The sequence below is a fragment of the Pipistrellus kuhlii genome, unplaced genomic scaffold (genome assembly GCF_014108245.1).
Source record: "Pipistrellus kuhlii isolate mPipKuh1 unplaced genomic scaffold, mPipKuh1.p scaffold_m20_p_1, whole genome shotgun sequence".
Lineage (NCBI taxonomy): Eukaryota > Metazoa > Chordata > Mammalia > Chiroptera > Vespertilionidae > Pipistrellus > Pipistrellus kuhlii.
Genome location: NW_023425404.1, coordinates 107,477,320 through 107,598,122, shown reverse-complemented (window position 1 = coordinate 107,598,122; position 120,803 = coordinate 107,477,320). Strand labels below are relative to the sequence as shown.

The 120,803-nt window shown below is 38.5% G+C and overlaps 1 protein-coding gene and 1 non-coding gene across 9 annotated transcripts; both read right to left on the bottom strand.

Annotated features, from left to right (window-relative positions):
• Positions 1-20,679: 20,679 nt before the first annotated feature.
• STAM (signal transducing adaptor molecule) lies at positions 20,680-100,015 on the bottom strand. Of its 8 annotated transcripts, none has more exons than XM_036459325.2 (14): positions 99,728-100,008; positions 80,107-80,191; positions 55,912-55,987; positions 55,735-55,830; positions 50,911-51,060; positions 45,161-45,251; positions 43,237-43,429; positions 40,397-40,491; positions 36,377-36,468; positions 34,558-34,645; positions 34,064-34,118; positions 33,038-33,191; positions 30,540-30,712; positions 20,680-23,129 (listed from the first exon to the last, which is right to left on the bottom strand). In XM_036459325.2, the coding sequence occupies exons 1-14, from the start codon at positions 99,765-99,767 to the stop codon at positions 22,907-22,909; spliced, it is 1,611 nt and encodes a 536-aa protein (XP_036315218.1). In that variant the 5' UTR covers positions 99,768-100,008; the 3' UTR covers positions 20,680-22,906. The 8 variants fall into 8 exon arrangements, with proteins under 8 accessions (XP_036315218.1, XP_036315226.1, XP_036315237.1 ...); XM_036459333.2 differs by having other exon boundaries at positions 50,914-51,060; positions 99,728-100,004; XM_036459344.2 differs by lacking the exon at positions 55,735-55,830 and having other exon boundaries at positions 99,728-100,014.
• A 17,291-nt stretch (positions 100,016-117,306) lies between these two features.
• Positions 117,307-117,454, bottom strand: LOC118710746. Its single transcript, XR_004985513.1, has one exon. It is a non-coding gene; the product is annotated as a small nucleolar RNA SNORA12 (small nucleolar RNA).
• Between the last annotated feature and the right edge of the window lie 3,349 nt (positions 117,455-120,803).

Here is a 120,803-nt window from a genome sequence, read left to right as displayed (position 1 = left end):
GTGGGAGAAAGGTTTATTCTCCCCCACTGCCCACCAGGAGCCCAGCTCCATGCAAAGGGAAGATTGTTAACATAGTTCATTGAAAACTTATTGCGTGCAGGTCATGGTAGCCACACAGTTAGTATTGACTTCCGCTCTGGGTGGGGAGATGACACGAATGCGCAGGTAAGGCCTGAGGACATTTACAGAGTGAGCCGGGCAGGTTAGGTCTGTGGAGAGCTTTCTCCGGCCACATCAGGATGAATAGGCTCTGGGCCATGGAATGTCCGGACATCTAAGTATGGGCCTGGCACACACTGGGCCAATCATTTTTCCTTAGGAATTTGAACAACTAAGAAACATGGGAGAATTTAATAAGTGGAATTAAAAGAGCCCATGACTTTCATCAAGTTAAGATTGGAACAGCCCAAACTGTATGAACCACTTCTAGCATGCCAGTGATATTCGGTAACTACTTACTGAGTGAATGAATGAACCAATGAATGAATGAATGAATGAATGAATGAACAAGTAGAAGCCAAATGGTGAGGAAATAGAAGAGTTGGTAGACAGAAAGACAACTGGAACAAATCAACAGGAAGATGCAAGAAAGACCAGTCCATCGGTTGAGTTTTCCAGTTCACATGTATTCTTACACAGTGGGGACTTTGATCTTTGCAATCAAAAGAGCTTTGTATAAGACAAAAGAATATGTTTACAAGCAGGAGGCAGATATCATATGGAAACAATATGCAAAACTACTGATGTTTCAGAGGAGAGGACGGACCAGAAAAGTCCAAGTAGAGTTGATCAGAGAAGGCCTCTGATGGAGGGGACTTTTGACCTATCTTGATTTTCCTATTGACTCAAAGCTATATCTACAGATTGAACAGTATTCTTCTGCATCATATGATGACATTTCCTTTGAAAAATAGTCCTAAGAAAGTTCATGATATAGTGAGTTGGGGAGAGGGTTGGTAGAGAAAGGCACATGGTTGATGATATGTATATCAATATGGATGACAAAATCTCATTTTTGTTTTAAAATATAGTTGTGGATTTAAATGTAGATTTAAAAATCCAGAAAGGTGCTCATCAAACTGCTAACAGTGCTGGCCCTGGAGAATGGGTGAGGTAGGGTGGAGGGGGTTTTCATTTTATTTATTAATATCTGTATCATTGCAACATTCCATAAGCAAAAATAAATAAATAAATAAATAAATAAAAATAGAAAATAACTTTAGACTCAAAGAAATCATTAAACAAAGCAATTTCACTTAATAAAAATGGTGTGCTTTATTTTTTTGTTACCTCTCCTCCACTAATTTGTTTCCCCTAACTTCTCAGTAGAAGCAAAATAAACAAATTTCACTTCCACTTTATCTCTTTAAGGGCAGTACTAAGGAGCAGTGAAATAGCCAGGGGCAAACAGAAGATGGGAGAAGACCTGGAGGAACTGTTTCCTGGCTGGGCATTTGGGTTTGAGTTTGATTGCCTTCAGATCTCACAGGAGAGAGTGAAGGAGAGCCTTAGCCACAATCCCCACTTAAACCTGGTAGAAATCCTCTCCTTGCTCCCCTCCTCCCAACCCAAGTGAGCATTTCCTCCTTTCCATCCACACATCTATTGAAGACTCTGTCTGTATCATTCAGGCTCCTGCTGCAGCACTTCCCTCCCTGTCGTTTGTGCACTGGGTCCCCTACAAAACCCAAAGCTCTCCGAAGGCAGAGACCGTCGCCAGGTCTCCGCACAGTGCCCTCCACCAGTGCTCATCTGTGGGAGGAAGGAATGAGCAGATGAAAGGACAAGAGGAGTGATGGGCAGCGGGTCTGTGTTAGGCTTCGACAAACTAACTCTTCTTTTGTTCCAACGGATTGCTGACCCTTTCAGAAGGAGAAATCACGTACAACCTGTCACAATGCAATCTGTTCACTTGCGAGCTTCAGTTTCCTTACATGGTCCCAATTCCAGCCCCATGCCTCCTTCCTTCATGACCATGGCTTCTTAGAGTCACTATAGAAAAGAGAGAAAAGAAAAGCTCCTAGGGATGGCAGTTTCTTTTTTTTTAAATATATTTTATTGATTTTTTTACAGGGAGGAAGGGAGAGGGATAGAGTCAGAAACAACAATCAGTTGCCTCTTGCATACTCCCTACTGGGGATGTGCCCGAAACCAAGGTACATGCCCTTGACCAGAATCAAACCCAGGACGCTTCAGTCCACAGGCTGACACTCTATCCACTGAGCCAAACCGGCTAGGGCTAGAGGATGGCAGTTTCTTACTTGCACCATGTGTGTTAGGAAGAGACTATGCCCCTTTGCAAGCTCTCACAAAGACGTTAGAAGTCACAGTGTTACAATATCTTTCCCAATCTCTCCAACCCATGTGTCCTCAAAAAGGCATGTTCAATAATGGATGGAACCATTAACAGAGGCGGCTGGAGAGGACTGTCTGGTATTTGTCCGGTCCAAGGTGCAGCCTTCAGTTGTTTTAGACCTCAGTCCTCCTAGGGCCATTTGTCTACACTTTGCATACCAGATGGGAGGCAGGGACAGTTTCCCCACGAGGGACAGAGGAATACGCGAGCTTGGCAAAGGAAAAGACTGCCATGGCGCCGTCATGCCAACATGAAGCTATTGGGAGGAAATAATGCCAGACCCTAGACTTGGAGAAAAAGGCAAGGGGAGAAGAAAGAGGGTTTAAAATCACCCAGCCTTCAGTTTATGCCAATCCCGATTCTTTTCCTTCTAAGTCCCCTGACTTAGAATAATTGGAAGGACATGCAGGGGGCATTTTTAAACCACCAATAATTCTTTGCTTAAATTCATCCAAGACTGGCTCAAAAAATTGTGTCCCTACTCTGCTCTGTAAGGCTGGGTTTAACAGCTTCCTGGTAGGAAGCGTGTCTGGCTTTCTGAAGCTGGGCCTGTGGCGAACAGGCTGAGCCTTGCGGTCAGCGCGCACTTCCACGCGGGAGTGTTGATGCAGTGCTTTTTATTTTAGTAAGCAGAAGATATGCTGTCCAGGGAACACCTGTTCTCCACACTCCCAGCTGTCATTTCCTTCCTGCGGGCAGGAAGTCAAAACTGAAAGTCTCTGAAACAAGAGCATTTGTAATCTCAAAGTTTGTTCATTGTTTTCGGTGTAGCGTCTGTGAAACAAAATGTACAAACTTCCAGGAATGTCCTGGCATATCTGTGGCTTGTTTCCTGTGATCCTACGAGGTTGGTGTGCAAAGAGGCAGGAGGCGGTGGCAGGAGACGGCTCTGCGGGTCAGGCCAGCCTGGGGAAGAGCCCGGGGAAGAGATGGCAGTGTGTCCCTGGGCCCAATTTACTGGTTATTTACAATTTCCAAAAGACATTACTGATCCTCACAAGCGGTGTCACCAAATAATTCATTGGAAGGGGATTCAGTAAGATGACTTCACCATTTGATATAGGCCCCTTTTACCAATTTATGTTATCATAGTCCAGACTACAGTAAATTTATCATATACACACACACACACACACTCATCTCTCTGGCTATTAAATACATTTGTAAGATCAAAGGCTTCACTTTTGAAACCCTTTTAATATCCAGTATTTATCTAGTGACTCTATTCTTGAATTTAACAAAATGTAGAGAATGTCCTTACTCTTTAAAAATATTAATGCTCCCTTATATATGCTTTTCTATTATAATTGTTCAGCTCTTGAAATGGAAGGGAGGGAGGGAGGAAGGGAAAAAGGGAAGAAAGAATTAATACTTCCCATCCCACCACATAGCCACCACACAAATTGTGTGTAGAGGTTATCAATGAATGAGAGCTGAGAATTAGAAGTAAAATTTTAAAAGGAGCATTTAAGATCTTGATTGTAGGCATGTCATAAGTTTGGCTCAAATAAAACCTAGTTTAAATAGAAATAGAGTGTTAAAGAAAAGAGGAAGTGATTTCATTTGTACAATGACTCTCAGATTTTATTTTTCAGGAGATAATAATAGTATGACTATCAATATTCCAAAGTAACAAACTTAAGAAAAAAAATAAGATCTACTTAAATATAGATACAGTCCTAATTAATTTGTGTACATTCATCCCAAAGTTCACAAAAATGATTTAACCTAAACTTCCTGAATCTGCAGTTAAGAATTTGATGTCTGAAGTTCTTCAATTTTTTCATTACTTAACATAAAATGACTTGAAATTAATATTCATACCCCTATCCTCACAAAGCACACAAAAATGACAGCTATCCAGTTATTTTGATTAATGTAGATAAAAATTTTTCCAAATAGTTTACTAACTGCAATGCTCCCTAACTCCACTGGGTGGTGCAGATTGTGCTTTACTTGCAATTTTTAAGTGAATATTTTAAAAAATTGAGGGTGTAGAATTTCCTAACCTGAATCACCCTTTTAAAACTTAGACTCTAGCCAAGACTGGTTTGGCTCAATGGATAGAGCGTCGGCTTGGGGACTGAAGGGTCCCGGGTTCGATTCCGGTCAAGGGCATGTACATTGGTTGCGGGCATATCCCTGGTGGGGGTGTGCAAGAGGCAGCTGATCGATGACTTTCTCTCATCGATGTTTCTAACTATCTCTCTCCCTTCCTCTCTGTACAAAATCAATAAAATATATTAAAAAAAAAAACAACTTAGACTCCAAAGGTATATACGTAACATGGCTTCTTATGCTATGTATATTTGACTCACTTTGTCTGACAAGCATTGAATAAGTACATCAACTCTTCTCTTCTCTGTCAAAGACCCCAGTGGCTTCCCATCTCATTTAGAGTACACCACTAAGGCTTTCCCAGAATTTTCAATATTCCACACCATATCTCCCCCACCACTGCTCTCTCCAACTTCATGTCCTATTACTCTCACTCTCATTGCCCTCCTCAATAGTCTTTAAACACACATTCTTTATTCCAGCCTCTGGCCTGCTGTTCTTTTCCCCAGATATCCAAAAAGCCAACTACTTTCTTCGCGTTTTATGTAATGACTTTCTCAGTAAGACTGCTTACCCCAAATTTTCTATTCTTCTCCCTGATTTATTTTTTCTTATTACTTAACAATAATAAAGTGTTTGATATATGTATTACATTAATTATCTGCTTCTCCAACCAGAATATCAGTTTTTTATGGCAAGAATTTTTACCAGATTTTATTTCTGTTATATACTCATATTTAGACTAGTGCTCAAAACAGAGTAAGATATCAATAAATACTTGCTGACTGTATGAGTGACAGAATGAATTCACAAATGAAGTGAATGGATTCTATCCTAGATACCGTGTTTCCCCGAAAATAAGACATCCTCCGAAAATAAGAACTACTTACAGGTTTCCTTCTGAGTGAAATATAAGGCATCCCCTGAAAATAAGGCCCCCCTAGGCTAAACATGAGAGATTTGGTCCACTGATTCTGAAAGAAATGGAGTCACAAGAAATTCACCAGGAAATTCAGGAATTGGATTGTTATGATGATGTTCCAGATGATGATGATGACATAATTGTCATTGAATAAATGAGTAAATTCTTGATACCGTAGGATTCACAGTTTGTCTGGTTTGTGTTGACAACTACTGTACTACCGTACCGTATACAGGTAATAAATTTCCTTTATTTTCACTTAACAATAAATGTGTACCGTATTCTTCTTCATGGAAAAATAAGACATCCCCTGAAAATAAGACCTAGTGCATCTTTGGGAGCAAAAATTAATATAAGACACTGTCTTATTTTCGGGGAAACAGGGTACTATGCTAATGATTGGGTGGGAAAATGACCAACATACTCTCTCTGCCCAACACCCCACCCTAGATTTGATGACTCACCAGAAGGACCCTCAGGGCTCAGCGTACCTTACACATGGCTGTGACTTACTACACCAAAAGGACACAACAGGAAATCAGCAAAGGGAGAAGGTGCATGAGGGAAAGTCCAGGGGAAACCAGGTACAAGCTTCCAAAAGTCATCTCCCAATAGAGTGACGCGGCTGAGTTTAATTTCCCTAGCAACCAGCTGTGGACACATGTTGCCAACCAGGAAAGTTCATTAGACTTGGTGCCTGGGGCCTTTACTGGTCCTATAAGCACTCTTTGCCTGCCAGGTACCCAAATTCCAGGCTACCAGAAGGAAAACTGGTGTTCAGCACAAACCACATTGTTTGTGCAAATAGTTTGGACACAGTGAGCCACTCTTATCAGCGCTGGGAATGGTGGAACCCTCCCAAAATCCAAGTTCCCAAATGCCAGCCAAGGGCCAATCTTGTAAGCATGACTTCCAAAAACAGCAGCCAGGCCTGCTCTGCATGCCCTTCCTGCCCACCTAGTCACCCCAGTGCTCAGACATCGGCTGCATGCCATTTTCAGCTACGCGCTGTTGCCACACTGAGAAACTGGGAACTAAATAAACATGTTTACAGATAAAACTGTTTGCGGGTGCTTCAAACACCATGTGGAGTGCCCGGCAGGTGTGGCCCATGAACCAGGAAATCAGGGCACATGCCCAGGTTTCAGGCTCGATCCCCAAAGGGGGGCGTGCAGGAGGCAGCTGATTGATAATTCTCTCTCATCAAAGACGTTTCACTCTCTTCCTTTCTCTGAAATCAATAAAAACATATTTTAAAAAACCAGGTGTGTCTTGCCACTTTATGAGTTATTTTTCCTGTGTTACTTATGCTTGGATAAATCCATTTCATCGAAGTAGCTAAATACTCTAAATACAGAAGTAAACGAAATGTAATGGTTAAATCAGCCCCACAGAGGTAATAGCCTAGATATGACTTCTATTTTTAACGTCTACTTAGGATCTGACCTAAGGTATTTAATCTATATGACCTTCTTTTGTAATACTTTGAACTTATATTACAGTCATTATCAAACTGCTGATAAACCAACTCAGACTAGTAACAAACCTATGAGTTTCAGTAATTAAAAACCTTTGAGCCCTGGCCAGGTGGCTCCGTTGGTTGGGCCATCATCTTACACACCAGGAGGTGGGGCAGGTTCAGTTCCCAGTCAAGGCACACACTCAGGTTTCAGGTTCAATCCCTGGTAGGGGCACATGTGGGAGGCAACTGATTGATGTTTCTCTCTTACATCGATGTCTCCCTCTCTTCCCCTCTCCCTCACCCCTTCATCCCACCCTTCTTCTAGCATCAATAAAAAACAAACAAACAAAAATACCTTTGGGTGACTTAACAATATGCCTGCTGGTGGAATCAGGCCTGATGCTGAAGGATGTTTTTGTGGAAGACTGTGAGCTCCGTGCTGCAGGAACGACTTTTCTGTGGTATAACATCCCCACACGAGAGGCTAATCTTTGAAAATAAAAGAAATTAAAACACACACCTTGACAGATCGATACAGTCTACTTTTCTTTTTTTCCAGAAGATGCCAATAACCTCAAACTATGAAATTTTGTCTGAGCATTTTCTTAATAAACTATATTCTGTGTTGTTATGAACTCATATAGAACTCATACAGGTCCCTTGGATTTTATTTATGTGTCCAGGAAAATGAAGGGTAAAATCTATTCATCTCCATAGCTCATGACTATGATGGGCAAAGATTTGATCGAGGGCGGAACAAGATTATGAGGACTTCTCAGCCAGTATGGCTCAGTGGTTGAATGTCAACTCATGTGCCAAGAAATCCGTGGTTCAATTCCCTATCAGGGCACATGCCCAGGTTACAAGCTTGATTCCCAGCAAGGGGCATGTAGGAGGCAGCTGATCCAATGATTCTCTCTCATCATTGATGTTTCTATCTCTCCCTCTCCCTTGTTCTCTCTCTAAAATCAATAAAAACATTTTTAAAAGATTATGAAGAGTTAAAATCTAGGCTTGGCAGTTTCAAACTGATTCAACAGGACAGGGGTTCGTAAGATAGGATACCAAAGAGTCTCTGAAGCGCCCAAAATTACAAGTAAAACTCTGTGTAGGAACATATTTCTGGGGGGAGGGCCTGTGCCATTCTTCACCTTTTCAAAGGTGAGTGTGACCCCAGAATTTTTTGTGAAGGTGAGGGCCAAGTGCTTATGGAAACTTAGCTCAAAACGAAGTTGCATAGTATCATTGTTTCCCAAACTAGTGTGACCATGAGGGTCACTTGGAGAACTTGTTAGATTAAAGATTTCCTGTCCTATCCCAGAGCAGCAGAAGCAGAAATGGCCTGGGGATCTGTAAATGCCTCCTGCTCACCCCCTACTGGGGATGGAGCTCACAACCCAGGCATATGCCCTTGGCAGGAATCGAACCTGGGGACCCTTCAGTCTGCAGGCTAACGCTCTATCCAGAGCCAAACCCACTAGGGCTAGGTTAGATATTTTTAAATGCTATGATTTTTATGGGCCTATTATGATCTCTGCTGGGGTTTGACAGGAAAATGGCACCTCTCAGTGTCACCACGTCATTGTCCATTTTTGTCTCATGAGATGATGCTATCAAAAAAAAAAAAAAAGTTATGAAGTTTCTTGCAAGTAGTTCTCTTCTCCAGGAAATGGAATCACTTTTAAAATCTCGACACACGCCCATTATTCATTAACTATATCTCTAAAAGTTAATTAGAGCAAGAAGACAATACAGCTTCTCAGAAAATTGTCCACAATACGTTCTATAACATGTGCATCTTTCCAATTCTGTAAAAATATCTCAGTTGCTGCTGCTTTGATTGTTGGGCAGGTCCAGAATATTCCATCTACTAAGTAAATTAAAAAAGTAATGCTTTACAAATGCCATGAAACACAGTAAGTTGTAAATTGACTACCGTCTCTTTCCCTAGTAGCCTGTCTGAATCCTACATAGTCTTCAGTTAAATGTCTATTTTAGATTTTTCAGGATTTAATCTCAGCAGCACCACCTACTGATAATTTTAATTCAGTACTTTATGTAAATTCTTAGTAAAGTTAATATTAAACAACTAACTTGAAAACACCTAGAGCATGTTGGCTTTTCATAAAATATGCATATTTGATAGAGGAAGATTTTAGTTATTTTTGCAGGTGACAAATCAATTGCATTAGGTACATGCTGCAATCCTGCTACAGAATGGTTGTGTCCCCCAGAATTCATGTTGAAACCTAGCCACCATTGTGACGGTATCAGGTGGTGGAGCTTTGGCGCGGCGCCTTTGTACCAGAGGCCCCAGAGAGCGGCCTACCGCCTCATTCTGCCGTGTGAGGCTTCTCACCAGACACTAGAATGCCAGCACCTTGATTTTGGACCTCTAGGCTTCCAGAAGTGTGAGAAATGAATTTCTGTTGGTTATAAGCCAGCCAGTCCATGTATTGTTTAGTAGCCTGGACTAAGACACGTCCAGATATTTATTGTTCTAGGATACTGGCTCTTTTCCTTTAGTCCCACTACCCCTAGATGCGTTAATACACCAAGTTGAAGTGATGTTTTTACATTGCCCGGAAGTACTGTAGCTGCAAATGACCTTAATTCTTTCATTTTATAGATGATACTAGAGGCCCGATACATAAACTTCATGTAAGGGGGCTTGGCCCTTGCAGCCTCAGCTTCATCCGGAAGGACGTCCAGAAGGTTGTTTGGCTGTCCAGTCTAATTAGCATATTATGCTTTTATCATTTGGTATTTCAGTTGGGTTCATCCAATGAGAGGCCTGGCAGCAGGAGACACTGGGATATTTGTCCCCTTGTCCCTCTGTCCGCCTGCTGTGCTAGCTACAGCTCTGTCACTCTGTCCCTCTCCATAAACTCCAGCTCCCACTGGGCCCCTAGCAGTTGCTGTGTAACTCTAACCAGCTGCCCCTTAGGCCTAGGAGTCATGACAGTCACGGGTGTTTGTCTCTGTAGTTCTCATCCCCTAACGCCTGTTCAGGTGAACCTCTTGAGTGTAATTCTGCTGCCTGCCAGGGCCCGGGCAGGTACACAGAGCTCTGTGGAGAATCATCTTGCATACAATAAAGCCGAATTGATCATTCACTCAACACTTAAATACATTGAAAAAATATTATTCTGGGGACAATACAGATACAAATATGAAAAATATCCCATTATTATCTTCAAGAGGCTCACATAGATAAGGAGATTTGAGTTTAAGAAAAAATTAAGAAAAATGATTCAGCATAACTATTTAATTTCTAGAATTTTATTACTCTTGGGCATCAATTAGGTAACCCTTTGGCCAAGTATGTCTCCATAGTCTCCAGATTAGAATGTTAAGGTTTATTTAAATAATTTAAATCAGCTAAAAACCTGTAACCAATTGCTTAACCTGAAAGTGTATGCGTTTGTATCCTAATGTGTTATTCTACGTGGGAGTCCTCCCGTGGAAGACACACACACGGGAGCACAAAGTTCTCCTAGAGTGAAGGTTCTGGAGAGTAGGCACCTGCCTCCTTCTCATTCTCCCCTGTCGCTTCCAGAGTTCTCATGTAGGGAGTGAATCATTTCTCAGTGACAAGCAGAGAGCAGTACAGCATAGTGGATGAGAACACGAACTTTACCTAGATATGAACCCAGCTCTGGCACTTTCTAGCTGGATGACCTTAGCAAAATTTTTAACTCTCTGCTTCTTTTTCCCTCTTCTATAACATCACCCTAGTGTGAGTACGTTATTTGAAAAGCATTGAGAGTGGTAACTATCCCACAGCAAGTACCATGTAAGTGCCGGTTAATACACCAAGTTGAAGTGATGTTTTTACATTGCCCGGAAGTACTGTAGCTGCAAATGACCTTAATTCTTTCATTTTATAGATGATACTAGAGGCCCGATACATAAACTTCGTGTAAGGGGGCTTGGCCCTTGCAGCCTCAGCTTCATCCGGAAGGACGTCCAGAAGGTTGTTTGGCTGTCCAGTCTAATTAGCATATTATGCTTTTATTATTATAGAGAACTGAAGCCCAGGAGAAGTTAATGCAATAAGCTAGTGTAGGAGGGGTCACTGCCCCAGATAACCTCACTCCTAGGAAGATCTACTCACTGACACAGGATGCTTCAGAAAGAAACGGCGGGATCTTACCCAACAAAACAAACACATCTTTTCTTCTCAGAGTTAAAAAACATATGGGCACCCAACCCATTCTGGGAAAGGTTTGGTCATGAATGGATTAATTTCCGTTCCACTAGAACACCTTAACTTTATTATTATTATCCAATGCAAGGGTCAGTCACATGAAGACTCAGATTTTATACTTGCAAGCTAACCATGAGCCCTGCACTATTCCATGAATGCTGACAGAGATACAGGATGCATGGGTCCAAAACTGAGGGCTGTATTATTTATAGCATTAGCAGTAGCTAAAATATCAGCATTTTCTTGTGCCAGTTCCCTGAGCACGGGAATGTAAGAAGACAGTCAGCTGACACCTGCACATGAGTGAGTTGCAAAACAAAAGAGAAACCCTGTGTTTAAGGAACCCCAATGTTTTACACCGGTGAGCTCGCCAGCACTTTGCTCTAAAGGGAGACACCATCTCTGTCTTCTGAGGCTGTGTGCAATACAAACATCCTTGAAGAGGAAGTTTAGAAAAAAGTATGTGTCTCTGCTTGCTAGATATGCAGAAACGTGAAAGACCTATGGAGACTTATCTTTAAACTAGAGGTCTGGTGCATGAATTTGTGCATGGGTGGGGTCCCTCAGGGTGGCCTGTGGGGATCAGGACGAAATGCACAGTCCAACACCACCTGCCACTCCCAGTCATCTCGGCTCCACTGCGCCTGCCACTGCTCATGCCCAATCCATCCTGATCAGGGAGAGGCTTGCGCCACCACAGCAGTGCTTGCCAGCTGTGAGCCCTGCTTCTGGCACCCTCCCGAGGGGAGTGGCCTGCGGGATCGAGCTGAAACAGGCTCTCCGGCATCCTACAAGGGGTCCCAGATTGGGAGAGTGCACAGGCTAGGCCAAGGGACCCCACTGGTGCACAATCAGGGCTGGGAGGGACTGTGGGAGGGCTCCAGGGCATGTCCAGCCCATCTTGCTCAGTCCCGATCGGCCTGACCCCGACAGCAAGCTAACCTACCACTCAAAGTGTCTGCCACCGAGTGGTCAGTGAACGTCATAGCAACTGGTCAACCAGTCAACTGTCTGTCCCTGGTGTCAATGCATGTCACAGCGAGCGGTTGAGCAGCGTTAGTATATCATTAGCATATTATGCTTTGATTTGTTGAACAGTTGACTGGTCACTGGATAACCAGACACTTAACATATTAGGCTTTTGTTATATAGGATAATTTCTAGCCTTCATTTCTACATCATCTTAGTTTTTGGCAAATTTTCATGAATACAGTATTAACATTCCACCGATCACTATGGTTAATGTGCCTGACAGAAGCTGGGATCAATCTGTTTGCCTCATGCAGCATTTAATTAAAACTGTAGTCAGCAGGAACCAGGCAGCAGGATGAGGCCAATTTCAACCATGTCCCAAGAGCCTGCACTCACTTAAACCAATCCTGCAAACCACAAGGCTTCACCGCCAAAAGTCCAATGAACCTGAACTTCCTCTCCCTGAAGGGGGCCTACACGGGGAGCAAGTAATGACCAACGAATTGTTCTGTGAGCATGAAACCAAAACAAGGCAGCTAAGCTTACCTGAACCATGCCTTATGCACGGCCAGAAAACAGTTTAGTTAAGGGGCAAGGATATTCCAAATATCTGGCTAAGCTTCACTCCTCCCAACAGAGCCCTCTTGCTACACTTCCATAGTTCCCCAGGGCCCCCTCCTTTCCCAGGCTCTGTTTCCCATCACCGAATAACAAGTTAGTGCACATTTAATGGCTCAGCCTTAGGACAGCACACAGTATTATCTCAGACCCTGTGGCTGAGGAGCCTGGTACAGCTGAGAAGGGTCAGCTGCCCGCTACACAGGAGATGGTGGCAGAGCCCAGTTCTCCTCCAGAGACACACATCAGGTCTGCTCACAAGCCCCATCACCTATCAAGAAGGAGTCTACATGGCACACTTTCAGGAACAATAGCCCATCACTTCCCACTGTCCACTGGCTATTAGCAAGCTTTGAGTCCTGCCCACATTTAAAGGGACAGGATTAAACAAAGGCATGAACATCAGCAGGATGGGATCATAGGGGATCTCCTCTGGAGTCTGCCACATCGCACCAGGAACATTCTCTGACCAGATTAGCTTGCTGCTGGAATACGGCCAATCAGGACTGAGATGGAATGAATATGCTCTGGAGCCCTCCCATAGTCCCTCCCTGGCTGGCCAACTTCTCAAGTCTCTCGCCAGCCTCGATCATGCAACTGTGGGGACCCTCAGCCTGGCCTGCGCCCTCTCACAATCTGGGATCCCTTGGAGGATGTCGGAGAGCCAGTTTCAGCCCAATCCCATAGGCCAGGCTGAGGCACCCCACTGGTGCATGAATTCATGCACCAGTGGGGTGCCTCAATTTATATATCACTAGAGGCCTGATGCATGAATTCATGCACCAGGCCTCTAGTGATATATAAATTCAACACACCATTAACACAATGCTGCACTTTGGTTATATCATGAGTTTAACAGGGTTTAGGTACTAGCCTGACATTCTAACCATTGGTTCAACATGTCACTCAAATGCTTCTCAGTACTAGGCTACAAATAATCTCAAGGAACATAAATTAGGCATGACATGTAAAAGACCTCATAAAATACCGACTGGTATATCAAATTTTGTCACGACTGATCACATTTAGTATGTTTCTTTATTGTTTTTTAGTAAGTTTATCTATTGATATCAAAATAAATTTGTAAATAACTTGCAATCATATTTTCTGATTTATAAAGGCATTTAAATAAACACCTACAATATTTATTCTATGACATGTAAAATTTTTGAAAGCAATTAGAAAACCTTGAAAACCTTATATACACTCAAAAGTCAAGCAAATTAAAAAATAAATCAATAAATAAAAATCAATGAAAATAATGATGTAATATCTATGCTCATTTAACTCAGAAAATTATGGTCATCACTATTTTCTTCCCTATTTTTAGGAGGGTGGGGAGAGGGCAAGATTTTAGGGCACAATTTCTCATAGGCTGTATTTAAGCAAAATACACAATTCTTTGAATGTGCTCACCTGTTTAATTGGGATATTTTCAGATCTGATAAGAGAGAGATTTTATATCCTAGATGTCCTTAATTCTTACCAATTAAAGTTTAAAAAAAAAAGTATTTTTTCTAACGTTAAAAACAAATGGTGAGTAGCAACTCATTCTCCATCTCTAAATAACTTTTAGTCAGTTTTGATATATTTGTTCAGAGAACACAAACATGTTGCAGATTGATATACTAGGAAACATCATTAAAATGCTGATTTCAGTTTGTGCATGATTTTGTCCAGGAGAAACAGTAAGTGAAATGTAAAAAACTGTACCCAGATGAAATGAGCTGTGCAAGAACACACCACACACACACACACACACCACCTCCCACCAGCACCAGTGCCCTCGGTTCACTGCTAGGGCTGCATTAAACTCACATCCAGTCACAACCTGACCTCCAATCTCAGCAGTCCTTCCTCCCACCTTCACCATAACTCACCAGTTACATCCTTACCAGCACCCAGTTCACTAGGCACACTTCAGGTCTTTTTCAAGGTCAAGTGCCATATTTATTGTAATATTCATGCATTTATTAACCACTTAAGATGTGTAAAACTGCTTTTTATTAGGTTCCAATTTTTATCATTAAGTGTGTCACTGCTGAAGTTTTGATATTGCCTCCATACCCATTGTCCCCTTAAAATTAAGGGTTTCTTTTTTTTAATTTCACAACTATGCATAACACAGTGATATTTGGACCACAGATATACCACTTTCAACAGACATTAAACACAGTAATTGAGATCAGGTTACTTCATTTTAATTTAGTGATACTTCTTAGTAAAAATGGAAAACCACTTCAGAGTTTTTAATCTCAAAAGTTTTCTTTTTGAAAAACTTCTAAAATATATGACCTAAACACAGCTCCTTTAGCTATTAACCTATCCTCTTTGGCTTAATGTGTTAAGAAATAAGCAAAAGCACAATAATTTAACTTACAGCCTAATTTAATTTTATTCCAGATACCAGAAGTCTTCATATTTCAAATACATATTTAACCTCCTCTGAAGAGAACCCACTGGCATGGTTATACCGCCCCCACCCTCCAAGTAAATCAGTATTTGGCAATCACCTGAATGAAATTATCCTGATGCTTTCATATTTCACTAAGACCAATTAGAACCTAAGTAATCTTTAAAAAAGAACATTAACTGTAGAAGCACAAAATTGTTCTTTATTATGACATAAAATAAAAACTTTTTTTTTCTGGAGTAGGGTTGTAAAACCCAATCAAGACTCATTCCTAGGATTATTTTTTTTTAATTTATTATGTGACAGCAAAAAAGATTCTAAGGAAGTGACTATCCTGCTTACAAAGGGAGAACATAACACAACCAGAGATAAATATTAGTAACTAGGAAACAATTTGTCTTTCCCCCTCTACTAAAAAAGCTTATTTACTTTATTCGATACCAGATACAGCCTTCTTTATAATATTCTATTACATAACAAAGTAATTTAGAAAATTATTTTTATTTATTTATTTTTACTGCAACCACGGTATCTAATTTTCTAAAGTGGAAACAAGAAAACTTAAAAAAATTTATTCTGGTAATTTTTTTATACAACTATTAAAAGCCAGCTGCACGAAATTCATGAAGGGGCTTGGCCCCCATCCCCACGTCCCCCCACCCCCACCCCCCCACCTTGGCGGCTGCCTTTACCTCAGCCTCCGCCTGCTAGGGCTTCGTCAGGAAGATCATCTGGAAAGTCACCCAGAAGGATGTCCAGTCTATATTATGCTCTTATTATTATAAATGTAAAATAATAAATACATGTAACTAACACGTAAGAAAAAAAGTTGATTAGGAAAAATCTAAACTTTCTTTAGCTAGTTAATGTTTACTTATATTAGTAACTTTTAAAATATATATATATTTTATTGATTTTTTACAGTGAGGAAGGGAAAGAGATATAAGTTAGAAACATTGATGAGAAACATCAATCAACTGCCCCTTGCACATCCCCCACTGGGGATGTGCCCAAAACCAAGGTACATACCTTTGACCAGAATCGAAGCTGGGACCTTTCAGTCCGCAGGCCACTGAACCAAACTTTTAACTAGCCAACATATAATGGCATTTTTTCTAGGCCAAATATCTGTGATGAAAAAAATGCCAGTGCTGACTTCGCACCTTTTTTGGGATATTACAGAAAGAATGTCTTAGCCAGTACCAAAGATGGAAACTGCTAGTTTTCCAGTTTTCTAACACCTCAGACGATCTGCTTAAATGCAGATTGCTTAAATGCAGGTTTCCTGAGGTGTTAGAAAACTGTGGATGGCTGTAGTATGGCGCCTCTATCACCATTTTCAGGTCAAGAAGACCAAGAGTACTTCTTTGCCTGAAAGAAATCAAGAACAATAAAATTTCCTCTAATCTGATGCTACCTACTTCCTTTAGCTTGAAGCAATATACAAAAACATTACATGCTTCAGAGCTGTAATTATTTGTTTATCCCAAATCAGCACCAAGAAAGTGAAAGCATTATCAAATTTGCACCTGTACCTTGAATGCAGATGTTCCTAGTAGGATCAAACATAAACAAAAGGCTCAAGAGTTTACTATTGAAAATAAACTCTCTAGATTACATATAGGAGGTTGGCTAGAAATCACAAGTTTCAATACCAGAGTCCTCAACCCCATTCCCATCCCTTTTCCTCTTCTAAGCTTCAGTGGGATCAGTGAGCTATTCAGGCTGAACAGCACAGATACTCATGGTACACAGAGGCAGATGATCTGAAGCACAGAATTTCTGCAAGCAATAAAAGATCACGTAGCGGAAACCTGTTTGGCTCAGTAGATAGAGCATCCGCCTGCAGACTGAAAGGTCCCAGGTTCGATTCTGATCAAGGGCATGTACCTTGGTTGTGGGCACATCCCCAGTAGGGGGTGTGCAGGAGACAACTGATCAATGTTTCTCTCTCATTTATGTTTCTAACTCTCTATCCCTCTCCCTTCCTCTCTGTAAAAAATCTATAAAACATATTAAAAAATAAAAGATCATGTAGTTACACTGACGACTTCAGTTTATTAAATAAGGAGAAGGCCCAGTGAAATTGATGGACCTGCCCAAGATCATACCTCTAGCAAGATATTCTTTTGACACAACATGTATCTGGGCTAAAACCCAGTTCTCTGCCCTGACCAGGTATCTCAGGTGGTTGTAGCATCATCCTGTACATCCAACTGGTTCAATCCCCAGTTGAGGCACATGCAAAGAGCAACCAATCTGTTTCTCTTTCTCCTAGTCCCTTACCCTCTTCTCTGGAAAACAATGAAAAATTATCCTCAGGATGGTTCATTCTGTGGTGCAGTTTAAATTAAGAGGCACACGCCACTTAGTAAAACTAAGAAAAGCCTATTGTGAACCACAGGGTTTGACATGAGGCAGATCAGATGTCCTTTTGATGGGCAGCCAATCAATGAAACAGACACACCTACACGGTTGGAAATGGAGGAAGAAGATACAGTTGATGTGTTCCAGCAGCAGACAGGAGGGTCGACTGGAAAGGGAGCCTGCTACTCTACTCCTGAACTCTGTTCCTCCAGGCCAAGAAGACATTCTGTTAGAAAACTGCAATTTGGTTTCAACACTTCTGACTGCTACAGTATAGTTTTCTCTTATCCTTTCATTTTTCCCTTCCCCATTCCTTTGTTGTACATAAAGTAAATGATGTACATGCACAAGCACTTGCATTTTTTTTTTTAACTAAATGGCTAACTGTATGTTTTGATTGCTATCAAATGGAGATGGGATGGGGGAAATACTGGTTCTGTGAAAACACCCCCTTTCTCCATTAGTGGCATGCTCATTCAAGCTATCTTTATCCTAGAGGCCCGATTCATGAAAATTCATGCACTGGAAGGGGTGAGGGCAAGTACCTCAGCCTGGCCTGCCTGCTCTCAGTCTGGGAACCCTCAAGGGTGGGAGGTGACCTGGCAATCAGGGGAAGGCAACACCCCTATCACAGTTCTGCTGCTGCCACTGCCGGCAGCATAAGCCTTGGCTGGCCCTGGTTACCTGAGCAATGGGCGGCCCTGGGCGGCTGGGCAGCCACCATCTGAGGCTTGCCTGCACCTCAGGCCAGCCCTGGGAAGCTGGGCAGCTGCCATTTGAGGCTTGCCTGCACCTTGGACAGGCCCTGGGCAGCTGGGGTGCTGAGGGGATTGGAGTACTCTGGAGATAGGCGCACGGAGCGGCCAGGCCTGCATGGGGTGGGCCTGGCCATGCCATGTGCCTGCCACCCCTGCCGGCTGAGGGGACTGGAAGCCACCATCTTGTGGCTGTGGTCACTGCCATCTTTGGGGGTGTGGCAGTCAATTACCATATTCCCTCTTTATTGGCCATGGCATGACAGTCAATTAGTACAGTCCCTCTTTATCTTGCTCTCACTGTTAACAAAAAAAGAACGTAAAAATTCTTGTATACCTTGTTTGATTGGAGAATTTTAATGCTTTTCATTTATCATTGTAAAACCAAGGACAATTTTATAACTTTTTTGTATGTAGCTATTACACGTAGGGCAATCTGTCTTTAAGTGGGGATAAATTACTCTAAAAAACGAATCCTAGTTTTCCCTTCAAGTGTCATGTTGTTTAAATAAACTTGTTTAAAAAAAATGAAATGATTTTTTTAAGTCTCTGATCACCAGAAGATCATTAAAAGCAGTACCTTTTGCTTTTATTCAGGAGTTTGTTGATTCTTAATTTAATATGTAATCCTTATCAGAAATTCTCTGCATCTATAAGAAGCAGCAGACAATAATGGTAGTGGGAAGTAAAAGCTAGAATCTGAAAATCATCTAAATTCAGTATGGCCACAAGTTATTGCCAATAAATGTTATATTTTGTTCAGCAAGGAAATCTAAGATTTTAAATATTGAGATTTAAAATTCTCTAGAACATCATAAGAAAAAAAAAATTCTGTGGAAACTAGGACAGCTTCAGAAAAAATTTACTAAGCTCTATAATTTTAAAGATCATACTAAGAAAAAATATATAAAACTCTCACTTTTGCTTAAAAACTGGGATGCATATGTCATTATATACAGTATTCTAGTGTATAAAAACCCTGGGTCTGTCACCAGTTTGACCAACCGAAAGTCAGTACTGCAGTCAGCACTGGGTTGCCATGGTGACCCAGCACTGACTGCTACAGAAAAAGGCATGGTGGCCCAGCACTGATTGCTGAGGGGGCTGCAAATCAGGTCCAGAGAGAGGCCTGGAGAGAGAAGCAGCGTCCGATCTGAGACCTCTGTGGCAGCTGTTGATTAGCACTTGCCTCTCTCTCTCTCTCTGGGCCTGGCCATCAGCCACGCTTCCATTTCTCTCCAGGCCTCCACCAGGGCTGTTGATCAGATCCACCTTTCCAATCAGGCCCCATTGGTAGGCCCAAAGATGCTGACTGGCATAGAAACCAACCAATCAGAACCAAATCTGGGTGAAGTGTGAAGAGCCAATGGCTGCCTAGGAGACGGAGCTTTTGACGCTGACTGGCATAGATCAATCAGAACAAAACTGGCTGGCAGAGGATGGCAGTTGGGAGGAGATCAGGCCAGAAGGGGAGAGCAGTTAGGGATGATCAGGCAGGCAGAGACAGTTCAGGGTGATCAGGCCATCAGGGAAGGGCAGTTGGGGACGAGATCAGGCCAACAGAGGAGGGCAATTGAGGGTGAAATCAGGCAGGCAGGGGAAGGCAGTTGGGGGCGACCAGGCTGGCAGAGGGGAGCAGTTAGGGGCAATCAGGCCAGCAGGAGAGCAGTTAGGTATTAATCAGGCCGGCAGGGGAGCGATTAGGGGGTGATCAGATTGGCAGGCAGAACCAGTTAGTGGCAATCAGGCAGGCAGATGAGCAGTTAGGAGCCAGAAGTCCTGGACTGTGAGATGGATGTCCAGATTGAAGAGGGTGCAGGCTGAGCTGAGGGACACCCCCTCTCTCCCCAGTGCATGAATTAGTAGAAAATAATCTAGATACTTGACAAGTACATTTAATCAAGTCATGATTCTAAAATAAAAGATGATATGCTTATAGGAGTATGTCATAGGCCTTTAAGAAAATATTTTAGGTAAATTTCTTCTATATATTTTATTCTAAGGGATATAAGCAATTAATCACTTAGAGAATTTTTAAAAAATAGAAAATGATACAAGTGTGAAAATTTTAAACTATAGATCATAGTTTATCATGAACAGGGCAGTAATGTGTCTTATATAAACTTGTTTTGGACTAACGATATTCTCAAGCTGAATTACATGTCATATATGAAAGCTATATCAGAAAATAATATTAGTTGTCTAGTAAGCATTTTAAATACAAAAATTAACAGGTATAGAAACAAAGCTCCAGAAGTTTGTAATAAAAAGAAAGGAATATCTAAGCACATAAAAAAAAAAAAATCCTCACTGAGGAGAGACAGGTAACAGTGGAAGAGAACCACAGACTTAGAAAAGACTGTCAAATCACAGTATTGCTTCTAGGCTTAAGGCATTGCTCTATTATGACATCCTATTGGCCAAGGGGTTTGTTGGCTATTTATGCTAGACAGTAAATAAACTTGAATTTTTCCAGCTAGATGTTACTGGCTCATAGATGCACACTCAAACTTCATAAAGGAAATAAACTAAGAAGTCAAACTTGATTCACAGAAATTCACATTTTAATTAGTTCATTTTATAAATAATTGCATTCCTTAAAAAAAAAAAAAAGACTCATATTTTAAAGAAAAATTTTTAAGTACAGCTCACACACTAGTTTCAGAACAAATCACTACCTGGTCCTTTCCTATTTCTGCCCTTGCCATGTCATCAAAAAGAAGAAAACCCAGTGGTTCTTTGTTATTGAAATTTTTCCATCTGGTATTAAAAGCACAAACTGATGTGTCAGTTTTAAGTATTCATCATTAAAACCTTTATAAGCACACAAATATAATAGGTATGCATTATAATAAGGGTCTTTGTTTTTCATTTTACCATTCTTTTGACTTTTATAGGGCAAAAAGCAAATAACAGAATATGTAACTGATCTTACAGAGTGAAGAATATAAAAATAAAATGGGGAAATAATACATTTTATAAAATGTATTTTATACATTTTGATAAAACAGAAATTTATCAAAAGACAAAGAGAAAAATATAGTATGATAGGGTAAAGTATGTAAGTTAATCTAGAATATTCAAACTGAAATAAAGATTATGATTTGACAATGCCGATCAAAAAACAATATAATAATTTTTTAAACTAAAGGTTGAATTCAAATTTAAAATTTCTATTTGAGGGCAACATACTCTAAAGTCAAGAAAACACAACACTGGGTAAAACACTTACAATGAAGACGGTGCTTTAAATTTGAAACTATAATTAGGTCACCATTAAGTTTTCTTGCCAAAGATGGAATCATTTGTCCAAAGAAAAAGAAACAAGTTATCTGATTATAATAGTCTTAGAAAATACAAGTTAAATTTTCATTTATGGAATAAAATTTGTTCAACTCAACTCATATAATATGACGCCGAGATCAGTTTTTCAGTTGTTTAAACAATAGTGTTAAATAACGGGATAGCACAACCAGAAAAATTGTAACTAAGAAGATTAAAATGTCAGTTGAAAACATACTTCATGTGGATTAAAAAAAAGAAAAGTGTTCGTTGAAAAACTCCTGAATAGGAAGCCAATATAATTCTATTAGAACTTCATAAAGAGAGCGCAAACCATACCCAGTTTGAAAGGTAAGAAAAAACATGCAAACTGTTAAGCAAAGTCAGGAATATTGATTACTTTGAAACATGTGCTAATATCCATTTTAATGAAGAATGAAGGGATACAATACGTTAAAGACATATTTAAAAGACTAATAGTGAGATAAGACAGATGAATCAATTTTTTTATATCCTAAATAATTACAAGAGACTTTGAAAATGTAGTGTTATTTATGGTTTCTTTCCAGTTTACAAATTCCTATACACTGCCTCTATCTTTGGTGTCACTGCCACCAATAAACACAGTATACAGTTTATAAACCTAATTACTACCTTCAACTAGGAAAAGTAAATCAACATTATTTCTTTAAAAATAAGATATAAAGAACATGATCCTATCTTAATTTTGTGTCATGGTCCCACAATATTCTGAAATACCATGCCAAAATGTAAAAGTTTAAAAGGGAACATTATTTGTTATAACTGCACCAAAAATTTAGCTACTGTATGCTGGTGTGATGACAGCTAGTAGTATGCAGAGGCTACAGAAAGACATAATGTACATATGTTTAATTCACAATCAGTCAAAGGAAAGTTCAGTTTAATGTAAAACTGAAACACTAACATAATACTTTCATGTAAATATACTACAGCTTTGTTCTCTTGCACTTTAACAGATAGTGTAATTATCTTAAATTTACACAAAACATTACGAAACATGGTAGTTGTTCATGATTAAAATAAAATAGCAATGCAAATTAATTTAACAGTGTTAAATATATTCACACAATCACCACTGTGATTCAAAAATAGCCACTAATGAAGTTACACAGAAATATATGTACATAACATTTGCCATAACCATTTTTGTTAAGTTTGACTTTTTGAGACCAGGTAATTTTATGAGACAAATAATCATATCAATTCTTTCATATGACGAAAAGAATTAAATGTTGTAAGTAGTTTCATTCCTCTGGGAGAGGAGGGGGGAAGAAGCTCTGAAAAGTCAGTGCAAACTGAAGAGTTCTACCTTCCTGACAACATAACGTTGAATATTTGAACTTGTTGACGACAGATTCCTATAAGATGAGGATAAACAAACCTTAAGATATTAAAAGAATCTCTAACATTGTCAGTGGCATTTAGCAGATCAAAGAGGAATCCCAAATCCTATAGCAGAGCCTTCTGAGAATATGGTTGCTGTGGCTGAGGTGGTTGTTGACTGCCTGCTGGTTGAGGCATTGCTGACGTTGTTAAACTATAGGTTGGCACATGGGACATATTAGTTCCTGCATTCTGGTATATAGTAACATCAGCAGTAGCAGCAGCAGGAGGACTATATACTGACGCCTGGCTGGGATATGTATTTCCTTGAACAGAACTGACCATTGAGCTGTGGAAGGGAAAAAACACTCAGATCAATATTGACTAACTTACCCATTTAAAGACAAACCGGAAGCTATTCATTAAATACCCATTCAGTAAATATTTATTAAATACCTATAATGTGTCAACTGTTATGTGTCAAATGTGCTATTTTAGGTACTGGGATCATCGTAAAAAAAATAAAAAAATAAAAAAAGGAGGCAAAAAAAAGTCCCCACCATCGTGAAGTTACATTCTAGTAGGAAAAAAAAAGATAAACAAATTTATAATATGTCAAGTGGTAATAACTGGGATGAAGAAAAATAAAGCCTATTAGGAGGACCAAGAGTTCCTAAGACAAGAGACTCTGGCTTTTACAGTGTGGTAGGGGAAGGCATTTCAGATAAGGGAAAAATTTAAGCAGAGTCCTGAAAGAAGTGAGAGAGGGTATCATGATTATTATATAGGAAGATAATAAGCTGGTCAAGTGAAAAGAATGGCAAGCACAGAATCCATTGAGAAGACAAAATGCCTGGCATGTTCAAGGACCAGAAAGGAGGCCATGCTGGCAGAAGCTGAGTGAGAAAGGAGGAAAGTCGCATAAAATAAAATGGCAGAATTAAAGGCGAAAGGAGCCTTGGATATACAGTGCCTTGGAGGCCATAGTAAAGTTTCTGAATTATACAGTGAGATGGAAAGACACCGATTCTGGACAGAAGAATGATGTGATTTGACTTAGGTTTAACAGACTCAGTATGGGCCAGGATATCTGACTGAGGCTTTTACAAGTGCCCAGGTAAGAGCTGACAGGTGGCTAGACTTGGTGAAGAGAAGAGTATGATTTTAAAGGCATTACCATCAAAATTTGCTATGGGTAGAGTGGTCAAGAATGCCTGAGGTTTTAGAACTGAATGACTGGAAGAAATAACTGGTAGAGTGGCCATTCACTAAAAAGACAATAGATGGCAGGTAAGGACTACAATAAATTTGGGGAAGTGGAATCAAAGTAGTTTTGTTCATGTAAAGTGACGTTGTATCCAAGATGGCTGCCCAGGTAAAAACCTAGCCGCAGCCGCACACAACAATTTCAATAAAATACAACTAAAATATACAATAGACATTACCCAGAACTACAGGAAAGTCGACTGACTGGAAATTCTACAACGAGAAGCAAGGAGAAAACCAGAAGGAAGCGCGGAGGAGCTGTAAAAGCCCAAGGTACAGAGACAGGTGGCACGCGTGGAGAGGACGGAGCCGGAGAGGAGGGAGGCCGAGTGCCCGGCTGGCATTCCCTAGCGGGAAGGAGATAAAAGCTCTGACTGTGCTGGGCCCCAGTTCCGACTGCTCTGAACCCCAGTTCTAGGCCAGGCCCCGGGGACTCAGGCTCATCCATAGGGAGCTGGGCTGTAAGGCGGAACCCCAGGGAAGCGGCGAAAGGAGGTCCCGGTGGCGCGCACATTGCGCGCAGAGAAGGGACGCTTGGCTGTGCCGCGGAATTGCTCCAGACTGCTCTGAACGCCACCTCCAACTCCACTTCCAACTGAACTGAACCCCAATACCGGGCTCATTTGGGGAGAGCATAGACTGTTTGGCAGCAGGTGAAAATCGAGGGCACCTTTCTCTCAGAGGCACTTGTGGCGAGTACTGAAGGACCCTGAGACCCAGGAGCCGCATAGGGCGGGGCTGATGGAAGACAAGGCTATAGGCTCCACCCTGAAACCCCGCTCCATCTGTAGCTGAGAAATGCGACAACGAAATAGATCACAAACGAAAGAAATGGAGGACAAAAAGTGACTGGATATAGAGTTCAAATCTACGCTTATAAGGTTTTTCAAGAATTTCCTAGAAAAGATCGATAAGGCCTATGAGGATATGAAAAGAGATCAACTAGAATTAATAAGGAATCAACAAGAAATGATAAGGGATCAACAGAATGATAAGGGATAACAAGAATAAAGAATACATTGTCTGAAATAAAAAATATTATACAGAGTCCTAAAAACAGAATGGAAGATCGCAAGAAACAAGTCAAAGATTTGGAACATAAAGAGCCAGAAGACACTCCTCCACAGAAGCTAGAAGGCAAGAGAATCCAGAAAATTGAAGATAATGTAAGAAACCTCTGGGACAAACTCAAGAGAACCAACATCAGAATTATGGGGGTCCCAGAAGATGAGAGAGAGCAAGATATCGAAAACATATTGAAAGAAATAGTGACAGAAAATTTCCCCCACCTGGTGAAAGAATTAGACTTACAAGTCCAGGAAGTGCACAGAACTCCAAACAAAAGGAATCCAAAGAGGACCACTCCAAGACAAATCATAATTAAAATTCCAAGAGCAAAAGACAAAGAGAGAATATTAAAAGCAGCAAGAGCAAAGAAGGTAGTTACCTATAAAGGAGCACCTATACGATTGTCAGCTAATTTCTCAACAGAAACCATGCAGGCCAGACGGGAATGGCAAGAAATATTCAAGGTGATGAATAGTAAGAACCTACAGCCAAAGATAATCTATCCAGCAAAGCTATCACTCAAAATCGAAGGTCAGATAAAGAGCTTCACTAATAAAAAAAAAAGCTAAAGGAGTTCATCAACACCAAACCAGAATTATATGAATTGCTGAAGGGGGTTCTTTCAGAAGAGAAAGTAAATAAAGATAAAAATTATGAACAACAAATACGTAACTATCAATAAGTGAATCTAAAAACCAAGGAAATTAAAAAAAAAAATTTGATGAACAATATTAACTGTTGAATATAATAGGATCAGAGGTATGGAAGGGGAGTGAACTGACGATTCTTGGGGAAAAGGGGGAGGGGGATGTGGGAAGAGACTGAACATAAACTATGCACCTATGGATGAGGACAATGGGGAATGGGGAAAGGGCAGAGGGTGGGGTGGGAAGGAACATTTGTAATAATATGAACAATAAAAATTTATTAATTAAAAAAAAATCTGTTTTGTATACTCATAATTATAAATCTATTTTGTCCCACCCTGTTTTTATATATTATGTTATACATTTATATATGTTTTTAAAAACTGCCTCAAAGCCTTTGTGAAGCCTCTATAAATAATCTACCTAATAAAAGAGTAACATGCTAATTGACGGTACCTTTGCAACACCCCCCAATCAGGAGTGAATATGCAAATTAAGGCAACAAAGATAGCAAGTTAATTTGCATACACAGGCACCAAGCAACAAGGGATAGAGTAGATGAAGACATCCTACACCACCACAGCCACTTCGGCCAGAGTGAAGGCGGTGCCGGCAGCCAGGGGAACGAAGGCCCATTCTTGCACAAATCTTCATTTGTGCATCAGGCCACTAGTTACATTTATTTATCAAGTATTTACTGAGTTCTTATCAAGTATAAAACTCTGCCACACAATAGATATAAAGGTTAAAGAAACTTGATTGCACCTCTCAAGATGATAGCTTAGGTGGGGATACAGACTAGTCTAAAGATGATTACAAGAGAGTACACAGTGGGCTGGAGTACTATGACAGCAAGAGAGCAGGAACAGTGTTGGAGTGGGAAGATGTTCTAGTAAAGAGAAAGCTAAGAACAGATAAATAGGAATTAGCCAGATAAAGAGGGCTAAAGATGTCAAGGAAAAGGTACCCGTTGAAGTGCACATGTGTTTCATAAGAGGTGACATTAATAGCTAGACAGTATCAGTAGAGTTAGGCCCTGGAATACAGTGCATGCCCTGCATGCCCTGTATTTCAAATACAGGCTATGTAAACAGACAGAACAAACCTCAGAGAACAGCAACAGGTGTTACAGCTATGATTTACAAAGAAGTTTCTCAAGGCCCTGAATTAAGAATGTGTATCAAGGAACAAGGAACAAAGCAGCTACAGCAGCATGCGACACAGTAACAGAGGACCAGCTGAGATAGAGGCAGCATTTCTGGATGACACTAAAATACCTAAGAGATTCCCACATAACTCATGCACACGGGCTGATTTCTCAACAATACCTACCTCTACTCACTTTGTATCTGGTTTTTAAGACAGTAGGCTAACAATAGCTGTTCCCTGTATGCTTCTTTTCCATGTAAGGGTATTCACCAAATTTCAACAAAAAAAAAAAAAAAAAGTCCTGGGGCAGAAAGAGCTATACCTAACCTTTTTTCTTTTTTCTTTTTTTTCTGAGCTACTTTCAGTAGAGAGTATCTTGTTTGTGAATCCCTAAGCATCCCCAGAGTGTGACTCTTTTAAGGATGAATAATACAACGTAAGGACAGTATAGGAGCATTCACGGGCAACCCCAATATTAAAGAAAAGTTTTCTAGAAATTGTGCCTGTGCACGAAGATACTTCTAATATGAGTCAGAATAACATAACTTCTACAATTACAAACTGGTGAATTCTAAAGTCTACCTTTTGTTTATTTTGAGGGAAAGACTTCAGCTTAGATTCACACAGAAGCAGAAAAGACATTAAATCATTTAACAAATTAATAGAGGATATTATAAGTAAATGGTCAAAACAATGAGCCTATCATTTTATATTCAGATATTTGCTCCATGGACCACAGGGGTAAAATATTTGGACCATAGGGGTAAAATGTCCATCTCTTTTCAAATGATATATCTTGCTGTGACATATATTAAATTCCAACACAGGGATGGCTGCATAGGTAAATGCCTAACTGCAGCCTCACACAACAATTTCAAAAAAAAAAAAATACAACTAAAATACAAAATGAACATTATCCAGAACTACAGAAAAGTTGATTGACTGGAAATTCTACAACTAGAAGGAAAGAGAAAACCAGAAGGAAAATCAGAGGAGCTGTAAAAGCCTAAGTTACGGAGACACAGTGCACTCGAGGAGAGGAAGGAGCAGGAGAGGAGGGGGAGTCAGAGTGCCTGGCTGGCGTTCCCTAGCAGGAAGGAGATTAAAGCTCCGAACTGTGCTGAACCCCAGTTCTGACTGCACTGAACCCCAGTTCTAGGCCAGACTCTGGGGACCCAGGCTCATGCGGAGGGAGTCTGGGCTGTAAGGTGGAAACTCCGGGGAAGGGCGAAAAAAGGAAGTCCCGGAGGCACGCACCTTGCTTCCAGAGAAGGGACTGTTGTCCAAGCCAAGGCTGTAGGTTCCACCCTGAAACTCTACCCATCCAAGCTGAGCACAGAGGCTTTTGAAATTTTCCAAGTCTAGTTGAATAAGGCTGTCTCCTGGCATAGACACAGCTGATCCACATAGCCAATTGGCCTGGAGGTCAGTTCTTCCCAGTGATATTAACAACAATCAAGACTTAACTACAACAAGGCTGTACACACAGTTCACAAAAGGGGGGACCAAGAGTGTCCACCTCAAGTCACTGGGAGACTGACCCACAGAGCCATATAAGACACCTTAGCACACAAAGCCACCCTACCAACTCAGGGAAGCAGCGAAAATGCCAAGACAAGGAAACAGATCACAAACGAAAGAAACGGAGGACAAAAAGTGACTGAATATAGAGTTCAAAGCCATACTTATAAGGTTTTTCAAGAATTTCCTAGAAAAGGCCGATAAAATAAATAAGACCTATGAGGATATGAAAAGGGATCAACTAGAAGTAATAAGGGATCAACTAGAAATAAAGAAAACATTGTCTGAAATAAAAAATATTATACAGAGTTCTAAAAACAGACTGGAAGATCGCAAGAATCAAGACAAAGATTTAGAACACAAAGAGCCAGAGGACACTCCTCTGCAGAAGCAAGAAGATAAGAGAATCCAGAAAGTTGAACATAGTGTAAGAAACCTCTGGGACAATTTCAAACAAACCAACATCAGAATTATGGGGATCCCAGAAGAAGAGAGAGAGCAAGATACCGAAAGAATACTGGAAGAAATAGTGATAGAAAACTCCCACCTGGTGAAAGAAATAGACTTACAAGTCCAGGAAGTCCGCAGAACCCCAAGCAAAAGGAATCCAAAGAGGACCACTCCAAGACAAATCATAATTAAAATTCCAAGAGCAAAAGACAAAGAGAGAATATTAAAAGTAGCAAGAGCAAAGCAGGTAGTTACCTATAAAGGAGCACCCATACAATTGTCAGCTGATTTCCCAACAGAAACCATGCAGGCCAGACGGGAATGGCAAGAAATATTCAAGGTGATGAATAGCAAGAACCTACAGCCAAAATTTCTCTACCCAGCAAAGCTATCACTCAGAATCGAAGGTCAGATAAAGAGCTTCACAAATAAAAAAAAAAGCTAAAGGAGTTCACCACCAAACCAGAATTATATGAATTGCTGAAGGGGGTTCTTTAGGAAGAGGAAGAAAATAAAGATAAAAATTATGAACAAGAAATACGTAACTATCAACAAGTGAATTTAAAAACCAAGGAAATTAAAAAATCTATTGAACAATATTAACTGGTGAATATATAGAATTAGAGGTATGGAAGGGGAGTGAACTGACGATTCTCAGGGAAAACGGGAGTGGGGAAGTGTGGGTAGAGACTGAACATAACCTGTGCACCTATGGATGAGGACAATGAGGGGTGGGGAAAGGGCAGAGGGTGGGGTGGGAACCTGGTGGAGGGGAGCAATGCAGAGGGGGAAAATGAGGAACATTTGTAATAATATGAACAATAAAGATTTATTCAAAAAATAAAAAATAAAAATAAAAAAATAAAAGAAAAGATGTGTGGCCTGTGCAATATATAGGACGTACTTATACTGAAAATAAAAATAAATAAATAAAACTTTAAAAAAATAAAAAATAAAAAAAAATAAATTCCAATACAGGGCAAAAAGAAGGAAATACGTGTCTTTCAGAACCATAAATTATGAAACAATAATGATAAAAACATTTAGATTTGTTATGAAATTTGTAAAAAACAACATATAGTTACCAAATCTAAAATCCTTAGTAAATACCATCATGGACTTAAATAAAAACAAAAATAAATTATGACAAAGTTAGAATCAGAATACTGCAGTTCAGTGAGTCAGTAAGACAGATCTGGCTTGCTGGCAATTGCTGCAATACTGCAGGGGTTCCTGTAGAACTCACTCATTACCACAAACAGAGCTAAACATCTGGTATTAGTGATGGCATCTATTTTGGAGTTTCTTATCCAGTTCTGGTTAGAGATGATCCAGGGCATTTAAGAATTTTTCCCTGACCAGTGTGGCTCAAACCTGAAAGGAAGTGGGGTTTGACTCTTGGTCATGGTACATACCCAGGTTTTGGGTTTAATCCACATTTCAGGTACTTACTGGAGGCAACAGATCGATGTTTCTCCCTCACCTTTCTCTCCCTGGTATTTATAGGAGGCGACAGATCAATGTTTCTCTCTCACCTCTCATCTCTCTCTCTCCTTCTCTCTCTAAAATAAAATTTAAAAAAAAAACTTGTAAAGATATTACAAAAAAGAATTTTAATAATAACATTAACTCCAAATAGTAGTCGATAATCAAATTACCTAGGGTAAGAAGCCTGAGTCTGCTGAGCAGGAAGGGCAGGGGTTGCAGAGGATGGAATTGCTCCTTGGCTGAGGGAAGACAGTTGCTCTGGAGAAAGACTGTAGCTCTGGAGATGGGCCATCTGGGCATTCCCTGCAAGCAGGTAAGTACCACTTTGAGGCCCTGGGTATACCTAGAACAGTTCATGATAACATTAGATTTTCTAAGATTTTAATAAGCATGCCAAACTTTTTTTTTAGAGACATTCAGTTAACAAAAAGAACAATTATATCCCTGAAGTCTTTTTTCATAATTACTTCAGTTAAATATTTTTCAGTTAAATTGGCTTCTGAATATTTTAATTCTTAGGTAAACATTGGCTAAACTCATGTTTACCTCTTTCCAGAAGTAGTAAAGGAACTTATCTTGAAACTTTATACTAATATAGTATCTTTTCCCATGTTGATATTTTAAGTACTTCCCTAAAAGGAATTCCAAAGGATGTTTAAGAAGTATCTTTGAATTGACTGTGTGTATCAATAGATTGCATCTGCTTATAGATTCAATTTTAAATATCTTAAATTAGTTTACTGAACACAGAACAAACTAACTTTCTAAAGTAGACTTAGTCAGCAAACTATTTTGTAAAAGTCCTGATAGTAAATATTTTAGGCTTTGTGGGCCATATAGTTTCTGTCACAACTACTGAATTTGACCTATATAGAAAGTAGCCAGAAATAATTAGTAAACTAAAGAAAGTGGCTATGTTTCAATAAAAGCTTATTTAAACAGATGGGAGGCTGGATTTGGCCCTTGGGCCATTGTTTGTCTACTACTGCATCTAAAAACTGTACTTGTCTGAATCTAAAGAGATTGAAGCCTTAAGTTCCAAAAGTCTTCAAACACATAATATTCTAGTTTTCTTTGTATTCTTTAAATCCTTACATTTCACAAGTTTAATAACAGAATGCTACTATCTATGTACTAACGTGGGTTTTTTGTTTTGTTTTGTTTTTGTTTTTAACCAGTTTTAAAGATAATAACACAATCATCAGGAGACAAGGCCCAATCATCTTGGCACTTCTGTTAAGTCCTAAGATACTTCCCATGCATTAGAATCCAAAAGTCTTCATTATAAACACAGCTATTCTGGTCCTCATGAGTGCATATTTTTGTACTTCTCAAACTGAACATGAAAGGCTTTGGGGGGATTTCTTTGGCTCAAATTGATATCAACACCTGTGAGTAGGAATCATCTAGCCCAGTGGTCAGCAAACTGAGGCTTGGGAGACAGGGTTTGCCGCTCCGATGACTAATGAGTTTGCCAACCACTGACCTAGACTCTCAATTCCAATAATTACAGGCTGTTGTTGTTCCTTGTGATTAAGCCCCTATGCTAAAAACAAAAATTAACCTATATAATGTTTATACCACTCTACATGGATAAAATGAAGTGACTGGCAAATTACTCCCTATACCCTGAACTTTCTGAGTGTGTGGGAAGAGCTCTTTAAATAATTATTTGAGCTGAAAAGAGGGAAGGGACCCTGGCTGGTATTGCTCGGTGGATAAAATATCCACCTCGGTGGATGATCCCAAGGGGTCAGGGTTCAATTCCCAGTTAAGGGTATGGGGTTGCAGGTTTGATCCCCAGCCCTGGACAGGGAACAAGCAGGAAGCAACCAATTGATGTGTCTCTCTGATATCAATATTTCTCTCTTTCTATCACCCCCCTCTTCCTTATACTCTCTCTAAAAATCAGTGGAAAAAATATCCTCGGGTGAGGATTACCAAAAAAGAGGGAAAAGGCTCTGTATTGCATTTCATGTATTATGTGAAGGAAAGGAGTGAAATACTTGATTAAAGCATCTCACTATAAAACTGAACACTGTACATACCCAGAAGAATTTAGTAATAATTAGAAATTTTACTGAGACAAAAAAAACTGCAGTTCTTAACCAGATAATTACACTTTTAAAATATGCACACGTTTGGGCCTCCCTCCTGAAGATTCTGCTTTAACAAGTCTGGGTAGAACCAAAGCATCCATACTTTTTCAAAAAGTTTGATGGGAGATTCTGATGCATACCGCTACAGAAAAATAATTTTTAAAAAAACAACTATTGGGCCCGACTGGAATGGCTTAGTGGTTGAACATCAACCTATGAACCAGTTAAGTTTGATTTCCCAGTCAGAGCACATGCCCAAATTGAGGGCTCAATCCCCGATGTGGGGCATGCAAGAGGAAGCTGATCAATGATTCTCTCTCACCATTGATATTTCTCTCTCTGTCCCCTTCTCCCTTCCTCTCTCTGAAATGAATAAAAATATTTAAAAAAAACAAACCATTGGTATAATTATATAGTATACACTGTATTTGTTAAGTAAAAATTTATTTTAAAATTTATTTTACATTACTTTTAAAAAGTTTCAAATTTTATAAAAACACATTTATTCCAAATACTCTCAACTATATTTGAGAATTTAAAATGATATAGTTTAGTTTTTAAAAGCTTACCTGAGAGGCAGAAACACCAGATGACTGCATATAATACTGCTGATTCTGTAATTTTGCATACATGGAATACATTGGATCTTCATTCATTAACTTGGTATACAATGAAAGTGCCTCCATCACTTTAACATTAAGTTCTGAGAGTTCTGAATGTTTTCTGAAATATTATACAATAATTTGAAATATAACTGCTATTTAATTAGTCCAATATTCTAAATAATGAATATCAAAATAGCAAAAAGTGATACAGACATTATTAAAAATTTACCTTGTGACAGAAAATATCCCGTATTTAACTCCAAGGCAATCAAAACTCAGATTTAGCCAAAACGGATTTGGATCAATGGATAAAGCATCGGCCTGTGGACTGAAAGGTCCCAGGTACGATTCTGGTCAAGGGCGTGTACCTTGGTTGCAGGCACATCCCCAGTAGGGGGTGTGCAAGAGGCAGCTGATTGATGATTCTCTCTCATCGAAGTTTCTAACTCTCTATCCCTCTCTCTTCCTCTCTGTAAAAAATCAATAAAATATATTAAAAAAAACAAAACTCAGATTTAGGTACTGTATTGGGAGAGCTTATTGTAGTTGACTTTACTTTGAAATATTTAGGTTTCCCGAGAAAATAATAGATGAGTCATTTGGGTTTTGGTAATGTCACTCATGATTATAATAGTTAACCCTTATTTTTTAAAAAGACTAATATAGTGACGGTCAAATAAATCCTCACCTTAAAAAAAGATAAGAAAAGAGGAGAGCTGGGTCTAATTCAAATTTCCACATCTAGTAGAAAACAAATAAATGAGGACTGGTTCCTTTGGCATATAAAAATAGAAAATATTAAAAAATAAAAATAAAAAATTCAAGTGAAATAAAATAGAAAAATTAAAAAATAAAATATAGCACAACAGAAAAAAATAAATAAAATTCGTAATAAAATTAATTATAATGGCAGCTCTATCCCAGTATGTAATTTACAGAGAACTTCAGGGAAGAAGATACCCAATATAGAGAGGGCACATGCTCTTTTACCTATCAATATCTTCCAGCTTTTCATCAATAAGAGGTCCCATCTGGTGACACATTGCTAAGGTGACAAGATTTGAAGAAATATAAGAAAATGCAAATAAAGAAAGCAAATCTCTGATGAATATTCATATAAGAAATACAAGATATAATTTGGAGTAATAAAAATTATATTAATAAAGAGACCCCAAGATTTATTTTCTTGGTCTCAAAAATATTAAAATACCAATATTTATTTTACGGTATTCTAAAACGTTGAATAAAATATTTGGATATTTTAAATAAAATATTTAATTTGTATAGAACTGTATAAGAATGTGAATTCTACCAAAGTTTTAAATAGCATATAAATGTCAGACTGGGTCATAGAAGAGTGAGAAATGTGAACATGTTTCGTATGATTTTCAATTTTATTTAAATATGAACCATTCTGTAACAGAACAGTAGATATAATCTCTAATTATCCTTTATTTGGAAGATAAATGAAAAACAAGGTTTACCTTCAAGATGAAGTAACTCTGGAAGATCTGGCTGCTCATCACTGGGATCTGTATTTTGCAACATCTGTAGCAACTGGTCCATTTTGTCCTACAGGAATTAAATAGTTAATATAAAAAGCAACTAGTCATTACACAACAATATGTTCTCACTTTGTTAATTAGATAATGGATAGAGAACTTTTGTAATTCAGATATGTAGACTCCAATTTTGTTTTTATGTGGTTAATATCTGTGTACTTTAAGTATTATACCATGTGAAATCAGAGCCTCGAAAGCTCTTACTCCTTATTTTTAATCACAGTGATTCTCTTAAATGAGGATGGAGCCACATTTAAACTTACAATATGTGAATTCTTCAATCTAATTTCATGGTAGTGAATTTCACTTTGTTTTGAAGAGGCTGTAGCCTTAACATGCTGACAGGTGTAACCTCTCTCTCACGATGGCATTACTTATGACTAACAACTCAGTTATTACTTCTCCCCAGGGTGAATACAACAGCTGTTTTAGAAAGGCATAGCTCAGCTATATTACAGCTGTTCGTTCTCTTTCTAAGTAGGGCCACAAAGACTTGTCTACATTTTCTTGCTACCAATGTTTCAGTTTGTGGTCTCTCTATTCTTCTATGTGGAAAAGGCTGGAAGGCATCTCTAGGCAGTGATTTAATCGTACTTTAGAATCTTTTGTTTTAATCACCAATGGGACTAATGAAACCATCTTTATATTAGTACTCTATACATTATATGTATTTATATGTAGGTTTTAAGAAAATCAAAATACCAATCTTACAGAGCATGCCAAAAAATACTATTACAAGCTTTTCCCCATGCGTGGTTTTCACAGGGTTATACTATTAAACATATCTACATTAGGTAAATAATGTAAAGACTACCAATTCAAAGCACAGAAGTTATTTAAACAAGAACAAAAACTCTGCATTACATACAGAAGAACAGTTTGAGGGATGAATTAATTACTAGAGAGTAAAAGTGACATAGCATAAAGAAATTTCTGAAGGCAAAAGAATATTATGTTTTGAAATTGGTACTATTTTTCAATGTAAAATATTCACAACTTTCATTTCAAGCAGTCCAAAAAAGGCACATGTCAGAAAAGTTTTCCTACAGAAAAAAAAAGGGGGTGATTGCAGTTGGTAAAAAAAACTAACACCTGGATAATTTTTGTTGTGTTTACAGAATACTACACTCTATCTGAAATTATCTACTATCAAAGAAATAGTGTTTCTAGAGAGACCCTTACCTGACTACATGCATTTCTTATGTAATGCAATCAGCTTTCCCTAATCCAGTTAGATTCCTTAGCTCCTAGCAGTCTTCTACAATCTATTTCTGTAAAAAGAATACTCTTCAAGCTTTCTGCTCTGGCTCCCCTAAAAGAAGGCTAAATACTTATTAATCCCTTCACATATTTTAAAGATAACTTCTCATTTTTCATCATAAGTTGAAAATTTTAGCATTAAGTACAAACATTTTAAAATAAAATGATTATACATTATTTGAAATATATTTTTAAAATTTCATAATAGTGTTTGTAATAGCAAAACAAAAAAAAACTGAAAACAACCTCACTGTCCAAAAGCAGAATTAAAAAACCATGATATATCCATTTTGTAAAATATTAAACAGAAATTTAAAATAATGAGGTATAACTATATGTGCTGACATGGTAAGAATGGGACTATATTGTTTATGTTTTTATACTAAAACAACACATGCATTAATTATTTTCAAAGAAGACAAGAAAAATATTTCAACTTCAATACCAAGTATGAACTGCTCTCAAGGTGGAAATCACTTACTTCATCAATAAAGGCTTGTTCCTCTGGCTCTGGTTCTATTGTTTCTACCTGAACATCATCACTAAACTGTACCGTCTTCTTCTCCGTTTTTACTGTAAAACATGCAATATTATCTTTTCCTTAGAATACATTTATTTGAGAACACTTCAAGTTACAAGAGAGAACTTTAATTTTTTTAATATTCCCTTAAGCTGAGAGACTCAATTTAAAGAATAATTAAGTTGCAGATTTCGGCAATAATGACTAAACATTACTTAATGTCAAGATTTCTTAATTTTCTCTTCTAAAGATTTTACATTTTCCATAAAAGACACATTACTAAAATTAAGAAGTATATTTCTGAAACGAAGATTAATCACCTACTGCACAAGAGAATTTAGTAAATCAGTGAAAAAAAGCAAAATTTTACAATGGCATAAATGTACTCTGCAATTTAGAAAAATCTCATTTAATAGACCATACTTTTCAATGCAATGAATTGGAAAGTTAGTTGTATGATCTCCAGCAAGCCACTCAGACTTTAGACTAAGAGAACGACATCCAAGCCAATGGAAATTTTACAAAATAGCCTTGGCAAGGATCTGAATTTTTCACTACATCAGCCTATATATCTTAGTTACTCTGTTCTTTGCATTTAAAAATGATTATTAAGGGATCCACAAACCATTGGCCAAAAACGCATATTTCTCTTGCTCAATAAAGAAAACTTTAAAAATCTAATCAATATAACATTAACTAGTACATACCATATAAAGATCTAATTAACATAGCAATTAACCTTCTCCAAAAGAATATTAAGGTACATACAGCTTAAAAGAAATGAATTTCCACCAGGCTGACATGGCACAGTGGCTGAGCATTGATCTATGAGCCAGGAGGTTTTGGTTCGAGATTCCTGGTCAGGGCGCATGCCTGGGTTGCAGCGCGATTCCCAGTAGAAGCGTGCAGGAGGCAGCCAATCAATGATTCTCTCTCACCATTGATGTTTCTATTGTATCTCTCTCTCACTCTTTTTTCCTATCTGAACTTAATAAAAAAAAAAAAAAGAATTGAATTTCCTCTCTGAATTTTCCATCCTTGTATCCATATGGTCAATCAATCGTCATAAAAATATTAAGAATCAAGAGGAAAGGGAAGTGGGCAAAGGGTAGAATTAAGTAAGGGAAATAATATCTATTAAACTATTTAATATGCTTAATGGAGTACATATTATATTTCCTCCAAAGAATTACAATACAATACTATGAGATAGGCCTATTTCACAAATAAGGTTAACAGGGGCTTAGAAAGATTATAAATTCTTGCATAGGTGAAAGTTAATAAATGGCAAAGCCTGGATTTGAATGCCAATCTATCTGGTTCTACCAGCCCATACAACTGGAATCTGGCCTATGATTTTACTCTGAGAACATCACTTACATATTCCTTGTTATGTGATTCCATAAAGAATGGAAATAGTTTAATTCATCCCATTCAAGTCACCATAAAGCAAAATTCTACACACACACACACACACACACACACACACACACACACACACAGTTTCAGCTGATGTCATTTTCCATGGAGGAAAAAAAGAGACATATGCTATATATATTTTGCTTTTTACATCTTGAGCTATTAACAAGTAGAAAACTGGGAGAGTACTATACTATCCGCTATCCATGAGAGACACATGGTAGACTTCACATCCCGCCAGCTGACTGTGCACAAATTTACAGTGCTTTTTCTCATAGGAACCAATACTATTACTACCGTGTTTCCCCGAAAATAAGACCTGCTTACAGGTTTCCTTCTGAGTGAAATATAAGGCATCCCCCCAAAAAAATAAGCCCCCCCACCCCCAGGCTAAACATGAGATTTGGTCCACTGATTCTGAAAGAAATGGAGTCACAAGAAATTCACCAGGAAATTCAGGAATTGGATTGTCATAATGATGTTCCAGAAGATGATGACATGATTGTCATTGAATAAATGAGTAAATTCTTAATACTGTAGGATTCACAGTTTGTCTGGTTTGTGTTGACAACTACAGTACTACGGTACTGTATACAGGTAATAAATTTCCTTTATTTTCATTTAACAATAAATGTGTACCGTATTCTTCTTCATGGAAAAATAAGACATCCCCTGAAAATAAGACCTAGTGCATCTTTGGGAGCAAAAATTAATATAAGACACTGTCTTATTTTCGGGGAAATAGGGTATGTACACACGTGTATTATGTATAGTGTGTGTGTGTGTGTGTATGTGAATATACATATAAAATGCTTATATATGTAAAAAATAAAGTGCTTTCACAATATCTAACTGTGTCTACCAATATCTAACAAGCTAAGGAGGCCAGGTATTTCTATTTGACACATTAAGTGAGTTTCTGCTTCCTCATGAAGAATGAGACTATGAGGATCACACTAGCCCTCATCTTCCAAACTCGAGGACTACGTTACATAAGCTCTGCTGTTCCTGTTTCTCTTTTAGTTGGTCCAGAGTGAAATATATGAGTTGAATACTAATTTTAAAGTGCAATGCTATATAATGGGGAAAAAGATGAGATGGCTATATGATCTACATGAGCTCTTGGATCTCATCATGAACAGCAGTTCCGAGGCTATACTACCCATTCCAATAATTGATTCAGGATAATCCAATCCCACAGTAACAAACAAAAAAACTCCACCCTCAACCCAGGTTAAAAGTGAGCACAGTATGCATTGCCATTCAAACAAAGTTCTACAACATTTTTTTTGTTATTGTTCTAACAAAAAAAGAATTCAATTAAAGAAATAGGTATCAGGAATCTGTTTATTAAAATGACAAAAAACAACCTGGCATAACTGAGAGGGCATTATTTTCTCAAGATTTGTAATGTCTGGTTTGTTGTGAAAGCCTTCTCTTGAAAACATAAGTGTACTTATGTTTTTAAAGAAAAGTAATATCTCTATATATACACTTGTGTATTATTTATTGCACTAATATTTATATTATGTCTAGTCTGTATTTAGTAGTTGGTGCTAAGGAAAATAAAAAGATGACTAACAAAAATCCATTCTTAGAATTCTTGTAAACTAAAAAACAATTAAGCATCTTGCAGTTTATAACATTAATTCCTTCTAGCTGTTATAGACAGATGAGCTGAGATGAAATATTCTTCCAGATAACTGTGGCTTATAACTTATATACAAAAATTCTTTTAAAATTCTAAAAATGCCAATCACTAATAGAAATCTTTTTAGACTAGAACATATTACTGTTTCCTTAAACAAAGGGAGGTCATGACAATCTTGATGATTCAAACTCATTATGAAGATTCATTAAAGTACAGTGTTATGAAAAAATGTAGTCAACTATCAACATTTTGATAAGCTACCACCAGTTACATCTCCTGCAACTATTATGGCTGTCAGTAATAGCACTACCTCTTTGGCCCCACTTTCTAGTGTATTTCTCCTAGTTAGCAAAGATTTGGGGGGGAAAAACAACTATTTGTATGATTAGCTATGGCCGCTTCTGAATATCTACAGGAAGGTTTAGAAAAGCCATTACTGTTGCTTAGAGGCCACAGCTTCCAAATTTGAGGTTAGAACATTAGAGAAATGGTCTCAACCTTTGAAAAGGAAGAATTGTTTGAGGTTACACTGCATTTGTCACACTTTTATCAACTGATAATGAAAACATATATTGCATAAATTCCATTAACACTTTTTAGTGTGCATTTTTACACTAGCACATATATACATATATGTGTGTGAATACACACACACACATATTTATATGTATAAGTAGATATAAATTTTTTTAAAGAAAAAAATCAATCTCTAAAGATAATCTTGGTACACAAATGATTTCAATTCTTAAATGATTTATGGTAAATAATCTACTGACCAGGCAGCTGCATTTTTAATAAACACCTTGAAAACACTATTATTAGAAAGTACCTGCTCCAAAAAGTTGAATTTACTCAGCCTTCATTAAGAGGATTAATGATTATCATCCACTGACAGACTGTAAAATACTTACTCATTTCTGGTTCAGCAGTGAGATCTGCAGTTACAAAATTAGAGGGAAATAACCCCATGCCTTGATGAGTTTCACCCTTCCACCAGTTGGGATCACTATGAGGAACAAAAAAGAATATTTAACTATAATAAAGATTTTTATTTCTATAAATCTTTCCCTTTTATAGTGTTTAACTTACATTAATATCAGATTTGAAACCCACATCAATCCAGTGAAGAATGAAATGAACATTTCATTATTATAAATAAGAGATAAGACCTCAAAAAGATAAGTTATTAAACACATAGTGCGTTACCTTTTGGAAGGCTGGTGAATGTTTAAAATATTTACTATAAGGCACTAACTCTTCCCTTATAAAGAGGTCCACATATTTAAGAACTGTCAAGTTCAAGTGGTTTGAAGGCTCCAATCTAAGAATCCTTTGTAATCTTCGATAATAATAAAAGCGTAATATGCTAATTAGACTAGACATCCTTCTGGATGAAGCCAGTGCTGTGAGGGAAGCCCGGGTCCTGGGTGCCTGCCAGCAGCCAGGGGAAGGAAAGCCTTCTCTTTCACAAATTTCATGCTTCGGGTCACTAGTCCTATATAAGAAAAGTGTAATATGCAAATCGACCAAATAGTGGCATGACCAGTCGCTATGACAGGCATTGACCAACAGGGGGCAGATGCTCAATGCAGAAGCTGCCCCCTGGTGGTCAGTGCGCTCCTACAGGGGGAGTGCAACTCAGCCACAAGTGGCAGATGTCTTACTGATGGCTCCCAAACTGCTAAAGGGTGCAGGCAGGGCTGAGGGGCCTTCCCCGAGTGCACAAATGTCATGCACCGAGCCTCTAGTATGATATATAGCAGTACCTTAATCAAGATGTCCATTCTTGTGCTCTATCTAGTACTTACCAGCAAATTTTTCCCCACAAGAAAACACATATGACAGAGACACTATTTGTAGCACAAAATGTTCACAAGAACACATTTTAAGGTGCATTCTGTATCTTCACTATATCTGTATCTAGTCTAAGAAAAGCTAGCAAGCTCTCAAAAAATATTTTTGAATGATCAAAGTTTTGTGCAATTTCTAAAACAGCTCAAACATAACTTCATTATTTTCCAACTGAGAAATCATTCCATATAATAAAAGACTAATATGCTAAGTGTCTGGTCTTCCAGTTGGCCACTCAACCAATCAAAGGACATTATGCTAATGATATGCTAAGGCTGCTCAACCACTCACTATGACATGCAAAGACCACCAGGGGGCAGACAGTTGACTGGTTGACCAGTAACTATTAGGTGCACTGACCACCAGGGGGCAGATGCTTCGACCAGTAGGTTAGCTTGCTGCTGGGGTCTGGTGGATTGGGATTGAGTGAGAAAGGCCAGACATGCCCTGGAGCCCTCCTGTGGTCCCTCTCCAGCTGGCCAAATTCCCACATCCCTTCCCAGCCCTATGCCATCTCACAATCCAGGACTGCTCAGGAGATACTGGAGAACTGGTTTCAGTCCAATCCTGCAGGCATAAAAGGCTAATATGGAAATCAAACAGTGAAATGACCCATCGCTATGACACACACTGACCACCAGGAAGCAGACAATGCAGAAGCTGCCCCATGGTGGTCAGTATGCTCCCACAGGGGGAGCGCAGCTCAGCCAGAAGCCAGGCTCATGGCTGGCAAGTGCAGCAGCAGTGGTGGGAGCCTCTCTCCCCCCCCGCAGCAGAGCTAAGGATGTCCGTCCAGATGACAGCTCTCCACAGGGATCCGGCCTAAGCCAGCAGTTGGACATCCCCCGAGGGTTCCTAGACTGCAGGAGGGTACAGGCCAGGCTGAGGGATCCGTCCCATCCACAAAGGCAAGAATTTTGTGCTCAGGGCTTCTAGTATTATAGTATGTACTAGAGGCCCAGCCCACAAAATTTATGCAAAGGTAGAGTACCTAGGTCTGGCCTGCGATCAGGGCCAATCTTCCCCGGCTACCAGCAACTGGCCCCACTTCCCACCACTGCCCTGTGTGTGTAGGGTGACGGGAGGGGCAATCAGGGCTCTGTTGCCACCCACGTCCGCTGCCACCCACCACCCGTTTCCCTGTTCTCCATCAGGTGATTGGAGCCTGCCAGCCAGGGGGAGAGGACAAGAGGTTGACCAGCAGGCCCTGATCAGGTGATAAGGACCTGCTGGCTGGGTGCAACTTCTGCATTGAGCATGTATCCCCTGGTGGTCAGTGAACGTCATAGCCAACTAGTTGTTCCGCTGTCTGGTTGATTTGCATATTATGCTTTTATATATAAAGATTATAGAAAGAACCTTAAACCTATTCAAATTTATTTTTAAAACCACTTATTTGCCAAGTTTAGTACTTCATTATCAGTAACAATTTTCATAAACATAAATATAAAGCTGTAGTAAGAGAAAAATGCACTGAATCACCTCTCCTATGATAATATAAATGCATATAATTCCATGTTAAATTAATTTGTTCCAAACAAATACACTAAATAATAAACTCACTATATTCTATATTTCTTACAAATTTCACAAGTACATATATACACACATATTTGGTATATTTTCTAAAATTTTAACTTTTTTACTAATTTAACAATCTATATTATTAGATGGATCCAAAAATGAAAAGATTAAAAAGAAGTTAAAAGTAAATAGACAAGAAAAAAATTAAACTACAAAATAAGAATCCAGCCAGTATAACATAAGCAAAGCAACCATCAGACAAAGAAATAGCTGGATCAGTATTTTTTTAATTGCATTTGTTGATAATATCCAATAGCAGTAATATGAAACACGGAAGTAATGTTATTTATGTATTTCCACATGAAAGTTCCATCACCTGTCATCAAGAACAGTAATAATTTCTCCAGCTTTAAAAGTAAGTTCATTATCTTCTGCAGCTTCAAAGTCATATATAGCACGAACTTTTCTGCCTTCGTGTTGGTGGTTAGCTAAGAGGTTGGATGTACTTGGATACAAAGTGGAAAGGGTGGTGGACTGCTGCTTTTGTTCCTTCAGGGACAGCTCAATGGCTAGAAAATAATGGGTTTAAAAAGACCCAAAATGTTAACATGTCCAATAATTCAAAGAATTACAAAAATATATCTGAAGGTAAAAAGTATTCTTCTCTCAGTAGGGTAGCTGGAAATTAGGACAATAAAAATCATTTCATCAGTTTTATTCATTCATTCACAACTGAAAGTTCAAAAAAAACATAAACAAAAAAATTGAACAGCATGATGACTATTTTTTACTGAACAATACAATTAAAATAATTATGGGCAATTAAAAAAAGATATAAACTTAGATCTGCTTAAAATTTTAGTTGCAGATATATTTTCTTTTGCTTTTCCATGTATTCCTACAGCCTAAGTTCCCGAAAGGATAAAATCACTTGGGGAATAGTCTCAAACCCCTTGAGGACTTACTAATTGCTGAGAACCTGAATTTTATTGCCCCAAAAATAATTCTTTTATAATCAGTCTAAGAATTGGAATTTAGAAATAACTACAATAAAGTCTCACCTAACAAATTCCTCAAAATAGATTTCAGCTGTGTCTCCTCTATCTCCTTCTTCCTCTCCCCATATAGGCCATCACTTTTGGAGTGATTACCTTGCTTTCAAATCAACCCAAACCCCTATTCCTTTCCACTTCTGTTCTAGATCAATGAAAGACCTAATGAGAAAATAAAACTTTAAAACTATCATAAGAAAATATAGAAATATGTCTTTTAGGATGTTAAGAGTAGGAAAAGAATTAGAGACATAAAAAAACAAAAATAATAGAAAAGCAAAAATTTTGACTAAAATTTGTGTAATAAGACACACTATTATCAAAGTTAAAGTATAAGCCAAAAATCAAGAATAGATATCTACTACAGGTAAAATAGGCAAAAGATTAGCATGCAAAATAAAGACTTTCTACATATCATATTTTTTAAAAAGAGACACAATAAAAAAAACAAACAAAAAAAAGAGAGACAGAATGCAAATAAGCATGTAAAAAAGGACTCAACCTCACTAGTAGTAAAAGAAATTTGAAATAATGGGACATCATTTGGAATCTATCAGATTTATGAAACTTAAGCACTGACAATACCAAATGCTGCCAGGAAGTTAGAAATAATAATAGCTTTCATACACTGACGATGAAAGAGAAAATAAAACTATTTAGCAAAATTAAAGAAATGCCTGCCCCAGGAGCCAACAATACTTCACTTTTAGTCACACAAAATAAAACACACACACACACACACACACACACACACATAGAGAACACATACAGGTATATTCAATAAAGCATATTTATTACAGTAAAAATAAAAACCAGAAAACCCAAATGTTCATCAGTAGGAGGATATATTATAGTATGTATTTATTAGTACACTTGAATATTATACAGCAGTTAAAAAAAGTAAATTTGATTCATATGTCTAATCATGAATAGATTTCAAATGTTGCATAAAAAATACAGTTGTAGATAGATGATACCTACAATATTTATGAAAAAACTTTATTGGACACAAAAAGTATTTGGTACTGTTTATGGATATTTATGAGTAAACTGTGTAGTAAAAATACTGATCAATAAGACATACATGAGAGTCGCCTTGGGAGAGAAGAGGAAGAAGTGATATTGAGGGAAACAAAGTAGATTTCAGCTTTAGCTGTAAAGTTCTATTTCTTTTATTTTAAAATATTTCAGGAAAATTATATTAAGTAAGCAACCCATATTTTTGCCAACTGGGACTTAAAAACATACCTTTGGCTAAATCTTCTTCTTCTTTTTTATTAGTTGCAGTACCAGGATCCTTAGCTACCAGAGCTGGGCTTGCTTTTGCTTGTTCTGCAGCCTAACACACACAAAAAGGAACACAATATTTGAGGACTGATCTCAAATACTCCTACCCCACCTAATCCACAAATGTACAAGATCCTTCTTGTCAGTCTAAAACAGTGGTCGGCAAACTCATTCGTCAAGAGAGCCAAATATTAACAGTACAACAATTGAAATTTCTTTTGAGAGCCAAATTTTTTAAACTAAAACTTCTTTTAACGCCACTTCTTCAAAACAGACTCACCCAGGCCATGGTATTTTGTGGAAGAACCACACTCAAGGGGCTAAAGAGCCGCATGTGGCTCTCCAGCTATGGTTTGCCAACCACTGCTTTACACCAAACAGTTGTTGCCCTTAAAACCCCTCCTCAGCCCCCACCTTAGGTTCTGCCTTCGCAGTTCACCCCGATTTGGTTCTGATTGTCGGTTTCTATGCCAGTCAGTGTCAAAAGCTCCACCTCCTAGGCAGCCATTAGCTCCTTGAAGTTCATCTCGATTTGGTTCCAGGCCTTGCCAGCAGCTGTAGCAACTGCTGATCAGGCCCTGCTTCTCTCTCTCCAGGCCTATTCTGGGCCTGATCCATTGCCTCCATGGCAGCTGCTGATCAGGCCCTGCCTCTCTCTCCAGGCCTCTGAGCCTGATTCACAGCTGCAGCGGCAGTGGTGAGGTCATTAGGCCTCTAGAACGACCCAGGGATAGGAGCCTGTGGGCCATGGCTCCATGCACTTCCTGGTGACCTGTTGTCCATCTGGTCGTTTATGTTATGACGGCCCTAGACTATTAGTATAGATAATATGTACACGCATATGTATATGTATACTTATACTAGAGGCCTGATGCACAAAATTTGTGCAAGAATGGCCTTCCTCTCCCCCTCCACCCCCCCTGCCAGAACCAGCTTCCCGCAGGCACCCAGGACCGGGCTGGCTTCCCTCTAACCCCGCTCCGTCCAGAAGGATGTCCGGTCTAATTAGCATATTACCCTTTTATTATAATAGATACACATACTGGTATTTCTACATCTATGACACACATTTGCTTTACTTATGTTCTCCCTTCTGGCTCTGTTTACTTCATCCACATTTTTCCATTGAGTTCAACTCATCAGTGGGTAAAGAGCAAAAATATCACTTTCTCAGTGAAACATCCCTAAGCCTCTTAAAAAAGCACTCCCTCCACCATGTTCCTCTGATAACACTTTCAAACAAGGTGCTATGACATGGGTAGTTAAGAATAGGTAGTCAGGCAAACACAGGATCAAATGCTAAATCCATGCTCTTTGTGTTTCCAGTCCCTTATCTACAAAATGAGAATAATAATATCACCTATACACTACAGGATATTAAGAGGATTAAATTAGCACATGTAGCTTCTAAAATCAGATAAAATGGGGGCCCTCAAAGTTTAAACAAAAAGTATAATATAACATTGCCTCCTGGAATTTATAATGTATGTAAGAGAATATATGTCATATGTAAGATGACTTCAGCATAAAGGATGCTGAAGTGTGGATTAGATGAACCCTATACTGTTGCAAGGTTTCTACATTTTACATGAAATACAGTAATAACTCAAAGCAGATTTTTAAAATTTACAAATGATTACTGTAATTCCCAGATAAATCAATAAAAAATGGAATTCTAATTTTTAAATGATTGTTTAGCAGGTGAAAGGCAAAATATTATAGTAACACAGTTATATATTCTTTACTTAGTATATTTTATAATGTCAAACAAATACACAAGGCATTTATTTTTAGAAAAGCTGATTACAAAAAATCTTTTTATAGTTCACTGCATAGAACTTTAAGTACTTTCAATTCTGATCCATCTCTTGTTGCAGTGTTTTAATCATTATACAACTGAAAATTTAAAGTCAGAGGCAATCTTTTTCATAATATATAAAAAATTTTCATAATCTGGTCAATTTCACAAAACAAATATGTTGATTTTTTGTGGTCTATGAAGAAATCTCTTGGTCCATTAGAAAGTGCAGAACAAGCTGCAATAAGCCTGTACTCCTGAACTGTATACTTTTCAAAGTTCCTATCATCAGGTTCTCAGTGTAGCAATGACACTTGTCTTTATTAACTAACCAAATGCAGTAGCAGTTTACCATTACTTTCATCTCTACATCAAAAGTTAGTACTTAAAAAAAAATTACAACAGCATAAAAATAAGTTAGGTGACTAAAGTCTAACTTTTCTTATCATTTTTATTATTTTCTTCTGAACTTGGGTAAAAAATAAACTTTAAAATCCTTATATTTTCATAGGCTTTTTGTACTTAAAAAAAAAATTACAACAGCATAAAAATAAGTTAGGTGACTAAAGTCTAACTTTTCTTATCATTTTTATTATTTTCTTCTGAACTTGGGTAAAAAATAAACTTTAAAATCCTTATATTTTCATAGGCTTTTTGTACTTAAAAAAAAAATTACAACAGCATAAAAATAAGTTAGGTGACTAAAGTCTAACTTTTCTTATCATTTTTATTATTTTCTTCTGAACTTGGGTAAAAAATAAACTTTAAAATCCTTATATTTTCATAGGCTTTTGTTAAGACATACAACTAAGTGATTTCAAAATCTAGATGTACTTCTACAGTTGATCCTAGATGACACTTTTTTAAAAATTTATCTTTATTGTTGCAAGTATTATAGATCTTCCCTTTAATATGTCTATTTTTTAATAGATGTTCCCTTTAAAATTTTTTTCATTAAACATAAAGTTCTTTACAAACAGAGTTTTCAATACCCTTTTCAGAAAATACTATAAAAAATCACCACTGTATTTCATCTTATCGTACTTGATATGCATTTTATATATTTCTTGCGGCTAAATGATAGCAACTATAATAAAATTAGGTTTCATGTATTGTGTAACATCTAGATGAAAAGAAGAAAAGTAACTCTTAACTTTAATGTTGCCGTTCTATGCCCTGAATCTTTTGAGCAGGAGAGTAACCTAACTTCTATGTCAATTAATCAATCCTCCTGCTCTGTTCACTCCACTTCTTGTCCTTTGAAGCCTAGTCTGGGACACTAACTTCTGTAAAACGGAAGGCAGAATGGTGTAGTACAGTGGTCGGCAAACCGCAGCTCGAGAGCCACATGCAGCTCTTTGGCCCCTTGAGTATGGCTCTTCCACAAAATACCATGGCCAGGACGAGTCTATTTTGAAGAAGTGGCATTAGAAGAAGTTTTAGTTTTAAAAATTTGGCTCTCGAAAGAAATTTCAATCGTTGTACTGTTGATATTTGACTCTGTTGACTAATGAGTTTGCCAACCACTGGTGTAGTAGAGAGAACACTGGACTGAAAGTCAGGAAGCCTGTGTTCTACTTCCAGCTCCGTCAACTCCTCTTGTCCAAGTGGCCCTGGGCAAGTCACTTAACCATTCTGGGTCTCAATTTCCTCATTTGTAAAATGAGGGGATCAGAGAATCCCTAAAAATATTCCCACAATATCTAGGTTAACCAAAAAATGCTGTATATCATGCAGATCATTAATTCTTCTTTCTCTTATACCAGTGGTTCTCAACCTTTCTAATGCCGCGACCCTTTAATACAGTTCATGTTGTGGTGACCCCCAACTATAAAATTATTTTCGTACCTACTTCATAACTAATTTTGCTATTGTTATGAATCGTAATGTAAATATCTGTTTTTCCAATGGTCTTAGGCGACCCTGCTAGCAGCTTGAGAGCCACTGCTGTAGAGTCTGGACCATGGGAAAACACAGATATTTACATTACGGTTCATTAATAGTAGCAAAATTACAGTCATGAAGTAGGTTGGGGGTCATCAAACATGAGGAACTGTATTAAAGGGTCACAGCATTAGAAAGGTTGAGAACCACTGTCTTATAGAAACAAGTCCCTTTGTAGACAGATATGCAATTTTCACTTGCACTGAAAGCTGTATTTGAGAGCAGTGCTTCGCAAACTTCAATGTGTATACAGAATCATCCAGGACCCCGATAAAATGAAGATAATGAATCCATACATACTGCATTTCTAACAACCTGATGATGATGGTGGTGGTCAATGAACCAAATTTTGAGTAACAAGCTCTAGAATAGGTTCTTGATGCATAGAAATTGGAATTCCATTAAGCATCTATCGATAGACTTTGGTTCTCTGTAGTGAATCTACTTTGATAATTAAACATTGCTTCTATTGTCAAGAAATGTATAAGACTCTTGGATTATTCTGCATAAAAATTATTCTGTAATTATTTTAGAAATTATTCTGAAAGTAGTAAAAACCAGCTATCAGTAATGAATAATTCTAAAAGATATAATTTATCATTATAAAACTATTCAAAAGGCAAATTTTTTGAAGTAAAATATCCTCCCTTCCTTACTCTCCTAATTATATTTCTGTGAGGCTTTTTTTATAGCTCAAGAGTACACAGATAAAACTAGAAGTGCCTTGGAGAAAGTCTAGATAAGTGGATGAATCAGTTCATGATTCCCTGAATCATTCAAAACCCCAAACTTGAATCCTTGACAGCTGAAATTTTCTGCTCATGCTTTTGTACCACTAATTTCATTTTACCAACCCATACATTTTAAACCCTTTTGATTACTTTGGCATGCTAACAGATGGTTATCCAGAATAGAAAAAGAATAAAAGAGAGACTCTTTCTTTCTTAATCTTCACTTGAGAATAAGTTTATTGATTTGAGGCAGAGAGAGAGACAGACAGACAGACAGATATTGGTTGCCTCCTGTGGGGACTGCACCCACAACCTAGGTATGTGCCCTGACTGGGAATCAAGCCCACAACCTTTTTGGTGTACCAGACAACACTCCAACCAACTGAGCCACCCAGCTGTGCTCATTTTTACATGACATTAATTAGACATCTGTCTCATAACATAATTTTTTGAAAAGGAAAGTTAAGCCTTTCAGTCAGTCATATTTATTAGGAGAAAGGAAAAAGATGAAGCCACTGTCAGGTTTTATTAAGGGGAAAATGCTTCATATGCTTCTCTTCCCATTGACCCCTTTGAATCTCCTTCCCACTTCTTATAGAGGTATTCATGAATTTCATAATCAAAAGAACCTCTAAAATCATTTTTAATTTTAAGGATATCCCTATTTTTGATGATAGCATTAAGAGCATCTAACAAGACTTACTTGATGTAATAAAGTAATTTTGTCTATATTAGAACTAAATTTTTAAAAATTTTACTTGCAAATGTTACAGCAAATTCATTTATAAAATAGGAGAAACAGCCAAAACCGGTTTGGCTCAGTGGATCGAGCGTCAGCATGCGGACTGAGAGGTCCCAGGTTCAATTCCGGTCAAGGGCATGTACCTTGGTTGCGGGGTATATCCCCAGTAGGAGGTGTGCAAGAGGCAGCTAATCGATGACTCCTCATCGATGTTTCTTTCTAACCCTCTCCTTTCTTCTCTGTAAAAAATCAATAATTTATATATATATATATATATATATATATATATATATATATATATATGAAACAGTGGGAAAGTAGAAGTTGGAACACATTAACATTCCACACTATTTCTTATGGCATCTCAAAATGCAAGATTATTATTAACAAAAAATCCTTCTAAGTAATAAAAGCTACATGGGTTTAGTGGAGTGAAAAGTTCAAATAAATATGGCTACTTTAAAAAACACTGTAGCACACACACAACTTGACAAAATACCTGAGAGCCAATAGCTGGGAATGTAACTCCTTGTTCTTTGAGGTTCTTAATCATTGCTGATATTAGGCTGAGTTGTGGATCATTCTTAAATTCATCTGTCCATTCAACCATAAGGGCCTTTAATTTTTCACACACTTTTGGATGACCCTAAAAATAAAGAAAATAATTAATAAGATTTTACCTGGAAATAGTCAGTTGATAGAGAAATGTATCTGGAAATAGTCAGTTGATAGAGAAATGTATCTGGAAATAATCAGTTGATAGAGATTTATCAGTAAGCCAAATCTGTTTGAATTATAAGTCATTTTGAATGGTTTTGCTATTTAATTTTTGTATGGTTAGTGTTTTCATTAAAGTTTTTCAAATAAAAAAATTACTAAAAAGTACACTAATTTTTGGGCAATTATTTAATATAAATATCTTAAATATAAAAATTCTAAAGTGTTGTAATTCTCTTTTTAAATCATAAATTACCCCTAGCAAAAAGAAACCAAGAGAGAGAGAGAGAGAGAGAGAGAACAAATTAACCCTAGCTACAGACAATACATAAGAAACTATAGTTGGTTATTAAAACTAGAGGTCTGCCGAAACCAGTTTGGCTCAGTGGATAGAGCGTCAGCCTGCGGACTGAAGGGTCCCAGGTTTGATTCCGGTCAAGGGCATGTACCTTGGTTGCGGGCACATCCTCAGTAGGAGATGTGCAAGAGGCAGCTGATTGATGATTCTCTCTCATCAATGTTTCTAACTATCTCTCTCTCTTCCTCTCTGTAAAAAAATAAAAATAAAAATAAAAAAAATCAATAAAATAAAAATAAAAAAAACTAGAGGCCCAATGCATGAAATTCGTGCAAGGGTAGGCCTTTGCAGCCACAGCTGCCTGGAGGCCCTGGCTGCTTGTGGCCCCGCCCCCTACCCACACCTGCTTGGCCTGGTGCTGCCCACATCCGCCACCACACAACCCCTGGGCCTCCCTCTTGGGGGCAACTGCGGAGCCCCCTGATTGATAGCCCTGCCAGCCGGTGATTAATCTCCTAGGCCTCCCTCTTTGGGGTGATTAATCTCCCCCCCACAGGGAGGCCACGCCCACCTGCCACAGCCTACCAGTGGGTGGCCTGGGCCTCCCTCTTTGAGGCAATTGCAGAGCCCTCCGATTGACCACCCCGCCTACAGGTAGTCTGGGTCTCCTTCTGTGGGAGGATCCTGGGGTGATGGCCGGGCCCCCGACCAACAGCATTGCACCCGCCTCGGCTGGCCTGGCATCAGTGGGTGTCACAGTGTGGTCATACGGATGGTTGTTCTGCTGTTCGGCTGTTTGGTAGATTTGCATATTACCCTTTTATTATTACAGATACACTAATTTTGCCCAGCTGACAATGGTTGAACATTGACTATGAACCAGGAGGTCCTGGTTCAATTCCCAGTCAGGGCACATGCCTGGGTTGGGAGCTCCATCCCCAGTGTGGGGCATGCAGGAAGCAGTCGATCAAAGATTCCCTTTCATCATTGATCTTTCTATATCTCTCTACCTCTCACTTCCTCTCTGAAATCAATAAAAATAGGTTAAAAAGATAAACTCATTGTATTTTCACACTATGAAAAAACAAGATACCTTCATAAATATCTCATATCAAATTCAAATAGACTAAATACAATAATACTCATTTTACAACTAATAAAACTTTGTACAGCAGGAAAATAATTTGTTTTGTTTTTTGTAGATCAATATAAAAATAATTTAGGAACAATTAAATGGTACACTTCCTTTATTCCTAATTTCTGACTTTTAATGTGCATTTTATATGTTTTTTTCCAAGCTGCTTAAATAATTAAGGTCTGATTTGAGGTCTACTGCATGTCATTATTCCTTGAAACTTTATTTCTTCAAAATAATACTTCACCTAAAGCAGCATTTCTCAACCTGTGGTCGTGACCTCTTTGGGGGTCAAATGACCCTTTCACAGGTATCGACTAAGACATCCTGCATATCAGATATTTACATTATGATTCATAACAGTAGCAAAATTAGTTATGACGTAGCAACAAAAATAATTTTATGTATGGGGGTCACCACAACATGAGGAACTATATTAAAGAGCAGCGGCATTAGGAAGATTGAGAACCACTGACCTAAAGTATAAAATGAATACATTCATTCAAAAACATTTGGGGCTCTCCCAGGAGCAAACCTGCGCTTTCTCCTTTCTCTTCTGGTGCCTTACCTTTACCTTCCTCACTTCTAAGCTCCAAGGGCACTTTCTTTGTCTCTATAACTTATTTGTTATTTATTTATTAGTACTTCTGTGTACAAATACGTGCACCAGTAAGTAGCTCACTACCGCCTTCCAGTAGCTCTCTGCCCATGGCACCACCCTCTTGTAGCTCCCACCTCCCTCATAGCTTGCTGCCCTGCTTCTTCCTGTAGCTCTCCTCTGCCCACTTGTAGCTCGCTGCCCCACCCCCCCTGCTGATCCATGATTCAGTCCTTAGATGGTCAGTTGTTATGCTTCACAGCGTAATGACCATTTGCATATTACGTCTTTATTGTATAGGATTTTATTTTTTCTATCCCCATTTATCCCCTGTGCCCTATGCCCTCTTCCACTTCCACCCTGCACCCATCACCACAGTGCTGTCCACGCCCATGACTTCCCTCTCTTTTTTGCTCAATCCCTCCATCCTGCACCAACCCCCCCCCCCCCCCCTTTAAACCTCACCCCACTGAAGCTGTCTGCTTGCTCTCCCTCTTGAGTCTCTCTATTTTGCATGGAAGTTCAGTGTGTTTCTTAAGCCCATTTCTTCTACAAATTACTTTTTCTATCTCTGTGATTTTCAAGTAAATGTTATCTTATTTAAAAATAAATAAAACACTTGAAAAATAAAGAGAAGTCCTTTCTCTTATATGTTGCTGTTTGTTTTTCAAAATATTTGTTCATTCTACTAAGTACAAGTTTGAATACATCTTCAATTGAATTAAAGAAAACATTATAGTCTCTTTATAAACAGTGATACATTTTGATGGATATTCAGGACATTATAAGAATGGTTCCTGCCCTGGCCCGAAGGTTCAGTCAGAGTATGGTCCCATACATCAAAAGTTTGTGGGTTTGATTCTTGGTCAGGACACATACCTAGGTTGCTGGTTTGATCCCCAGTCAGGCTCAAATGCACCATACAACTTTTTTATGTTTTTCTCTCACATTGAAGTTTCTTTCCCTTTCTCTCCCCACCCCCACTCCTCTCTAAAAATCAATAAACATATCCTCAGTTTATTGATTTAAAAAAGAAAAAAAAAAGAATGTTTATTAATTAGTAGAAAATATCTAAATACAACTTACTAACACAGAACAGGTGAAATATTTTTATGTAATCATGTGTGAAAAGTTCAGAATTTTACATTTTTTATCTCATTTCTGTACTGTTATCTACAAAAAAATAAAAATAAAAATAAATTTTTTAAAAAAAAAGGTATTTTTGCCTGGCTAGCATGTCTCAGTGGTTGAGCATGAGCCCATGAACCAAGAGGTCATGCATGGTTAGCTTCCAGTCAGGATACATGGTCAAGGCACATGCCCAGGTTGTGGGTGTGATCCCCAGTTGGGGGGCATGCAGTAAGCAGACAATTAATATTTCTCTCTCATCGATGTTTCTATCCTTCTCCCTTCCTCTCTGTAAAACCAATATAAAAATATATTTTTAAAAGGCATTTTCCCTTTTAATACTTAAAAAAATTATTTCTTGATGTATAATGCATCCCGCACCTAACCCTACTCCCCCCAATAAGCCAGAAATAATTACCTTCAGAATACACAAATTTTTACTGGGAAAACTCACATATTACTTAGTAACTTATATTTTTTAAAGTCCTTAAATTTCAGAATTTGAATTCTTTATTCTATACTCATTAATATATAGTATTAAAATCCTATGATAGTCAAGTAGTGGCCCTTTTTATATAAAGATGAAACTCAACAGTGCTATATTTTGGAAATACTTCTGAACAATTCTACATTGAGGAAATAATTCTGTGGCTACAAAATTATTCTGTGGTTTAAAACAACTGTGCCGCTGAAACCGGTTTGGCTCAATGGATAGAGCGTCAGCCTGGGGACTGAAGGGTCCCGGGTTCGATTCCAGTCAAGGGCATGTACCTTGGTTGCGGTCATATCCCCAGTAGGAGGTGTGCAAGAGGCAGCTGATCGATGACTCTCTCTAATCGATGTTTCTAACTCTGTATCTCTCTCCCTTCTTCTCTGTACAAAATCAATAAAATATATTTAAATAAACAAACAAACAAACAAACAAATAAATAAATAAATAAAAACTGTGCCAAAAATTGACTGGTATTTAATCAGAGAAATACACATATTTACTTATCAGATGAAAGGAATGATAACGAAAAGAGGTTCAATATACTTTAATTTGGCTGGAAAAACAACTACCGGAATTATAAATGTGTAGTCTCTTCAGCAAAACATAATATCTACTTATATATTGGATAGAAAATAGCCTAGAAAGTTTTTTGTTTGTGTTTTTGTGTGTGTGTGTGTGTGAGGTTTTTTTTTTTTTATAAAAGGACAGACTAGTCCTTTGTGATTTAAAACAACTGTTGCCACCGGTGGTCCGCAGACACCTGGTGGTCCTGAGGTCCAAAAGGCTGGGGATCACTGGTTTAAGGAAACCTTTGGAGCAGTGGTTGCCAACCGGTGGTCTGTGAGGTCTGAAAGGTTGGCAACTGCTGATTTAAAATGTGAGGAACTGAACAATAAAATACATAAAGAAAAATCAGTGTCATAATTCATTTCTGGGAATAGTGTTCCTTACCTTGTTTAATACGTTGCTTACTTCACTAGCAAAATCTCTGGAACATACTTCTAAGTGAAAAATTTTGCCACAGTTTGATACACATGCTCCTAGAAGCTAAAAACATAAATTCCAAAGTTAAAAGGGCTCAATTTCAGCAGGTAATTTTGTGATAGAACCTAAAATCAAATCACTCACAGTCAGAGCTTGCATAGCAACATGAGGATCTTTGTGGTTCACTCTCCTCATAATAGATCGAAGACAATCTTTAGGCCTAAAAAACGAGAAATGTAACACTCAATTAGTAGTACATCAGCCCCCTCGTCCCCAACTATAATAGGCAATAGGGAGAATATATTAAAGAAGTTTAATTTTTATTAATGGCACAACTGAAAAATTGTAGACTGATAAATTCCTTTAAATTTTTCAAACAAGATTAACAGACTCTCTTCCTTAGCAATCACAGATGAGGCATTTTAGGCTAATTCTGAGTGAAAAAAAAGTTTTGAAATAAAATGATAGGATAACTGGAACCAGACTTATACTCCTGCTATAAACAATTACAAAACTAGAAAAACATATGTAAAATATACATTGAGGTACCTGTTTAGTATGCAAGATCACAGGCAGTGCATAATGACGATCTCTAAGAAGGGAGACAAATTAAATAAGCTAGACCTTTGTTTCAATTTCTACTTAGAGACATCTTCCACATAGCAATACAGGCTTCCTGCATTAAAACAGTTTCTGGATCTCAATAAAGAGAAGGTGACTCTAAGAAAAGAACATTATCTCACTGAGTTGAGAGGACAGAAATCAGAATTCAAAAGGCTGAGGAAGCTAAAATATGCTAGCAGAGTAAACGGAGAAAAAGTTCTATATACCAAGATAAGTCCTATATACCAATCCGCTGTGGGAAAAGCCAGGCATACAAAGGTTAGAAACTCCACAAGGCTGGGCAAAAACTGCGATCTATGTGTTGAAGAGCCAAACACAAAAGGATAAGTGTTGTACAACTCCACTTATAAGCAGTACCTAAAGCAAGCAAATACAGAGACAGAAAATAAAACAGGAGTCACCAGTGGCTAGGAGGAGGGGGCAATGAAGAGTTCGTTTTAATGTAGACTGACTTTCTGTTTGGGATGATAAAAAAATTTTGGAAATAAATAGTGGTGATAGCTGCACAGTAAATGTACTGAATTCCACTGAAATGTACACCTAAAAATTGTTAAAATAGTAAATTTCATGTTACTTGTGTTTTGCCAAATAAAATGGGGGAAAAGAGAATGAAGTACTGATACATACTACAACATGGATAAACCTTGAAAACATTATACTATATTAAGAAGTTGGTCACAAAAACACACACATATTTTATGATTCAACCACATTAGTGTATGATTACATTTATACAAAATGTCTAGAATAGGTAAGACCATATTGATATGAAGTGCTTTATAGGGCTGAGGAGAGATGGGAATGAAAGAAAATGCTAAGGAATACAGATTTTGGGAGTGATATATATTCTGAAATTAGATTGTAGTGACAGTTGCAAAAACTTCGAATATACTAAAAACAAACAAATTGATAGATTTTACGGACTGTGAAATAAATATGTAAATACTAGAAACCTGGTGCATGAAATTCGAGCACTGGGAGTAGGGGTTAATATCCCTCAGCCCAGCCTGCACCCTCTCCAATCTGGAACCCCTCAAGGGAGTCCTACTGCCCATTTAGGCCCGATCCCACATAATCACCCCTAACTGCCCTCCCCTGCTGGGCTGATCCCTCCCAAATGCCCTCCCCTGCAGGCCTGCTCACCCCTAACTGACCTCCCCTGACGCCATCTCACGGTGGCCATTTTGTGTCAACATGAAGGTGGCCATCTTTGACCACATGACAATGGCCATCTTGTGTTGGAGTGATAGTCAATTTGCATACGGTATTAACTCTTTATTATATAGGATAAATACACAAACAAAAGGAAAAAACCTTATGAAGTGATTTGAATTCTAATGAGCCCTAGAAAATTTGACCATTAATGCCGAAACCGGCTTACTCAGTGGATAGAGCATCGGCCTGCGGACTGAAAGGTCCCAGGTTCAATTCTGGTCAAGGGCATGTAACTTGGTTGCGGGCACATCCCTAGTAGGGGGTGTGCAGAAGGCATCTGATCAATGTTTCTCTCTCATTGATGTTTCTTACTTTGTCCCTCTCTCTTCCTCTCTGTAAAAAATCAATAAAATATAAAAAAGAAAAAGAAAAAAAAAATTTTGACCAGTAAGAATAATTATACTAGAAAATTTTTTTAGGAATTGAAAAAAAGAATTAGGATAAAAAAATATATATATCTGTTTCTAAGGATGTTTCATTGTCTGTAGAGAAGTTTTACTTGAAGAGCATGGGATAAGAGGAAAAATATAAATAAAAGAGGTAATGTTTATTAATTACTCATTATGTGTCAAGCGTTCAACTCTTAGCAACCCTAAAGTTTTTTTTTCTATTGATTTTGTGTGATATTAAAAGCATCTGATAGCACATTATTAGACTAAAGACATTATATACTAGTAGTATAAGATTATTTAGATTTTTCCTTTTTCACAGTTTTACTTATTTTAAGAGCCAGAATCTGTGGCCCCATGCTAATTTTTATAGTTATAAAAAACATCATGACATAAAAACACAAAACTATCATTTCAAAGCACTGGTAAAGACCATATATAAAAAGGATTACCTAAATACTAAAATTAAAACCATTAAAATTAATGACCCAACTATAATTTAGCTCAGTGAATGAACATTTTAGAAAGTAATCCTTTATACGTGCTTTACTACCAATCCTTTTTAAGTTTATTTTTTTTAATCCCAACCCAAAAATATGTCTATTGACTTGAGAGAGAGAAGAAAGGGAAAGGAAGAGGGAGAAGGAAGCGGGGGGAGAGGGAGAGAGAGAAGTGAGGGGGAGGGGGAAAGAAGGGAGAGGGAGAGGGGGAAGGAGAGGGAGAAGAAGGGAGGAGGGAGGAAGGAGGAGGGAGGGAAAGGGAGAAAGGGAGAAACATCAATCAGCTGCCTCCCAAATTCACCCCAACTGGGGATCGAACCTACAACCAATGTATGTGCCCTGACCTGGATTCGGATTCACAATCTTTTGATATATAGGATCCAACGCTCTAACCAACTGAGCAAGCTGGCTAAGGCTACCACCAAATTTTTAAATAAAATTTCTGGTGTATTAGTTGTAAACCACTATTTTTAAAAGTAAGAAGTCTAAACTTGTGATGATTTTTGTAAAGGTGAGTTGGAGAAAGAAGCTCTGAAATGGAACTTTTACTTTGTATTTCATTCATTTCTATATTGTTTGGGTATTTTCCCACAGCTCATTTTTAAAACCAAGGCAAAGATATCTCTGGCATCAAAATAAAGTTGGCTATTACACCATAAAAAGAATAGAATTGCAAAGCCAATCAGAATGCTTACAAATGCTGATGAGCATTTCATTTATGCCAACAAGGCAGTATCTTTTAAAATATAAGCTTTAAAAAATCAGTACAGAATTGTGTATAAAACTGGTAGTATTCAACAACAGAAGGGACCCACAAAAATTTAGTATTAACTCTCTCATTCTACTCTATGAATTTTTTCAATTCAGTTTTTCAGTATTTCCACAAGAAAATTAAAAAAAAAACAAGTGTGACTGAAGTTATATTTTTATATATATATTTATATATATATATGACTGAAGTTATATATTTATATATAAATTGTAGGATTAAGTCCTACAATTTAATGAAAAATACAATTAAAATACTATTTTAAAAAAGATTTAAGAGTTACACGTGAATTTAAAGTAGGTATGCTATGATTATTATCCTCTGAATGACAAAAGAAAGTTGACTACAAACACAGTGTCCGTATAATTTATCATCCATGCAAGTACCCATTTGAGAATGAAAGGGGGTGCCAAGTAAATATAGTACAGGAACAACAGACATAAACTGGAATTTTCCAAAGTACACTGGATATATGGGCACTCCAGCTCAAAACTATGTTCATCCACAAAATCATCTTGTTGGGTTTTTTTGTTTGTTTGTTTTTATCTTCACCTGAGGATATATTTTCCTGTTGATTTTCAGAGAGAGAGTGGAAGGGAGTGAGGGAAAGAGAGATAGAAACATTGATGGGACAGAACCACATTGACTGGTTGCCTCCTGCACGCACCCCAACTGGGGGTGGAGAGCAAACTACAACCCAGGCAACATGCAGTTGACTGGGTCTGGAAACCACAACACTTCGGTGTGCCAGCTGATGCTCGAATCACTCAGACACAGTGTCAAGGACACAAAATCATCTTTTTATGCATAAACCTGGGACATGTAGTTAGTTCACAGGAGAGTGAGGAAAAAAAGACAATACTTTCATGTAATTGTGGCTTCTAATATTTTTTTTCTAAAATTGTAGATGAGACAGAAAATAAACTTTTCAAAAATTCAAGGGGCAATATCTAACCCTCACCTTGATTCTGGGTTGAACTCAGTGAGCTGTTTGACCAATCCTATCTAATAAAAGAGTACTATGCAAATAAACAATCACTCTACTACACCCACAAACCACGCCCACAAGCCAATAGGGAGCAAATACGCAAATAAACTACAGCCACAGAGAGCAGGAGGGAGGCTCGAGTTTCCCCACCTGCCCTCGCCAGCCTAGACCTCCACTCAAGGCTACAAAGTTTCAATGATAGAAGATACATAATCCAAATAGAAATGGCGGCAGCTACGAAGCTAGAAAGCAGGAGGCTAGGGCTGCCTCTGGCGATGAAGGAAGCCAAACTTTCCACACACCCTGGCTGGACCAGACATCCGCTTAAGCCTACAAAGTTTCATTTATAGAAGATACATAAACCCCAACAGAAATGGCTACCGCCAAAGAACAAGCAGAAGGCTTGTCTCCACTCCAGGCTATGAAGTTTCAATTGTACAAGATAAATAAGTCCCAGATACCAGGGCCTCTGCTTGGGTCACTGAGGGGCATGGCCAGCCTGCAAACCACCAGGCCGCCCCACGCCCCAAGGGAACCTCCACCCTGATCCGGGACACCCTTCAGGGCAAACTAGCTGGCCCCCACCTGTGCACCAAGCCTCTATCCCATCTAATAAAAGGATAATATGCAGATTGACCATCACTCCAACACACAAGATGGCTTCCCCCATGTGGTCAAAGATCCTGCCCCATGTGGACACAAGATGGCCATCAGGGGAGGGAAGTTGGGAGGGACCAGGCCTGCAAGGGAGGGCAGTTAGGGGTGATCAAGCCTGCAGGTGAGGACAGTTAAAGGTGACCAAGCCAGCAGAGGAGGAAAGTTGGGGCCGACCAGGCCTGCAGGAAAGCGCAGTTGAAAGGGACCCAGGGGTGAGCAGATTGGGGGGACTAGGCCTGTTAGGGAGGGCAGTTAGGGGTGACCAGGCCTGCAGGGGAGAATAGTTAGAGGCAAACAGGCTGGCAAGGTATCAGTTAGGCATCAATCAGGCTGGGAGGGGTGTGGTTAGGAGGTGATCAGGCTGGCAGGCTGAAGCCCAGGACTTGGCCTAAGCAGGCAGTCAGACATCCCTCAAGGGGTCCCAGATTGGAAAGGGTGCAAGCTAGGTTGAGGGACACACCCCCGCCCCTGTGCACAAATTTCGTGCACCGGGCCTCTAGTTTTATATAATAAAAGGCTAATATGCAAATAGACTGGACAGCGGAACAACTGAACAACCAGTTGCTGTGACATGAGTTGACCACCAGGGGGCATGCGTGGAACATGGCGAGCATTGGCAGTAGGCAGCAGAGCATGGAACATGGTGGGCATTAGCTGCGGCGGGACTGTGGAGATGAGTGGGGGTACCAGACCAAGGTGGGGTTCTGGTCACTGTCATTGGAGCGAGCCTCTGGTGGTTACTGAAAATTCTTTGCTCCCTCAGACCATGGTCCCGCCAGGCACTGACACCTACTACTGGTGCTGGCTCTGATAGCTTGGAGCCATCAGTGGGTGCCAGCAATAGCTGCCAGCCTCAACTGCCCCTGAGGGCTTCTCCACCTCCCCCTGCTCCTGAGGGATGATCGGATAGCAGCCACTGATCGCACCCACTGCTGGCACAGGCCCCAATTGCTCTGTATCGTCAGCAGGTGTGAGCGGGGTTGACACCATCAGTGAGTAGGAGTGGCGGCAGCAGGAGCAGGGTCACTGGCAGACAGGGGACTGGGGGTTGTGGCGAGAAGGGCCACCGGGTGGGGGCGTGGAGGATGGGTTGAGACCCACCCTTGTTCCCACCTCAGCCTACCGCCCACAGTTCCTTTCAAGGTGCATGAATTCATGCCCTGGGAACATAGTTGAATATAACAGAAGTGATGTTCTGCTGAAACCAGTTTAGCTCAGTGGATAGAGCGTCAGCCTGTGGACTGAAAGGTCCCAGGTTCAATTCCAGTCAAGGGCATGTACCTTGGTTGCTGGCCCATCCCCAGTAGGGGGTGTACAGGATGCAACTAATCAATGTTTCTCTCTCATTGATGTTTCTAACTCTCTCTCCCTCTCCCTTCCTCTCTGTAAAAAGTCAATAAAATATATATTTTAAAAAATGATGTTCTGAAATGTACAGTTCATAGGAAGCCATGTAGTGTACATCTAGGTCTCTTTGAACATTTGTTCTTAGGATGCTCCCTCCACAAACCCAGCCACATTTCTGTGAGAAACTTAAGCCACATGCAAAGGATAGCCCCAACTAAGGTCCTAGCTGATAGCCAGCCATCAACAGCTAGCCATTTCATCATCCATCCCAGTCAGGCCTTCACATTACTCCAGTTTCATCCACTCTCTGACTGTTGTTAACTAAGTCACAAAACTGAAGATAGCAGGTTGCTCTTTTAAGCCACTTAGTCTTAGCTTTGTTTGTTATGTAGCAATAGACTAGCCACTAACAAAGTGGGTTACCAGATGTTAGCTTTCAACAGTACTAATGTGTATTGTTTAGAATTTTTTATTTCATCTTTTTTTTTTAACATCAAATTTCCTTAACTGTTTATCTCCCCATCTTGAGGGTTCCTAAAGACAGGGTCCAGGGCTATGTTGCTCATCCTTGATTCCCACTTCCTAGCCAGGCTACATAATAAATGCTCAATTGAAATTTGAGAGAAAAGTAAGAACTATTTAGCAACTACTACTGTTCTTCAGTTGCCTGAAGATAATACACTTTCATTCTGCATATTGCATAGAATAGTGCCATCAGTATGGTTGATGTTCAATAAAAAGCTGTTTGGATTATCAAGCTATATTATAAAGCCACTGTAATCAAAACAGCCTGATACTGGCACAAGAACAGGCATATATAGATTAATGGAACAACTTAACAAAAGGAAGACAAACAATCCAATTAAAAAATGAGCAAAGGGCCTAAATAGACACTTAAGAGACATATGAAAAAATGTTCAAAGTCATTGATCATCAGAGAGATGAAATTAAAATGACAATGAGGTATCAACCTGTCAGAATGGCTACCATTAACAGATCAACAAATGACAAGTGCTGGTGAGGATTTGAAGAAAAAGGGAACTCTAGTATACTGCTAGGGGAATACAGACTAGTGCAGCTACTATGGAAAACAGTGTGGAGTTTCCTCAAAAATTCAAAATAGAACTGCCATTTGACCCAGTGATCCCACTTCTAGAAATTTTTCCTAAAAACCAGAAACACCAATCAGAAAGAATGCATGCACCCCCTTTATTCATAGCAGCTCACTTTACAATAGCTAAGATTTGGAAAAAGCCCAAGTGACCATCAGTAGATGAATGGATAAAAAAGCTGTGGTACATCTACATCATGGAATACTATGAAGCTGTACTCTTTTTGAGACAGCATGGAGGGACCTGGAGAGTATTGTGCTAAACTAAATAAACCAGTCAGAGAAAGACAAGTATCACATAATCTCACTTTTATGTGGGCAAAATAAAACCAGACATAAAAGCATGGAACAAACTGATGAATCTCAGAGGGAAAGTGGGAGTTGGTGGGTTGGTGGGGAGAGATTAAACAAAAACTTACATGCATATAAGTATAATCCATGAACACAGACATTAAGTATTGTAGTGAAGGCCTTGGAAGTGGGGGCATGGGTTCAGGATGGAAGGGATCAATACGGGGGGGAAGAGGGGAAGACTTTTGTAATACTTTTAACAATTAAAGATAAATTTTAAAAAATCTATACCAGTGGTCGGCAAACTCATTAGTCAACAGAGTAAAATATCAACAGTACAACGATTGAAATTTCTTTTGAGAGCCAAATTTTTTAAACTTAAACTTCTTCTAGCGCCACTTCTTCAAAATAGACTCATCCAGGCCATGGTATTTTGTGGAAGAGCCACATTCAAGGGGCCAAAGAGCTGCATGAGCCACGGTTTGTCAACCACGGATCTATACTAATAAAAAAGTAATATGCTAGTTAGACCGGACGTCTTCCGGACATCCTTCTGGACGTCCTCCCCGACAAAGCCACAGTGGCAGGGGATGAGGCAGAGGCAGTTAGGGGCAATCAGGCTGGCAGGGGAGAGCAATTAGGGATGATCAGGCCAGCAGAGGAGAGCAGTTAGGGCAATCAGGCAGGCAGGCAGGTGAACAGTTAGGAGTCAGCGATCCTGGAATGCGAGAGGGTATAGGCCAGGCTGAGGAACTCCTCCCTCCCCCAACTCATTGTGCATGAATTTTGTGCACCAGGCCTCTAGTAATACATAAAAAATTAATATGCCTATTTGAACCTTAGAAATATAAAATAATTTTAAAATGCTGTTGAGTTAAATATAGAAAATACTACTTTTCTCTGTTGTATCATAGTATTTAGAATTAAAGTCACCCTTATAAAGCCATTTGTTATCAATTTCTGCATATTTTCCACTAAATTTGCTTTCTATGTGAAAAATGCACATACTTGAATAAAATTAATTTCTTAGAATTACAATAAGACAATGATAAGGGGAAAATAAAAAATAAGTAGTACTGGGGGGAACACAGCATATGATAAAAATGACATGGTAATAAACACAAATGAAGTATTTTGTAAAAATTCATGCCAAAATAAAATTGCATGTGCATTTAAGAGTCTACCAATGGTTTCTATCACCTACCTTTGTAAGGGTAATCAAACACTCATCTCTCTCAAAAACTTCCCAAAACCTCCTTTTGATATTTTAAAACTTTTTGTATGATATATTCTCTCTCTTCTTTACCTTGAGATAGGAAAATAAGATAAGAGGTAAAATACAAACAAAAGACAGGAAAGGAGAATTCTCTCTCCCAATTTTCCAATCATAAAAAAATAACTGTTTTTGCAAGATTTTTCAAAGAAAAGAAATGGGGAAAAATAGTTATAAAGATTAAGAACCATTGAACAGACTGTCAAACTATAGTGGAGCGCAAGGAGGGTGGGGGCTGTAAGAGACCAACCGAAGGACTTATATGCATGCATATAAACATAACCAATGGATACAAGATATGGGGTGAAGGCATATGCAGGGAGTGGGTAGGGAAGGCTGGGGGGGGGAGGTCAAGGGGAGGAAAAAAAGGAGACATATGTACTACTATTTTTTTTAAAATCTATTTTTATTGATTTTTTACAGAGAGGAAAGGAGAAAGATAGAGAGCTAGAAACGTCGATGAGAGAGAAACATCGACCAGCTGCCTCTTGCACACCACCTACGGGGGATGTGCCCGCAACCAAGGTACATGCCCTTGACAGGAATCAAACCCGGGACCTTTCAGTCCACAGACCGACGCTCTACCACTGAGCCAAACAGGTTTCAACTTGTACTACTATTTATAATGCTTCAAACAATTAAAAAAAAAAACAAAAACTGTTTTCTTCCATGTGACAAAATGAAAATAGCCTAAATCACACTATTGTAAAATGTAATGGAATTGCACCATTCCCAGGTTTGTTTGCAAAGTTAAGATTATAAAGGAAAAACTGCAGTTCATCAACTGTTCTTGATAGGGGACTATCTGTTGGAGAACATACTCTGCCATCTCTCAATTATGCTCAATACAGGCAACCTTTCAATCATTGTACTGTTGATATTTGGCTCTGTACTGTTGATATTTCCTCAATTATTAAAGCAAAATGTTACCTTTAGCATCAGCTAAAGAAGTTAGCTTGCATATAGGGCTATGTCGTTTAAAACGTGCATACTCTGAGCAAGAATCACATTCAGAGTGAGACATTCACAGTTTATAAGAGAAAGGGAGATATAAGGAAATTAAATGAATAGCAGGGACAAGTTTTTAAGAAAAGTAAAATTTGAGGGGCTACAAAAGAACACAGTTAAATTCAATAAGTTAAACATGCATATGATGTAGCGCAAATCTATTATCAGATGGTCAAGAAAAACTAAAACTAATTTTGCAATCCTACAATTCTCTTTTCAAAGAATAATGAAATTTCAAATCTCTTTGAATAGCTCCAAGTAAATTTCCAAAACTGTCCCACACATTACTTATAAATGTCTACCCACTTATATCTATATCAGTTAAAAATGTGCTCACATAGCACTAATCAACTATGAAATAGAACTTAACAGTACAAAAAATACTAATAATATGTTTCTAAACATATGCACATCTGGTATTCGGGCAGAAAAATATTTGTAGAGTAAGATGATCTGGCATATAACACCCCTGGTCCGTCCCTTCCCCCCCCACCCACCCCCCGCACTTCCCCAATCAATGTCAGTAGTAACCCCACGTCAGTGTGACAACCAAAGCCATCCCTCTTACAGCAATACCATCAGGGCTGAGAACCACTGCCAGACAAAAGCAGCACTGTGATACAGTAGAAAAAGAGTTGTAACTTGACAGACCTCATCTATAATAGGGAATAATAATGCTTTCTTATCAATATGTTATTACAATAATAGACTGGTGCCAGGGACTTAGAGATACTCAACAATGTTAGTTCTAGAAAGCACAAACATCTTCTATCAAGTTAGCTTTACAACTTTAGCTTCCAAGGCTATTTCAGAGTGAATTAAATTTTACATTTTCACTTGACATGCTATAAAAAGTGCTTTACTACAACTTACCATTCAAGAATATACAGCTCTTTGGCCCCTGGAGTGTGGCTCTTCCACAAAATACCATGGCCTGGACGAGTCTATTTTGAAGAAGTGGCGCTAGAAGAAGTTTAAGTTTTAAAAAATTGGCTCTCAAAAGAAATTTCAATCGTTGTACTGTTGATATTTGGCTCTTTTGACTAATGTGTTTGTCAACCACTGTTTTGGTAGAATCAACATCATTAAAATGTCCATTACTACCCAAGGCAATTCCTATTAAAATACCAACAGCATAGTCGAAACCGGTTTGGCTCGATGGATAGAGCATCGGCTTGGGGACTGAAGGTCCTGGGTTCGATTCCAGTCAAGGGCATGTACCTTGGTTGCGGGCATATTCCCCAGTAGGGGGTGCGCAAGAGGCAGCTGATCGATGACTCTCTCTCACCGATATTACTCTCTATCTCTTTCCCTTCCTCTCTGTACAAAAATCAATAAAATATATATTTTTAAAAATAAAATACCAACAGCATATTTCACAGATCTAGAACAAATGCTCCAAAAATTTATATAGAACCAAAAAAGACCACGAATAGCTGCAGCAATCTTAAGAAAATAAATGTAAAGAAAACACAGGCACAAAGGCTTTGAACAGACAGCTTCTTACAAAACCAAACAGTCTTACCATGTGATGCAACAACCAAGCTCCTAGGTATTTAACCTACTGAGTTAAAAACCTATGTGTATACACACACACACAAAACACACAGTTCATAAATGTATTTTTCAGAAGCTTTATTCACAATCACCAAAAATATATAGCAAGCCATGAAAAGACAAATGAAGCTTAAGTGCATTTTGATTACTTAGCAAAAAGCTGATCTGAAAGGCTAAATACTATATGATTCCAACTATATGACATTTGAAAAAGGCAGCAGTAAAAAAATTAGTGGTTTTCAGTCAAGAGTAAGGAGAAAAAAAGGGATGAGTACGTGGAGGACAGAACATTTTTAGGATGGTGCAACTATTCTGTGTGATACTGTAATGATAGATACATGTCATTATAGATATGTCAAACCCATAAAACTGCACAGCAGAGTGAGCTATAATGTAAACAATAAACTTTAGTTAATAACAATGTATCAATACTGGTTCATTACTTGTAATATAGGTACCACACTAATTCAAATGTTAATAATATGGAAACTGCAAGGAGAAGAAAAGGTATATAGAACTCTTTGTACTATCTGCTGAATTTTTCCCTTTTTCTAAATCCCTATCTGAGGATACACTCTATTGATTTTAGAGAGAGAGAGAGAGAGAGGGAGAGGGAGAGGGAGAGGGACAGGGACAGGGACAGGGACAGGGACAGGGACAGGGAGAGAGGGGAGTGAGAGAGGGGAGGGAGAGAGGGAAGGGAGAGAGGAAGAGGAAGAAGGAGAGGGAGGGAGAGGGAGAGGGAGAGAGGGAAGGAGAGGGAGGGAGAGGGAGAGAGAAAGGGAGAGGGAGAGAGGGAGGGAGAGGGAGGGAGGGAGGGAGAGGAAGGGAGAGAAACATCAATCAGCTGCTTCTCGAATGCACACCAATCCTAAAACTGAACCCCAAAACCAAAACACATGTCCTGACCTGGAATGAAACCCTCGATCCTTTGGAGTATGGGACGCCATTTCAACCATTTCAACCAACTGAGCCACACACCCTTTAGTGTGGCTCACTAAATTACTCAGCCCAATCACTCTAACCCACTCTCTTTAAGTCTAAAATTATATTAAAAAAGCAAAGTTTGTTAGTTAGAAAATAAAAATGAAATCTTTGAGAAAAAAAAAGTGAGATAATTCCACTAAAATCTTGGAAAATTCCTGTGTAACTCTATAAACTATAAGAGTGATAAATTCAAACTATATAAAAATCACAAACTTTTAAAGAAATAACAAACCAAAGTCAAAGGAAATACCGTATATTTATGTATACCATATATATACACACATACTTACACAAGTCATATTATAGATATGTTCCTAATAAATCTAAATCTCCTAGAAATGAAAAGATATATACATTCAGTTCACAGAAAAGGAAATACACATATATCTTAATTAAAAAAAGAAAAAGAAAAGGAAATACAAACAGCTCTTAAAAACAGAAAAAGATGTTCAACTGAGCAAAGGATAAGAGTGAGCTTTTGACTTGATGTAAGCCTATCCACCTTAAACCTCTACACCATTATGGAAAGGAATCAAAGGAGAACCCCAACTACTCTCCTTTCCAGTCCTCCAAGGTTCTGCCTTCAGAGGTCTAGAAAAAAGTCTCTACTTACTACCCAGTAGCTGACAACTTGAGAACATATATGCCTGCTATTCTTGTTTATACCAGACCCTACAAGAAGATCCAGACTATCCGTTCCATCATGGAACAGCTCTGCATATCCATTACCAACTTCAGAAACCTTGTACCCCCTAGAATTCACAGGCCACTATCAACAAAAGCCCTATCCTTGGTCCTTTTGCCAGAAACCTGGCTCTCCAAGGAGGGTACTACTCCTATCTCAAGTGTTCCTTCTTGGACCTACATTAAATGATATGTATGGGTCCTCTTTTATCTTTTTGTTTCTTCCAAATCATTACCCCCTCCTCTTTCCCAAAACAGTCCAGTTCTGATTACGTCAAACTATCTTCTTGTTCCAGTTTTAAAAAACCTCATCTGCCCCCTCATCTCTCAATAATGTTAACACCTGGCTCACTGGCACTCTTTCCAACATTACTCCTGTCTTAACTCTGAGATGTTAATGAAAATATAAGTGATGCTTCTGATAACTTGGCTTTTTTTCTTTCTATCCCATATTATTATTATTAACTGTCATGGTCACATCCTAAACCGTGTCATGACCAATAATGGAAAACTCTCTATAATCAAATTTCAATCATTCTGACTATTACCGTATATGTTTCTAACTCACTCACTCTCTCTTATACTCAACTCTGTGCTCACTTAGGGCAATTCACCTCTGTTCCAACTACTCTACATCTTTCATGTCCTTAGGAAGCACCAAGTGTTTTCCACTTTGCAGCATTCATGTAGATCAGTGGTTCTCAACCTTCCTAAAACCGCGACTCTTTAATACAGTTCATGTTGTGGTGACCCCCAACCATAAAATTACTTTCATTGCCACTTCATAACTGTAATTTTGCTATGTTATGAATCATAATGTAAATATCTGATGTGCAGGATGTCCTAGGCAATACCTGTGAAAGGGTCGTTTGATCCCCAAAGGGGTCACGACCCACAAGTTGAGAACCACTGATGTAGATGCTATTCTTCTGACTAGGACCTCTGCTTTCAGCTGTTTCCTTCTCAACTTGAAAATCTTAGCATAAATGTTATCCTCTCTCACCTGTTCTTCCCTGAAAAAATTGAGTTAGGTTCCCTTTCTATTCACTAAAGCACTCTGCTCATTCTCTTCTTAGCGCATTGTCTTTTCCTGGTTATTTCTATCTTGCACTAGTAGATTGTTACCACAGTTGATGACAAAGGTGTGCTTGCTTTATTCACCACTGTATATGAAAAACATGATGCCCAGCCTCTACTCACTGTTTGTCAATTAAAAGAAAAAATGATGATGAAAAGAGAATGAAACCAACTGCCATAGTTCTGTGATGTCAAGAAAGTGAGAGAGACATGGAAATCAAGATCAGGCTTTACAAAAAAAATCCTTTAATTTTATTCCTGGTGGAACTCTTCCCTTAATTTAAATTACATTAAAGAATCACAAATATGGATCAGATTCTCATTTGTAAACTGGAAAAACCTACAGTACCTATACCTGCTCTGATGATTAAATAAAATGTTTATAAGGACTTAAGCAAGATTTGGCAAATAATAATAAGTCAATAAATGTTGGGTATTAGTCTTAAAAAGGTATTTAAATACTTTGAAAATTAAGGCCTGGAAATTGAGGATTATGATTGTAATAAAATATATACTGTAACAGAATTATTTCTCTCCTGATGCTGCCCTTCTAACATGAAGACTTTAATTTTCCCTTAAAAAACTAGGAACATAGTATTCTATCAATCTCCAGTTGTAGGTCAGGAAAAGTCATAGTCCAGATCCAGGGCAGGACATTAGAGAGCCAATGAAAAACATTTTTAACTAACTCTTTCCAAAAGACTTATATTTTTCACAAATTAGTAATAACTACTATTTTATCCTTCTAATTCTGTCTGAATAAATCAAAACTTACAACCTAAATTGAGCTCTTAGCCAAGTTTTTTTGTGTTTTTTTTAAAGGGTACATTTTCCACCTTCAGCAACTATATCTTTAAGCAAAGACAGTTAAAATATAAAATAATAGCACAAATTAATCTGGCAGTCAATTTCAGAACTTTAATTTTAACTCTGGTATGTTTAACCTATTACTTATGCTCACATTTTTTACATATAATATAAACAAATCAGTCAAAATTAACAAAGTATTTTTATTATGTGAAAACATGTTAAAGAAAACTGCTACTATCATTCTAAAAGTTCTCTTGATTCTAAACAGAGACTTTTCAGTTCATCATATGACCACACTGGCTAGGCATTTTTCAGTAATTACTCATACACTGGAACTGAACACTACAAATCATGTGAATATCTCAGGAAGTTAGCAAAAATTTTTCAGAATGTTTCTAAGGTTTTAAGTCCAGTATGTCCAAACACTTCAGGCTTTTAAAAAAACCTTATTATCTATATGAGGCAAAAAGAAATTATATCTATTAGGTTTCCTAAAATTGATATATTTAAAATAATAATTTTAATTAATAATTATTAAAGAATGTTAAATATTCTACATGCCACTAATTAAAACTAATTCTAAACTAGAAAATTATTTCTAAATTTTTCAATTTTTACAACCAATGTAATATTAATAGACATTAGAGGAAATACATTTCTAAGACTAATAGGATATATTAATTAAAATGTAGAATAGTGTATACAATATACCTTATTGTCTATGACTGGGGGAAATATATTCATAAGGTGTATAAAGAAACAATGAAGTGATAGAAAAGAAACAAAAGTGGTTACCTTAGAGCAGTGTTTCCCAAAGTGTAGTACGCATACCCCCAGGGGTACGGGAAGAGTTTGGTGGGGGTACTTGTTGCACCGGAGTTTGGTGGGGATATGCACTGCACTGGGCTTAGCTGCACCTAATTCTACGTTCTCATGAGTACAAGGGGTACTCAGCGTTACGAAAATTATAGAAGGGGTACACATATGTCAAAAGTTTGGGAAACAATGCCTTAGAGCACATGTGTCAAACACAAGGCCCGCGGGCCAAATCTGTCCCGCCAGGCCTTGCAATGTGGCCCGCACCGCGCTGTCATCACTGCACTCCGCTACGTTTCCATCACAATGACAGTTTATGACTGTTCAGTAAACCATTCGGCCGGCGATTTTGGCTGGATTTTAGATTTTGGCCCCTTCTCTGATTGAGTTCGACACCCCTACCTTAGAGGATGGGGGTGGGGAGGATAGAAGGTTTGTCAATGTTCATCTTTTAAGTTGTTTTAACGTTTGAGCCATGTGAATGTTTCTATTTTAAATGCAAAAAAGTGAAGAAGAAAAAAAAAAAGCAAAAAAGTGCATTTTTATTATATAAAAACTAGAGGCCCAGTGCACGAAATTCGTACTGGTAGGAGAGTGTGTCCCTCAGCCCAGCTTGCACTCTCTCCAATCTGGGACCCCACTCACAACCCAGGACTGCTGGCTCCCAACTGCTTGCTAGTCTGCCTACCTGATTGCCCCCTAACCACTTCCCTGTAAGCCTGATCAACACCTAACTGCTCCCCTGTGGGCCCGAATGACCCTAACTGCCCTCCTCTGCTGGACTGGTCACCCCTGCCCTCCCCTGCCAGTCTAGTTGCCCCCAACTGCCCTTGCTGGCCCAATCACTCCTAAATGCTCTCCCTTGCCAGCCTGCTCACCCCTAACTGCCCTCCCCTGTAAGCCTAGTTCCCCCCAACTGCCCTCCCCTGCAGGCCTGGTCCCTCCCAACTTTCCTCCCTGCAGGCCTAGTCCCCTGCAAATGCACTCCCCTGCCAACCCAGTCACCCCTAACTGCCCTTCCTTGTCAGCCTGGTTGCCCCTAACTGCCCTCACATGCTGGCCTGGTCCCCACCAACTGCCTCCCCTGCAGGCCTAGGGCCCTCCCAACTGCCCTCTCCTGCTGGCCATCCCTTGTCCACATGAAGGTGGCCATTTTGACCACATAGGGGCAGTCATCTTGTGTGTTGGGAGTAATGGTCAATTTGCATATTACCTCTTTATTATATAGGATACTATAATTTAAATATATTTTATTGATTTTTTTAAATATATATTTTATTGATTTTTTTACAGAAAGGAAGAGAGAGGGATAGAGAGTTAGAAACATCGATGAGAGAGAATCATCGACCAGCTGCCTCTTGCACACCCCCTACTGGGGATGTGCCCGCAACCAAGGTATGTGCCCTTGAACCCGAGACCTTTCAGTCCACAGTCTGACACTCTATCCACTGAGCCAAACTGGTTTTGGCTATTTTATTGATTTTTTACAGAGAGGAAGGGAGAAGGATAGAGAGTTAGAAACATCGATGAGAGAGAAACATCGACCAGCTGCCTCTTGCACACCCCCTACCGGGATGTGCCCACAACCAATGTACATGCCCTTGACCGAATCGAACCTGGGACCTTTCAGTCCGCAGACTGATGCTCTACCACTGAGCCAAACCGGTTTCAGCAGAACAGCAACATTTTTTTTAAGATAAGAAGAATTAAGGAGAGATTTTTAAAACACCACTGGCAGCCATGTTTTTTGAGTCATAGTCCTGATAAAAGAGAATATCACAATAATGGTTCTTTTTTCCCTCTGAAAACTTCAGAACATTTTCCAAACTACTGGAACTCTAAAACAGGTTACTGTAACAAACAAAAAGAAAAAAGAAAAGAAGAGGAAGGGAAAAAAGAGGAAGGGAAGAGGAAAGGAAGGGGAGGGAGGTGAGGCCAAAGGATTTTTAAAAATTATTTCCTGCCAAAACCGGTTTGGCTCAGTGGATAGAGCATCAGCCTAGGGACTAAAAGGTCCCAGGTTCGATTCTGGTCAAGGGCATGTACCTTGGTTGCGGGCACATCACCAGTAGGGGGTGTGCAGGAGGCAGCTGATTGATGTTTCTCTTTCATCGATGTTTCTAACTCTCTATCCCTCCCTCTCCCTCTCTGTAAAAAAATCAATAAAATATATATATTTTTTTAATTATTTCCTTAGGGAAGAAAAACTTAAAATAAGTTGTTATATTTATGCATTAAATAATTCTATAATATGCTTCTTGTTACGTATCATTTTTATTTTTAAAATTTTTCTGAAGAAATGTTTTTCCAAAATACCCCCTCATCATCCCTAAATCAGCCCTCTTAAAGAGATCTATACATTTTATAAAATTATATATTAACACCAAATGGTAATATGTCTATTAAAAAAATCTAGACTATTGCCTAAAAAAATAAACTTATGAATTGTGTTGCAATCTATAACTTTCCTCTACATTAATCTACCCTGTCTAAATTTGTCTCAGGAAAATCGATGTCCCCTTTCCACTTTCACACCAATTACATGTCTCAGTCTTCTTTAAAACACACTAGGTATCTAGAATACCTCATTGACAACCTATAATATTGTTCAGTATTCTTATGCTATCATCAGCAACCCATATCTAAACATACAGGGTGTACCCTCAAAAAATATATCTGCATTTTGAATGATTATAAACTCAGTATTTATTAACATACAGTTCATTTTCAAAATTTAAAAGAATCTACAGAAATGAACAATTTTTTGTCAATGCCTGTTTTTAAACTGATAACCATTCTGGTCTAGGCACTATTGATAACACAAAGCAATAGATCTGGAAACATCAATTATTTCATAAACTTTATATTTTATGTATACCCATTTTTAAAAAGTCTAGTGGCACTTTAGGATAAATTTTCCTTTTTCAAAGCTTAGTCTGACTTCACCCATTATTTCTTGAAAAGGAGTGAAAATTAAGTGAGTTATCAGCTGTTAAAATGTATATACATTTTGGGGGAGACATCCTATGAGTCTCCCCCAGATAGATCTCCGTAAGTTTTTCATATGCATTAACTATAAAATGAATTAAAAGATTAAAAACAAACTATAAGTGGTTTTCGGATGCTGGAGGAGGAGAGAATGGAAAGTTGTTTAATAGCTAGAGATACTCGGTGGGGGGTTGTTTAATAGCTGGGGATTATATAAAGCTCTAGAGCAGGGTAGCAGTGGTGATCACACAATGCAAACATACCAAATGACACGAACCCGTATATTTACCACAATAAAAACAAATAAATTACATATTAGTATCTCCTCCCTAAGTACCCCATAACTATTACTAAATATAACTCAATTCTGTAATACTACCCTTAGGCACATTGGCACTATGCCTAGGGCTCACAATAATATTAGAGGTACACAAAAATGTTTTCTTTTTTTTTTTTAAAGAACTTTTAGGTAAAAGAAAATGTTTTAATGTATATTTACTTGTCTTTACAACAATACAATCATAAAATATTTTTACTATTTTTTAATAGAGAAAAGGACCCAAGAAAGCAAAGGTCAAAATGTGGTCCTGATGGTTATGTAAAACATTCTTAAAGAGAAATCACACACAAGAATAAATATTGAGGGTTTGACTTTTAAAAAACTTCAGTAATATTAGAATGGTATCACAATTATTATTTAACCAAACAATTCATTATTAACAAAAACTGTAAAGAAATACTACATTTATACAAATAATTAATAAGGATTTAAAGCAGGGTGGGCAACCTTTTCTCTGCCAAGGGCCATTTGGATATTTATAACATCACTAGAGGCCTGGTGCACAAAATTCTGCACTCGGTGAGGGTAGGGGGGTGTCCTTCAGCCTGGCCTGCGCACTCTCGCAGTCTGGGAGCCATTAGCCGAACATCCTTAGCACTGCCTCAAAGGGGGGAAAGGCTCCTACCACCACCACTGTGCTCACCAGCCATGAGCCTGGCTTCTGGCTGAGTGGCACTCCCCCTATGGGAGCGCACTGACCACCAGGGGGCAGCTCCTACATTGAGTGTCTGCCCTTCTTGGTCAGTGCACATCATAGGGGCCAATTGGTGCGCTGTCCATTCGATTTTCATATTAGCCTTTTATTATATAGGATTTGTACAAAATTATTAATTTAAAAATTAGCCTGCTATATTTGGTCAAACATTTAATTAGGTCACCCCCTACTGCCTTGGCAGGACCAGACCAAATACTTTTGCGGGCCTTACACGGCCCTCGGCTGGATGTTTCCCACCCCTGATTTAAAGGAAATAGGGAACCATGACTGTCAAGAAAGCAAAATTAAAAAGTGGAAGGAAAAAAAGAAAAAAGAAAAAGAAAGGGGGAAAAAATGAAGGACAAATAGAACCACCCTCATTATTTAAATTAGCAAAACTGAAAATAATGCCTAAGTAAATTGATAGATTTAGCATAATGTCAATTAAAATCACCAAAGGATAACTGAAATATTAAAGAATATACTAAGTATGTTGTCTAAATTTGAAAAATATAAAGAAATTAGCATGTGTCTAAACCTATTGATACTGGGTTTTTTAAAAAGACAAAAGAGTTTTTTAAAACTATTAGTACATCTTAAATATATGTGGACAATTTGATGAACCTTAAGAGCATTAATGCTAAGTGAAATGAATCAGCAGACAAATACTATATGATCTCACTAATATGTGGAATATAACTAACAGAAATGGAGATCAGAGGTACAAACTTCTAGTTATAAAACAAATAAGTTTTGAGGATGTATTATATAGCATGATGAGTATAGTTACAATATTATATTGTATATCTGATAGTTGCTAAGAGTGTTGATCTTAGAAGTTCTCATCACAAGAAAAAACAGAAATATGAATGTTTCTAGTACAATAATGTTAACATAAAGAAAAAAGAAATTGATCTCTTCATCTTTATTGTACTTCCTACAGAATTTCAAAAGAATTAGAAATGTATTTTTAACTAAAAAAATATGGATTATTTCTAGACAAATTAGTTTGTCTTTTCATGTCAAGCAACTAACCAAATTATCATAAAAAATATCTATAACATGAAGAACATCAGAGTAAAGATAAAAAGAAAACCAGAGTGAAAGCTCAGGTACTGAAACTGAAATGCTAGATAAAAGTTTTATCTTCAAAATATACAGGGATGGGGCTAGGTTGATACTCCTCAACAAACTCACAAAATATGACTTTAATCAAAAAGAAGCAGAGGTGTATCCATTTAACTATGTGCCAGGTATTATTATAAATATTATAGTGTTTATAAAAATATATGTTTACACTACAGTGTTTATAAATATATATACATATATGCACTACACATACATAGTATGTATATGCACTGTTTATAATAGTACCTGGCACATACTCAAAACAAGCCCTCTGTGAAGAAGATAACTTTTTCATTTTGTTACAAACTAGAAAGGTAAGTTACTTACCCAATATAAATAGTTAGGATTTGAACCCAGGCAGTCTCACCCCAAATCCATGCTCTCAACCACTAAGCTAACTTGCTTCTTTTCCTCTGTATAACAAAAATTCATGAACCTTTCATTCTATAAATCTAAGTCTACTAAATAAATATAAATTACTATTTTAAAAGGCAAGACAAGTAAAAATAGTTTGGGTATAGTGCTTTAAGGATTCAGAGAGCCATAATATGATTTTCAGTAAAGGGGGTAAGGAAAAGCTTTGTTGAAGAAATGATATCTATATTGGGTCTGTAAGGATATGAGACACAAAGATAGCAAGTGGTAGAAGAAAATATTCATATTGAAGGAAGAGAATGACCAACACCACCAAACTAAGGTTGAAAAGCTTAAGTTGAAAAGAATGGTGCAGATGGAAGTGAACAGAAATGCCACAAATCTAGGCATGGTAAAGAATATCTCAAGTAAGCGGGGGAGAGGGGTAATAGAAATACAGAAAAAGAAATAGATATGTATGTAGCACAAAGTAGCTACTTAAATTTCAAAATATTAAGAAACTTACAATGTCAGGAAAAACAAGACTTCATATACTAAAAATAAATACAATAAAGGGCATGGATAAGGCCAGCTCTGGAAGCCACATTTTTGGGAACTTGGCAGAGAGCGCCCAGTAGGGGCCTAAAAAAGCTAAAGTGAAGGGGTAACAAGGACTTGAAGACAAACTGCTCCCAACTGATTTGGACAAGTTCAGATTTTAACTAAGGAGACTTTATAACACCAACATTCTGAGGGATATTATGGAGGCAGATTTTCAGAGTTGGGTAACAAAATAAATGTGGCAAGGACTAAGGTTTTAAGTGCAAATACAAGAATAATTTTTTCATTAACAGAAAGTAAGTTTATCTTTTTATTTTATTTTATTTTTTTAATCAATCTTTATTGTTCATATTATTACAAAGGTTCCTCATTTCTTCCCCCCTCCTCCAGGGAAAGTAAGTTTAAAGATAAAAGAGACACAAGGTCAGGTTTACAAATGGCAAGATTAAGGCTTATACAGCATGACTATATAAGAAACTGTGACCCAGTGCACGGATTCGTGCAATTGAAAGGAAATTAATTAATTTCAGATTCAGAGGCACGCTGTGCCAATAGTTGGTCTTCAGATACATTCTGGCATTGTGTGAGAATGGTGCCAACAAGAACTTCATATGTATTGTGCAGGCACAAGTCAACGTTTATTTTTAAATTGCCAGTGCACATCATATGTACTGGCTGGTTGGTTGGATGGACAGTTGGTAACTTAGCCTTTGATATCTTAATACATAAAAAGCCAGGAGCCATCATGACAGAAACAACTGGACGGACAACCAAATAGCAGGTTGTGTAGGACAACAAGGCTGGCAGGGAGGTTAGGGAGGGACGACCAAACGACTGAACAGCAGGCTGCATGGGGCAACCAGGCTGGCAGTGAGGGCAATTGGGAATTGGGGGCAACCAGGCCAGCAGGGGGGGCAGTTGGGGGCGACCAGGTGACGGGGCCAGTTCGGTACGACCAGGCTGGTGGGGGGGAGGGGGGGAAGTCCAGACCAGCAAGGGGGGAGGCAGTTGGGGGCGACCAGGCAGGCAAGAGGGGCAGTGAGGAATGACCAGGCCAGAGGATAGGGAGAGTTGGGGGTAACCAGGCCAACAGAGAGGTAATTTGGAGTGACTAGGTCGGTGGGTGGGGGGAGTTGGGGGTGACCAGGCCAGCAGGGAGTTCAGTTAGGGTGACCAGGCCAGCAAAGGAGAGCTGTTAGAGGCGACCATGCCAGCAAAGGGGGACAGTTAGGCAGGTAGGGAGATGAATAGTTAAAAGCCAGCAGTCTTGGATTGTGAGAGGGATCCCAGATTACAGAGGGTGTAGCTTGGCTGAGGGACCACCCTCCCCACCCCCTCATGCACCAATTTCATGCACCGGGCCTCTAGTATATAGATAATGCTGAGTCCATAGAACTAGTGATTGCGTACAAAATTAGAGATGAAAATACACCTTTCCTGAAAGTTGTCAGATTTTAAAAGAAAAAAATATTAGGAAAGAAAACGATGCTAAAACATAAATCAAAAAGAGTTTAGGAAACTATATTTAGAAGGGAAAGAACAACAGCCAAAAGAAGGTACATCACAGATTAAGATCATCAGAATCAAGTATAATACAATAGTGCTCCCTAATATTTTTCACATGAAAGTACATGAATAAGACAACATGTTTGGGGAAAGCTGCTAATACCTAGACATGATTAGCCCAGGAATAAGAAATCATTAATATGTGCACCAGTTAATCTGCTCACTGAACTGCCTAAAAGTTGTGTTTCCCAAAAGCCCATATGCCAAAAAGTTTAAGATTCTACTTCCCTTAAGTACCTCTTTCAGTAGTCATTGGTCAGTTCGGTGGTAGCATGTTGCAGATGTGACAAAAAAAAAGAACTCAGAAATGACCATCAAACTTTGTAACTAAGAAATCCCTAACTACTTGAAAAATCAAATGAAAAAAAGCTAGATTTCAGGAGGAAAGAGTGATTAATTAAAGTGGCAACATTCTTACCAGTCGTGCTACTCTAGTTGGTTATAAGAAGTAACCTAAATAGGACGATTCTTCAAATCCTTCTAGAAAAAACATTCTCTTTTAAAATAAATTATAACTGTAATATGTTCCACCTTTTACCTTTATTGTATTCATATTAATAAAAAGGAAAATGAATAAAAGTTGTTTGAAATTTTGCAATACTTACCCAGTACGAGACTGACCGACTTTATCACAAATATCCAAAATGAGACCCCAATCTTCAGCAGTATTCATCTCACTAGTTGCTTTCTCTGTATATTATAAAAAGAAATTACAGAAGTAGTATTTTTTAAAAATCTTTAAGGGGTAAATCATCAAATTGTAGTATAATCAAGTATCAACAACAAATCATAATAATTGCCAGCAGTCTGATTAATGAGATGTTCAAGCCCATCTTCAAAAAGAAGGGTACCTTTATTACCTATCACAATTATTGTATTTTCCCCATTCACATTTCAGTTACTTTTACTTTGTATAAAATACATGCCACTGGTTTTTTTTAAAATAAAAATATACAGCTCTATCTCTCTCTACAGATATCAAGATAAAAAGAAGAAATTATTTCATTATCAAATAATTCTTAGCTTTATTTGCCAGTCAAGGAACATAGGCAAATCTCTATAAAATGTTTCAGGGAATTAAATTAATTATTTAGTTTTCGTTTTGGGTTCTGATAAGAAAAAATTGAACAAAAGAAAAATAAGCTTTAACCGAGTATTTCCCTTAAGTAAAAACTTGACAAATTAAAGATATCAAGAGAGGGAAAACATTAGAAGCAATAATAGTAACAATACCTCAAAAGCTATATAACAATGTAGAAGACCAAGAAAGGTGGGTCGTATACTGGCAGTAAGAAAAAAAAAATGTAAGAACCAGCCTGTTTTATACCACTGAATTCTCAGAAAATTCAAATATTGGTAGCAAAAGGAAGTCTGAAATTGAGAGTGAAGAATAAAGAAGATTTAAAGTTAAATGTAGCCAAAACAGATTTGGTTCAATGGATAGGATAGAGCATCGCCTGTGGACTGAAAGGTCCCGGGTTCGATTCCGGTCAAGGGCATGTACCTTAGTTGCGGGCACATTCCCAGTAGGGGGTGTGCAAGAAGCAGCTGATTGATGATTCTCCCTCATCGATCTTTCTAACTCTCTATCCCTCTCTCTTCCTCTCTGTAAAAAAATCAATAAAATATATTTTAAAATAAATAAATAAAGTTAAATGTAAATGGGTTAAGGGTTAATGCTGTTTCAAAAGTACTTTGCCTTTCTTACTCAAGGGCTTCAGCAACCACTTCTCCTCAACCTAAAAAAAAATGAGTGAAGGTTTGTTCTCTGGAGGTAAAGCAAAGATTTTCTAGGCAAGGAGATACCAGACAGTTGAGACACAGGTATCAACTTTTGGTTTCCTGTCAAACATGTAAAGGAGTCACTCCATTCTAACAAGTAAAGCACAAAAAAAGTGAATAATAAACAACTTTTCATATATCCCTCAAAGGTGAAACCACAGAGCAAATTGTTCCCCCCCAAATTAGAAACACAGACAGGTATTGTAGATACACAGAATCACAATTTAGAGCAGAAACATCACCAGAAACCACTAGTGGCATGGAAATTTACACTGTATCAAATTGCTGGGAGCTAAGTGTGTACAAGTCTAAGCGCCAAACTCCAGAGGTACACAGTCATAGGGAAGCCCCCACACTTTTTTTTTTGTGTGTGAGTTTCGTAAGAGAAAATTTTCTTTGTTTTTCCAGCAGAGGAAGAACAGCAATTATTCTGAAAGACACCGGAGCATTCCCTTCTTAGTAAGACCCACTACTCTCAAGAGAAACTATTTACCAGCACCTAACCAACTAGGGTTTTATTAGATATTAACCCACCTGGGAAGGGAAATAACCAAACTCCAGCCCACTCTGGCCACCCTGTTCCCCTTGAGGGGTACAGGAGATACTGATAAGCATGTGAAAAATTCACACTCCAGTGGCAGAGGTTCACTACAAGACTGACACCAAATCACATGAACACAGAATGCTTTCCCACTGACACCTTACCACTGGGGCACTAAGGTTGAAATTCATTTTATCTAGTACAGTATGTCTAACTTTCATTAATGCACACTTATAAAGCAAAAAAGTCTGAAAAGACGAAGCAAACATCAGAACCGGACTCAGACATGGCGGGAATGTTGGAATTATCAGACCAGGAAAGTTTTAAACTATGATTAATATGTTACAAGTCCTAAAGGAAAAATGAGACAGTATGCAAGAACAAATGGGCAATGTAAGCAGAGATGAAAATTCTAAAAAAGAGATGAAAATTCTAAAAAAGAGCCGAGACTGGTTTGGCTCAGTGGTAGAGTGTCGGCCTGCGGACTGAAAAGTCCCAGGTTCGATTCTGGTCAAGGACATGTGCCTTGGTTGTGGGCACGTCCCTGGTGGGGGATGTGCAGGAGGTGGCTAATCGATGATTCTGGCTCTCTATCTCTCTCCCTTCCTCTCTGTAAAAAATCAATAAAATATATTTTTTTAAAAGAAAATTCTAAAAAAGAATCAAAAAAAAAAAATACTAGAGCTGAACAACAGAATAAAATTAAGAATGCCATTGCATTGATAAGCTCTATAATAGACTGGACATGACTGAGAAAAGAATCTCTAAACTTGCAAATATGTGAATAGAAACTTCCAAAACTGAAAAGCAAAGAGGAAAAAAGGTGACTGAAAAAAACTGAAACAGATTATCCAAGAATTCTGGGAAATTACAATAGGTGCAATACAGAGGGAAAAGAAAAAAGAAAAAAAAAAAAAAAAAGAAAAAAAAAACACAGAAGAAATATTTGAAACAATGATCCAGATCTTCCCCAAATTACAATAGAAGCCAAACTACAGGTCCTTGAAGAACTGAGGAAACAAAAAACAATAAATGTCAAAATAACAATACCTAAGCATAACATATTCAAACTGCAAAAGATTGAAGATAAAGAATATAGAGAAAAAGACAGCAGAAGAAAAAAAAATAAAACACAACACTGTACCTATATAGGAATAAACAGAAGAATGACATCTGATATCTCAGAAACCATGCAAACAGGAGAGGAACGGAGTAAAATGGCTATGTTGAGAGAAAACCACTAACCTAGGATTATGTACCCTGGGAAATTATTCATCAAAAGAAAAGGAGAGCCCTAGCTGGTTTGGCTCAGTGGATAGGTCATCAGCCAGCAGATTGAAGGGTCCCAGGTTTGATTCCAGTCAGGGGCACATGCCTGGGTTGTGGGCTTGACCCCACTAGGGGGCGTGCAGGAGGAGCCGTTCAATGATTATTCCCTGTCATCATTGATTGTTTCTCTCCCCTCACCTTCCTCTCTGAAATCAATAAAAAATAAATAAATAAATAAATAAATTAAAAAGGTTTAAAGATGAGAGAAATAAAAGACTTTCTCAAACAAAAACCATTGAGGAAATTTATTATCAACAGAGTGGCCTGTGCAAGAAATGATAAAAGAAGTTCTTCAAAGGGAGTGGTAAATGATAATGTGTGTGTGTGTGTGTATGTGTGTGTGCACGCACACATGCAAACATTTGTGTATAAGTGAAATGAAAATGAATACTATTCAGAAAAAAAGGGAACTACTTCAAAATTACAAAGAACATCCACAAAAATCTAATATGTTTAATGGTGAGAAACAAAGTTTTACTGAAAGAGTTAAAGAGAATAAAACGGGGCAGAGAAAACGTATTGTGCTTAGCAAATATCTTGCAGAAAGCTTACAGCCAAGCACCACATAGCTAAATAACCAGAAGACACCTGGCTTTGGGAGGAACCAGGACAGACCAGACCCTTAGCAAAAATTAATAAAAACCTGCCTCTCCCTTCAGTCTCTGCTGGTTCCTTTTTCAGACTCAGTCCACCTGCATCCAGGTGCCTAAAAAACAGCTTCTTTTGATACATTATGGCCTCATGTCATAGGTGCACAACCACAGCCTATTCTGAACCTTTCATTTACCACTGTGGTAAGGCTATCCCCTATCACCACACCTTTTCTCCGTCATATGGGAAATCCTAGCTAATACAAAAAAGACAAGAAAATAATACAAAATGTACTGAGATAAAGAGAGAAATAAAACTGTCTTTATTCACAAGTAACATAATTATCTACATGGAAAACCCAAAAGAATATTTTTGTTGTTGTTGTTGAAAAAGAAGGAAAAAAAATGCTGGAACTAATAAGTGATCATAGCAAGATTGCAGGATACAAGGTTAATGAATATACAAAAGCCAATTGCTGGGAGGGTAAGCCAGATGTTTAAGGATATAAACTTGCAACAAGAAGTAAATAAGCCATAGAAATCTAACGCACAGTATAATGAAAATAGACAACAATATTATAGTATAACCACCAACCTTACTAAATTAACATGTTAGACACCTTAAATTTACATAATGTTACTTGTCAACTATATTCACTAAAAACAAGACAACTACTTTTCTATATAAACCAGAAATGAACAAGTGGAATTTTAAGTTAAAAACACAATGCCATTTCGCATTACATTAGCAATTTTTTAAAATGCAATACTTAAGTATAAATCTAACAAAATATATACAGGGCCTATATAAGGAAAACTACAAAACCCTGATGATAAAAGAAATCAAAGAAATGGAGAGTTATTCCATGTTCACTGATAGAAGACTCAATATTGTCAAGATTTCAAAACGGATCATAGGTCTAAATTTAAAACAGCCTAAAAAATTCCTAGAGCCTGGCCGATGTGGCTCAGTTGGCTGGATGTTATCCCATGCACCAAAAGGTTGCCGGATTCGATCCCTGGTCAGGGCCAAACCCAGTTTGCAGGCTCTATCCCCATTAGGGGGCATGCAGGAGGCAGCTCATCAATGTTTCACTCTTACATCAATGTTTCTCTCTCTCCCTTTCCCTTCCTCTTTCTCTAAAAATCAATAAAAACTTAAAAAAAAAAATCCTAAAAGATAACACAGGATAAAGTATAGCTAAGTGGTCTGCAAACTCATTAGAGCCAAATATCAACAGTACAATGATTGAAATTTCTTTTGAGAGCCAAATTTTTAAAACTAAAACTTCTTCTAATGCCACTTCTTCAAAATAGACTCGCCCAGGACATGGTATTTTGTGGAAGAGCCACACTCACGGGGCCAAAGAGCCACATGTGGCTCACAAACTGCAGTTTGCCAACCACTGGTCTAAATGACCAGAGTCTGGCAATGACTTTTTAGATCAAAAACCAAAGACATGATCCATGAAGGAAATAACTGATATGAACTTCATTAAAATTTTAAAATGTCTGAAAAACTCTATAAAGAAAATGAAACAAGAAGCCACAGGCTGGGAAAAATTATTTGCCAAACACATCTGATAAAGGACTGTGACCCAAATAATACAAAGAATTCTCTAAACTTAGTAATAAGAAAACAATCCAATCACTAGTAAAGAAACAGGGAAAAGACCTGAATAGGCACTTCACCAAAGAAGATCCACAGATATCAAATAAATATATGAAAAGATGCTCCACATCATATGAGAATTAGAGAATTACAAATTAAAACAATAGGAAGATATCATTATATACCTATCAGAATGGCCAAAATCCAAAACACTAACATCAGCATATACTGGTGAGAATACAGAGGAATGGAAATTCCACTCATTGCTGGTGAAAATGCAAAATGGTACAGACACTTTGGAAGATATTTTGACAATTTCTTACAAAACTAAACATACTCTTACCATACATCTTGGTATTTAATCAAAGGAGCTGAAAAATGTCCATACAAAAACCTGCACATGGATATTTTTGGCAGTTTTATTCATATATAGGCCCGCTGCATGAAATTCGTGCACAGGGGGAGAAGGGGTATCCCTCAGCCCAGCCTGCACGGTCTCCAATCTAGGAACCCCAAGGGATGCCAGACTGCCTTCTAACATCCAGAACTTCTGGCTCCCAACTGCTCACCTGCCTGCCTGATTGCCCCTAACTGCTTCTGCCTGCTAGTCTGGTCATTCTCTAACCACTCCCCGTCATCCTGATCAATGCTTACCTGCTCCCCTGCTGGCCTGGTCACCCCCAACTGCCCTCCCCTGCAGGCCTGGTCCCTCCCATCTGCCCTCCCCAGCTGGCTATCTTGTGGCAACCATCTTGTATCCACATGAGAGTGGCCATCTTGTGTGTTAGAGTGACGCTCAATTTGTATATTACCCTTTTATTATATAGGATTACCAAAACTTGGGAGCAACCAAGATATCCTTCAGTAGGTAAATAGGTAAAATTGTGGTAATATCAGGGCAATGAAATATTACTTAATGGTAAAAGGAAATGAGCTATCAAGCCAAGAAAAGATAAATTTTAAATACAAACTATAATTAAAAGAAGCTAATCTGCAAAGGTTACATTGTGCATCTTTCTAACTATATGACATTCTTAAAAAGGCAAAACTAGATCTGGGGGGGAGATAATAGATCAACGGAAGGACTTTTATACATGCATATAAGTACAACCAATAGACACAAAACTCTGGGAAGGGAGGGGATGTGTGAGAGGGAGGGAGGGGGGCAAAAAAAATCAATAAAATATATTAAAAAAATAAATAATAAATAATAAATAAAATAAATAAATAAAAGGCAAAACTATAAAGACACTAAAAAAGGATCAGAGGTTGCTAGGGGTTAAGGGGAGAGTGAGAAGAATAAGTGGAGCACAGAGTATCCGTAGGACAATTAAACTACTCTGTATATTATAATGTTGACTACATGTCATTATACAGTCCTTTCTCCAAGCCTAAGTGTGAACATTAGTATAAGCTATGGACTTTGAATATGATGATGAATGTTGGTAGGTTCACAAATGTAACAAATGTACCACCCTCTATATTCTTTATCTATCTGTTGCAGGACATTGATAGTGGTGGAGGCTGTGTGCAAGAGCAGACTTTTAGGGGGGGAAAAGAGAGAGAGAGAGAGAGACTCTATAGCAGCGGTTCTCAAACTGTCGGTCGCAACCCCTTCGGGGCTCGAACACCCTTTCACAGGGGTTGTCTAAGACCATCGGAAAACACAGATATTTATTTTACGATTCATAACAGTAGCAAAATTACAGTTATGAAGTAGCAATGAAAATAATTTTATAGTTGGGGGTCACCTCAACATGAGGAACTGTATTAAAGGGTCACGGCATTAGGAAGGTTGAGAACCACTGCTCTATAGCCAGTATGTAAAAATGGTTTGGTAGAGGGAAAGGAAGAAAACAAGAGAAACTAACTCTATTCTGAAAATTAAGGGGGTTACTTATAAACCCAATGTTGATACAGCATTTAATCTTGTTCAGCAGGGGCCACTGATAACAGATTCAAATTTATCTGTTGCTATCCAAGCTTCAACAATATATTGTAAATCCGTTGAAAATAATAACAATTTCTGCTCTGGGTGTTTCTTTCAATATCCATGCTTTCAGTCCCTGTGCTCAATAAATACTAAATCTAATCACAGACTGCAGTATGTAATTTAACCTAGATATGAATAACTGGAAAGGCACAAAGGAAGGCCAAATAATATAGGAATGTCATTGTACAGCTTTGCCAGAAAGCTGAAGTTTAACACTCCCCACGTCTATTTCCCACAGATTGCTGGGAGTATAGATCCATGCCCAGTCAAGTCTGGATAACATAGGGAGGGTAGTTATCTGTCAATAACACCTGGGAACAGGTCATTGGCCAGAATAGGCATGGCCACTGCAAGCACAGAAAGATATGAGATATTTAATCTCCTAAACAAAGGAGTTTGCTCTCTTGGCTCCTGGTCTACAGGAGTGACTACAACTAGCCTCGTGCTGTACTGGACCCAATTCCAACATGGAAAGGAAACTTTGGATACTGGTTTTGCTTCTAGCTCTACTGAATTCCCAAATGCACAACTTCCATGACTGGATTATGGGGAAGGGGTCTTTGGAAACCCAAGGATGTAATTCCATGAAAATAAAGCTTTTACCACATCTCACCCTCCAGCGGTATGCTTATTCAAGCAGTACCCAAGAACCGCACTCCCACTAGCAAACGAGGGCCATCCACGCATTTCTTCAATAATCCCTCAGGCTCAATAAGTCACTATATAACTCACAGAAGTCAGGAAAGCACTTGCAATTAGTTTTATTAGAAAAGATACAAATCTGAACCAGGACATAAGGGCTAGCTCTGGGAGGGTCCCAAATACAAAGAAAGCTTCTGAGCCCTCAGGATGCATCACCCTCCTGACACATCAATGTGTCACTGTAGTAGGCAGACAGGCATGAGCAAAGTAGGAACAATAAAATGTAACCAAGATGGAAAGGCCCAGGTACCTAGCAACTGGGAAAACAAAGACTTCTCCCTGAGAATTACCCTTCTTCTCCTGGCATATGTTTGGTCATGCAGTTTAGACCCCTTGGCCTTTCTTATGATTGGTTAAGTGGTAAATAACCCGGTTATTTAGCATAATGGATTGATGGACAGTGACTAGCCTGATGCTACATCAAACCCAGCTCTGCCACAGAATGGAAACTCTGGACACTAGTTTTGCTTCTAGTTCCAGTCCTATGTGACCCTTCTCTGACCTTTCTTCTCCTAGCACATTGCTAGTCATGTAGTGAAATCCCTAGAGGAAGAACAAAGGGGCTGGAGAACAACTTCATGTGACTCCCATACAACCCTGGCATGACCACTCCCTTAAGCATTAAGCCCTCAGGACAATGAGGTTCTAGCCTAAATAAAATAATCTTGGGAACAAAGCCATGAGCCTGTTGCCCACCCAGACAGTTTTAGTCAAACTAGAAATAGCATTCAGGCCTCAGTTCTGGTTTAGCTCCAAGCTCAGAAAACCAGCAAAACCAAACAGGGGGATACCACGGTTGACATCAAGACCAGATGCAATGACTCCCCTAGTGCCAACCAATCAGTGGACATCACTGAACAGGAAAGGACACAACTGAAAAGCTGATGAATATTCTACTGAGATCCTCCCCTAAAATCCCCACCCTTAAGAGGGCCCAGTGCCCTCTTTCTCTCTCCCCTGCCTCATCCTCCCTCTCCCCATCTCTCTCTTTCCCTCCTCCTTTCCCTCTAATGCCCTTCTCTATGTCCCCCAAGCCCCATCTGTGCCTTCTTACTTTAGGCATGCCTCTTTCTTTCTCCTAAGCTCCAAGAGCCCTTCTTTTGCCTCTGTAACTTGTTTACTGAGTCCATGGAGCCCAGCTGGTTCACTTCTACCTCAGTAACTTTCTAAGTAAACTAGAGGCTGGGTGCACAAATTAGTGCACCAGTGAGATCCCTCAACCTGGCCTGCGCCCTCTGGCAATCTGGAACCCCTTGGACAGCTCCTGCATTGAGCATCTGCCTCTTGGTGGTCAGACTGCATCATAGTGACTGGTCATCCGGTCGCTTAGGCTTTTATATATATTTTTGCTTGTACTGGAATCTGAATTCTTTCTTAACAAGACCTCAAGTACTGAGATTGCTGAATCAAGGCCCAATTGATACCACTGTAAATAATCTGGTTACTTACCATAATAGACTGATAAATTCTGACTAGCCCAGTGGTAGGCAAACTCATTAGTCAACAGAGCCAAATATCAACAGTATAATGATTGAAAGTTCTTTTGAGAGCCAAGTTTTTTAAACTTAAACTTCTTCCAATGCCACTTCTTCAAAACAGAATCACCCAGGCCATGGTATTTTGTGGAAGAGCCACACTCAAGGGGCCAAAGAGCCGCATGTGGCTCGCGACCTGCAGTTTGCCAACCACTAGACTAGCCTAAGGCCACACCAGACCCAGCTCCACCATGGAACAGAAACTCCGGATGCTGGCTTTGCTTCCAGTTCCGATCAATCCACAGCATCCCCTCTTCCAGAACTTGTTGAAGGGAAATACCCAGGGATGTAATTCCAGGCCATTAAAATTCACTCATTCTCCCATGGGAATCTTAGAAAATTCTTTTTCTCAAGATATCGCAAGGACCCAACCCCAAGAACCCACTGGAGAAAGGGATCCACCGGTGGACACCCCATTTCTCAGATAATAATACAATTGCTGATAACATTCTGGTGCAGTTTTGCCACTAACATCACCAACCAGGAAGCTCAACTGAGCTTTTGTTTCCATAGTTTTATGGGAGTGTCCTCACTAAGGTATGACTTAACATCTCCTGAAATCCTATTTCCAATCCCTTCCCTGCTCTCTGGCAAGGCTGCTATCATAAGACTCAAAGCCCAATAAAATTTATTTCAAATTTATATGTAAAAATGTACATTTGTTTAACAGGCTGTGACACACATATTTACTAAACAATTGAAAACTTTACAATATCTTGTACGTATTTAAGATACTTTTAATATCCTTGCATTTAAATGAAAATGGTTTCTTTTTAATATTACAGTAAACCACTCTACCCCCAATTATAAAGATATATTTATGTTACTTTATTACATGCTTAATGATAGTACCTGTGAGCTCAGATTTCTTTTGAATAAAATTGATTGGAAACAAACAAACAAACAAAAAGTCTCAAAGTCTCAACTATCTGATCACAAGGTATTCCTTCTGGAGTGGCCAACCCACACGCTCAGTGTATCTAAACTAAGGTGTAGTGCCAGGAACCCACCATGAATAAGAAAGATGCTCCCCTCACTCAGGAAATTTCAAGGATTCAAAGGCTCCCTCCCAGGAAACAGATACAAAGACTATTCAATTTTCTTATTATTTAGCAATCTTATAATGAAAAAATCTTATCTTTTCTAATCTTATATAATAAAGATGTAATGTGCAAATGGTTGTTACACCATGAAGTGTATAATGACTGGATCACGGATCAGCAGGAAGGTGGGGCAGCAAGCTATGGGGGAAGGGGAGAGCAGGGAGTCGGAGGGAGCTACAGGAGAGTGGCAGAGAGCCACAGGAGAGGGCAGGGCAGCAAGCTATGAGGGGGGACAGGGGAGCTACAGGAAGGTGGGACAGTGGGCAGAGAACTACTGAAGGGTGGCAGCAAGCTACTGGCGCACAGATTCATGCATAGGGGTACTAGTATATGTCTATGTAAAGCAACTCCAAATGGAATTGTTCTAATTGAGGAGTCTCATAGCCCTACCCCATTGACCCTCAACCCCTCTGAAGCCCAAAAAGAACAATATCCCACAGGCTAACATTTACTACTTCTTAGAAAAGGAAAGCAAGTTATTTACTTTGATCTGTAGTGCCTTTAAATAATTAATTCATCATCCTACTCACTGGTAGCCACGCAGACTTTTTTAAAAGCATACTGCATTTTTTCAAAAAAGAACACACTTAAATCATAAAACCCATCACTTTATTTAAAGCATAAAGACTATGCTTATTGAAACTTAATATTAAAAAGGTAATAACTAGAAATGACAGAATTATGCCTGATCAAATATAAATTACCTATTATCATAACTGTGATCTTACTGTTCCCGAATTAGGTCATATCCAGGAGTGTCTAGTATAGTCATTAAATGATGATATTCGGAACACTCATGAACTACCTTCGTTCTTTTCCTATGAATAAACAGTATCAGTATCCAACTCAAACATACATATACAGATAGACCAGAAATGCAACCCATTCAGAGCTCTAAAACCATTCAGAATTCTTCTCAGTTATAAAACAAATATTTTTTAAACCAAAAGAATATAAATTACTCGTAGCAGTTCAACGTGGTTTTGTGAATAACAAATGAAGTCAAAACTATTTACTCTCTAAGACCCTCAAAACAGGGTTTGTATGAAAAGGAAAAGTGACAACAAAAACAGACTTGCTTCTAAAGAATTCAAAACTTCTAAATGATCCCATTTCATCCTCAGATTATCCTTACAAAAATACTCAATAAGAGATTGATCAATTTGCCCAGCAATACTCAGAAAATAACATAAATAGCCTCATTTAAATTTCAATAGCCTCAATGGATTGGAGAACTTTTTTCAGATAAGCAGATTCTTTTGACTTCAACATTTATGACTGTCAAAAGATTTAGGGAGGTGACAAATGCTTATATGAAAAAGACTTGTCATTCAATCAGCTTAGAGATGCTCTTCAAAAAAATGATCAATGGAGAAAGCAAGTCTTAAATTGCCCTCTTTTTGGGATTATGGAAATCAATTTTTCAAAAACGTCTCATCTAATTCCCTATACCTCCTGACCACTGGGAATCATAACTATGAAGAAAAGCAATCTGAAGCTCTACTAATCAGAAAGAAGTAGGCATCAAAAGATAAATGAAACCTTAAAAGCATTAGAAAGAATAGAATACAGGAAAGAGAAAACAGGAAAAGAAGAAACAATGAGAATAATTTCTTAACCCAGTGGATAGCAGACCTTTAATACATTGGTATGCTGAATTTTACCCCAGTATCTTCTTTTTCCCCCCTGAATATCTTTTGGCAGCAACTGGTTCCACCCCTTAGAATCCGAGTAGTTTCCACAGATAGAATAATTATTCCTAACTTTATAAAGGAGCTAAAATGTAACTGTTGATTATTATATGCCAGGTAATGTGCCGTTTTACATGCCAAGGCCCCTTAAACTAACCCTCATAAGGACTAATTAAGAAAAGGGTTGCCAGGACAGAGGATCCACACCTGAAAAAACAGTAATATAAAGCCAACAAGGAAAGAACTATCTAGGGGTGTTGAACTCAATCAGAGAAGGGGCCAAAATCTAAAATCCAGCCTAAATCGCGGGCCGAATGGTTTACTGAACAGTCATAAACTGTCATTGTGATGGAAACGCAGCGGAGTGCAGTGATGACAGCGCGGTGCGGGCCACATTGCAAGGCCTGGCGGGACGGATTTGGCCCACGGGCCTTGTGTTTGACACATGTGATCTATACCTTGAGGAAAAATAGTGGAAGGTGAGGCTGATGAGGTAAAAAGGAGCCAATCTATTAGGAAGATAAAGCATACAGACCACAGCAACACCAGAATCCGTGAGGGCATATTCAGTGTGCCTGCCACACAGAAGACAATATACTTTTTGTTTAGAATGTGGATAATTACAACTACAGAAGTTAAGAACAACCTGCAGATTCTTTTTTTTTATTTATAATTTTTCTTTTTTTAATATATTTTATTGATTTTTTACAGAGAGGAAGGGAGAGAGATAGAGAGTTAAAAACATCCATGATAGAGAGTCATCCATCAGCTGCCTCTTGCACACCCCCTACTGGGGATGTGCCCTCAACCAAGGTACATGCCCTTGACCAGAATCGAACCTGGGACCCTTCAGTCCCCAAGCCGACGCTCTATCCATTGAGCCAAACCGGTCTCGGCCAACCTGCAGATTCTTGACGTATGTACCTGACTAAGTAAATTAAGGAACCAATTCATCAGAACAGAAAGGCACACTAGAAAAGTTTTAAAGTATGATTTTGAGCATGCAGATTCCAAGATATTTGAAGCATATTGAACTCCAGTAAAGAGAAGGTCGGTGTTTTCTAAGTATTCCTCATAACTCCATGAGGTAAATATTTTTATCCCTATTTATATAAGTTGAAAATGAACTCAGGGGGTTCTATACTTGCCTAAGTCCATACTTTGCCCACTTACTAAGAGCAAATGCTTCAGCTGCAATTTAAACCCAAAGCCATATAGATCAATGGAACAGAACACAGAACCCAGAAATAGACCCAAGACATTACAGTCAATTAACATTTGACAAAGGAGGCAAGAGCATACAATGGAGTGAAGAAAGTCTCTTCAATAAATAGTGTTAGGAAAATTGGACACATACGTGCAAAGAAATGAAACTAGATCACCAACATACACCATACACAACAATAAACTCAAAACAACAATGAGGTATCACCTCACACTTGTCAGAATGACTACCATCAACAGATCAACAAATGACAAGTGCTGGTGAGGATGTGGAGAAAAAAGAACCCCAGTACACTACTGGTGGGAATGCAAACTGGTGCAACCATTATGGAAAACAGTATGGAGTTTCCTCAAAAAATTACATATGGAACTGCCATTTAACCTAGTGATCCCACTTCTAGGAATACATCCTAAGAAACCTGAAGCACCAATCAGAAAGAATGTATGCACCCCTATGTTCATAGCAGCACAATTTACAACAGCTAAGATCTGAAAACAGCCCAAGTAAGTGCCCATCAGTAGCTGAGTGGATAGAAAAGCTGTGGTTTACACCATGGAGTACTATGCAGCTGTAAAAAAAGAAGGATCTCTTTGAGATAGCATGGAGGGACCTGGAGAGTATCATGCTAAGTGAAATAAGCCAGTCAGAGAAAGGCAAGTATCACATGATTGCACTCATATGTGGAATCTAAGTAAAAATAAACTGAACAACATAGTGGATCCAGAGACACTGAAGCATGGAACAGAGTGCAGAATCTCAGAGGGAAGGTGGGGGAGGGTGGGTGGAGGAGCCGCTGATGGATGGTAGATCAACCAAAAACCTGGTATGCATATATGTATAACCCATATACCCATAACACAGACAATAGGATGCTGAAGGTCTGGGGCGGGGGGGGGGGGGGGGGGGGGGGGGGGGAGGATGGGAGTTAAGGGGGGTAGGGAGGGGAGTAAAGCAAAAGCAACATATGCAATACTTTCAACAATAAAGAATTAAAAAATCAAAAACAAAAACCCAAAGCCCAAGGTCCTTCCATTACACCATATTGTAAGAGAAAGGGACATTAATATTTATGAAGATTATTCTGGCTGTGGTTTATGACAGAGTGGACAAAGGAAAAACATGTCCAACTGTAGGATATGAACTAGTAGTCCAAAATAATCTGACTAGTAATGCAAATGTACTATTATAAAAATGAAACTTTATGATTTAGCAGAGGCAAGGAAATGATTCAAAATGCCTCTTGGGTTTCAAGTCAAAATAACTAGAACCAGACTAGGAAAGGTGTTCAATTTTCTGATAGATTTATTTAGGTGATAACACTAAATAGAAATACAAGACTAGTGCCTGGCCAGTATGGCTCAGTGGTTGAGGAGCAACCTATGAACCAAGAAGATACCAGTTGGATTCCTAATCAGGGCACATGCCCAGGGTTTCCAGCTTCATCCTGGCAGGAGGCATACAAAAGGCAGCCAATCAATTAACACTTATGTTTCTAATGTCTATCCCTCTCTCCCTTTCTCTAAAATCAATTAAAACACACACACACACACACACACACACACATTTAGAAATATAAAACTGCAGATTTATGATAAATAGTTATTGAGTGCTTACTATGTTCGGTCCCTAAGGTACTGGGGATAGAAATGAAAAGTCCTTAGAAGAGGATAAAGGGGGAATTAATGGCAATACATGGATGCTGGAAACAGATCATTGTCTCACTGATTAGAAAGGTGTGGACAAGGAACCTGGAAGACTGGTCAATCTTGAAGCTCTGAAAGGTCAGAGCAAACCACTCCCTATCTATTGAGAGAATGGTAGCTGAAGCAACTTCCACACCAAATAATCCTGTAAATCCTTACTGATAAGATAACCTGCCTGCCTGTTACTAGAATTGCCTGCCTAAAGGCAATGGGTATATCCCAAACCTGAATAAAAGCAAAGCGTAGTCCTCCCACTGGAGTTGGGCTTCCCCCTGACCCCCAATATTCCCAAATTAATATTTTTCTAGTCTCTTTCATTTGTGTGCAGCCTTCTCCAGAGCCAGAACCCTGAACTCTGAACCATGCAGGACGTGAAAGGGCTTCCCACACATGGAGGCTTGACAGATGATGAACTACAGAGTTGTATACCTGAAACCTATATAATTTTATTAAACAATGTCACCTCAATAACTTCAATAAAAAGATTTAAAAAAAATTCTTACCCTTATAGGGTTTATAATTCCATTCAATCAATCAAGGTAGTTGCATATTGCAAAATAATAAACAGATGGAAAAAAGGAAACAGTGAGTTGGTAAAGATGAATATTTTTTTACAGAAGGTAGTTAGAGAAAGCCTCTGTTAGAAACTGTTTTGAACAGTCTAGAATGATGTGATCGAAGACCTTCAAATACCTGAGGGAAAGCAAATAGCACAAGATGAATACAAAGGCAGTAATGAGCTTAGAGTATTCAGACTCAAGAGGCTTGGATGAAAGTGTCTGATGATTAAAATCACATCAGATACAGGGAGGAGTCAGATTGTGCACCATAAGGAATTGCACTTCCTTGTAAATGGGATGGGAAGCTACTGGAGAATGCTGAGCAGGTGACATTATCTGTCATTTTTCAAAGATCACTGAGCTTTGTAGATGAGAACTGATTATAGGGGTAAGAGTGGTAGCAAAGAAAGCCTAATAAAATGTTTTTGCCATAGTCCATGAAAAAAGTCATGATTTAAAAAAGAGTTGCCCAGCTGGTGTAGCTCAGGGGTTGAACATCGACCTATGAACCAGGAGGTCATGGTTTGATTCCTGGTCAAGGTACCTGCCTGGGTTGTGGGCTTAACCCTGGTGTGGGGGGTGCAGGAGGCAGCCACTCAATGGTTCTCTCTCATCACTGATGTTTCTCTCTCTCTCTCCCCCTCTCTGTTTCTGAAATCAATAAAAATATATTTAAAAAAATAGTTTTAAAAAAGAGCCAAAATATTGTCCTGATAGAATGGATATGGAATGTGAAAGAAAATGAAGAATCAATGATGACTCTTAGACAACAGAGATGAGTGACAGGAAATATCAATGATGCCATCTACTGAAATAGGTAATGATGAAGGAATGAGTAGAACTATTACTATCTCTATATTACATATTAAAGAAATCTGAGGTACAGTGTATCTAAGCAACTAGACCAAAGTCACACTGTTGGTAAGCATCAAACTTGGGAAATAAATTCAAACAGTGTAGCTCCAGTATCTGAATTCTTAAAGCTAAGCTAAACTGCCTCCTAAGATTCTAAGGAGTTCTAGAGTTTGAAAGAAGTTCTAGATCTGAGTTCCAGGTTCAGTTAAGCATTTGGAAGTCACAAAAATGATAAGCCAAGAAAGTCTTAAAAAAGACTTAAAGCAGAAAATCAGAAAAAGTTTGATGGACTGGAAACCAGCTGAACAAAGTATGTAAGAGAGGAATGCTAAGAGATCAACAACAACAAAAATGGACTAGGTATTGATTGTTGACTATTGAATTTGGCAAGACGGAAGTCACCAGGGACTTTGAAAAAAAAGCTTGATGGAATGAGTTATATTTATAATTCAATAGTTGAACTTCACAAGAAATACTATCCAAAATGAGATCCACTTATTCAAAACCTGTTTCCTGAATGTTTATTAGTATCAGACACACTACATGCTGGGAATATCATAGTAAAAAAAAATAAAAAAAATTCCTGTCCTCATGGAGCTTACATTCTGATAACATGTCTAGACATTTCTTCAAGGGAAAAGCTATTGCCAGTATTTTGCTTCTTTATACGAAATATTACATCACATAAATCAGCTCATGAATTTCTGATTCATCGTATCAGTTTCTGAATAAAGCAGAAGATAATTTTAAGTACAAATGTATACTAATGTTAAATAGTAAATATTCTATCAAGTGATTTAGTGAGAGGACTTTAATACCACTGATTACTCATTGTTAAATATATTCTACATGCTATATTCTACATGCTATCCTAGTAAAATATTTAACATAGAAGTCTATAGGGCTCTGTCCAAGGATTATTTACTGGGAGTCTCTGACAAGTCTTTTTAGATAACTTTTCACGATATTTTGATATATGGATCACAAGAAGAGAAAATCATCCAAATGCCCAAACCTGACTAACTTTAAAAAGTAAGCTTCTCTGGAGCAAAACAATGTTCCTATACTCAAGTAACTTACTATCTAGCAAGCTCATGTGACACATTCTCAATTCAACAAATATTAAGCACCTATTACGTAATTAAATAATTTAGGAGCATAAACAAGGATGCCAAATAATTTGGTAAAGATAAACGGTGTAGCAGGAGTTTTGAAAAGAGTAGAGATCAGATTATGGTAAGTTAGAACAGTTCTCAACTGGGAGCTATTTTGTGGGCCTGAGGGACATTTAGCAATTTTTGGAAATTTTTTAAATCATGACTGGGGAAGGGAGGTGCGTGCCACTGGGTATTTGTCGGGGACGTGCGCGTGCACACACATGCCCCAAAGACATTTATCTGGTTCAAACCATCTACTGTTGCTATAAAAAACCGTAGGATAGAGTAATGAAGAAAAAATTCCTGAGTTGGCTTTTAACCATGAGGACAGGTAGAAAGGTAGAAGAAATAAAAGATGCAAACATATAAAAGCAAGAAGGAGCCTGCTTTGAACTGGCTTCTGTAGGTACTGAGAAAGGTTTTGACATTAAGAAATTTATCTGAATGCAATGAAAATGTGCATTAAAAGTCAGTAGGATATAAAAGTGATTGGTTAATTGGAAGCAAGATTATATAAAAACTAGACAAAGGTACTGGAAACGAAAGAAGCAGTTATTAAGAAATTGTTTTACTTTAATCATTTGCCCTAGAAATTAATGTAATAATTTGTAAAAGTACTTATAAGTACCTCAATTTCTTATGTCACTGGACAGTGTCCTGTAAAAAGTGTGTGCTAAGTGCTTACTAAATTAAATGCAATTTTCCAATTAATTATTTACAAGTATTATTGGTGAACTCTAAAGTTCCACCCACTGTATTTAGGACATTCATTTAAACTTGAACAACAACAAAAAAAAAAAAAAAAAGAAAGAAAGAAAGAAAGAAAGGCCATCATTTAGGTGACTACTATATATAAAGGCACTGCAGTAGGCACTTACACATATTATTTAAAGTAACCATGAAGATAATGTGTTTGTCTCTCTTTAAGGATGAGGACACGGGGGCTCAAAGAGCTAACGTAACTTGCCCTTGATTTCACTCAGCTAGAAATGGCAGATATAAGATTTAAAACCCTGATCCAGTCTTACCCCAAATCTCCAAGCTTCAGTGATACCCTGTGAGGAAGGGGTAAAAAGGCAAAACCTGACACCCACCATTCACAATTAAAACTATAGAAGCAGCTCCCACTCATAGCCGTGCTTACATTTCTTTACTACAATAATTGCAGTCAAATTACCCCAAAATTCTCTCCTCGCAAACTCAAACTCCAGTCGTCAATACCCTTAAGCCTGAAAGATAAACAAAAGCTAACCTGTAACCTGTAGAATCGGTATGATCAGTACCTACTGCCAATGACTCAGGGAGGTTAAAAGGGGGGGGGGGGGGGAATAGGAGGAGGGTGGGGCATTTAAAATTCAAAACAAATCGACAGTTTTCAGACTCAAGGTCCTCGCCTACACTTCTTCAAGTAGAGAGACCTCCTCTGAGCCAGGCAGCTCAGGTCCTCCATTCGGCCTCAGCTGTGGCCAGGAATGCCACTCGGGGCGAGGACTCGCAGTCCCCCCCAGGGCCGAGCCGCCCCTCCCAGCCCTGGCAGCTCGCTTCTCCCAGCAGCTCGGTCCCAGCTCCAGATGCTGCACCAGCTGTTCCTCCCGGGCTCTCCGCGGCAACCCTTCGGGCCATTCTCTCCAAGCACCACAGTCCCAGCTCAAGGCCCATGTCGCGGGCTCTCTGAGTCCCATTTCTTCCAAAGAGGATGCGCCAAACCCTCAACCTCCTCCGAGCTCTTAAGGTTGGAGCCTCGTGTTAAGGGGAACAGCCTGGCCTGGCCCAGGGGTCCGGGACGCCGCAGAGAGCGGGGGCACAGTCCGGGGGGGGCGGTGCTCGGGGGGCGGCAAGAGCACTTACCAACATCTTGGTCGAAGGGATTAGTGGCAAAGAGAGGCATCTCCGCTGCGTGCCGAGGTGTCCGCAGGGACTCCCCGTCGACAGCACGGGAGTCAGGGTGCGACGGAGGAAGGAGGACTCCTCAGGCAGAAACAGCGACTGACACGGACTCTACACACGACGGGCTACCCACCCACCGAACCCCAGCAACGCCGCTGGCGGCAGCGGCGACAGCGGCGGCCCAGGCTAAGGAGCCCAGAATGGCCCCCGCGTGGAGCCTGTCGGGAATTTGGGTGACCTCAGCGCTGCCTGATCAGAACCTGCCCAGAAACGGCCCGTCCAAAACAGGTCCAACCAAAGCGTCCCCTCCACCCGACTCCTCTTTTGCGTCATCAAACTGGAGAGTGGCAATAATGCCTGCGTTTTCTTCTTTTGCCTTGGCTGGCAGTCTGCGGGGGAACGGGGTCCTCCAGGCGCGCGGAAGCCGACTAACAATCCCCGGAGTGATTGGGCCGGGATGGCTGGGAAAGAATAAGGGTCGCGTAGGTGTTGAGCGAGACCCCTCTCACCCGGTTCTGTTGGTGGTCCTAGTTTTGTAGCTCCCTGAGGAGGGGGAAGGGGACGCCTTCATTTGGAGTCAACAACGTAGAAAGGCTAGGAGTAATTTGCTTGCCTGAGGTGACAAGCTTGCCTGGATGGAGTCATGTGAGCCTGACGGCTTGGCTGGCCTCCCTGAAGAGGGGAGTGTCGGGGCGCTCCCCAGGGAGGGCTGAGGTCTCCCTGGCTCTTTCCCCAGAGTCCCTGAAGGCCCGGCTCCGGAGTCCGCGGAAAACGCCTCTAGTTGGGCGTTGCTTGGTACTGACTAACTGTGCAGTCACTAAGCAACTGTGTTGGTTGGAAAATAAGTTTAATAACCCAAGAATGTACCCCCCTAAACCGAGCAAAAAAAAAAAACAAAACTGAAAAACGGAACTGGAAATTGATAAGTGATTCATAACCACTTATTTAGTCATGTTATTAATGTTTATTTAACAAATGTAGGCATTTTAAGGAGCATCTCCTAGATGTTGCATCCCATCTGGAACAAACAGCATCTAGCATCTAGCATAATGTAAATTATGCCCAAAAATAGAGCACTTCCAAATACAGCATGTAAACAAACATTTGCAAAGTGTCAACAATAGTATTAGTAGTGGTATACAAAGAGTGCTTACTAAACATCCATTAAGAATAAAGTACCATTCCTAAAAGTGAAAATGCGAATTAAAGCAGCATTTAGATACATTTTTGTCATTCAGACATAGGATAGAAAATGTGGGAAATCATACATCCACGCATTGAATTAAGTATAAATTAATAGTCTTTCTTTTTTTAATATATTTTATTAGTTTTTTACAGAGTAGAAGGGAGAGAGATAGAGAGCTAGAAATGTCAATGAGAGAGTAACATCAACCAGCTGCCTCTTGCACACCCCCTACTGGGGATGTGCCCACAACCAAGGTACATGCCCTTGACCAGAATCAAACCTGGGACCTTTCAGTCCTCAGACCAACGCTCTACCACTGAGCCAAACCGGCTTTGGCTAATATAGTCTTCTCAAGGAAATATTTGGAAGTACGTAACCAAAGTCTTTAAAAATGTGAACACCTTTGCACCCAGCAATTCTACTTTTTAAAATATATATATATTTTATTGATTTTTTACAGAGAGAAAGAGAGAGGGATAGAGAGTTAGAAACATTGATGAGAGAGAAACATCGATCAGCTGCCTCTTGCATACCCACTGCTGGGGACGTGCCCACAACCAAGGTACATGCCCTTGATTGGAATTGAACCTGAGACCTATATGGTCAGGCTGATACTCTATCCACTGAGCCAAACCAGTTTCGGCATACTTTTTGAAATTTATCCTAAAGACAACCTTTAAGAACATGAGCAAAGATATTCATAACAACATTGCTTATATTACCAAAGCATTGTTCACCATTAAAATGTACAATATTAAGAGATCAGACAAATTCACTTCTTGGGACCTCTGTTTCCTCTTCTGTAAGAAACAGGAGAAATAATAGGGTTGTGAAGATCAAGTCCGTCAATGCAAATGAAACCCTCAGTTGGTTAGCATATAATAAGGATTAAATTAAGTATAAGCAATAGTTATAATTAGTATTGGTCAAGTAAATACAGTAGACACAATGTATTAGTAATAACTCCACAGCTGCCGAGACCGGTTTGGCTCAGTGGATAGAGGGTCGGCTTGGGGACTGAAGGGTTCCGGGTTCGATTCCAGTCACGGGCATGTACCTTGGTTGTGGGCATATCCCCAGTAGGGGGTGTGCAAGAGGCAGCTGATTGATGACTCTCTCTCATCGATGTTTCTAACTCTCTATCTCTCTCTGTACAAAATCAATAAAATAAAATAAAAATAAAAAACTCCACAGCTATTAAAGGTGATAACATAGTTCTATATTTACATAGAATGACATCTAAATACATAAGTTTTTAAAAGCAGGTAACAAGCCGAAACTATTGTAGTTTGGCTCAGTGGATAGAGCATCAGCCTGCTGACTGAAAGGTCCTGGGTTCAATTCTGGTCAAGGGCATGTACCTGGGTTGTGGGCACATCCCCAGTAGGAGGTGTGCAAGAGGCAGTTGATTGATAATTCTCTCTCATATATGTTTCTAACTCTCTATCCTTCTCCTTTCCTCTCTATAAAAAATGAATAAAATATATTTTTAAAAAATAATAAAAACAAAAGCCTATAACAAAACCAGGCAGAATTACAAAATAACCCAGATTTTTGTTTATTTTTTTAATTTAATAAAACTTTATTGTTCAGATTATTAAAATTGTTTCTCTTTTTTTCTCCCCATAGCTCCCCTCCACCCGGTTCCCAACATACTCTCTGCCCTTACCTCCCCTACACTGTCCTCATCCATAGGTGTACAATTTTTGTCCAATCTCTTCCCTTACCCCCCATCCCCATTCCCCCCTGCGAATTATAAATCCACTCCCATTCTATGCCCCTGATTCTATTATATTCACCAGTTTATTCAGTTCCTCAGATTTTTAATTCACTTGATTTTTAGATTCACTTGTTGATAGATATGTATTTGTTGTTCATAATTTTTATTTTAGCTTTTTTCTTCTTCTTCCTCTTAAAGAATACCTTTCAGAATTTCATATAATACTGGTTTGGTGGTGATGAACTTCTTTAGCTTTTTCTTGTCTGTGAAGCTCTTTTTCTGCTCTTCAATTCTGAATGATAGCTTTGCTGGGTAGAGTAATCTTGGTTGTAGGTTCTTGCTATTCATCACTTTGAATATTTCTTGCCACTCTTGTCTGGCCTGCATAGTTTCTGTTGAGAAATCAGCTGACAGTCATATAGCTGTGAAGACCCACTGTGTCTATAATGGAAGAACTGCTGTGTTGGAGACATACTTATGGGGCAGGACTTGTTTCAGTGGGGCTTTGGTGCTCACTAAGTCTGCCTCTTGAATGTGTCACTTATGGATGTGAGTAATTGAAATCTGGTGTTTTCTCACACAGACCACTAGATACACTAGCTTCTGATCTCCAATGGTGTGCAGATCAGCTACTGTCTGAGGCCACTCAGCTGGTGCTACGGCAAGAACTACAGTTTTCTCGTCTTTGTTTGGGTTTTGGATCTTTTGGAGCTGTCTGACCCGAGCTGCAGTTTGTTTGGTTAAGCTGCAATAGGGCAGACCATTTATACACAAAAGCCACTGTGTGGAGCTTAGGTGGGTTTGTAAATTTTGTGGGGTGGGGTCTCAGAGAATCACTAGGCTAGGGTGTGGCAAACAGCAATGGCTGCCAGTCAGCAGTCTCTGCATCTCCGCATTTCCACTTCTCCGTACCCCAAGTCCCGCCCCGAAGTAAACAATGATTGCTGGGCACACCTCTGCAAGAAAGTCATCCTCACTTTCCAACCCGATGGCAGACAGTCCAGCTTCTCCCCGTAGGAGTTTGGTTCCCCCACATCTCCCCAGAAACACTGAGTAATCGGAAGCTTGTCTCCCTTCAGGTTGAAAGAAGCAGCGCACCCAGATACCTGCTGAAGTCTGATTCACGTGCCTCAATACCTCAGTTTATTAGTGCTTGTGCATGTCTCAATGCTCTTTTTCTTTCTAGTTGTAGAATTTCCACTCAGCTAGTTTTCCATGGTTCTGTGTGATAGACGTTTTGTCTTTTAGTTGTAGTTTTGAAATTGTTGTGTGAGGCAGCAGTTTAGGTATTTACCATGTTTCCCCGAAAATAAGACATCCTCCGAAAATAAGACCTACTTACAGATTTCCTTCTGAGTGAAATATAAGGCATCCCAAAAAAAATAAGGCCCCCATAGGCTAAACATGAAAGATTTGGTCCACAGATTCTGAAAGAAATGGAATCACAAGAAATTCACCAGGAAATTCAGGAATTGGATTGTTATGATGTTGTTCCAGAAGATGATGACATGATTGTCATTGAATAAATGAGTAAATTCTTGATACTGTAGGATTCAGTTTGTCTGGTTTGTGTTGACAACTACCGTACTACCGTACCGTGTACAGGTAATAAATTTCCTTTATTTTCATTTAACAATAAATGTGTACCATATTCTTCTTCATGGAAAAATAAGACATCCCCTGAAAATAAGACCTAGTGCATCTTGGGGAGCAAAAATTAATATAAGATACTGTCTTATTTTCGGGAAAACAGGGTACTTATGCTGTCATCTTGGTTTCTCACTAACCCAGATTTTTTAAGTCTGAAAAGAAACACATGAGAATATTATTACATGATCTTCACTGAGTGATAAGATTTGGGATGGTTTTTAGTTTTCTATGCAGTCTGTGTTTCTCAAATATTTTAATGATGAGCCAACTTTCTTTCAAAAGCAAAAAAAATATAAACATAATGTAAGAAAAAATGTGGTACATTTGTAAAACGAGTTCTTAACATTTTGAGGAGCCAGTACCAAAAGCTTACTTGTGTTTCATTCTTACAGTATAAAATTCTTCCTAAACATCACTATTGGCATGTGAACCAGAGCATTTTCTATCAAAAACCAGTTGTTGATCCCTGGGCTGATAGAATCAGAGGACAACTTGTCCACCTCAAATTTCTGAGCAGAGCTGGGGCACATTATTATAATCACCTTGTATCATAGCCAAATGTTTATGGAAATGCATTTGGATGTGCTTTGTGGTTCAGTAATGAGAACAAATTATTCTGTTGCCAGCAATAATCTATGGATCAAATTGTTCAAACCTTGATTGTCAATATGTGAGCATTGGGAATAGTGAAGCACTGGGAATTGTTTATCTTGATAGCATTATCTATATATTCTGACTTATAATATGATTTTAGTTATTTGGGGATTTTATGATTAATATGTTATAAATAATACACATTTTTAAATCTAAAGTTTTTTAACATTATGTTTAACATAAAAACTAAATATAAAAAGTGAAATGGGTGTGTATTTTGAGGATAGCTTTTCATTATTAGCCCTTAAAACATTGAAACTTCAGGAGTTTCATTTTTACTATAGTTTCTAAAAACACTGTAGAAACTTTATTTCAATTTCACATTCAAATATTTCTATAATACATGTTTATAAAATTCTGTGGTTAATTTTAATATGCTAAATCTTTTCTTTGGTTTAATTTTGAAAATTCTTATATATTAAAAAAAAAAAAAGCAACATGCAAATGGAGCTACTCCAAGAAAAATCTATAAATTTAAGGTTTAGGGGGAAAATATCCTAGGAAAATTAACACTATTTTAACTCACATCCCCATTATCTCTTAGGTGAATTATTGCATTCACCGCTTGCCGGGGTTTTCTTCTATCCTTATACTGAATTGCGTCCTTCCAAAATTCATATGTTGATATTCATTATGTCAATGTGGTACTATTTGAAGATGGGGCCTTTGGTGGGTAATCGAGCAGTGATTAGGTTTAAATGAGAGCATGAGTGAACTCCTGATGGGATTAGTGACCCGTAAGCAGAAACACCATGTAAGCACACAGTGAGAAGGCAGCTATGTCTGCAATTCAGGACTAAACCCACATAGGCACCCTGATCTAGAATCCATTCTCCAGAACTCTAAAATAAATAAATTTATATTATTTAAGCCACACAGACTGTGATCATTTCTTATGGCAGCTAAGCTAATACATCTGCCTATCTCTCAACCATTCTCCAAAGCTCTACTAGAATGATTTTTGTAGCACACAAATCTGATCATATTCCTATGAAATTCTCCATGGTTTTCAGCCACTCAGTCATTCAATACCTATTTATTAACTCCTTATTTGTGCCAGGTACCATTCTAGGAACTAGAAATACCATAGGGATAAAAGCTCTATGTGATATAACCATTTTCGGAGTATAATAACCTATGGGAAAGACAGTCATAAAATGAATAGTAAATTCACTGCATGATTATAAGCATGCAGATTGGCCCCCTGCCTTCAGGATTAAATTCTAATTCTTTAGTACTACATTATTACTGAACTGGTCCCTGAATACCTCATCTCCTCACAGTTTTTTGTTTTTATCACATTTTCTAATTTTTTTAGTCTTTATTTATTTTTACTGATGAACGTATTACAGATGTTCACTTACCACCCCCCACCCCCCGCCATTTATTCCCTCCATCATTCCCCCCCTCTCCCCTCAGGCTTCTCAAAATTTATTCATATCCTCTACTTTAGTAATTTTTCTGATGCCCCCAGACTTCCCATGCCTCTAAACAAGCAATTCTTTTTTGCCTTTCCTGCTCTGATTCTATATCTTCTGTAAACCTCCACACATACTTCATTTTTCAAGCCTGTCCTGATGCAGTACCTGACTGGAAACAGGCATGCAATAAATATTGGTTAACTTGATATTGGCCACCTCTATCACAGCACTTAATGGTATTACATTTGTACCAGGTGTCTTTTACTACATAAAAATTACCCCAAAGTTGGTATTTTAGGGCAACAATAATCACTTCTTTTGCTTGCAAATTAGAAATATGGTCAGTGTTCTTCAAGCACAGCTTGCCTGTCATACTCAGTATCAGCAGAGATGGCTCAAAGGGTGGGATGATGACACCTGCAGCTGCAATCTTCTGAAAACTTTCACAGTTAACAAGTCTAGCAGTTGATGCTGGCAGTTGGTTGGGTAATTGGGGTTGTTAGCCAGAACAACCACAGGGAACCTTCTTGGTGACTGGTTCCTCCCAGAATATTGGACTGAGCATTTCAAGACTGAGAAAAAGGAAACTACCACTTTCCTAAGACCTGAGTTAGGAAATGGGCACAGCATTATTTCAGTCATAGTGTACTGGAAAAGGAGTAAAGTGTCTCTACTCAAGGAGAAGAAACTTCACTTCTTGGTGGAAGGAATATTAAAGAATTCGGGGCCATACTTGAAAGCTGCCGCAATATTGTAACCTTTAGTCTGTGATTCATTTATCTTTGTATCTCTGGGCTTTTCACAGTAGTTGTTCCATAACTATGTGTTAACTGTAGTAAATAAATGGTATGATTAAAATAGCATACTATCATTTCTAGCCACAAGGGCTTAACAGGATCTGGACTCTTCATCAAATCAAAATAGAACACTGAAAAAAAAGGAGACAATTTCAAACATGGGACAACAGACTGTGATCCCAATGAGAAAGTAAACAAGCAATAAGCCCCATGATTGGTGCTGCATTGGGACTAGAGTCACTTTATGAACTGTGCCATATGGATGGGAAACCCAAATGAACCAGAAGGTCTTTTTCTTTTTCTTTAAAAAAAAAAATATTTTATTGATTTTTTTTTTTAACAGAGAAGAAGGAATAGGGATAGAGAATTAGAAACATCTATGAGAGAGAAACATCAATCAGCTGCCTCCTGTACACCTCCTACTGGTGATGTGCCCAAAACTCAGGTCCATGCCCTTGATCAGAATTCAACCTGGGACCTTTCAGTCTGCAGGCCAATGTTCTATTCACTAAGCCAAACTGGATAGGGCCAGAAAGTCTTATTATATAAATCAGAGTTTGGGGAACCAAGGGGACTACAATTTGGGGGACAGAACACTAGGAGAGAGCTGTTCTGAAGAGAAAGGCTCCAAAAACCTGCACAAGAATTATCTTGAGACTCTGACTGACAACTCATCTAGTCGTGGATATCTACAAATCTGAGTAAAGAACTTTCAAGGCAAGAGCTATTACCAAGGAAGCAAAATCTGAAAAATCCCAAGAATTCACATAAGGGTAATGTCTTAGTACTAGAGAGAAGCCAGAGAGAGAAAGCATGATATTTAAAAGGAATATTCCCCCCACCACACACAAAACAATGCAGCTGTCAAGAATGTAAAATTCTACAATGGCTAGATTCCAATAAGAAATAAAAAAAAATTACATATGAAGGGCCAGGAAAATGTGACCAATAACCAATGGGGGAAAATCAGTCCTTAGAAATAAATCCAGAAATTAAAGAGATGATTGAACTTACACATAAGAATGTTTATTGGAACTATTATTGGTATACTCAAGGAAATTACAAACAGATGAACATAATGAAGAGGGAAATAAAGGATAAAAACAGATCCAGAGACAGAGAAGCATTGATCAAACCATCAAACCTCAGAGGGAAGATAGGGGAGTGAAGGGGTAAGGGGGAGAGATCAAACAAAGGACTTGTATGCATGCATGTAAGCATTACCAATGGACACAGACACCAGGGGAGTGAGGGCATGAGCGGGGGGGTAGGGGGGCGGGGAAGGGACAGAGAGCTAGAAACGTCGATGAGAGAGAAACATTGATCAGCTGCCTCCTGCACACCCTCCCCACCTCCCCACTGGGAATGTGCCCACAACCAAGGTTCATGCCCTTGACCAGAATCAAACCTGGGGCCTTTCAGTCCACAGACAATTGCTCTATCCACTGAGCCAAACTGGTTTCGGCTACTAATTGATTGATTTTTAGAGAGAGAAACATCAATTTGTTGTTCCACTTATTTATGTATTCACTGGTTGATTCTTGTATGTGCCCTTACCAAAGATCGAACCCACAAGCTTAGCATATTGGGAGAATGCTCTAACCTATTGAGCTACCTAGTCAGAGCTAAAGTATTCATTTTTATATTGTGCTTAATCTAACATAATTAATGTTTATAATGACGTGTGTATGCATTTTCATGATCAATTTGGTAAGGTATGAAATGGTTCTTCAGGAATGAAGTTCTTACCTATAAGAATAATAATTCTATAGATTAGAAGGATTTTACTCACAAATTTGACTTTCAACTGCCAGCCTAGAACCAAATGTCTATTGATAGATTCTGTTTTAGAGAGGATTCTCGATAAACTCAACCTGAGGACATTACTGTGTCTCTGCTTCCACATCAATAAGAAATTGAATTAATTCTAATATTTCTTCCAAACCACAGTGCTCAACTTATTACTTCCTAGATTAATACCTCTGTTTAGAAGTTTCTCACTCTTCACATTTCAGTTCTCATTGTCTTTCTTTACTAGCCAGCCAGAAGAGCCACCACTGCTGCAAGCATTTGCTTCTTCTTCTTTTTTTTTTTTTAATAAATCTTTATTGTTCAGATTATTGCAAATGTTCCTCTTTCCCTTTCCCCCCAATTGCTCCCCTCCACCAGGTTCCCACCCCATTCTCTGCCCTTTCCCCACTCCCCATTGTCCTCATCCATAGGTGCACAGTTTTTGTTCAGGCTCTTCCCACATCCTTCACTCCCCTTTTCCCTGAGAATCGTTAGTCCACTCCCCTTCCATACCTCGGATTCTATTATAATATATTCACCAGTTAATATTGTTCATCAGGTTTTTTAATTCCCTTGGCTTTTAGTTTCACTTATTGATAGTTACGTATTTGTTGATTATAATTTTTATCTTTATCTTCTTCCTCTTCCTAAAGAACCCCCTTCAGCAATTTATATAATTCTGGTTTGGCGGTGTTGAACTCCTTTAGCTTTTTTTTAATAGTGAAGCTCTTTATCTGGCCTTCGATTCTGAGTGATAGCTTTGCTGGGTAGAGTATTTTTGGCTGTAGGTTCTTGCTATTCATCACCTTGAATATTTCTTGCCATTCCCGTCTGGCCTGCATGGTTTCTGTTGAGAAATTAGCTGACAATCATATGGGTGCTTCTTTATAAGTAACTCCCTGCTTTTCTCTTGCTGCTTTTAATATTCTCTCTTTGTCTTTTGCTCTTGGAATTTTCATTATGATGTGTCTTGGTGTGGTCCTCTTTGGATTCCTTTTGTTTGGGGTTCTATGAGCTTCCTGGACTTGTAAGTCTATTTATTTCACCAGGTAGGGGAAGTTTTCTGTCACTATTTCTTTTAGTATGTTTTTGGTATCTTGCTCTCTCTCTTCTTCTGGGACCCCCATAATTCTGATGTTGGTTCGCTTGAAGTTGTCTGAGAGGTTTTTTACATTATCCTCAACTTTCTGGATTCTCTTTTTGCTTCTGTGGAGGCGTATCCTCTGGTTCTTTGTGTTCCAAATCTTTGACTTGATTCTTGTGTTCTTCCATTCTGTTTTTAGGACTCTGTATAATATTTTTTTATTTCAGACAATGTATTTTCTATTTCTAGTTGATCCTTTTCATATCCTCATAGGTCTCATTTACTTTATTGGCCTTTTCTAGGAAATTCTTGAAAAACCTTATAAGCGTGGTTTTGAACTCTATATCCAGTCACTTCTTGTTCTCCATGTCTTTTGTTGGTGATCTGTTTCCTTGTCTCTCCATTTTCACAGCTTCTCTGAGTTGGTAGGGTGGCTTTGTGTGTTAAGGTGTCCTATATGGTTCAGTGGGTCAGCTTCCCAGTTACCTGAGGTGGACAGTCTTGGTGTAGCCCTTTGTGGGCTGTGGGTGCAGTCTTGTTGTTAAGCCTTGCTTGTTAGTATCACTGGGAAGCATTGATCTCTAAACCAATTGGCTATGAGGATCAGAAGTGTCTCAGCTAGGAGGGTTTCTGTATTCTGCTTGAATGGGGTGGAGTCTTGGGGTGGCACAGACAAGCTTTGTTGAATCCCTCAAGATTGGTTGCATGCATGCGCACCTCTTTGGCATAGGTGCAGACAAGCTTTAGATTCCTGCCTGCCCCTCCCTAGGAGAGTCCCATTCACTGTGAATGAGAAAGCTAGCCATGGAAAGGGCTTCTGTGCTCCACTTGGATGGGGCAGAGTCTTGGGTGGCGCAGACAAGCTTTGGTCAGCCCCTCCCTATGAGGGTCTGGTTTCTGATTCCCGCAGTAATGGCTGCTGGCTTCACACACCTCCAAGAGATCTCTGCCCACAGCCTGACAGTCTGGCCTCTCCCTGTCTGGGGCCTTCTATCAAAGCAATAGGGTGGTTCTGCTTTCCTCCCGAACTAGAAAGCTAGCTGCTGAGCATTAGCATTTGTCCTCTCGGCGCCCAGGGAGTAAGCCAGAAGTGAACTCAGCCCGCCCTCTCCTCGCTCTGCAAGCAAGCCAGCAGTGAAGTCAGGCTATTGCCTTTCTGTGCACGCGCACGTACAGTTCACAGGACCTTCACAGTTCCTGAGGTTCAGCGTGCCTTCTCTCTCCTTCCCATATGGTAGAGCCTCTTCTCAGCCAGTCCTCCGGCACTTCAGGGTGATGTTTCCCCTGTTTTTTAGTTCTAAATTCAAATTTGTTGTGGTAGGCTGCATTCGGGTGTCTACCCTATGCCTCCATCTTGGTTTCTCGAGCATTTGCTTTTAATTATACTTCCATTACTTACTTCTGCAGTATTTCTGGAGTCCACCAGCTTTCTTCTCTCTGGCATTACTTCATTTAAGTGATGCTATTGCTCTTATCCTGTTGAAATGGCCACACCAATCCTGGTCAAGTTTTATCCCCAAGTGCTAAAAACATGCATTTACAGATTACTAACATCACTATCGCTAACGCAAATCACTAAACCTATATGATTTCAAGATTTTTTCATAAAAGTATGATAATCCAGATAGTATGGTCCTGGTGTATAGACAAATAGATGAATAGAACAGAATAGAAATTTCAGAAATACATCCATACATATATGGGCACTGATTTTTGACAATGGCACAAAAGCAATTCAGTGAAGAAAGGATGGGTTTTCAGCCAATGATGCTGGAACAATTGGATAATGTTAAGCAAAAATATAAACTTACTCTGGCTGGTGTGGCTCAGTTGGTTGGAGTATTGTCTTGTGCACTGGGAGATTGTGGGTTTGAGTCCCAGTCAGGGCACTTACATAGGTTGCTGGTTCAATCCCTGGTTGGGGCGCATATGGGAGGCCACAGCTTGATGTCTCTCTCTCCCATAGGTGTTTCTCTCTCTTTCACTTCCTCCCTCTCTAAAATAAATTTAAAAAATGAACTTCAGCCTACATCTCAAACCAAATACAAAAATTAGCTCAAAATGGATCATAGGACTAAACATAGAACTTCAAACTATTAATTTTCCACAAAAAACAAAACAAAATAAACAAACAAACAAAAAACTGGACAAAATCTTTTGTGACCTCAGGTTAGGCAAAGATTCCTAAATGTGACATAAAAAATACAATCTATCCCTGACTATTACTCAGTGGTTGAGAATAGACTTATGAACCAAGAGGTCAATTTTGGGTAGGGGCACAAGCCTAGGTTTCAGGCTGGATCCCCAATAGAGGTCAGACGATCAACGTATCTCTCATCCATGTTTCTATCTATCTTTCCTTCTCCTTTCTTCTCTCTCTCTCTCTAAAATCAAATACTTATTTTAAAAAAGATATTAAAAATGCAATCTATCACAGAAAAAAGTGGTAATTAGAATTTCATCAAAATGAAGACCTACTTTTAGAAACAAATCATTAAAAGAATGAAAAGCAACCCACAAACTGAGAGAAAACATTTGCCAATCATATATCTGATAAAGGAATTGTATCCAGAATATATAAATTAACTTAATATAATTGTGCACTAAGAAAACTGGTAAGAGATTTAAACAGCCTCTAATTCAAAGAAAATATGCAATTGATAAATAGGCACATGAAAAGAAGTTCAGTGTCATTAGTCATTAGGCAAAGGAAAACTAAAACTATGAGATAGCACCACATACCTATGAGAACATGTAAAGTTTTAAAGACTGACCATATTAAGCTTTGGCCCAGATGTGGAACAACTAAAATTCCCATATATAGCTGTTGAGAATGTAAATGGTGCAACCACTTTGGAAAACACACTTTGGCAGTTTCTTTAAAAAGTGGCACATATACCTACCATGTGACCCACTCATTCCATTCCAAAGTATTTATCTAAGAAAAGGGAAGCATATCTTTATACAAGGTCTTGTCAAAAAATGTTCACAGATGCTTTATTTGTAACTGAAAAAACCCAAATGTCTAAATATGAATGGATAAACAAATTATGTGGTGAGTAGATAATTTGTGGTGTATCCATAGAATGGGATACTTATTGCTCAGCAGTAAAGGGGAGTGAATTATTGATACACACCATCGCATGAATGTATCTCTAATTTGCAACCAGTTGCATAATTTGTGAGACACAGTACAAAATAAAAATATAGGTCCTCTTGCTCATATATTATTAAGAGTTCCAGAACAGTGACACTAGAGCATTAAACTAAGTGCTAGGCCCTTTTAAGCACAGACTGCATAGGTTCCATGCCCATGAACCTGGACTTGCTCAAAATAATTGTTTGAGAGAAATAAGCCAGACAAAAAAGAGTATATATGTATGACCTCGTTTATATAAAATTATTAGAAATTGCAAACTAATCTGTAGTGATAAAAAGCTGGTCAGTGGTTGCCTGGGGACATTCAGAGGATGGCATGGGACAGGAAGAAGAGGCACAGGAAGCCTGGCTGCTATTGCTGTTGTGGCTTAGTGGTTGAGTGTCAACCCATGAACCAAAAGGTCAAGGTTTGATTCCTGGTCAAAGTGCACGCTCAGGTTATGGGCTCTGTCCCCATCGTGGGCTATATCCCCAGTGTGGGGCCTGCAGGAGGTAGCCGATCAATAATTCTCTCTCATCGTTGATGCTTCTATCTCTTTCTCCCTTTCCATTCCTCTCTGAAATCAATAAAAATGTATTTTAAAAAATACAATATAAAAATAAAGTAGCACAGGGAAACTTTGGGGGATGATGGCCTGTTCACTATTTTGATTGTGGTAAAGACTTCAGAGATGTTACATATGTCAAAACTTATTAAAGTATGCATTTAAAATGCATGCATTTTACTGTATGTCAATTATCTCTCAAGAGAGCTATTAAAATTGCAAAATATTGATTGACCTTTGAGAAGCCTTTTTCAAAGAACAGTCATGCTCTCGAATATGCAATTCTACCCCACAGACAAAATATACACAAATGTAAAAGTAAAAGCAGAAGACAGTCTAGAATTAACTGCTAAGATGAATGGCATTTTAACAATACAAACTGTTTTAGTTGAGGGAAATAAGCGTCCAGTATGAGTTGGAGTGATCAAGGAAAGCCAGTTGAAAGAATTGATATTGAATGTAGTCATGAAGAGTGAATGAGATTTATGAAAACAAGAATGAAGGCAAAATAGCAGTTTGAGTAGGATGATAAGAATGGAGAATTGGATTAATTCATGGAAAATGAATAGACCCACTTTAATGGATCATAGTATTTTGGTGACAGGTATTTATTAAGAAATAATATTCTGGCCGAAACTGGTTTGGCTCAGTGGATAGAGCATCGACCTGCGGACTGAAAGGTCCCAGGTTCGATTCCTGTCAGGGGCATGTACCTTGATTGTGGGCACATCCTCAGTGTGGGGGGTGTAGGAGGCAGCTGATGGATGATTCTCTCTCATCGATATTTCTAACTCTTTATCCCTCTCTCTTCCTCTCTGTAAAAAATCAATAATATATATATATATTTTTTAAAAAGAGATAATATTCTGTTGGCTCCCCTGGCCTTAGGTTATAGTAGAAAGCCCTGAAGGCAAGTTAGGTAATCAGTTTTTATCCTAAATGCAAAGGCTAAGCCATGGATTGACAAAAGATGTTTTGAGAAATCAAACCCTCTTCGCTTTCAATTAGGCTACCTACCTCAATTTTCTCAACCTCAAAATATTTCTATCTCCAATTTTTATGCTAATCTGAAAAAAAGAAAACCACCACCAACACCACCAACCTGTTTTTCTCTTTGAAATCTAATTTCTCTGATCTATCTTCCTAATCCTTTACTAGCCAACAATTAGAGGGATCTTGCTTTATAAAATGGCCTATTACACATAGACAATCAATCTCTCCCTATCTTATGGCACCTTCATGTGGGCAAATAAACAAAAAAAAATTTTTTTTCTTTGTTGTGTCTCAAGATATCTCTTTATTTATTTCCCTCTTCATGCTGAAAGTGACCACGAACGTAGTTCTGGCTTTTATGACCTCTCTCCTAGACTACTGATCTCATTTTCTGAATTTCCCCTCTTCACCTCCCATTTCAATCTATTCAAAACACTGTTCCCAAACCTTTGAAAAGGTTTTCCTTCTCACAAGTCTTCGGAGGTTCACCACTGCCTTTTAAAATCGGTGGAAGACAGAAGAAACATGAGTCCCTGATGCAATCAGAGTCCTAGACTTTGCGAGATAAAAACCCCTTATTTGAATAAGCCATTGTCTGATAGATTTCCTTCTGGTTTCAGCAAAGCACAATTCCTGATATAAATATTAATGATTCATATCTCATAGCTCAAATTTTGTGAACTAAAAACTCCTCTTTCTTAAAATAAATAAATAGATAAATAAATAAATAAATAAATAAATAAAATAGAGTGATTCTTAATATGTTTATTTATATTCTGTCTCTCTTAATACTTTTAAGATGTACTGAGAAAGCACAATGCACAAGCACAATGTTCCTGAAGCTTGTTTGTCCTGCCCCCATGTTCATGGAAATCCCTTTGCCTACAGTAAGCTCTTGCAATTTTTCTGTTGGCATCATACTTATCCTTCAAGTGTTCAAGGATTGCTTGCATGAAGCAAGCCTTTCTGAGCCCACCAAACAAGTTATACTTTCCGACAACTCTTCAACTTCCACAGCACTTTGTTACTGACATTTGTCATTTATTTTACTCTGAATTTGTTAATAGAATATGGACTTTGGAGTTAGGCAGAACTACAAAATCACTACCTATTAGTTTTTTACTTTGAGCAAGGTTGGTTTTTTTTTTTGTTGTTTGTTTTTTTTAAATGTTTTTATTGTTTAAAGAGTGAGGAAGGGAGAGGGAGAGGGAGAGAAGTATCAATGGGCTGCCTCTAGAATCCACCCTATTGGGGATTAAGCCTGCAGCCAGGGCACATTATCTGACGGGGAACTGAACCGGTGACTTCTTAGTGCATGGCCCAATGCTCAACCAACTGAGTCATATTGGATGGGCTTGGACTAGTTTTTTAATCTCTCCAGACTTCAATTACCCCTTTGGAAAGGTGAATACTAACACCTGCCTGTAAAGATTGTTGTGTGGATTAAATCAACTGAAGTGCCTGGCATAGGAAAAGTGGTATGTTACTAACATATTTTGGAGCATACGTATGACTTTCTTATCCATTATAAAGTACTGTTAACTTCATGAGAACAAGCCCTATTTTCATTCATTTTGGTATTATCTATTTGTACATACTACATAGTAAATTATTAACTTTTTAGAGGGAAAGTTTTACAAGTCTGTTAGCATGCTGCTCATAAGACATTTAAAAGTTTTTTTTCAAAATGTCACATTCAGCCCTGGCTGGTGTGGCTCAGTTGGTTTTGTACTGTCCTGTGCATCAAAAGGTTGCTGGCTTGATCCCCAATCAGGGTTGCAGTCTCAATCCCCAGTAGGATGCACCTGATTGATGTTTGTTTCTCACATTGATGTTTCTCTCTTTCCCTCTCCCCCTCTTTCCCTCGCTCCTTCTCTCCTTACCTTTCTTTCTCTCTCTTTAAAAGCCAATAAAAAAATCTTTTTTAAAATATCACATTCTACTTTGTAAAAAACATAGCCATTGGCCTGGTATGATGGCTAAATTGGTTGGAGCATCATCCCATACACCAAAAAGTTATAGGTTCAATTCCCAGTCAGGTCACATACTAGGTTTTGGGTTTAATCCCTGATTGGGGCGCATAAGAGAGCCAACTGAATGATATTTTTTCTCACATCAATGTTGCTTTCTCTCTCTCTCTAAAAATCAATCAAAAACATATCTTAGGGTGAGAATTAAAAAAAAAAGTTAAAAAAGCCCAACAACGATAGCCATTGTAAAAATGAGTTACATTTTATGTCATATTTAATGGTTTAAAGGAATAATTGAATAATCAGAAGAGAAACTATTAACTGCAATATACAAGCCCATTCTGCTACAGTATGTGGGTTTTATGTTAAACCTATCAATAATTTGTAAATTTTACACTTCAAAATATTTATTATTCCTGATACTTTAAAATCAACTCCATGCAATAATTTATGCACAAAGAAATGCATCCATTTTGTCTATTTCATATGATGAGTTTTGACAAATGTATAATATATACAACAATCACTGAATATTAATTAATTAATTAATTTATTTATTTATTTATTTTTACATGTGGGAGCCAATCTCTGATGCAGGACAGGCTAGAGAGAGATCTTTTTGTCATCAAGCCTTTCACAGCTATCATATAATATATGTGGCAGAGTCAGGCCCATTTGAAAACTTAACAAATGTGCCAGAAAGAAAACCACCACATGAATAGATATTTATATTACTCTGAAAGAATTCCCATCAGCTCTCTCCACACACATATCCCCAGTGCCAGGCAGCAACTTTTCGCTTTTTTGTCATTATAGATTTTCCTTTTGTAGAATTTTAAATAAATATAATCATATACTATGCAATCTTTTGTGTATGTCTCCTTTTGCTCGGCTAAAGTTTATGGGATCCATTCATACTGTGTGTACTGTAGTGAGTTCTTTTCCATTGCTGAGTAATAGTCCATTGTATGAGTACACTACAATTTGTTTATCCGTTCACATGTTGATGGATTATTTTCAGGGGTTACTATGAATAAAACTGCTGTGAACATTTGTGTCCAAGTCTTTGTATGGACCTATTTTCCTTTTCTTGAATAAACACCTAGGAGTGAAATTTATGGGTCATATATAAGTGCATGTTGATATTTTTAAGAAACTGTCAAATCATTTTCTCAAAGTTGTATCTCTTTAGCCATGTATGAGAATGCCAATTGCTCTACATCCTCGCCAACATTTAAAAAATATTAGATATAGTGATATTGTCCTAGCTGGCTTGGCTCAGTGGATAGAGCGACGGTCGGCCTGCGGACAGAAGGGTCCCAGGTTTGATTCTGGCCAAGGTCACATGCCTGGGTCGCAGGCTCTCTCCCCGGTGGGGGCTGTGCAGGAGGCAGCCAATCAGTGATTCTCTCTCATCATTGATGTTTCTATTTCTCTCTCCCTCTTCCTTCCTCTCTAAAATCAATAAAGAAATATATATATTTTTTAAAATTAAAAAAATAAAAATATAAATGTAGTGACATCTCATTGTGTGTTTAACTTGCATTTCTAATGACTAATAAGACTGAGCATCTTTGCATGTGCTACTATTTCTATATCTTCTCCGTGAAGTGTCTATTGAAATCTTTTGCTCACTTAAAAATACCAGGTTGTTGTATTATTGAGTTGTAAGGATTTTTTATATATATATTTATATATAGTGTTCTGGATTCAAGTTCCTTATCAGATACAGTGTATTTTTACTTTTTAGTTTTTAAAAATATATTTTATTGATTTTTTACAGAGAAGAAGAGAGAAAAAATAGAAAGTCAGAAACATTGATGAGAGAGAAACATCGACCAGCTGCCTCTTGCACACCCCCCACTGGGGATGTGCCCGAAACCAAGGTACATGTTCTTGACCGGAATCGAACCCAAGACCTTTCAGTCTGCAGGCTGACACTCTATCCACTGAGCCAAACTGGTTTTGGCTATTTTCAATTTTTAAATGGATTCATTGGAATAACAGAAGTTTTACATTTTGATGAAGTTCCATCTGTCGTTTCTGATTAATGCCTTTTTTGGTCATTGTATCTAAGAAATCTTTGCCTTCCTCAAGGTTCCAAAGATGCCGTTTTCTTTTAGAATTTTATAGTTTCAGCTTTTCTGAAAGGTCTATGATCCATATCAAATTAAAACTTGTCTATGGTATAAGATAAGAATAAAGGTTCATTTTGTGTGTGTGTGGACATCCAATTGTCTCAGCACCATTTGTTGAAAATACTTACCTTCACATCTGTTGAAAATCAGTTGACATATGGGTCTGGACTATATTCTATTTCAATGATTTGTATGTCTATCCTTATGCCTACCTACCACACCGTCCTGCAAACTGTGGTTTTATACTAAGGCTTAAAAATAGATATGTATGTGCTCCAACCTTGTTTTTTCTATGCATGTATTTCCTTATAAATTTGAGTCACCTTGTCAAATTAAATTTTTTTTTTCTTCTGGGGTTTGAGGATAACTGACAATTTTAACAATCCCGAGTCCTCTAATTCATAAGCAAAATAGCTATTTATTCAGGTCTTTAATTTCTCTTGGCAATGATTTATAGGGTTCAGGTCTTGTAAATATTTTAAGTTTATCCCTATACATTTCATGTTTTGGGATGCTGATGAGCACTATATGGTTTTGTTTTTCAATTTCCAGTTGTCCTTTTCTACTATGTAGAAAATGATTGATTGTTACACTGACCTTGTATCCTGCAACCAGTTCCAGTAAATTTTTTTTTTTTTTGGTATATTCCTTGGGATTTTCTAATCACACAATGTTATTATTTCCAAATAGTTTCACTTCTTTCTTTAAAATTTAAATGCCTTTAAAAATAGTAGGTCACAGTGTTCATCAAATTTGAACAATTTTGAGCCATTATATATCTTCTGAGACGCATCTCATACTCCGTACCCCTTTACCTCATACTCCTTCCCCTATTGGAATGTCTTCCTCAAAATTATCTAAATTCTCCTTTGAGACAGCATGGAGGGACCTGGAGAGTATCATGCTAAGTGAAACAAGTCAGTCAGAGGAAGACAAGTATCACATAATTGCACTCATATGTGGAATCTAAGGAACAAAATAAATTGAATGGAGTGGATTCAGAGATATGGAACAGAGTGGGGAATCTCAGAGGGGAGGCGGGAGAGGGTGGCTGGGTGAGAGGTAATCAACCAAAGACCTTGTATGTATATATGCATGGCCCATGGACACAGACCATAGGATGCTGAAGTTCGGGAAGGTGGGGGGCGGGGAGGGGGCTAATGGGGGAAAAAGGGGGACATATTAGTATGTAACACTTTCAATAATAAATAATTATTTTTTAACAAAGACAAAAAATTATCTAAATTCTCTGGAGCAGGCTGGTAGTACTGCCTGGGCAATGAGCTGAGAGCTTGGACCACGACCCTCCTAGACCAGGTTCCATTTTCTCCTCTTTGGTGCCATCCCTAACCTTCTCCTCCCGGTGAGGATGACTTCATACCTGAGCAGCTCAGGAAGCCGGCCTCTAGTCCTCAGGTGGCCGTCCCTGTGTATGGCCGGAAGGAAGGCCTAACAAGCGGATTGCTTCTGCTGGCCTGTGCAGAAAATCTTTTGCTATTTCTATATCTTCTCTGTGAAATGTCTATTGAAATCTTTTACTCATTTAAAAATACCGGATTTTGTATTATGAGTTACAATAATTTTTTTTTTTTTTAACTCAGTAGGCATTTCCCCTACTGGGGGTTAAGCCCGCAACCTGGGCATGTGCCCTTGACCGATATTGAACCCAAGACCCTTCAGTGTCCAGGCAAATGCTCTCTCCACTGAGCCAAACTGGCTAGGGCAAGGATTCTTTATATATAGTATTCTGGATACAAGTTCCTTATCACAATATTCATTGTGAATATTTTCACTTTTTAAATGGTGTCATTGGGATAACAGAAGTTTTACATTTTGATGAAGTTCCATCTGTCTTTTCTGATTAATGCCTTTTATTGTCATTGTATCTAAGAAATCTTTGCCTTCCTCAAGGTTCCAAAGATTCAGTTT

Bases quoted from the DNA above. Each gene is read 5' to 3' on its own strand.
- STAM (XM_036459325.2), bottom strand. From the start codon at position 99,767: ATGCCTCTCTTTGCCACTAATCCCTTCGACCAAGATGTTG. The intron at 51,061-55,734 runs GTAAGGAACACT...CTTTATTTTTAG, and splicing joins TAAGCAACGTATTAAACAAG to GGTCATCCAAAAGTGTGTGA. The intron at 23,130-30,539 runs GTAATTTGATTA...TCCCTTCCACAG, and splicing joins ACTCAGGCTTCTTACCCTAG to CTCAATGGTCAGTTCTGTTC.